The following is a 121896-nucleotide window of genomic DNA, read 5'->3' as shown; positions in this document are numbered from 1 at the left end:
CTAAGGCGCGTAAGGGTGAGCTGAACGACTGAGCAGGCTGAGAACATTTGTCACTTGATCCCTCAGTGCAAGCCATTGTTCTGTCTCCAACTACATTTCCTCAGATCACAAAGTACCAAAGTGTTGCTCTGTGCAGCTCCTTAATTTAGAAGATGTAGTGTCCACCCTAGGACAAGTGTGTTCATTGAACACCTGTGAAAAGCCCATTAAATTAAAATTAGTCTGGTTTTGTTATTAGGCTTTAGTGTTTGGTCTGGTATAAAACACAATTAATTTGTTTGCTTTTCATCAGCATAAAATCAGAATACAGTGTTAACAGCAGGAAGAAAAGAGAACTCTTTCCTCCTAACAAAACTGACCTATGAATTCACAAATTGACCTATGATCAGTAAGAAAAGCAGTGCAGTAGAAAAATATCTGTTCTGCTGTTTGCATTGCAAGGCACACTGTAGGAATTACAAAACCACCCAATTAAAAACACTGATATGTTATATTTATTAATTCCTTGTTTATCACACTCTTGTATCTATCAAAACATCTCCTGCCATATTAACTGAATTGTTACATTATGCTTTCTTTACTGTGCCATTGAAGTATGTGAGAATTTTGCAGAAATCAAAACAAAGATGTTATAAAAGTACTTTACGATGTGCAACAAACCAGAATTTAGAATAAAAAAATTAAATATTAAGGTATTTTAAACAGTTACAGGTAAGTAAAATATGACATATATGTAAAAACAACACTTACTAACTGTAAGACCCTTTGTTTCCATACCTTAAAGTGTGTGACTGTGAAAATTTTTATTTAGTAACTATAAGATCAAATGTCCTCAACTTAAACATTGTTTGTAAAACTGCAAGGAAAGCTAACTCTGTTATTAGCTTAAAGAATGATATCATTAAATATTTTATGTAGAAGGATAATTTATGTTAGATAAACTTGATACCCAATATCTTCTTGGTAGCAGAATCACAGTCTTTCCCAAGTTCAAGTTGATAGCAAATAGATGGAAATTGCCTTCTTACCAACTCTATTGCTTTCTTGATCAATGCAAAAGCACAATGAACACCACTGTGAAATGAAGTTTCATTAGAATAAAATCTTCTAAGTCCACCAAAGGAGCAGGAAAAAAATAAATTCTTCTAATGATAATTATTTGAAAGACAAAATTTTCTACAGTATGATGATCCAGCATGTATAAAATATTATCAGATGCAGATGAATAATATAATTCCTCAAAAGAGGAAGGAAAATTTCCATGGCTCTCCTGACTTGTTTCTGTATCCTTTGCCTACATGCCCTGTAAAGTACGAAGTGTGTAAAGCTTCCCCTTTTAGCCCAAGGAATCTATTATATATTGGTTATAATATCCTTTAGTATAGCTATTGAACCTCTATAACGATATTAGTCTTTGCATGTTGAGAAGATTTATATAAAAGTTTTTTTTAAAAGCGCACCTTCAATTAGGTGAATCTTCCAATTTCATTAGTGTTTTGAAAACTATCCCTTTCAATTCCTTTGTGCATCGTATGAACTGTAGCACAAGAACAGTAGCAATCAATGACAGTATCTTTTTTTTTCCATTTGGAACCAAGGAAGAAGAAAAAGGAAGCAACATTACCCTTTAAATTATTTCTTGACAACAAAAATGGTACTTTCTGCAAAGTACTTTAAACCAGCATTTGCCTAATGCCAGTTAATTGCTTCACCATGGAACCACTACTGGGGAGGGAATTCACTTTAGTGGTTTGTCAAACATGCGCCTGGGTTTCACACTTTAACTTGGTAATGGGTTATTGGGAATTTTGCAGTTTGTGTTTGGTTGGGCTCTAATCTACTTCTGGCACTGATTAAATACAGCACTAACCAAAACCTCTTGCCCTAAGTAATTACAGCTGATCCTTTGGTGCCAAAAGCATTTTCCTTTTCACTGAATGTTCTTTGGTCTAAGTGCAGCCTTCACTTACAAATTACAGATTTCCAGAAGGAAGGAAGTAATTTCTGCTGTGAGCAAGCAATGAGAGGTATGAGACTCCAAAAGGTATATCTAGGGGGAAATAATATTCAGATGTGATTGTGCTTGTTATTAGGGCAAATTTAAAAATAGACTAAATAACAGAAAAATCTTGAAAGCTGGCCTAAAGGAAAAAAAAAGGAAAAGTTGCATGTTAGAGTTTTGCAATGATAAGCATTCCACACAGAAAGCATTCTTTAGAATACAACCAAAGTGATTTACTTACTGCAGTAAACCCCTTCAGTGTTGCCAAATCATGTATGATGTTCATTGAAAATGAAGAAAATTCTGTGAAATCTGTCAGTAAAGATTGATTTTAAGAGCACTAAAATGTTAAGCATGGAGCAACAATATGGAAACACAAGCTTAAGATTTATGACTTATCAGAATAGAAGTATTACATACTGCCACACATTCTTGGTCGTGGTTCAGTGTGTTATGCTGGCTTGATAATAAAGATGTGCGTAAAATTAAGCCATGACAAGAAGGTAACAGCTGGCTTGGGTGAAAAGGAAATAGAGGAACTCATCAGTGCCAAATTTGAATATTCATTCTTTCTCTGAAAAAAAAAAATTTCCAAGACATGTAAAGCAATTGGCTTTCCTTGGTGCAGAGCTGAGCCTGCCATAGAATTTGAGCAATCTATTAAAATAATAATTTCATTGGACAGCTGCTCTTCAAATGCTGTTTCAAACTCTGGTTGAAACAGAAGCATGCAAGCTTACAGGAGGAGAAGCAAGATCGTCAGGGGAGTGGACAAATATTATTTCATTACACGTGTACCCAAACATCTTCATTATTCTTCTTTTGGAATAAAAGCAGAATATAGCCGTAATTTAGAGTTTTAACAAATATATGTGTCATTTATTTTTAATGCCTGAAAAGTGAAATTTCCCTGTCCTTTACCTATATCCCAGGTATCACATGAAAAACTGAAAAAGGAATTTGGTGGTTTCATGTTCTTATTCAATTTACTCTTCTGCAAACAGCACTGATTCCAAATAAAAAAAAAAAATCACAGATATAATCTTTTAGAGTCATCAATGCCACCATCAGTTTGTGAGAAGTACTAGAATTAAAAAGAATATGTAAACCAGAAGTACACACTGTCCTTGCTAAGAACAGAGATGCTATAAAAAACAAAGGTTTTCAAAAATGGAACAATGAAATGCCTGAAGAAGTTAAAGTGTTTCCACTAGGGAAAGAAAGGTTTGCACAAATAAGAAGCACTTTCCTTCTTTCCTTGAGGGAGGTGCTGTATCATTGCAGTCATCAGAAAGAAATCCCCAAACGAATACATTAAAACTAAGCAGCACTGATGAAAAGGAAGAATAAGAAAAGACATCATTGCTGGAAAGAAAATATTATCTGTCATCTTACTTATTTTAATCAATTTCAACATTGGATGGACAGATGAGTCATGTGAAGACTTTGCATTTCACCTCTGCAGCATTTTATCTTACCTAAGAAAAAATATAAAAAGGAGCTGAAAATAACTAAAAGTGCCAGGGACTTCACAAAACATGTGGGATAGTAAAAACCTGGAATCACATATTTTAAGATATTCTCTTGAGTTTTAAGTGTATTTCTCAGGCAAGGAGTTCCTGTGAGTGAAAGTAAAAGGGGTTGGAATTGATCTTTCCTTTCCTACCTAACCTTTTACTAATGTTTTCCAGTGGTGATAATGAGCTTTTCTGTGACACAGCCATACCTGGATTCTGTTTGTGGGTGCTTCAGAGTGCTAGAAGTGCCAGCTATGTCTTTTTCACTTTTTAGTGAAAAAGATTCAAATACCTTTGAGAAAAATCACTGCAGCAGCAACAGCTACAGGAGAACGCAAAATCTTCTAGGAAGGCCAGATGCCTTAGAATAAAATACTGACAGATTCTATAAATACTTGTGTGTAAATTGTAAATACAGTCCTAAAAATGTAACAGTTTAATAATTTGTTTATATTTAATTAATATAGCAATTACATGACTCATAGATGCTACTTAGTTCCAGCCTCAGCTGTGACTTGTTTGTTCACATCCACTGCTCCAAATGTAACATCTGTAGTGAACGCTCTAGTCACATTTCTAGGAAATAAAAACAGGAACACAACAGTTAGGAAAAAACTGGGATTTAACAGAAATGATTAGACACTGTTAAAACATTTTATGTGTATGAAGCAAAGGATAAAAAAACCCCAAAATATTCTGTGCAACTGAAAACAAAATTTATTTCTGGAGAATGCTCAGCTTAAGAAAAAGGATCAAAATGCATTGCCTTCCATGGTGTGAAATACTCATCAAAACTGAACCGTTCCTGTTTATGATGTTTTAGCATATTCATTATTATGTCATGAACGGTACAAGTTATGCATTATGTCTCTCATTTTGTTGGGATGCTTCTCTACCCGGTTTTGAGGTAGGTAGTCCTGAGAAAACGAGATATTTAGAACAAAACCTTGTTAACTAATTTAATTGCAGCCTGGCAGTTTTTTTTCTAGAAGACGAAAAAAAATCACTTAAATACTTATTTAATAACAATATAGTGAATATTAATTATTTTGTAAGGACAGAGAATGACAACAATAGATTTAATAGAGGTAGTCCCAAGGCCTATTCCCAAAGAGGTTAAAGAAAGTCTACAAGGTTTCCATTTATATATTACATTCTTTAAAATATCATTGACTTTCCCTAATGCATTTTTAGATAAGAAGACAAACCAGAAAGGCTGCAAGCACAACAGAAATTTTCAGCTGAGAAGAACAGAGAACCAAGCTGTTTGCAGAATGAACCGTGCACAAAGCGAGAGATGAGGCACAAGTATTTCCTAGGATAAAACTTCCATTTTAAATACACCACAGAACTGCCAAGGCAGAGGCATAGCTACAGTGAAATTCATTTATCTTTATCTGTACAACTGTTTAATACTAGATGGTATCTCAATACACATATCCATGGAAAATCCACTAAATGAAGAGAAAAGAAAAAAACATGAATGGCACTCCAGGGAAATTGATATTTAATCTGCATGCATGACATATCCATGAGAAGGAGCTATGTTTTCTCTCCTTTTAAACTCTTTAGATGGAAGTGGGGAATACCAAACTAGTTAGACAAATTTTTGTTCCTAGGCTACCCAAAGAATAACCACATTGATTCATTATGGGTATTCATAGCTTAAAAGGTTAGAAAGGATCAAGAGGCCATTTAGCATGATCTCCTCTATAACACATTACATTTATTTTCTAAAGCAAAGCTTGATAACAGCCAGCCAGACTGGATTTCAGAGAAGGCGAGTTCATAATTTTCCCTGGCTAACTGTTCCAAACCTCACTTGGTAAAACTGCATGTATTTTTTTCTCTTTTTTAGCTTTCATTTGCAGACCTTGCTTCTTAGTTTATTTCTGCAATGACATTAAAAAAGCAATTTGATAGGTCTAATAATACAAACAAGGTACAGAAATGACCCAAGATACACATGATGTGGAATCACCTCCCATTTTGCAGACAGAGGTCAATATGTGCAGGCCAAAGCACAGACAGAGATAACTCAAAATAGGAGATGTGCCAACTCAGGTCAACTTTCTAAGTCCTACAGGAGCAAATACATCCTCAGAGATAGTTACAAGGCCTTCTACCAATCACAGCAAGCCTAAGTTTATGGTTTAGTTGCTTTATGACAAGAATGATTACAAACAATTATCCTCTAACAAAAGGGGAGAAATTAAAAGGAAAACAATCATAAGCTTACTGAAGTCTCTCGTGTAACTACATTTCCTCCAGGCACAGAACTTTTGCTTCCTAACAAGATGTTATTTTAAGATTGTGCTTTAACAAATCTGCATGTTTTCATTCAGTGCTTTTTCCTGTTGCCATAGTGAAACAGAAGCTGGCATATGAAAGGAGATACAGCCATTCTGAAAACTCAGTGCAGTGACATAGGTGATTTCGATCACCACTGCAGAAGATGGAGATTAATTCCAACACTTATTACAAAAATATCCTAAGAAAACCCCAAAACAAAAACCAGAAACTAGCTTTAATTATCTCATTAAAGCCTATGTTTTCCAAAACGATAATTTAATTAGTGTACAGAGGGACTGAAACGAAATGCTAAGACAGAAACTACTATTTGTTTTTGATGCAGCATAAGGAAAAATGAAACTATAATATGAAATGTCAAACTTTTAATAATTCCTTAATTTCTGGCAAAACTTGATGAATGGTATCAAATGTATGGTCCAAATGAGTTCTAGTAAAAAGAAGTTTCCCAACAAAGACATGAGCAAGGAGTCTGTAACTGGACAATTGTAAATTTTCTGGCAGGCACTAAGCCACGATATTCAACATACTGGTGCATCTCGGTCCATTTGTTAAGCTCCATCACTCTGACTGATAGCTTTTTGGTATTACCCATTCTTTTGATTCAACACTTTTCTTTAACCTATGAAAGATTTTCCCAAGCTAAGTAATTTAATCTCTACAGACTGAAAGCTTAGCCAATATTCTCTTAAATGACATGACTACATTGAAATACTGCTAAGTGGCACAACAAAAGACATGAGAGAAACTAAGATTAGTGTTGCACATCTTCATTGCTAATTAAGTGGTTTCAGATTCTGAGATCGAAGGAGCTACATCAAAGGCAAAGTACAATAGTATTTTATAGCTCCAGTGATGAGTTTTCCATTGATAAAAGCTTCAAATCCACAAACAGCAGCTTTATTATCCAAAGAAAAGATATATTTAGTTTCAATTGATTTACTGTTTTAATTGGTGTAAGGCTGTAACATCACTACCTGAAATTAGTATTTTTTGTGCAATATTTAAATTGTGATTAAAACATCAACACTTTCAATGTAACATTGCTTTTCACTACAAAATGTCAATCAGCATGCCACACTTAGAACTTCTGGTTGTACTTGAGAAATGAAGGTATAATATTCATCAGTGCTTGACAAATAGACATCTCCAGAAATATATAAGGAGGTGTAGAACTTGTAATCTCTAAATCATTAATCAAATTTCTTCCAGAAGAAGAGGAAAACATGACCTAAAGGTTGTTTGATACACTGGCAGAGCTGGAGGTTTCAAGCTATTGCCTACAAAAGACGTTACCACTGCAGTATGTCTATAATAGCACAAAAACCAGTATGTGCTTTGTGAAGCTACTTTGGCACTGAAATCCCTGGAATACAAATTCTTGTGCAGAGACACATGTGACAGATTTGTTGAAGCCATAGCTCCAGCATGATCAAGACTGCTTGGGGCAGGATGTAGTTGAAAGGGGAGGAGATTGTGGAATTATGTTGCAGGATTGGAAAAGACTTGTGACTTGACAGAATGTGTTCTTAGGGAATATGTACTAAAAAACAAGTTAGCCTGCTTGGCTAACTTTTATTAGCTTATTTTCAGGTTAGAATAGCAACTTCTTCTGGAGTCATTGATATTTTCCTTGTAACAGCTAACGTAAGTTGTCTAACCAAAGTCAAAACCAAAACATGAATACATTTCCAGAAACCTTCTATCATCCTAGGTATTTCTTATGGTTTACAGTTCAGCCAAGGAGGTCTTTTAAAGGGCACAGAATGCATATGCTGCTGCAGAAAGTTTCTCTACAACAGTCACTTGATTCCACATAGGCAGAAAACAGACTTAAAATAAAGCCAAGCCCTTCACTGACCAAAGAGCTTTAGGTATTTGTTTGACTATAAATCTCTAAAAATAAAAACTATTTCTACTCAGTTTCAGGACTTGCCTTCATTTAGAGATTGAATTCCCCCCCCGCCCCCCCCCCCCCCCCCCCCCCCCCCCCCCCCCCCCCCCCCCCCCTTTTCTTTCTTTTTAATTTTTATTTAACCAAATAATAGCATTTTGACTAAAAAATAGCTTAACAAATGGATTATTTTTTCAGGGCTGAGTTATGAAAAAGGACAACAAATAGTATACTCTACCTGGGCTACAAAACCTATTTATCCTTGCCGTGATAAACACCTTCCAGAGGGAATGGATTTCCCAGTCTCTCCTGAAGACCATTTTTTACAGGATTCAATAGATTTGCACTTGGTAATGCATAGGCTAAATAAAGAGTTTCTGAAATATTAGAAAGCTATTTTTTGAAATATACACTAGGGAAGGATGATTGAAACTAATCCTATATCAATGGCTCACATTCATTTATGCAGTTCAGGACACAAAAGTAACAGTTTCTATAATGAAAACCTGTGCTGTGCACTGCTGAGCTGTAGGCTGTCTGCCTAAGGGATCATGAGCTCAGGATAGTTCTTTAAGCTCTTACAAGGTCTTTGTTTAGAATGTTTCATTTGAATTATTTAAAGACCATCTGATGATTTATGTAAAAGTACTTCCTTTGCTTCTCTTGAAACATGCTGTGGCAGGAGTTGCAACTGTTGTTGGTAATTATGCCTGTAGGAAATCTGTTAAACAGATGCTACACAGATGCCACATGGTAACCACTAATTTGGTAACATCCCCAAACAAACGACAAATTATTTTTTATTATGTTAGCTTCAAACAAGTACCCAAAAAAGAGTTCTGATAAGCATTTATGAAACTCAAGGAGCAAGTCAATATACAAACAGAAAAAAATTCTTACTAGCATACTGTAAATTACATTATAAATGTAAAATGACGATGACTGTGTCCATCCTAATTGCAGGCTGAAATGGTTTTATTTGATCTTCAGCAAGGCAAAACTTCTGGATATCCTTTGCCAAAAGGAAGAGGTATCTCTGCCAGAATCTATGGAATTTATATTACAATTGCAATAAAAGAGGGAAATTTGTGTTTGCTCTGTACTTACAAGAATGATGTAGCTGTCAAAGTTCTGACTGTCTCTCACCTCTCCAGAGGGCCTGGCAGCTTGGGCTCAGTGCCAGCCTTGTCAGCACAGCTGTGGAGCCTTGGAAGACTGCTGTGAGAGGACTGCAAATTCCTGCCCCTCATTTGTTCACGTGCCTTTGAGCTTAGGCTCTTACCCGTGCTTTCTCAGCTGAACTATGTTGCCAGTATGTCTGCATCCAGCCTTCCACCTCCCTGGTTCTGTCCCAGATCCTCATGGACTCAAGTTCCTGGTTTGATCTTGGACCTGCAGACGAGCCACCATGAGGAGGCCAAACAGACTGACCCTGGCTACTATCACTAGCACTCACAGCCACCTGCTCTTCCTATTTGAGTACTGCACGATCAGAGCCACTGCCAGTCCTCCCCAGCAGACTGAACGTTTCCTCGCTAGTTTCTGCAAAGACAAGGCAATGGAATGATTTGCAGCACAGTAACTCTGTGATCTCCTGACTGACTGAACTCCTACCCACCTTAAAAATGAAGGAATGGACACAGGAGCTGAGGGGGAGCTGTGGGGCAGTCCCTTGGAGACTGCCCTAGGCAGACCAGCTGTGCTTAGGCCAACTGGAAGGTGTTACCTCTTTAGATATGCTGGGTAATTTCTTGCTCTGACAATCCAGGAAGCCCAGGGAACTCCCCTGAGCAGTTTATGCTGTAGGCGAAGGAGGAGACCAAACTGTACATGGATTGGTAATTTTAAATAATCTCTGGAAACTGTTCTGGCGTATGCAGGAAAGGAAAAGGTACACAGAACAGCCTATGCATGTAGGTACAACAGCTCAGATATATTTTGCATATAGTTTAAGATAATAAACAGAAATTGATGATGTATATGCTGGAGTATTTGCTAGGGCCAGCTGGAGGATGATTATAACAGTTCCCTGATTCTCCTTTGATCCAGCTGAGGATGCCCTCATAATGACTGCATTGGAAGCTCTTGTCACCATTTGGAGAGCAAATGGTCCTCCTGATGAAAGCACTGAATTCCCCCCATGAGTGTTACTCTATTAAGATTCCAATAAATTTTTTTTTTTTCAAACTTACAGCCTGTGACTAGTTATGCAAAACATCCTGTCAATTTATCTAGTGAGTATGTTCAAAACTGGTGTACCACAGGGGTTTCAAGCAATATGGAAGCTACCTGCCACAGGTCCTATTTTCTAGATAACAACTTTTCGGAAACGATGTAGTCTATGTCAGTTTGGTGATGTCTAACTTGATAGAATTCCATCAGCATCTTTTATAGTGCCTCATCACCAGTTCCCTCATCCAGGTGCATTTTTAACTTGGATTTAACTTTTAACTTCGTTTTTTAAACTTCATTTAACATTTTTAACTTATTAACTTCTTCTTTGCTCACCTTTAAGAGATTGTTAAACTGAAAGCTATTGCAAAATTGCAGAAAGAGCACAAAACAATAAATACTGAAAATGGATCATTTAATTCCACACTGAAATAAAACTTTAAGTCTTATTAGTGCAATATCCATGAAATATATTATTGCAGCTAGAATATGAAAACACCATTTAACAGTTGGATATTATTCTGCCCTCATACTGGGCTACTTGCAAAGTATCTCAAGCAGAGCTAAGAGACAGTAAAATAACCTCCCTGAAATAAAGTGGAATATAAATCAGATTGAAAGATAGTAACATGGTGTTGATTCATATGGTCAGCTTCAATGTATTGATGAAATAACATAAGGAAGATAATAAATTTCTTACTAAATATTTAAGTGCACCAGATAATCCTAAAACACACATAAAGTGCAACCTACAGGTGAAATGAAAGAAATGAATACTCTATTATTTTGCCCTCTCAAGGCAAGAGGAAAAAGGCAAAATGCTCTTTAATTTACATGAACCACAGGCAGCAGCTAGTAAAATGCTGACATAAGAGACTGCATAGCAATGTCTTACTGCAGTTCAGTATTTATCCAAGAACTAGTCTCTGTCTCTCAAATGCCTTTGGGACAAAATGAAAGGTTAATCTAACTGAACAACATCCTACTTCTTAATTATTGTGTAAATTTTGGTTTTTTACTGAGATTTTTTTTCCTTCAATACAAATGCTATTTCTCTTGTAAATTATTTATATAGTGAAAACTGTTTTATTGTATTCTTACAGATTGATGCATTGAGAATCAGAATCTTTTATGTCTCTACGGTTCAGTTCTTGTAAAAGCTACCAATGATTGAATGTTATTTACCAAATATTTATCAAATTGCACCTACCTGAAATATGTTTGGAATCTTATTATACAAACAATGCACATCATAAAAAACATTTACCACAAATAGCATTTCCTTGTGTCTTTGCCGATTTATGCAAAGTAGACATTACGGTTTCTTAGTACATTTATACACTATTGCTCATGTACTCCTTACTCACCAGAACCCATATAAATATGTATTATTTCCACATCTAAAAGTGAAAGGAATACTCTTCTGCCATAGCAATTGAGGAACAGCATCAAAAGTGAGTTTCATATAATAAGATTTAGGTGAAGTCATTCCAGAATTGGGGACACTCTACTGGCAAAGCTCTTCCAATTTAAGACTAACATAATTTTGCCTTCAGTTATAACAGAGATCAACAACATTCTTGCCTGAAACAGTGATTTTCTTCTTCTTGTTAAGTCATAGCTGTTTGTTAGGTCACAGGAACTCCAATTACATGAATAAAGATTATCCTCTTCAATGTTTAGATAGCAGAGTAAAAGAATTGAGGTATGTGGGAAAGGTGGATAGGCAGTTACTCTTAATAACAGCTGTAATATCCAAAGGCCTTCAGCAGTAGCTGTGTGTTAGTTACATGTCATCTGATAATGCAACTATAATTAAAGGACTATAATTAAAACTATTTTTCCATTACAAGAGAATGGCTGACTGAAGGATGGTTGAAACCTGCTGCATGCACTGCCTTCTGTGATTATCTTCTTATGTGACTTGATTTATCTCATGAAAGGGAGCCTAAGAATTGTGTAAATTGCTGAAAAACAAAAAAGAGAGTCATCTTCCCTAGGGAGGTACAGCATGGTTTTAATGTCATTACTCTAAAGCAAAATTTGAGATAAAAGTCTCTGAAGCAAGGATTGGAACAGACTGCATGGGAAGTGGTTGAGTCAACATCCCTGGAAGTATTTAGAAGATGTGTAGATGTCACACTTAGTGACACGGTTTAGCAGGACACTTGGCAGAGTTGGGATGGTTGGACTTGATGATCTCAAAGGTCTCCTCCAACCTAAACAATTCTATGATTCTATGGATTTGCTGAAGTACAGAAGTAACAAAAGTGTAATTATGAATCCCAATCTGAAACAGAATATACATGTTTGCTGGGAAAAAATTACTTCTAACAGCATTTACATATTCACTCTCACAGAGTAACAAGAATTAACTTACATCATTTAGGCTTATGTTATTTACTGATTCAATTAGTAAACTATCCAGGCCCTTCACTGAACTATCAGGTACATGGACATAACAGTCTGCAGACCCCAAATTCTTAAATTAACAATAACATAACTAAAATCTAATTCAGGGATGTGTTTCTTTATTCAGCGTTTCCCCTCTCCAACAAAGAGAGAAGAACAACAGCATGGCAATTTTAGCCAGAGGAAAAAACCCTTCCTGGTTCTTTTGTGGAGAGAGAATACTGTTCTTCATTTCTTTATATGACATTTAAGTACTAGAGCGTCACATGCATTAAAAATGTAAATGGACTATTTTCATTTAAATATTAAATCAAGATATGATCTCTACAGTTCTTGTTTCTCTACATGAAGGTGAAACTCTACAACACTTGCATCACTTGGTATTTTCCTTCTGAAATCTCAGAAATAAGTATGGCACTTACTTTGTGATTAGGCACGAAATTGACTACCGTTTTCTTTTATGGATGCTTTCAGCCTACTCTTCTCCGGAATATGTAAGAATTTCACTATAATAAAGAACACACAGTTTGCAAAGATTGCCACTGCCATCCTGTTAAAAGAAAAAAGATATTTTTTTTTGGCTGAGGAAACTTCTGTTCCTTGTTCCCACTATCTACCTAAGTAGTCGCTCATATTCTTGCAATTTAAAGGAGTTCCAAAACAAATCCCATTTTATCAGCACGGTAATCAAACCCACTCCAAACATATCTTAATCAGTTTTATTCATTCTGTTTAATTATGTGGAAAATTTAGTGTGACCTACATTTTCAGTAAAAACATGGCTTGAACTAAGTGCAAACTCCTGTCTTAATCTCTTGCTGCTAATACATGCTCTTAGTAATGTGGAATTACCTTAATTTGAACTGGAACAACCTTGCCTTCAGTTCTCCTTTCACACAGAACCATTATAAAATAACTCTGTTTCAAGAATGCAAATAGCATTTCATGTTTCCACTCACTGATTTATAATCTGCAACTATTTAAAAAAAACCCCAAACCTACTGCACAACATCTAAAATGAACTTTGGAGAACTGATTGAGACTAAACCCAATGCAGCAAGCACACAACACATGTCCCAACTAAAACAAAACCCCCAGACCCAAGAAGCCAGTATTAATCCAGATCTGTTTTCTGATAGAATTCACCTCTGATCTACAGCAAAAATTTACAGAAATTACTAGTGTAGCAGTGGAAGTGAGGGTGAGGCAGGGGAGAGATGGAAGTAGGAGGAGTGCTGCTCTTCTCAGCAGTGTCAATCTAAATCACCTGTAAAACAACTTGAATGACAATTGGCTGCATGCTGTTTGTGACAAACTATGCTAAGATACGAGGGACTGGGAATGTTTCATTTAAACAGGAGCAGAATTTATGACAACAAAATGTCAGTATTTGGTTAAAGTGATTAAAATATATCATCAATGTATATTTGTTTTCCTGGACATTTATGGGTGTCAAGTTATTTTAAAAGCTGATTTTAAAAGAATGATAAACGTTGCGTAAATGAGCACACTGCACAGAGCACTGACCTCTTTAAATAGCATATGAGCTCCTCAGCATGTCACGGGGCTCTCTAGGGTTTCAGAGCCCATCAGTGGTAAATAAGTCTTGAGTGCAAGCTAGCTGGTCTTATGACTGGGTGGGTTCAGACAGAACAAAGCCAAAAACAATGCCCCCATTCAACTTATTTGAAGCACAGTGCACTGTTTAGTTTTCTCTGAAAGGCATGCAGAGGGTATACTTCAAAACTACTCTGAGAACTTAATCAACCTTAGGCAGCTCTTCCTTTGGCTTAGAATTGCATTGCTGCTCCAAGCCAAACAAATGCAGACACACTGCTAATGCTACAGCAGCTAGTGTGAGGAGAACGTACGCTTGCAAAACAAAACATTCAAGTCATAAATTTTTTTCTCCAAGGAATGTCTGGATCCCAGTACACCGTGTCCATATCTCTTCCAGAGGGTTTGTATCAGTGTCATGGGTAGAGACTTTTACTCTATTTATATTTCTGAAAAGTCTACTTGATGATGTAGATTTTCCAGAGTGACCTAAGGCCAAGTAATTTTATTTGTGAGATAACTGGACAGAGCTGACACTCTAGAATACTTGGCCCCTCTAAATTCATCCTGGACCTGCAGGATGAGGCAGAAGAAATCAGAAACTACTTGTTCAAAGGTAATGTGAAAGGAATGCAGTTCTTGTGCTTTGCAAAAACATCTGATGTTAAACTTCCCTCTCTGTTGGAGAGGCCATTTGGAACAAAAATGCCTTTTCTCTATCTCAATGAGAGTTCCACATAGACTGCAAATTCTGATTAAGCTTCTATCCTTCTATAAATAAACAACACCTACACTAAAGACTGCAAAAAAAAAAAAAAAAGGAAAGCAGATACTGTTTGAAGTACTCGTGTTAATTTCCTAATTCACATTTTTCTGCCCTATGTATGTGCAAATGGGGAAACATTTATTAGAACATTTTCTTTAGACTTAACCCAAATAACTTAATTACCCAATAGGTCCTTCTGGTTTTAAAATTATTGGTAAAATTGTGCCAAAGCCTTTACAAGGTCAATAAAAAAACCCCTTTGCATCAAGCCTGCAGAAAGATTCTGCTGTAGTGCAGAAAGAGAATAAATTAAGAGACAGTGACAATGCAGGGGAAATGTTTAAATGGCACTGACATCAGCACTTCACAATCTGATATAAGGTTATGGTTGGATTAATTTATCAAGGGCTAGGTTGAGAGGAGATGATTAGGATAAGGTTTCAGATTAAAAAAAACAACTCCAAAAAAAAAATTACCCTGAGGTAGTTTTAGGCTGAGATTGAAAGCATGTTAGCTACACTGCATTTAAGGAATATGTTTATTTTCTTACTCTCTGACCTATTTGATTTTCAATGTATGCACTGTTTCTTCAATGCAGTAAAAAGGAAATCAGATGGCCAGCTACCGTGGAATAACATAAATTATTAGGTAAAAAATAAGAAGTACTTAGTCAAGGAGAGAGAGCAACATAATCCATTTGAATTTGGGGTTTCATTAAAACCTGGAAAATCAACACCATGAGACACAATTTTACCTATGTCTACACCTGATGGAACTGGCAACTCTGTAATGGTAGTAATGTGCATTTATGTCAGGTAGATAACAGATCAAAGGGCACGTCAGGTCATTATATACCTATATATTGTGGCTCTTGGTTTTGGTTGGGTTTTTGTGCATTAGCAGTGCTTCTAGCATAAAAGTACTCTCTGCTCACACACACACACACACACACACAAAATGGGATAATGCAGTCTCAATCACAGCCAGCATGGGTTCATGAGGGGAAAGTCCTGCTTGACAAATTTAATTTCTTTTTATGACAAGGTAACCCACCTAGTTGATCGAAGGAAGCCAGCTGATGTAATGTTTTTGGATTTCAGTAAAGCTTTCAAAATTGTCTCTCACAGTGTTCTCCGGCTGAGGGAGGGGATTGTCCCTGCTCTGCTTTTTTTTCTCAAGGTGTGGTCTTACCTTGAGTTCCATGTGCAGTTTTGGGTGCCACAATATAAGAAAGACATTAAACTATTAGAGAGCATCCAAAGGAGGGCCACAAGGATGGTGAAGGGCCTTGTAGAGAAGCCGTATGAGAAGCAGCTGAGGTCACTTGGTGTGTTCAGCCTGGAGAAGAGAAGACTGAGGGGAGACCCCATTGCAGTCTGCAGCTTCCTCATGAGGGGAAGAGGAGGGGCAGGCACTGATCTCTTGTCTGTGGTGCCCAGTGACAGGACCCAAGGGAATGGCCTGAAGCTGTGTCAGGGGAGGTTTAGGTTGGGTATTAGAAAAAGGTTCTTCACCCAGAGGGTGGCTGGGCACTGGAACAGGCTCCCCAGGGAAGTGGTCACTGCACCAGCCTGACAGAGGTCAAGGAGCATTTGGTCAATGCGCTCAGGCACAGGGTGTGACTGTTGGGCATGGTCCTGATGAAACACAGGCCTCACTTGACATGACATAAGCACTTAGCATAGGTATGAATTAGCAAAAGATTTAAGCATGACTGCTGTGTCTGACTGTAACCATGTTTGCAAGCAGGGAGCTAGCCCTAGCAGGCTCAAGTGGTAAGAAGGGAGAGGCATGTTAGCTGTCACAAAAGGCTGGAACAATGCAAAGTCATAGGGTTTGTTTTAATAGATAGAAAATAGAAGAATGTAATCAGTAAAGTACAGTTATAGAAAAGCATAACAGCAGTTAGGTGAATGTGAGAAATATGTTAGATAGGAACTATGTACTGTGTTTGTAGGCCTAGGATAAAGAAACCACAACTTATGTGCACTCCAACCCTTAAAACTGTAGCTTTTAGATAAGCAAACAAACAAGGGCAGATGCCAGAATTGTAAAGTATAAAAGCCTGTGTAAAATGAACCACAGTGAGACATGCACAGGTGCTAACCCCTGCAGGTTCTCTGGGCACCAATAAAGGTAGATACTAGCCCCTTTTTTCCTATTTCCCTGGAGAATAAAAATTCTTAAGGAATTTTAGCAGTGTTTGGCTTTACTGGTTTTGAATGTCAAAATTTCCAAAATTCAAAATCAGAATTTGTATTTGAATTAAAACTATTATATTTAATGTGTGTGTTCAGAATTGATTAACTGCTAATAAACACTTTTATAACTGGAATACTGTGTTGTTGCAGCATCTAATAAGAAAGTTATGCAAAGTGTAACTGTTGACAATTTTCACTGGTTTAATTCTTATAATTTTATGTTGCTGGAGATCTGTAAGGTCCCAATAGCCTCAAAAGGATTTCACACAAGCACTCAAGCTTGTACTTCATGATCAAACCACAAAGTCAACACCGCTGCCAGTAATGGATTCTATTTTTAGCACATGGAGGGAGCAAAAAAAAAAAAAAAATTATCACCCAACAATAGATCATCAATAATCTGTAGTCGTGTAAGACCATAAATGTGCAAGTAAATCGGAGAAAACCCCAAATCCCTCTACTAGTATTTTCTTACTAAAGATGTCAAAGGGACTGAATGTGATGCTGTGGTTTAGAAAGCCACAAGTACAAATCCTTCTGTATTCTAGCACATTACCTCATCACTGTTAATGCAGAATCCAGTCTGAGGACTACCCTTTAGACAGTATATTTATAACTTGCTAAACCGAAGTCCAGGAAAAATGGTGGGAATATAGCAGAAAGAGGCCTACAGGACTAGAGAAACAAACAGCGAAAATGAAAACTAGTAGTAGGCACCTGAAAAGGCTGTCCTGGCCTTATACAACCCAGAGCTCGGTGTTGTACCTGCCCACAAGAGCTGCAGGACCAGGACACAGCCGGCGACGCTCCCCAAGACTTCGGAGCGTGATACTCTATCGCCTTCTGGAGTTCAGAGGAAAACACTGATTTCGCTCAGTAAGAGCACACCTAAAGCACAAAACGTCAGAAAGCCTGGGGGTGCCTTTTGCCCATTTATCTTTGCGTTCCTCCCGCCAAGCTGCTATTTAAAGTTTAAAAGGGTGTGAGTAGCCGCAGCTTAAGCACGCTGGAAGCCCTCAGCCTCGCCCCAGCAGCAGAGCGGCGCCCACCCAGGAGATCTCTGCAAAGGACCACCAGCGGGGAGGCCCCGGGATCCACCCCGAGCTGCGGGGCGCCTTCGGGAGCCAGGAACAATCCCGGCTCCAGAGCAGATCCCGCCGCCGCTTCCCGCCCGGACAGCCCCGGCACGAACCACGGCACAGCCGCCCCTGTGGATGCCCGTCAACGGCCTTCCCGCCGCAGAGGCTCTTGGGAGCTGTAGTCCTAATCCGCCGCATTCCCCGGCTAGCTGCGAGGAGGCCTGACGGCTATCGAACTACAGCTCCCAGCATGCAGAGCGCCGGGGCGGTGCGCGCCTGTGGCGCCGGGAGGCTGTGCGATGGCGGCAGGTTTGTAATAGAAGGAGAAGGCTGTGGAAGTCGGAGCCGGGCGCGGCTGAGGGAGCGGCCTGAGGAGTGGGGCCGGGGCTGATGCCTCGCTATGTGCGAGGGCCCGCGGGTCGGAGCTGTCGTGCTGCGAGTGCTTCGGGACCGGGGGAGCGCTTGGGGCGTGCTCTGTGAGGGCGGTGTCCGTGTCGGTGAGGGAAGGAGGGCGCTGGGCCCGACGCCTCGGCTGGGCTGAGGAGCGTGGCTGTGCTCGTTTCCCCACGGTCGACATCTGTGGGGATCCGTTTGTCCCTCCTCCCCTTCCCAGATCCCTGCTGGGTGCTCCGGTTGGCACGAAAGTGCTGCTGCCGTAAATTTCATGGGAAGGTTTAGACTGGCAGGCGGCCTCCAGAGGGTCTCCGAAAGGTGACGGGTAAAACAAACCGCGAACCTTGAATTTGCCTGTCAGGGGAATCTGCACCTCGCTGGGAAACTTCGCCTAGCGTCTCAAAACAGAGGGCAGCCGGAAAACATTTCTATAATGTAATTTCGCTGTTTCTCCCCGTCGCGGTTTCAAACTCTGGTTGGAAGCATAAGCCTTTTTACTGCGGGAAAATTAAGTGAGAGCTGGCATGAACTGATCTCTTGGGAATGAGGAAGCTTTAAGAAGTTATTTCCTGATTAGCAGGACTGTTGAACCGGAGCTGCTGTGGTTGTCTGTCCTTGGTCCCTTGGCCCCTTCTCTCCTCCGTAGTCCCCCTGACACACCTCATGCACAGGCAGAGAGGTACTTGCCCTGGGATTAATTTGAGGAAGCTGTGTGGTCCGGCTCCTGCTGCCACACTGCCATCAGCAGCAGTTTTGTCTCTTTTTCTTCCTAAGTGAGGCAATCACTTTGGGTCTCCTTCCTACATGAATTCTTTCATGGTTTGTGGCACTTGTAGGATTTGATGCAGTATTTAAACTTTCCTTTGGATGGATTTTAAAGAAGCTTTTTGGGAGAAGGAAGATGACAGGCAGCACAGTTGTGGAGTTTCTGTGAGGAACTAAGGAAGACATGAAAATGATAAGCATTGCATTGAAATATGTGCAGTAAAATGTTTGTATTTAGATGGACATATCTGAAACTTTGCATTAGTATGAAGGTCATGTGGTGGAGATCTCTCAGCTCATCAAATCACTTCTTTTGTTGCAAGTGTTTAAAAAAATTCTGAATCCCTCTCAGTACTACTGAAGAAAATATTATGTACAGCTTTATGATATTTGAGATGATATTAACTGCACTCAAATAAATAAGACAATTAAGAATTGGATTATGTTGATTTTCTGCACAGAAAGTGTTTGTTTCTTGTTGTCCAAATTGTTTCTGTTGGTTGTGGGTTATTTTTATAAATGTGCTAGGTTGGTTATAAGAGAGTAACTTTCTTTTGCTAGGAATCTGTTATTAGAGATTTCTTATTTCATTTATCTGCTTAATTTCTAGGTGCTAAAAGTAGATAGATAACTGTCCATACCAGCTACCTGGAGCTTTGAAAGTTATACTGTCTTAACCCTACAGGACGTAAGATTGTTGTGTTAATGCTGACCAGCAAAGAAATTGGAATACAATTTGCAAGATGCCAACTGTTGAAAATCTGAGTGGTGAGCAAAACTTCAGTGCACGTTGGATATTCGATAGCTCCCGTGCTGGAGTCATATTAGATGCTAGTTTTACTGGTTTGAACTTCAAGAAAGAAAATTTGTTACCTGGACCTGAAAACATCACAGCTTTACCTGAAGAAGTGTTGCATCTTTCAGACAGCTGTTCTGTAAGTGATGACTCCTTGTGTGAAGAGTCTGGCAGCCCTCAGACACTTCAGCAATGCACCACTGGAACACTTTTTCCAGCAGCAGCTGGAAATGTAGAAAGCTCTAAACCAGACGTAGTCCATGGTGAAGTGGATGTTCAGAAAAAATCCAATCACAGTGATCCACTCTTACAAAAGCTTGAACAGGTAATAGTTCTAGAATTCCTTGACATGAATCCATTAAGATTTATCTTGTTCTTGCATTTGATTTGTCATGCCTGCAAGTAAGCAAACTCTTTGTAACGTATAGGCCACAGCAAGCTTAAAGAGCAAATCCTAAATTACAGTTACATAAACGTTGGTGTCCTCCTCATGATGTGAATTTACTGAGAGTCTAACTATTGTTGTTTGCAGGTGGCACAAGTTCCAGTTTAAAATGAAATTGTTCTCAAAATCATTTTACCTGGAAGGGTGCACACAATTTTACAATGTTTCTTTGCTTGAGGCTGTGGAAATGGGGTGCTGGTCACTACAGTGGTGATGCTTGACCACTGGCATTCACAACACAGTGGAGTTGAATGTTCTTGTATCTATAGAAACACCTTTGTTAGTTCTCAAAGTAGGTGTGACCATTCACATACCTGGTTCCGTTTAGATGAAGAGAGATGTTACTGTTGAATCTGGTAAAGTGTCCAAGTCATCAGGACAAAAAGGCCTGGAATCGTAATGCTGTTATGTTACTTGCTGGTTTTTTTCTAATGCAAGTGTGTCAGTCAATCCACTGTAAGTGGCTGTGTGTTCACTAGTTGCTGTTCCCAATTACTGGATAAAAATTGTGTTAGCTGAAAGTGTTCAGCAGCACTTTAACAGACCTTGCTCTTAAGGACTAAGAAGTCCTTTCCCGCTCTGCCAGCAGCTACATCAGCATAAATCCCCATGTCTGTTCACTCAAGTGGAGAGAGGGAATGCGTTTGTCTCCAGACTAGAATTCCACAAATTACCAGGTGCTATGAAAGTTTTCTCCTGTATTTTACATGACAGGAGAATGCTTACCCACTTTTAAAATATTGCCAGTAGTATCAATCAGTGGCTAAATAAATATTAGCTAGTTTATTGGTATCTTAAGAGGAATTATTAAGTGTTCTTAGGAATTTATTGACAGTCTGTAACAAAATAATTCTGTGGTATGTTCTAAATAAATCTAGCCTCTAATACATTTATTTTTTTGTTTGAAAAGCTGAAGGAATTGCAACAACAGAAACAGGAGCAGTTAAAGAAACAACAGATGGAACAACTTCAAAGGCTAATGGAAGAGCAGCAGAAGCTACTTATCATGGTGTCTGGCCAGCCAGCAGCTCATGGTGAGTTGATAAAGAAAGCACATGATGTACTTTCTATAAACTGAAAAATTTAATCTCATTTTCCAGTTAAAATCTGACAGTGTCTTTTGTGTTCTTCATTTTAAGATTACTTGATTAGTCAAAGATAAATGCTGCATTGCTTCAGTGCCTGGAAGTTGAGTGCTACTGAAGAAGGAATACTGTCCTGTTTTTATAAAATGCCAACTGTAATTGTGACTTGATCAATATGTGCTATGATGGGAGCCCTTGCTTCAAAGTACATGTATTAAAGTGTAAAACAATTATTTTCCTTTCTGATTAGCTGCTTCTCACAGTACTTTTGACTGCTTTAAGCTTTCAGTGTCGCCAAATGAAGTGGTCCCTCCTTGTTTGTGCTGACACATATCACATTCAGATGATGAACTGAACTAGAATGGGCAGCTGATCTGATTTAAAAACAAAGACCTGTAACCTGTATCAGTTTTCCAGTCTTGTTTGCTGGGTGCAAGGAGAGGGGACAGCTCTTGGCTGGGAAAAGCTTTTAGAGTTGAGCCAGGGGTACTTTCTGCTCTTGGCAGTGTCGGTCCAACCTGACTGAAATGATTGTCTTTCTTTCACTTTGTCTACCTGAGAAGATTGAATTAGGGCTTATTTTAGGAGAAGAAAATCAAGATTGCCTAATCACTTGTTCTTGAGCAGTAACATAAGGATGGAGGCTGGGTGATCAATCTTGCCTGTCAGTGCCATTTCTTTTCTCCCATGGAGCAGTATTTTCGTAATAGAAATACAATGACACGACCATTTTGTTCCTTCTCATTTCAAGGTTATACTGTAATGGCTGAAAGTCAAAAGCTAAGACCTGGGCATTCGGCAGGCTTAGCAACTTCACCTCAATTGCCATCATCTGGATATCAGAATATCTTTGAAGATGGAGCTCGTGCTCTGATTGTTTCTTCCCATACACAAGACAACGATTCTTTACAAAAGCTGAACAACAGAGAATGCACCTCATCTTTGAAGAACAGTCTTTCAGAAGTGTCTGCTTGTGAAAAGCAAGGTCTGTGTGTGCCTCTGAAAAGGCCTAATTGTTTGAAAAACAAGGAAGACAAATATCTTACTACTTAGTCATTTACAGAAAGATAACTTGATGTGTGGTACTTTTTCCTCCCTTGTTACTGAGAAAAATTTTCTGCTGCTTATTTTGAAGGTTTTATGATTTTTTGTTGGTTTACTTGGTATGTTGGTTGGTTTACTGACAGCTTACAGACCTCAGAGTGTTCCAGTTGTTGTCCATTTGAGTTTGGTTAAAATCAGCATGAGCCAAAAATCAAATTCTTCTCAATTTATGCGTATATATGACGGAAACAGAAGCTTGATAAGAAAGCTCGTCAGTACAGCAGATGTCAAAATTTGTTCAGTTATTTTTTTAAGCCATAGATTAACAACAGCAAAGATGAACAATCAGAATGGATTATTTAAGGTCTGTGGAAATTTTTTAATGCATAGTTGCATGTTCCTGTACAAAGAAAGTGCAAATTCAAATAAGAATTAATTTGGGGAAATCTTATGGCTATTTTATGTACAAATTCACATCACATGGCCCTGAAACTCCCTTCTGGTTTTAATCTGACCTGAATGCTGCTTAAAGTATCTGCTGAGAACTGATTTGTTGTTGGGATGAAAAAACCCACCTCTCTTGCTTTTACAGGAAAAAACATGTGGTGTCCAGAAAAAAAGATGGAATTATTAATGGAGAGTGAACATAATCACATTGATCCTTTAGGTGTGGGAAGTGCAGATGTCTCTGAAAATTCCAGTGGAGGTGAACAGTTATGGACTAATACAGAGGAAAGGTAATTCAGACCATGATTATGCAGTTTTTATCAAATAACAGGAGTTTGGTTGAATTCTGAGTCCTGATTGAAAGAGTCTGATACTCTGAATTTGTGCGATTTCTGAATAAAGGATTTGATTTTTTTAGGTACTGTGGAGACCTGTGGTAAGAGAGGCTCTTGCTTGGAATTGCTTGTGCTGTAAAAGATGAGATGTGTGTTGGATGAAGAGGTGTGTGTGCAGCCTGGGGTAATGACAGCTCAGAAGCACCTTCCAGTATAGCTGGGTATATAAGCAGTTACGGTTGCTATTCCCGGTTTGATTTATTACAACCTCCTATCCAGTGTTGTGTGCTGAAAGTAGTAACGTGAGGCAGGAGGACAAGGCTGTGACTTTAGTTTACTACCAGGAGTTATGATTATTTGAAATGTCCGAGGCCAGGTTGGATGGGGCTCTGAGCTGCCTGGGCTAGTGAAAGGTGTCTCTGCCCATGGCAGGGGGATGCAGGTTGGAACAGGATGATCTTTAAATTTGTTTCCAACCCAAACCATTCTGTGGTTATAAGATTCTGTGAAATGTCTGTATATGGCTAAGGCTAATCATAGTGCTTGTGGCTGAAGCCTTCTCATGTATGGCAAAAGATTTGTAGATGCAGTTGATAGAATGGCAGTAGTGGTTGGCTTTGTTTCAGAGCTCTGCCTTCTCTGATGGGTCATCACAGAAACAAGAAGTGCTTGTTGCAGGCTGTGGTGAGTTGAGCCCAGCCAGCAACTGAGCACCCACCCAGTTGCCTGCTCACTGTTCCCAGAGCAGAAAGCAAGAGGGTGTCAGAGGAGGAAACTTGGGAGTTCAGGTAAAAACAGTTTAATAAGTAGAGGAAAGAGGGGAAAGGCCCCAGGTGATACACAGGCAGTCATGCTCTGTGTCCCACAAGCAGACTGGTGCCTGCTTGGTCTCTGAGCAACAGCTGCTTTTGGAAGATGAAGCCCCCAGTTTTTACTGATGAACTTGATGTTGCATGGCATGGAATAGCCCTGGGGTCAGTTTGACTCAGTTGTTCTGGCTGTGTCTCCCCTGTGGTTGGTCTTGCCCATCCCCAGCCTGCTTCCTGGGGTGGGCAGCAGCATGAAAAAGCAAAGAAAGCCTTGATGCTGTACAAGCAGGGTTTAGTAATAGCTAAAATATTATGTTACCAATGCTGTTGTAGTCGCAAAGCCAAAACAGAGCTCTGAAAAAAGCTCACTCCATGCCAGCCAGACCCAGCACTCCTGTGAAGGAGGAGGAGTATCAAAGGGGGAGTCAGGGAACGTATAATCTCAGTAGCATTCCTGAGTGGAAAGGTGATACTGTAGGAATTGGCGGCGTGACTAAACTACGAGTGGAAGTTTGGTGATTTGTCCGAAAGAAAGGGTCATTAAGAAAAGCAGTGAAAGAAAAAGCAACAAAACTTGCATATAGTGTCTTTTATGTTAACTATTGCAGGGATTAGATAAACATGTAGTGTTAAAAAGCATTTCTCAGATTACCTTAATGCCTGAAGCACCTCAGAATTTGCCATCTTTTATGCAATTACACCTTAGGACTTTGAATACCAGTGATGTTAAACATAGTTATTTTATACAGAATTGTAAGAGTTATTTTCGTAATTACTCTAGACCTATTAAAGCTGCAATACATGAGAAGAAACAGACTTTTGAAGAATTCTTGGAAGAACAGATACAACTAGAGGAACAGCGTCTGGAGCAACACCAGAAGTTACAGGTTATTTATTATTACGTTAAAAATCTTCTTTATATATTGTACTGAGATGTGGTAGGTGCTTTAGAAGTGTACAAGGAAGATGCTAGCAGGAAAAGCTAACACTGAATGCAACATTCGCATTCTTAAAAATAATAAACCCCAAGTACTCCACTTACTTAAGTCTTCAGAAATCCAGTAGAAATGTACCATCTAAATTCCTACTCGTATGTGGGATTTAACTGAAGAAATCTTCAAACTGTGTAAGGAGCTTTTTAACATTTTATGGTTTGCTTTTCTTTATTCATTTTCAGGAGACAAGTGGATCAGGTGTTCAAAAACTGGTGATCAAGAGACCCTTCCTGAAAAGAGGAGAAGGTTTAACAAGATTTACTAATGCCAAGTCTAAAATGACAAAACTTGGAGAAAGCACCTCAAAACTTCAGCAAAGGGCTTCAGATGACAGAAATGTTATTAAAGTGGACAGATCCCAAATACAGAAGAAAACTGTGCCTCCTGGCAAAGAACTGGTTTCTGAAAATCCTTTCGCACCATGTAAAAGATACGACCACCCCAATAAAGTAAAACGTTGTCCCATTCAGAAGACAGTGGTTCTCAAGAATCACAATGGAGAAAATATCTTGCCATTAGAAACAAGAATGCAATCAGGAAGAAATCATGTTGGACTGATGAGAGATTCTTACCCATCAGAAATTAACAATAAAATAGAAAATAAAGAGAACAGAGTAGAATTTGCTAAGTCTAACACTGGCAAAATCAAAACCAAATTACCTGGCACAGAAAAGTCTCAGTTGTCTCAAGAACTGGACAGTGCCTTTTCTAATCCTAAATGTCCCATAGGTCACCCTGTAAAAGATTCAGAACTGTCTTTTGAACTTTCATTTCAGAATAAACTGGAGAACTGGGAAAAAGAAAAAGAAAAAGAGAACCTAGAATTAGATGAATTTTTGTTCCTAGAACAAGCTGCAGATGAAATATCTTTCTCAAGTAATTCCTCATTTGTGCAAAGGATCTTGGAACGAGACCAGCAGACTTTAAAAGGCCGTAGGATGTCATCTACTCCTATCAAGGCAAAGCAGCAGCAAGTCAAGGCGCTGGCCATCGAACTTACAAATGAGAGAAATAAAAGGGCAGGCTGTGTGGCACGGGAAAATATAAATGGTAGCCCAGTTATGCATACAGCCTCAAATTCAGGAACAGATTTTAGAATGAAGGATCCATTGAATAAAACAGACGGTGTAATATTCTCAGCTTCTTCCCTGAAAGCAGCGCCTGCTTTAAAAAGTAATCATTGGATTGTAAATGAAGATAAGAGTGAGGGCAATGATGGTACTTCTACAGATTCTGAGAGTGAATTTGAGGCCACATTAAAGCATGACAACAAAGATGCTAAGACAGACTTTGTAAGCCACAGAGAAAGTGATCCAGAATGTTTTGATTGTGGAAGTTCTGTTACAGACATTAGCAAAGAGAGCAAAAATGGAGATGCTGACCTTGGCTTGTCAGACAAAGATTGCAGTGTACTGTCAAAGCAAAAGATTAGAAAAGCTATAGATGATCACAGAAGCATGTTGTGTATTAGTTGGAGTAAGTTTGAGTTTGATGATGAAAGAACATGGAGTGATCTTGATGAAAATTATGTTAGCAGTGATTTACCTGAAAAATATACTAAAATACCTTTGCAGATGGACTTTTCCTTTAAGAATGATACTACTGTCCCAGATAAAGCAATAAAGAGAAAAGTTGCCTCAAAGAAAGGAGATGAAACGTCCAAAGAGTCTGCAGTGGACGTTGATTCAAATGGACCTCCTGTATCAAACTTGATGATGAAACTGTTTCCTTCACTGAAGCCAAAGCAGAAGACAGGCTGCCATCCAGAGCGTGAAACCAAATCAAATGTGGAACCGGAGCTAGGAGGTGAGAGAACAGCAACTGGTAGGAAGTGGTGAAGAAGGCATATCATACAAGTCTTCCCTACTAGTGCTTAAGCTCCAACCTGAAATTACACCAAAGGGTTTAAGTACAGACTTCTTCTGCAAGAAATGGCCCTGTTCTCCCCCTACATCTCCTCTGGTTGCATGTCTGATGCCGGATCTAACAATTACATAGCTTGCAGAATGACTCTGATTGGTGAAAACTTCTTTTTAAAAATGTATTTATTTAATTGGCGTGTTTTTTTTTTTTCCTTCCCTCTGGAGGCTTCAGCTCATTGAAGTAACTTGATCTGGAGCTGCTTGATTGTTGTTTCTGAATGAAGGAAAATACCAAAAGCAAGCTGAAAATGAAGTGGTACCTTCCTTTCCACCACAGTGGATTTACACCACAGAAGAGTAATGCTATTCACTGCTAGGTTAACATTCTCCTCTTATGAAATACAAGGGAGTGGCAGACTTGTCTGTGTTTTCTGAGAGTAGTATAGTGTCTACAGAGTTCATGTGGAATATGGGAAATGGGGATTCATTTTTCTGCTTCGCCCAAGTTGATTTTGTCTGTATGGTTGCAGTCTGTGGAGGACTGCCTCTAAAACCCCCTGCTGCAGCTGTTGCACTTCTGCTGTGATTAAAATTGGAGTTGTTCAGTGAAAGCATGATGGCAAGACCTAGTATTTAAACCTTTTGTCCCTAAGGTTGTGATCTTGGTTTCAGACTCTGTTCCAATGCATGTTTTAGGATTTTGTTTAGGTTTTTGTGGTAAGCCAGTTGATGTAATCTTTTTGGATTTCAGTAAAGCCTTTGATTTCATCTCTCTTAGTGCCCTTCTGGACAGAATGTCCAGCATTCAGCTGGATAAACACATTGTGTGATGGGTGAGCAACTGGCTCACAGGTCAGGCACAGAGGGTTACAGGGAATGGGGTAACATCAGACTAGAGATCTGTCACTAGTGGGGTTTCACAGGGCTCCATCTTAGGACCTGTGCTCTTCAACATCTTCGTAAATGACTTGGACACAGGACTGGAAGGAATACTAAGTAAGTTTGCCAGCTTGAGTTGGGAGGAGCTGTTGACTCCCTTGAAATCAGGGAGGCCCTGCAGAGAGACCTGGACAAATCAGGGCTGGGCAATCGCCAACCAGATGAAGTTTAACAAGGACAGCTGCCAGATTCTGCACCTGGTATGGGGCAACCCTGGATATATGGACAGATGGGGAATGAGATGCTGGAGAGCAGAGCTGTGGAAAGGGACCTGGGGGTCCTGGTCAGTGGCAAGTTGGACATGAGTCAGCAGTGCCCTGGCAGCCAGGAGGGCCAAGCATGTCCTGGGGGCACCAGGCACAGCATCACCAGCCAGGCAAGGGAGGGGATTGTCCCGCTCTGCTCTGCACTGGGGCGGCCTCACCTCGAGTGCTGGGGGCAGTTTTGGGTGCCACAATATAAGACAGACATTAAACTATTGGAGAGTGTCCAAAGGAGGGCAATGAAGATGGTGAAGGGCCCTGAGGGGAAGCCATACAAGGAGTGGCTGAGGTCACTTGGTGTGTTCAGCCTGGAGAAGAGGAGGCTGAGGAGAGACCTCATTGCAGTTACAGCTTCCTTGTGAGGGGAAGAGGAGGGGCAGGCACTGATCTCTTGTCTGTGGTGCCCAGTGACAGGACCCGAGGGTGAAACACAGACCTCACTTAACATAAGCACCTTAGCATAAATACCAATTAACAAAAACTTAAATGTGACTGCTGCATCTAACTATAACCACTTCTGCAAGCAGGGAAACTACCCCTCGTGGGCTCAAGTGGTAAGAAGGGAGAGGCATGTTAGCTGTCACAAAAGGCTGGAACAATGCAAAGTCATAGGGTTTGTTTTAATAGATAGAAAATAGAAGAATGTAATCAGTAAAGTACAGTTATAGAAAAGCGTAGCAGCAGTTAGGTGAATGTGAGAAATATGTTAGATAGGAACTATGTACTGTGTTTGTAGGCCTAGGATAAAGAAACCACAACTTATGTGCACTCCAACCCTTAAAACTGTAGCTTTTAGATAAGCAAACAAACAAGGGCAGATGCCAGAATTGTAAAGTATAAAAGCCTGTGTAAAATGAACCACAGTGAGACATGCACAGGTGCTAACCCCTGCAGGTTCTCTGGGCACCAATAAAGGTGTGCTTTACTTTACAGTACCTGCTGTGGAGTACATGCCTTTGAATCAAGGGAATGGCCTGAAGTTGAGTCAGGGAAGGTTTAGGCTGGGTATTATAAAAAGGTTCTTCACCCAGAGGGTGGTTGGGCACTGGAACAGACTCCCCAGGAAGTGGTCGATGCACCAGCCTGGCAGAGTTCAAGAAGTGTTTGGACAATGCTCTCAAGCACATGGTGTGACTCTTGGGGATATACTCTGCAGGGCCAGGAGTTGAACTCGATCCTTTTGGGTCCCTTCCAACTCAGGATATTCTATGATTCATATGAAAGCTGCAGTTTGGAGAATTGATTGTGTAGGGTTGTCTAAAAATGGATGCTAAAAGTTTGCAGGAAGAGGGGTAGGGTTGGGGTGTTTTTTCCAGCATTTCAGAGTATGTAAGGATGAGCAAGGCAACCACTTACACAGCAACATCAGTATTTAGTCTATTCTGTTGCATACTCAGACTCTGAAACCCTGGGGATTCTTAAGTAGTGACTGAACAGCAAACTGGGATGGAAGAAAAGCCCACAAAACCCCTCCCTATTGTCAGCCTCTGCAATAGATTTCCCATCAGGGATGGGTCTAAACAGACTTTGTTGTGACCAAAACTTGAAAAAACTTTAAACTTTCCTGTTTCATATACCTTATACCATCATACCATCATACTGTATACATATACCTGGCACATATATATGGTATGTACCCATACATGTACTATATGCACTCATTATACCCTTATACCATCATTTTATTTCTCTGGTTTGATGTGAAGCCCCTCACATTCCATTTCCAGATATAGCTTTAGTTCCACCAGGATGGAAGATGCATTCAGTACTTAAAAGTATTCCGAAAGTGATAGATCTTCTCTGTATTTGAAGTACTTGAGTAAACAGTGCAGAGCTTTTTAAAACAGCACTTCTGTGTTATTTGGATAGTAGAAGTTCTTGGCAATATTACTACTGTCTAAAATAGTATTACTTGGTTTGTCTTTTTTTTTTCTTTTAACAATTTCTTATGCTGGTGTGTGATAATTGTTTACTTCAGTCTTATGGATGCCATTTAGATAATGTGCCTGTGGCTGTGCTTTGACAGGAAACACTGTTCCATCCCAGCTACTGAGAGAGAGACTCGCTGAGTTGGAAACTGAAATTGAGAGATTCCGAGCTGAAAACACAACTCTGACTAAACTCCGTGAAGAAAGAGAGCACGCCTTGGCAAGTATCAGGTAATTTTCAGTTGCAGCATTTTGCTGCATTGACTTACATGGTGTGTTGCAGACTCTCCTGAAGTCCACTTACCAACAGCACAGGTAAACAATTCATGTGCTTCAGTTACAGTGGAGATAGGTCTAGAAACAAGTTGTTGCTCTGTGTGTAAGTTAAACTGTAATTATTACACAGAAATTATAGTATTAAGAACCCTTGCCCAGTTAATATGATGTCCCTAAAGGCTGTGTCTGGGAGAACGTGTATGCTTTTGTTCTGAAGGGTAACACAATCCTAAACTGGCCTTGCAGAACTGGTCTTCATGCTAACATGATTGATGCTTTTGCTTTGGATTGTGTATTTGTGTGTACACACTGAGAATATTTTAATTTGAACTGGGGCATTTGTAAGTGGCATATAGAACAGAATAATTACCTCTGATGACTTAAATGGTGCACATCTGTTCCTACCACAGCCACTTTTGTTTTGTTTGGGAACAGCGTTGTGTCTTTGGCTAATGTTTAATTTTTGATCGCCTATTAGCAGATTCTTTTCTCTGGTGCTTTTGGGGGACGGTGTTCTAATGTTTTGAAGAATGCAGCAAGATTTTAACCAAAGTTTTTCTAAATTTGGGATAATGTTTGTGGCTAGAAGATATAAAAATATAAATTGTTGGACTTCAAACATCCACTGTGTGACAATTCTTACTTGTTAAATAAGTAATACCATTTATATGTAAGTCTTCCTGGGGGCAAGAGATGCTAAACTGCAATCTGTGACCACAAAATACTCAGTTTTCACTTTGTTTCTTAACATGAGATGTGAAGGGGATTTGGGATAAAACAACAACTTTGTTTCATAATTATAGGAAAGAAATTGCAGACTTTGAACAGAAGAAAGCCCAAGAACTGGCTGAAATAGAAGAATATAAAAAAAAGGAAATTAAAAAACTGCAAAAGGAGCGTAAAGTTTTTGAAAAATACACCACAGAGGCTAGAGCAATCCCAGATAAAAAAGAACGTGATGAAATTCAGGTATAAGAATGTATTATTATTCTTGTCCACATAGGAACATGTAAGTTCACTTAAAGGCAGTCAAGAGCTAAATTCTAATTTCGTTGAAAGATTACAAGTGATTTCAAGATGGGAACTGTTAGCAGACATGGGTTAGTGGTGAACTTGGCAGTGCTGGATTAACAGTTGGACTCCATGATCTTGAAGTTTTTTTCCAATCTGAATTATTCTAATTGAGGAAGGGAACTACAACCTTCACAAAGCTGTTTGTTGGTTTTAAGGCAAAAACTCGTAATGAACAAATCTTTTTGTCACATTTCTGTACTAAAAATGTGACTTGTGACTGATAGAATGATCTTCAACTTGGAAACAAAATTACTGAAGTTAAAATACTAAGTTGTAAGTTTTTGTTCATGGTAGTGGATCAAAGTGCAAACTAGAACTCCACAAGGGTTTTATTGTGTCTATAACTCTTGTACAGTCTATGTAGTAATCTTTTACAATTTTCAAAGTTACATTCTATTATCACTTGTAGGTCTTTAGGTTGTCAGGGATGTAAGGAACCCAATCTGTTTGTTCCTGCATTGTCAGGATGTATGGTATATGAGGTATATAAACAAGCTATATTAAACACCACACAGGGATTTCTCTATTCTTTCCCTATGAACTTACTTGAAAAAACTGAATTGGCATTTGCTAAACTGTCTAGGCAGATTTATGTGTGTTTTGTGTGATTGTGTCCTCCCTGTTTTCCCGTGCCAAGATTTTTGAAGGGCCCTCCAGGGGTAGCATTACTGATTTTGTATTTCTGTCCCAAGTGTGTTTGTAGTGGCCAATCTATGAAGTGTAAAGGATGCCAAGAAAGCAAGAAAAACAATTTTGCTGTGATTGGAGTAGAGCTTATAAAAATGGTAGTCTAAAGTAAATAATCACTCTTTCAGGGAGGAAAACTGTTCCTACCTTTCACCCCCTGCACTATTAAGCTGATCTGACTTTTTTGCCACTTGTGCCTTTTTCGCTTGTACTTGTATTTCTATTAGAAACTAAAATATATTTTAATATATTAAAAATGAAAACTCTTTATAAACATGCGTTTTTCTAAGGCTTTAAAACAGCAGATTGCAGAATTACAGGAAGATTTAAAACGAAAAGAGGCAAAATGGTCAACCACCCATCGACGCCTGAAAGATCAAATAGAGGCTTTAGTAAATGAGAATTTGGAGCTAAAAGAAGAAATCAAAATTATGGAGAAGTTTCGTCTAGAAGCCTGGAAGAAAGTAGAAGCTGCTGGAAGCAAGAAGAAAATAGAAAATTCTGGGATGACCCTAAATAGAGCAGAATCTGTAAGTTATTAAACTCGGTGCTTTAAATACATTTGTGTGAATACTTGTGAATTTTGTGTTACATACTTTGAGTGTAATAGCTACAATTTAGCTGTTTACTTTTAATGTACTGATTAGTACACTAGTGACAGACACAGAATTTTGTTAATGTCACATTCTCTCCAAATGTCAATGCTCACAATGTGCAGCATCCCTTTTGTAGAGGAGCTCATCTTGGAAATTAAAAATGGTGCAATTATGAAAGAAAAATCATTGATGGGGTCTAACCTGTGAACCTTGGCACCTCCAGGATCAACCAGGCAAACCAGGCAGTTCATGATCGTCTAAAGCAGTTATATTAAGTTTTGAAACTGTAACTATTATTCTGGATTGCTTGCACCAAATTAACATTCTAGAGTTGTTGGTAGTGAGGGAACAGATGGAGGAAGAGCTCCAAAGTGCAGCTTGGGCTACATCACACAAATCCTTCTGCTCACCAAGTCTCAAAATTGTATAGTTTGTGAAGAAAGCTTCCAGTAAATTTCATGTCATGTGGTGTATAAATTTTGTTGACTCTGTATGAACAGTTATGATTACATGTCACATGAATGGCAAATACTTCCTTTCTTTTAGTGTCTTCCAAACAGAGGCCCAAAAAGTCGAACTGCATCTCCCCTTCTTCCAGTACAGAAGTGCAGCAAGACAAATGGCAAAAGTTATTCACAGGCAAAAGGTAAAAATACTTGTCTAGACTCTGTTAAGTCTTTAAAATAAAATGAGCGTGAAGTTTTGCTTTGTGGAGCGCATCACCACCTTAAAAGGAGATAGAGTGGGAGCTGTCATGGACTTGAGCATATGGATAAATACCTCACAGGGTGGGATTGTGGAGAAAGCTGTGATGAGACCAGTTTTGGAGTGAAAATGCTTCTGGTCATACTTGATGGTCTGGAGCACAGCAGAACCTGCTTTCTGTAATCAAAACAGGTGTTCATCACTGGTGTTCTCCAAGCTGCAGATGTTGGTTAGATCATGGAATAATAGAAGGGTTTGGTTTGGAGGGGACCTCAAAGATCATCCAGTTCCAACCCCTCTGCCAGGAGCAGGGACACCTCCCACTAGATGAGGGTGCTCAGAGCCCCATCCAGCCTGGCCTTGGACAGTTCCAGCAATGGAGCATCCACAGCTTCTCTGGGCAACCTGTTCCAGTGCCTCACCCCCCTGACAGTGAAGAATTTCTTCCAAGTGTCTAGATGACTGTGTTGATAGCATCAGAGCTGCTGTGTCTGTTCAGAACCTTCTGTTACCAGGATCTGTAATCATATGGGCAATGCTGTAGCAGGTGTTCCTTGTTCACAGTTAGGAGCAAAGGCTGTCTGCATTCCTAAGGGATAATCACATATGGAAAGTAACTGCAGGATACTTTTTTGATACCTCTGACAGCTCACGCAACCATCATGTTATCTGTTAGAGGAGTGTGTTCCAGAATGAAAGGTGGTTTTATTTTGGTAATTTGATAGGAGAGACATGGAAAAAATACGCTGATCAGTTCCTGTTAAAAGCTTATATTAATCTTCCTTTGTTCATTTTAAGGTGTAACTAATAATGTTGTCTAAAATCCTAGGAGGGGAAAATCCTTTGTAAATCTACAGAGATGAAATAGGAGAGAAAGGGCATTAAATACCTGTTGCAATGATTCTTCAGTTGTAGCTTCTTGCTGACACACAAAGCACTAGCAGTGATTGATTCTTTTCTTGGCATGTGCCTATTCTTTTAATAAATACCCTGCTTTCAGTTTCTACTGCAGTTAAGAAATGTAGGTGTCCTGTACAGCCTGACCTCCTATGTAATTGTAACATTTAAACCATACTTTAATTTCTCTGTCTAATTTAACTATTACATGTATCTCAGTAGGAAAACTTCCTAGAACACCTGCATCAGGACCTGCTTACGACAGAAACAACTCTGAGACAATGATAGCACCAGAAGATTCTTCTAAGACTTTTATGGTAGTAAGGCCTGTGTCTTGATTTTGTTTTCAAAGGGGGAGGAAAAAGCCTAAAACAGAAAAGTTAACGAGTATCTGGAGGGTGACTGATGAGGCTGTTGACTCGTCTTTTTATCTTTGTCTAGTAGTTGCATTATTCTTTGGCTCAGGAGAAAAGATACAGTAATAATCTCCTGCTCTTTTGCAAGATGTTTTACCTTTTGGGAGGGCTAAAGAAAGATGGATGTTCATATGCTCCATGGAGGGCAACTGTGCAAGGATCTTTTAAATAGTTCAATTAAATCTTACATTAATTGCTGTAGGTTATACTTAGGCTTTAGAGAACGTGATTGTTTCATACTATGATGTGATGTCTTAAGGGAATTGAGCACCATGCTAAAGCACATCACTGAATTCCTCTTCAGTCCAGACTACAACTGACCACAGACAACCAATGATTGCTCAGTCTCCCTCTCTTGTACCACTTGAATTATACTTGGAATTGCTTAAACCCCTGATTGTGTTTATGCCTTGCCATACTCATCTTCCTTCTGGTGCTGCTCCTTGTTTCCTAAAGTATCTGTCAGCCTAGGGAACACAAGTGTATAAAGACAAAGCTTGATTTGAGTTTTTGCTTGTCGTCTCAGGACCCCTCTCCTGATGAAGCTCACATGTCACTATCATCTGCTCCTGCATATACAGGCAGTGAAGAGATACAGAGAGAAACTGCTTATCCTGATGGAAAGGTAAGATGAGAGCTTGGCACTCGGCAATTCTGGAAGACAGCTGTTGGGAAAGATGAGTGAGAATGTGAGTGTGAGGGCTCGATAGTGACATCTCTCATGTTTTCATTAGGTTGAGAAGGTTTTGAAAAATGGCTGTCACCTTGTATTTTTCCCAAATGGAACATGGAAAAAAGTGGGTTCTGATGGGAAGACTGTAACTATAACCTTCTTCAATGGGGATGTGAAGCAGATTATGCCTGATCAAACAGTGGTGGGTATCCTACATGTGCATTTTTCAATAAATACTTATTTATCTGCATGTGTACACTCATTTAAAATTTCTCACTAGTTACACTAAATCTGAACTGTTGTCTGCAGATTTATTACTATGCTGATGCCAAAACTACTCACACGACATACTCTGATGGCTTAGAGGTCTTGCAGTTTTCAAATGGACAAATAGGTAAACAAATCATCCAACCCAACCATCAGAATTATTCCCCATGTATCTGTATTTATGTAATAAGCATATTGTCTCAAAATACATTTCAGAAAAGCATTATCCTGATGGCAAGAAGGAAATAACCTTCCCTGATCAAACAATTAAGAATTTATTTACAGATGGCCAAGAAGAAAGTATCTTTCCTGATGGCACCATTGTTCGTGTGCAGCGGTGAGCTTTTCCTTCTCAGCTCCCCTGGCCTGGGCAGGGGATGGGAACAGCTGGGGCTCAGTGACAGGGGCACTATATGGTGACAGATCCATTTCTACAGCTCCTGAAAGTTTGTTTCATTATACTGTGAACATATATGTACTGCTTGAGCTTTGAGTTTGGTTGTTTGGTTTTTGGTTTTTTTTGGAAGAGGCATAAAAACTGTGTATTGTCTTATACCCTAACCTAAGACACTTCTCAGATTTGTACGTAATTATACAAGACATATCTAGGAAGGTGGTTGGCGTGGGAAGCAGGTGTTAGTGACAGCTGATAACTGATAGTGCTCAAAATACCACGCTAACCTCCCTTGGACTCCAGCAGTGATTTAGTGCAGATAAAGTGCAGTAGAGGCTCTGAAGTACAAAGAAGTCAGATCAGTTTTGCAGAACCAGGTTTTTGAGTATGAACCAGCTGAGATATTTAACAGATTTTCCACAAATACTGGGTTTTTTTTTAAAGTCTTCCTTTATTTAGGCTTACATATTTGATATTTGTTATGAGAATAATCTTACACCAGTGCATAATCCTTTCTTGTTTTTTTCCCCTTTAATGCAGAGATGGAAGCAAAACTATAGAGTTCAATAATGGCCAGAGAGAACTCCACACATCACAGTTCAAGAGACGGGAGTATCCAGATGGGACTGTCAAGACTGTGTACATGAATGGACAGCAGGAAACCAAGTATGTCTCTGGAAGAGTCAGAGTAAAGGACAAGGATGGTAATATTATCATGGACACGAAGGTATAGACCATGTCAAAACTGCTGAAGTGTTAGCACATCAGCAAAAATAATGTACATTTCTGTAAACAAGTGAACATGCTTAAAGCTTGTTGTGTATATATTATTTATAGTTTTCTCTAAATAAATTTATTTTTCAGAGGGTGCTACTACATCAGAGCTTTTGCTAATTCTTTTTTCCCATTTTAGTTCATTGATTCAGTATTCAGTCATGTGGGGTTAAAAGGGTGTTTTTTAAATCAGCTGTCAGTGAACACTCAAACAGCTGTAGACTAGACCTTATTTTAGACATCAGTTTACTTACTGCTTGACTTTAAAGGAATGGCAGGCTTGGGCTATTTTTTTTCCTTCATTGTCCTGTTGTCTTTGTCTCAGTTGGGAGGCAACAGCATTAGCAGACTGCACTGTCTGTTCTAGCAACTGCTCTTCTATACTCATAGGGCTAATACAGGTGAGAGTGGGGAGAGGTTCATTCTCTAAGCTACTCAGAAACACCAGGAAATTAACAAAGGTCATCTCATCCAGTTCTCCCACCTAACAGGTTTTTTAAACTGACTTGCCTATTACAATTCTGCAGTACCTACTACCAAAAGGTTGCTGCTGGGCTGGCTGCTCTCTCTCCATTCTTGTGCATGCTGAAAAATTTGTTTCCTTCTCTCACACAGTAGCAGACTCACTTTCTTCTTCTCTCCTCTGCCCCCTCGCCTTTTTCTCCTCAGTGAAGGCAAGCTCTGTCCTTACTCTATGCTCTTTTTTACTCTCAGGGTGGCAATGAGAACTGTGCTCACTCACACCCCGAAGTTACCTGGTTGGGAGGAGGACCTGGTTGGTCCTGGCCTTTTGGGGAATCTCAAAGCAGCAGCTCTGATGTAATTCAGGGCTAAGTCGCTTCTACAATGGGTGATAAACAATGGGGTTTTGGTCTTTTTTTAAAGGAAAGTATTTTGAAAATGAGTATGAACTACCTAAGGTATCTGCAACAGCACCAAGGACATGTCTGCTTAGTACCAGAATATGCACTGAAACTGACACGATCCTTCCGCTGCTTGTCCCATTTTGCCTGGGCAGTGAGGTCAGCTTTGGACCCTTGTGTTCATGGGAGCTTGAGGGAGGAGAATGGGTGCCAGGGGATGTGTACGAGCACAGACTGAAGCACAGGAGGTTCCCTCTGAACAGCAAGAGGCTTGCTTTACTGGGAGGGTGACTGAGCCCTGGAACTGGCTGCCTGGAGAGATTGTGGAGTCTTCATCACACAAGTGTGTTCCTTGATAATCTAGACAACGCTCTCCTCGGAGACATGTAAAGGATTTAGTACAAGACAGACACCCCAAGAAACCTCACAGACTACAGCAGTAAAGGAAAACAACCTCTCAGGTACATGCTGACCAAACTGTTTATTCTTGAACTCTGAAGTGAAAGAGGTGTAGCAACACCTGAACGTGAAAACAGAAACCAGCAACAATGCAAACATGTTTCACAACAAAGACAGTAATGCATCCCCAACTGCTTGCTCCCTGTCTGGTGCTGGATGGAGATGTCTGTCACCAAATAAACCTGAAACACAAACAAGAGTTATGTCACAGTAATAAAACTATCATCTTCCCTTCAAGTTTTCTAACAAGATACTAGAAAAAGTGTCCCAGCATCAGCTTTTGATCTAATTCTTTACCTCTCTGCATTAGTTCCATCTACTCCTATGAGAAGGGTATCACAGAACAATACTCAAGGCTCCAAGGCCAGAAAAGATTGAGATGTGGATATATAGTTTCACTATTTCAAGATCAGAAAGTGTTAGGAACATCATCTGTTCACATCTGCTAGAAGAGTGCTTATTAAATGGGAAGGAAAAATACAACATAACAGCCTTGTCCAAGAAATCTGAAAATCCAAGTCTCTGGTATTCCCCATGGATAACACATAGTATAAAGCTCTTCATTAAAAACGTTCCATGTTTGTCTAGACACGTGGACATCAATATGTTATCATGGATGTTTGCCTGAGAAACCACCAAGAACCAGATTAAAAGCAGAAAATAAGATTAATTTTGATTGTTTGGGCAGAGTACACTGCCACACATCTGCAACTTGCCTTCTACAGTTACTGGCAGCAGAAGCTCTTTATGTTGTACCACCTCTAGGACTCTTTGTTTCAGTACCTGTAAGTTCTTAAAACTGGGGCTTTCAGTAATGGTATATAAAGAAGTTAAAATTTAACACCTATTTTTGATATTTAACACTTCATTAACAGAATGGAAGTGTGGACACAAGGGATTTTTTTTTTTTTTGAAATAAACTCTAGTTGTCCACATTACTGGCAGTTTGTTTAAAACTTTTGAAATCATCCCTCCCCAATGGTATGAATTTGTAGTTCATGGTCACTGTACTTACATGTCACTCATCCAACTCTGCAAGTCCCATTTCTATCAGCTTCAGATGAACCAGGTTTTTGTCATCTCCATACAAAGAAATGGTGACCTCTGGTGACACAGTCTGAAAGTTGACAATTTTGACAGTTACAAATTTACTCCTCAAGCTGATACTGAAAGATTTTACTGGCTGCACTCACTGGCCAAGCAGAACTGTGAATATACAAAGAATACTTCTGTTTATAAGCAAAGAAAACTGGTTTTAAAGTAACAGGAATGCTCAGACACTTTGTGTTTGCAGGATTAAGAACAACACTGCATCATTTTCTCTTAGTATTCCTTCATGGTAAATGGTTTTTAATTTTGAACTATTTAAACTACTGAGGGTTCACAGTAAAACAAAGACTCAGAGTGCTAGTAAGAATTTTAGGCTCAGCAAGAACTAGGAGAAAAAAACCCAAAAGCACATTTCTTACAAGTACGGAAGCAGAGAGACGCTTTCCTTCAACACAGTCCATCACGGTCCACAATGCTTTCAGGCTCCATTCTGGGGAATAAGGAATTCTTTCCACATTTTTGTCATCTGAAGTAGGTTTAAATCCAGCCAGCAGAACTCGTACTGCTTGAACTGGATACTCCAGCAGATGACAAGGAATGTGACGCAATCTGAAACAGAAATGAGAAGCATTTGCCCATAGCAGTCCACCTGCCCTAAGGACATCAGGATGGCCAAATGGCTCACACAGTACATTTATGGTGTGGGAACTGGGACTGGACTCCCTGCTTGATGGGAACATGCCACCATCAGACCCAACAACTCAGGCAGGGCTAGGCCCTCTGAAGGACTTTGCACAGGAACTATCAAAAAGCAGACCAGCATCAGAGACCCTCCCCCAGTACCCTGCCTGGGGAGGAGTCAGAGAGCTGAACACAGATCTGAGCACAGGAATCCAAGTGCAAATCACAATGCAGCTCCACAAACCTTTGTGGTCCCAAGTGCTTCACGCCTCAATGTGCTCTAGACACACTACTGGGAATAGATACGTGGGGTTTACATTATCATCTCCCCATTCTTCTACCTTTCTATCCCAGAAGCAAGGGAATGGGGAAGCAGAACAGGAAATGCAACTCTGAAATAGAAGACACTGTCTCTCCCAAGACCCTAACAGACTGGGAAGCACAAAATCTATTCAAATCCCCATTTTTGCATCATCTTCAGCAACAAAGTGTGCATTCCCAACAGGCTTGAGAGCAAGCCTATATAGAAAGTACCTATTATTATAGACACACATATGTACTGCATATACAGGTACTATGTATGTACTGTAGCACTCTGTACCATTCAAATACATATAAATGTGTATGTATGAGAAATTCAGACAAGCTCAGGGAACCCTAGAAGCCTGGGATATTTGAGACACTCAGCTGACATCTCTGTTCTTAGAGCATCTCAGAACTGCACAAACAGGGATTTGAACTTCCACTTCCCACACAGGCAGAGCAGGGTGTGTCCCACTCAGATGCTCCCTTATCCATTAGTTTATTCCCCAGCTGCCTTCTGTGCAGACTGCAGTCACACAAACTGTATAGCCTAGTTTTGAGTAAGGTTCTTGGGTGCAGCAGCAGATTAACCTGAGCCCACTCACAGGTTAAGTAACTGGAGATAATGGAGAAATCTGATATTACAATAATGGGCTTCTCAGAACAACCTGAAAGAGAGAAGGAGGTGCAAAACCCCACACGCTGCAGACAGGTTTAACCAGCCACCCCACTTTCTCTCTAAGTGAAATCCAGTGGTAAATTATGATAAACAATACATATATGCAGTTAGATATAAATTAATAGTAAATATAAATAAATGTATGTATTTTTACAAGTGCATATTTTATAACCCAAGTGTATACATACATACACACAGACATTTTACATGCATTTTCTTCTTATTTATTTACCTGCTTGTTGGGACAACTAGGTAAGTACCATAGTCAACAAACTGAACCAGAATCTGAACAGGGACAAGCTGTGTAATAGAGAGGAGCTTTGCTCTATACCATAAACCATCCACATACTCTGCAAGGCAAGGCAGGTCTACAAAAGAAAGAAAAAAAAACCCATCACATAACGCCCCAGAGTCCTCAGTGCAGTGCAAACTGACCTTAAAAATCCACTTCACTTTGTGAGCAAGATTAAGTCTCCTGTTCCTTATCAAATTCATGCTACGATTTTGTTCCATGCATCCTCCAATTCTCTCTGAATTCCAATCCCATCACTAGTATACAATTTAAGTCAAGTTTCTCTACCTCACATGGCAATGGTGAGAAGTAATAGCAAATTGCTCAGTGAAAAGATAGTGATCCAGTTTAAACTTTTCTACTTGGACTAATTTGCACAATCCAGATAGTAAACAGATTGATCTCCAAGAGACTAGATACCAGTGTGGAAGACAGGAGGCAGATGCTGCCTAAAACCTCACCCAGAGTTTTACTAGTTGGTAGAATGAAGTACAAGTGAGAACTGTTTTCTTCACCAAGTTTTAGACAGCCATACTTGTGTTAGTTTAGTCTCAACAGCTGTGGACATGGAAGTGGTGCTCTTTAGGGCTCACACAACTTCCAAACCCTTATAACATGATTTTCTGTACATAACTTTTGTCTTTTGAATATTTAATAAGATTTTCACAGTTACAGCTTTAGTGACAGGTGCTTTTAGGGAAAAGTTTTATTACTGCCAAATGCAATCTGAAGTTAGTTCGTAACTCTAACAGGCATCAGGAATGAGTTCTGTCCATCATTTTCCAGAGGAGCAGAATGACACAAGAGCCTCAGTTTAATGAATAGTAAAAACATATTACAGTGTATCATGTAATTATAGTGTGATGTTACTCCTTACTCTCTTACTGACTCTAAACTTATTTAAAGAGACATAGAAATAGAAATAATAGTATTCTTCAAAAGGAAATTCAGGCTTTTGGAATATCCACATGAAAAAAACAGGGAAACACACAGTGTACCTTTTTTGAAGTTTGTTAGATGAGGAAGAGTCTTTACAATTTTATTGCACCACTTCAGGGCTTTACTAAGGCTCTCTGAGTCACGGCTGGCAGCTCTCTCTGTGGCAGACTGCTTTGTAACGTTCCCAGAAGAATCAAGACAAATATAAACCTATTTAAAGAAAGGCTCTGATGTTACTATTTTTGCAGTTAATTTAGAAACCAGGAATTCCAACTGTGATCAACCATTATTAAAAGATTACTCGATCCCATCTTTGAAAGGTTCGGCACCTCCTTGCTCCCCTTTCTCCTCTATTTCATCATTCAACATTCAAAGTCCACACAGGAATCTTTTATTCTCAACACACATGACATTCTGCCTTTTGCCTGGGAGACCACCAGAACTCCAGGAAGCTGTGTGGGCTTACACAGAATTTGTTATTGTTCTGCCACATTAAAATCCAATGACCTCTTTTCTTATTAAAAAAGCTAAGTACCAGACCGCAACATTGTAATCTTTAATTTTTCTAGAGAAATGATTAGTGTTTCACTACCCCCACCTATGAGGTTATTTCAACTAAGAGTTCATTCAGAGAGCTGCCCCGCACCACCCCCTGCACCAATAGCTCAGGACCATTCTGCAGCCTCTGATGCTCTCAGATTGCCAGCTGTGATTTCCTTTTCACCAGCCCAATGGGACTGCAGCATATGAGATGTTGACAAGATGACTTACCTCCTTAGGGGACACCAAGTGGGTAACTATGACAGGAAAGGTTTCTCCTGGAAAAGGTAGTGGTGGCAACAGGTACGAAGACAAAAGCTCTCCTTCAAATATCCCCTAGACCAAGACAGACTTCAGCTGAACATCATAATGAGTAACAAAATGGAAACTAACTTAGGTGTGACTTCTGGTGCAAAGGAGTTACCTAAGAAGGTGTATAATAATAAACACATTTTGTTTATTATTAAAAATAAACAGAAGCGTGTCCTTGATGAAAAAAACAGACATTGCAAAGTACAGAGATGTTCTCAGCAGCACAGCACTGTCCAGTGTATCTTCTTTTAGAGCCGTGTATTTTACAGTTTCAATTCTACATGCCATTACTGCATTTGGTTCATCACAAAATAAACCCTCGTGCATTAAATTATACTTTTAGAAACACAGATAGCACACAGCTCAGCTAGATCATAGGTCATGAAGAGAGCTCCTATTATCTCTTGTACTGAAAACATGACGTGTAACAAAATGTACAATTTCTCCAAAACACATTTTTACACATTTACTTGACCAACACTTTTCATTATGCCTCAAGCAAAGAGAAAAGCAGAAGCAGCATATGTAACTAGAAAATGAAACAAATTATGACCCTTTCTTCCCCCTGCAGAATCTGACAGAGGATGCAGTATAAAAAAATCATTATGTTCCTCAGACTTAACTAGGAAAAAAGAATTTTTTCCATTCAAAGTAGGTACTCCTGCATGTAAAGAAAGGATGTCTAACTAAATCATAGATATATATAAACTGAATGCCTGATTTCTGCAAAACTGTCAGGAGCACTGTGAGTCAGGAGCCACCTGACTACACCTGGACACACACACCTGGAATGAGAGTCACTGCTGTAAAGCTCAGCACACTTGGAGGTTCTGATGCATTCTCTCACATCCTACTGCCTACCAGGAATTTTTCAGGCTAATGCCTGAGCTAGGATTGTCGTATGCTAATGAAGACCAGCTCCCAAACTCATCAGTGCAGCTCAACAGAACTGCATCTCAAAGACAGTGACACACTGCAGCAATGGGTGCAGTGAGCTCTGCATAAGCCACCGTTAGCAGTTGCAAGGCTCACAAAATAGAAAAAAGTCCTTATCAGCTTAACTTACCCCAAATCACAGATTTGAAGCTGTGAAATGAAGTTACAAAACTATAGAATAAAACAATACATCATGGTTATGTAAAAACAATGTACTTCAGGTGGCTTGTGAGCATGGCTGCTTAGTCTCTACAGCTAAAGCCAGAGTTGATTATGTTTCAACATGTTCAGAGCTGCTTGTTTCCCACTTCTGCTGTTCCTGAGGTTCAGCTCGAGTTCTGGATGCCTTGCCTCTTTTCTGGTCTGCAACTGAACACTTCTGATGTCCATTTTCCTACAGATTTTTCTGAGTCACTTATTCCTGGAATGAACCTACTTAATGCTATTTTTCCTCAAGGAAAGCACTTCAGGCTTTCTGAACTGAAGCTTCTTGCTTGCAACCTTCTTACAGAGCTTTATTTTTGTTTCCCAAATTTAATTTTTATGTTAAAGGTACAAATCTCATTTCCAGATCCATATTTAGTTTGCTGAAAGCTGTGTGTCATGTGCTGAACTTTATGACAATGCAACAAGAGACTGATTTACAATTAGGTTTTCCATGGTTACTCAGTTCTAATATACACCAAGAGATTTTTTCTAACTGCATCACAAGCCCACTGGCATACAATTTGAGCCTTACACCAGCAGTGACAGCAGCAGACTCTGAACTGGAAAATTATTTTCTGAAGCAATGATGTATGTTGGAAAGAAAAGTACACTGGCAGACTTAAACAGAATTAAGAGAAAAATGCAGTAACAGTCTTAGCAATTTAAATAAACCTGATCTTCAGATTTCAAGGAACAAGTAGATTAAAACAAACACAGAGAAATTACTTATGTAGAGGGTTTTTGTGTTAAGACAATGAAGTTAGGTAGAAATGTTAATCTTCCCCTCAGGAACATCAGGTAAGTGTCCCAGACTGTTGGAATAAAGAACCTAAGTAATTCCCCTAGAAATCACTGGGTTTATGATGAAATACTTGACTTAATTTACTCCATCCTTGGATGTATTTCTGTGGGTAACTAATACCTTGAAGTGATAAAAATATTACCTTTTTCCTAGTGTTTTAGGTTTTAGAGGAACACAAAAACTAATTGGACTTCAAAGAGAAGTGCAAAAATCTCTTTTCATTACAGTGTCCATGAACAAACTCTTGGCAATTCGCTATTCCACAGAGCCTTATTAGCACATTGTAGCTCCCCGTGCTGTGCTGCAGACCTGTGTGCTCAGTCCTGCAGCTGCTTACAGCACAAAACCACACAAATATTAAAAAAGGAACAACAAATCCTCCGAGGTCACAACAAGCAACTGAATAATCTCTCCAGTGTTAGAACAGCAACAGCAAAAGGCACACACACACACGTGTCTCACCAGCTTTTGTATGTCCTGGCAATCTTCAGCAACACAATACTTCTGGTATGCCATGAAGGACGAAAGTGACATCCCCCCAAAATACAGGTTGATGGACAACTTGCCCCATGGGTTATCTGGTAATTCCTATTTATACAGGACAAAACAGGATTGTAATAGTAGTAGTGGGACTGCAGTTTTAGAAATAGTGGTCAAGAATTCAAACTCCTCATGCTGATGTGCACAACACTCAAAGATACAAGACCAGGATGCCTATTAACATCAGTTATAACACAAATGGGAATATCTCGCTTTCTGAAATGGCAGCACCAGTTGCTCATTATCCCATGTTTGCTCACTCAAACCCTTCTCCTTCTCAATTTACCATTAAACTGTCTGAAATGCCTTGTTTTCAGACAATTCAGATGACGTGTTTCCCTATAATTTTAATAAATATTCAAGCACATCCACACTTAGTTACGTCAGAATTTTATCACTTAAAATAGAACAATTTATGCTGTTGATAGGTAGGTTACTCGTCCAAATGACAACTCAATATGAGCAGGGTGTAAAAGCAGCACTAACTCTAATGGACATATTTGAGGCCTGAGAACTATAATAAAGGTAAAGTTGCAGGAGAAATAAGTTTAGTTGCGATTTTTGTTTTGTCTAAGAAATACACTTACTGCTATACTCCATCTACCATTCTTAATGACAGTTAAAAGCAAAAAGACAACAAAAAGTTTGCTTCATTCCACATCTATGAATAAATTAGGCTACCTCGACATGAATTTCAACCTCTTCATTTTTGAGGAGTTCTTGAAGGTAATCTACTGCATCCTGCTGCCAAAAATTTCCAATCTATTTGGAGAAAAGCAAGAAACCCACATATTAAGATGTTAACAAGTAATATTCTTCCTATTCTTAGGGCAGATAGAAATACTTCACTACCATTAAAGAAAAAAATCTGACTTGAAAACACACGTCATTAATTTGATTTGTCTACAATCACTTAAATATGATCTGCTATTTGGTGCACTAAAATTTATGTGACAATGCAACCCACAATTTTCAGATCCTGAAATGGCTTAGAAAGAGATGCTGCTTGCCAAATTTAATTGATACTATGTGCTCAATAATGTATGTGTACAAAATTATCTGAAGCATAAACCAAAGAATTACACAATCTAAGATAACACACAACAAAACACAAAATACCTTAAATACTTCTTTTATTCTTTGCTCTGTTTACTTTCCAACCTGTAGGCTTACAAGCCTTTCATAGAATCATAGAACGGTTTGGGTTGGAAAGGACTTTTAAAGATTGAGTTTCAACCCTCCTGCTTGTAGGCAGGGACACCTTCCACTAGTCCAGGTTGCTCCAAGCCCCCTCCAACCTGGCCCTGAACACTTTAGCAATGGGGCATCAACAACATCCCTGGGCAGCCTGTTCCCATGTCTCACCACCCTTGTAGTGAAGAGTTTCTTCCTAGTATCAAATGTAAACCTGCCCTCTTGTCAGTTTGAAGATATTCCCCCTTGTCCTATCGCTCCATGACCTTGCAAGGAGTCCCTACCCAGCTCTCTTGCAGTCCCCTTCAGGTACTGAAAGGTGCTGAAGGATCTCCATGGAGCCTTCTCTTCTGAAGGATGAACAGCCCTAACTCTCTCAGCCTGTCTTCACAGGAGAGGTGCTCCAGCTCCCTGATCTTCATTGCCCTCCTCTGGACTAGCTCCCGCAGGTGCTGTTCTTCAGGTGTTCTCCTGCTGACTTGCGATCCCTCTCCAGGCTTGGCCTGTCTACGGACCAAAGACGCTCTCCCTCTTTTGAGAGGTGGGCCCTGCGGGACGCCCGCAGACCAGGTTCCTCAAAGTGAGTGCCACTGCCCAAGCAGCCAAACCACTGGCTGTGGCAACACTCCTGTAATGACTTCTTAACTCACCAGACTGGACTGAACCTCTCAAACCCCTTCCCTCTGACAGGCAGGACTGATGAAAAGACTACTGGCAGTCCACAGATCCTTACAAACACTCTTGGAATCTGCAACACCTGCAGACACAGCCAGAGCAGCCTGAGGAGTCTCACTGGTGCTAAGAGGAGTGGATAACTCATGCAGCGGGTAACAGTGGCTGCACTGTATGAGGCCTGGCAGCCTCTCAGTGATGTCCCTGACACAAGCAGGCAGCAGCACCACCTAGGTGACACTCCTCAGCCTCGGCTCTCTCCTGATGTTGACGGCTCTGTCCTCATCAGCCTGCAGAGTGACAAAGCAGTGCTGCAAGTGCACCTCACACTCTGGGGAGAATCTCTTCTTCTTGCAGGTCCCTGCCATTGCAAACTTCCATTCTTCTGCACTATTGCCCCTTCTCTCTTCTACAAGTGCTTCTGGGACAGCTTCTGGCTGTTTGGCTGTGGGTCCACTGCAGACTGCACTTGGAATCAGCTCCTTCTCAGCCTCCCTGATGCCACACAGCCCTCTCACCTGCTGCAGGAGGTTTCCTACCTTTTGCTAGCAAGTCTGCTGCCTGTCCCTGCCCCACATATTGCAGACACCCCCCACCCCTACTGGAGCTGCTTCCTTACTCTATCAGTTTAGCTGTTTCCAGTAATAAAAGTAAGCTGGTAATTTCAGTAATTCACTTTTACTAAGTGCACCATTCAAAGTAAGCAAGGTGTGATGGTATGTGAAGATGTTATTTACACACCAATTACTTACTGACAAAAACCCCTATAACAATTCACCTGTATTAGTTTAGATTGTTTCCTACACAGCCAAGTTCAGAACATTAGAAGCACAGTTTTGCAGGACTTGAAGAGGTCAGATTGTCTGGCCATTCTACATTAAGAAACCCAGGCCTTACTTTCTATTGCTGCTATACGAATTAGCATTTCAGAGTATGCCCCTGCTACCCGTGCAGTGCCCTGTCTCACGAAGGTTTAACTCCACTGACAGCTGCCTTTGAAGCATGCTCCCCTCATAAAGCAGATCTGCTGGGTCCTGATAAGGACTTGCTGCAACAATCCTCATCAGCTCCTCTCTGAATCCTTTCAGGCGAGAGAAGATGCCAGCAACTACTCTCAACCTTTCTGACTAAGCAGTGTATTCATTTGGGTAACTCCCTACTAACACACAAGTGTGCCATTACTCACCGGCAGCATCTTGTAGAGCTGACAGGGGATGCAAAATGGAGGAATGCCAGTGTAAAATGTAGTTGGATACAGGTGACACTGAGGAATGCTCTCTATGTAACCATGATCTATGTACCGTACCTATGGGAAATGCAAAGATTTCCTGAAATAATTCCTGGTTTCTATGTTAGGTTTAGTAACAGAATGTGTTCATCTACAGCGTTACTTTTATGGAGGAAAAAACAATGGTTTGATGGTAAGTAGGTGATGTGAAAAAGTGGAAAAAAAAGGAAGGATTAAAAAAGTGGTAATGGCAGATTAGAAGTTCAGTTCATAAACTTCTTTTGCAAGAATTCCTACCTTTTGTGGAATAACCAATATCAGCTTAAAATTGAAAGAAAAAAATTTTGTGAACTAGGATAGGGTCAGATTTTGCAAATCTGCACTCAAAAATCATGAGTAGACTCAAGAGCTTAGGTAAGATTAACTGTTAATGAGAATAAGCTCTATACCCGTGCAGCTTTTTACTTAAAGAAAACTTATGACTATGAAAACTACAGGAAAAACTGTGACAACTGGAATAGGTAGACAGATTTGATCTTTAAAATAAATGTAAAAATGAGGACAGTAATCAACATTTAAGCAGAATGAACATCTGCATAGTCAGGTCAGCTGAGTTAAAAAATGTGAAATCCGTTATTTTAGAGGATTGGCTTATTTGCCTTTTTTAAAAACATACGTATGCAGATATACACACACCCTCCCTCCCCCATACAATCAAACTTACCTGGAGAGTACTACCACTGACTTCTACAATCTTGGCTCGATACCACACAGTATCTGGTCCTCTTACAACACAAGCTTCTCCCTTCTTCCAGCAGTAGGGTATTAGGAGACCAAGGCCTTTGAAGGTATTTTGTATTTCAGCCATCAATTTATTTAGTGCAGGTTCTTGGGGGAGAAGCCAAAAAAAAAAAAAAAAAAGATTAAAAATAGTCTCTAACATTCATGCAAAATATTTCAATCACTAAACCTCATCAGATTCAGATGAAGACATGTATGAACATAAAACATGTGCTACTCCAAAATCTATTTTCCAACACTGATACAATAGTATCAGTTCAATATCTAGTATATGCAAAAGAGTTACTACTGGACACAAACAGTAAACTGCATTTCCAATTCTAAAGCCATTAGTAATTCTGAATTCTAATCTCAAAAGAACTTATAGCGGAGTCTATGAGTTTTTTAACTGACACCCAGGCAGCACTAATACCAGAGCCAAACAAAGCATGAAGAAGACACCAACTCCCAAGACCACTGTTTCAGTGGCAGGACACCATGAAACAACACAGAAAAGGTGTCCAGAAGAACCTCTTCTGCTACAGATACCACCTACAGCAATAACTGCAGGAAAAATACACAGTCTTGTGTAAGTGGGGTTACTGTGCCTTGAATTTTAAAGTTTTATGAATAAAAATAGTTCCATAATCTAGTAGTTAAATGTACTTGTGGAGCAAAAAAGAAAACTAGTGTTCTCATATGTAAATACTTCTCTAAAGCACAATACACTAACAAGGAACTGAGGAGTGACACTGCATCTGTCAGAAGAAAATGAACCTCTTTCAAACAGTACAAACAGAAAACGTTGTGAGATACAGAATGTAACACAATGCAAATAAAAAGCCTGAAGCAATCTGAGCTTATACTGAAGGAAAAAAATACAGTAGTATCAGAGAACCAAGCTAACTTCCAAGAATCTTTATTACTATCTTCATCACTTTGAAGTAAATTATTTCATTTACTTTATCAGTCAACATTACAAAATAAAGCACTTGCTACTTTACCCACTACAGCCTAGAGAAGAAAGGCAAGTAATCTGTCCATCCAAGTGCTTTGGGTTTTCGGATTTCTTGGGAGGGTGGAAGGACAGGAAAGCTGATTTAAGGACAGAGAATCCTTGCCCCTCACACCAAAGGATATCATCTCCCAATAGGAATCTCTCAGAACAGGGAACATGTACCAGATAGGTTTCTAGCATACATTCTGATACCCCAGAGCACTCAGATTCATAAATGTATTTTCTTCTATGTAAACTCACCAAATGATTTTGGTATTACATAAATAGTTCCATCACCTCCAATACAACTCACTACAGCCTGGAAAATTTTTGCTTCAGGAATAATGGGAGATTTATATACTTCATCCATTCCTGAATGAGGCAGTGGCTTGTACGTTTTGAGTGATTTTTGTTTGCTCTCTGAAATAGTGGTATTTTCCTCTGGAACAGCCCTGTTTCTTGCACATGTGATTTTGGAATTGCAATCGTCCAGATGTGTGTTCTCCTGCTCAAAATGTACTTCAAGATGTTCCCTGGAGACTGAGCAAGCCCCTTCAGCTTTACCAGTTCTAGAAAATTCAATCAAATATCAATATATTAATCGACAAAGAACTTGCAAAGTACAAAACCGTAAAATAATACAACTAAGAAAACCAAACACACAAAAGTGGCAAAGGCTTCTCAAAATACTGTCAAGCATCTTGTCTACAAACTTAGAGAACCGAAGTGTGCCATGGATGCAACGAATAATGTTATACTCAAGTTCACTGAAGACGGAGTTCTGTTGCTAGAACTGTAGAACACAATCCAAATTTTTTAATTTACTTATTAGTTTGATAATAAGAACACCAGAGTCTGAGAGAACATAAAAGGAAAGTATCCAAACCTTCTGTTTCTAAGAGCCAAGCCCTGTGCAATAAGGTATTCAGAAGTATCAGTCATTTTTCCTGTTTCATCTTTGCAAAAAATTTTCACAGGCAACGCACAACCCGCATCATTTTCCTGGAAAAAATGGGAGAGCTGAACAACACATTACAAATATGCATTTCCACTAAACTACAGGCATATTTTTCATTTTATTGCTACTGTCAATCAGACATCCCTGAACAACTGATGCCCACATGAGAAGACACAAATTTATTTCATCCATATGACAATTCCCATCATTTTACCAACTGTTCTTCACACGACATCAAAAAAAGTTGCAGAATAAAAACTTGCTTTTCCCCTCAACTTTTAAAATAGAATCAAGTGCCAAACACTTGTCTTCCAGCAGGAGCTTTAAACCCATGCATAAATAACTTCACTCATCGCTGCTTTTATTTCCACACACACTGTAGAATACCACTGGCAGCTGCCAACAGATACTGAACAAATCAAACCCTTCTAATAATCCTGGTTTGTTTTTTTTTTTTAAACCATGCAAGAGGTCAATTACTAATGATATTCATACAGCACTGGATTAATTCTTTCAGTCTCTGAGGCTTGAAAACTAATAGTGTAGCTGCTGAAATCATTCTCATCAAGAACCTGAGCAGCTTGCTTATCTGTCCATAAAGGCTGTCAGCATCTGGTGATCCCAAAGATACAGCTACTATACTTAGTAACTAAATATATCAAAGATGAAGTTCTCTCCAAACTGGCGGAGTCAACTGCCTTAATGCTCCAGTGAATAACAAGAGTAAAGCAGAAAGAAGAAAAAGCACCTTTTTCCCTAGAGCAGACAGCTATCCAATCAAAGTTCTACTCAGGACTTTTTGAAAGGTAAAATATTCAGGAAAAACTCCTGAATTAATAGACAGCCTAACAGAAATTTTATAAATACCACTGGTTTTGATTACCAACCTGTACGACTATTTTCACTTGTGCTCCAGTTAGGTAATAGGATAAGCATTCACACACTGTTGCTGTCCACTGCGTGCTTCCACCTGTTGGTCTAACATAGAACAAATTATAATCTTTAGGTACAAGAGAAGTTGGCATCTCCTGAGTGTAACCACCAACTCTTCCTTCTACTAAAAATTTGTTGGTTTTTTTTTTTTTAACTGCTAAACTGCTACAGAAAAAAGAGACAATCTCTATTGCAGGCAAGAGTAAAGTGAAATCACTATTAATTTCTGGATCTCTGTGACAGGAAAAATTAAAAACTACAACCCCAGAACTTCAAAATGAGGAGGATTATGAGTTCTAGAAGTTATGACACCTGTCACAACAGTCTAGAAGAGACCTTCTGTACAGTTTCATGCGATCCGATTCATGTCAAATTCTGAGCCAAGGAAAAAAGAATTCAGAGAAATAAATCTGTTCACTATTTTATAACTCATCCTGCAAATCTTATTTATTTCTATAGCACAGTTTTTGCTTACTACTATGCAGAATAATCCTTAGAAAAAACTCCAAACCTTTATAAAATAAATCACAGCCACCACCCCATTTCTTTATTCAAAAAGCAAACCACATTCAAATATTGGATAATCAGTGCTAACAAAGGTATGTCATTACTAGTTTCTAATGCTGCTACTCAGTATAAAGGAAAGGCTACCTTATTTCTGTCAGCGAACATTCTATAGCTAGCATCCTAATATTCTTGATACTTTCCTCAAGTTTTCTTAGACAGCTGACCTCCACTGTTTTTTCAGCTCCAGAATCATAGAGTAGTACCTGTTACATGCAAGAAACAATGGAACAGAAATAAACCCCCTCTCTTACTGTTATCTACAAGAAATGATAATTCAAAGCATTCCTGAGGAGGTTAAAAAACATTTCAAACATTACCAGGATTCAACAAATGCCTTTTGCACTGAAATACTTCATCACAATACAAGCAATTACCACAGCATCACAACGGGAAAAACCACACAAATATGCTCAAAGGGGGTTAAACAACTTTACTGAATTCAGTAAACCAAAAAAAAGCTGAAATAGCTCCCCTCCACCCCTTGATTTTTATTCTGATGGGGTTAAATAGCTGTTTGAAAGCTCTTAGGCTCAGGAGGCAGATGATGCAAACTTGAAGTACACAAAGTCCCATTTCTGCTTCTTACTAAAAAGACCCCTGAGCAAAACCTGATGATGGTGGAGAAGAATCAATGGCAATCCAGTCCTGGATTACCTGTATGACCAAAAAGCTATTCTTACTTTTGAGACACATAAGTATCTAGTCCCAAAATGCTTTTTCTGGTCCCAACTATTTTCAATTTGGTAGAACAAAATGCATGTTTCAAGCATGTGTGAGGCTACCGGGGAAAATGTTATAGCCTCATGGCACAGTGCATCACCATCAGTTTAGGGTTCATGCAACTGCATGACTACATGGGTTCCTGTGGTGTTGCACTGGGTTCAACTGGCTCCATCTTTTAACAAGGATCATTAAGTTTGAATTACTGTGACCCTCAGTTTCACACACCTTCTGGAACCTAAAAAGAATTGTTAAACTATAGCTTGAGAATCTCTGCCATGTTCCAAAGGGCACTGTAAATAGAGAGGAAGTCAACCTCATGAGCCTTCCTCAACTACCAGACACATGCTAAAGGCACCTGAGCTTTGAGGAGGCAGTCAATTAATTTGCAGCAATGTACAATGCAACTTAAACTCTCAACAAAAGACTGTGTGAGAAAATATTAACACAGAAGTAAGAAACAAAGATTTGACCTTATTTTAATCAGTGAATGCTTACAAGTTTAGAAATAAAAAGTATGAACCCCGTTATGATAAGAGCTCTACCTCTGCACTTGTTTCAGAGACAATCCTGCTTATCTGACCTCTTTGCCACTGTCCCACATCAGGTACATAAACAGCACAGTGCATCTTACTCTTCCACTTCACAGACTGTGGCTGGGATTCTTTGTAGATGGAAGCCATGTCCTCCTGCAAACTACAAATCAAAAAACTGCTTTTCTAGTGATAAACTTTAATGCAGTAAATAAAGCGCTTATTCAGTCATTGTTTAACTAGCACACAGTGAAGTTTCACTGTTTCAAAAGATGCACAGTACTGCAGTTTTTCCTCATGACATGTTAGAAATACATGAAGCAGGAGTTACAACACACGTGCATCCTGATTAAAACCACAAACCTGCCACGTTAACTTAGACACTGGAATTAACGTGAGCAGTCCCGAGTGCTTTGTATGGCACTATTTGAAAGCTTCACTGTTTTCTCTTGACAACTTGAGAGTGTGGTACTCAATGTCATGACTATGTAACCAGGTAGTTACAGCCAAAGACGATGGAAAGATAAACTAAAAAATAAGCAGCTTGCACTAAACCATGACATATTCTTTTAACCATCTTCAGAGAGTAGGCACAAGTACCTAAATGTTACCTAAATATCTACCAAAGGCAGGCTGATACACTATGTCTAAAAACTGCCTTCAAACTTCCTAACAGTACTGGAAGCATCCTGAAAAAAACCCCTGCAACTACGACTAATAGTAAGTTCTACGACTTGGGGTACAGGTTTTATTTAACCAGATTTCTAATGAAGGAATAGGAAGGAGAGAAGAAAAAGCAGAAAGGCCTAATCTTTTTGGACAGTGTTGCATTCATCAGATGCCAATACTTACTACAATAAAATTAATTTGAAATATGAGTGAGATCATGTCCTTAATTTGGAATCAGAACTATTTAATAAGCCACAACGTAGTGCCAACCTCTCTTCTATGCTTTCCTCAACAAAGGCAAGTAAGTCAGCAGCCTTTGAGAAGTACACAGTGTCAAATGCAACTCCAATTAGAGTTTGCTCTAACTATACTTCACCACTTTGTAATAAGAACACCTAAACTGAAGAAAAGTTATTTGAATTTTAGTACCTTTTCTGTATACTTTCTGATGACAGCAATTGGACAAAAATTTTACTAGGAGACACAACATGACTAATTCTCCCATGTAACTCCTTGTTACAAAGTGATCTGAAATCTCCTTCATCCACAGGTTCCATGTCTATAGGAATTAAAGATTCTGAGGTTTTAGAAATTTCTTCTAAAGGATCATCCCATATTTCATTGGGCCTTACTTCAGTTCTTTCAGTGTACCTGTAAAGAGCCCAAAATAATTAGAATGCGAAGTTTAAACAGATTTTAAACAAAGTGAAAAAGCTCAATAACAAAATGACAGAATTATTCAACATGGAAGTGAGTAGTAGCTTAGACAAAAACATTTATAAACGCTACTTCGGAAACACTCATGATAGTAACGTTCTTATTCTCCTTCATAAAGTATCCCTGCACATTCTTCTCTCATCTTGCCCTTATGCAGGCATTCATGAGAAAGTGTGACATATGAGCTCTAAAGAGCTAGAATAAAGCAAGCCAAAGCCCCCCAAAGAGCCTTCTGCCTCTACTCCCCAAAAGAAACACCATTCCAACTAAAAGCCACAGTGTGCCAGGCGTAATGTTGGTAGCTGGGGTCAGAGGCTGCAGGGGTGACCTGCGACAGCAGAGCCCAGGTGCTGCCCCACAGCAGACACTGCTCTGCAACATCCCCCCCACCCCCAGGACAGGGCTGGGCTCCTCCTTCAGTGAAGCTGATGGCACCTCTCATTTAAGGAAGGGCAGAAAACTTCAGGGAGAGAGAAGAGGGAACAGAAGAAACAGCATAGGCAACACCAAGATCATAAAAACAGAAGATCTGGAGTGAGCCTCTTGCCCCCACAAAGTAAGGGACAAAGGCTTGTGGAGGGTCCACTCTAAAGCACAGGAAGAAAAGAAGTGTCCTAACCCCAACTCCCTGCACTACTCACTGCCTCCCTGAATGGACTGAGTGCAACTCAAGGGCAGGAGAGGAAAGAGAGGTGTTTGGAATAAATGTGACCCTGGGAAACAGGGAGGGTAAGTGCTATAAATGTTTGTCTTCTGTGTACCAATGCCTGAATTAGTAATTAAATGTTTATGCTAATTAGTAATAACTAAGTAAAATCAAGTCTGTTTTGCCTGCAACAGTACTTGGTAAGTGATTTCTCTGCCTTTATTTTGACCCATGAGTTTCCTTGCTCATGTTTATTTTCTCCCCAGTCCAACTAAAGAAGGAGCAGTGAGGAAGTGACCGTAAAATCCACCTTAGTCAAGTGATCAGTGTCACACACCAACTTATGTTAAAGGAATATACCCTACTGATTGAAGGCTGGAAGCAGGCATCTAAGTACAGATGGAACACAACAGAATACCTTTTGTGACAGGGAAAAAACAACCTGGCTGTTCAGGTTGCTTAACTTACAAAATCTTACTAAAAATTGTGCCTGTGACAGTATAAGAGTGTTACTAAGATTTAATTACATTTCTGAGCTAAGAGAGGAAATCCACTGACATGCTTCCTCCTGAAAAAAGCAAATTCAGGAATTTCCTTCTGGAATGAAAACTTCCCATCTAATGATCTATTTCCACCAGTATTCAAAAACTATTAATCAAAGAGTAACTACAGGTTTTCATGAATACAGCCCATGGATTATCTTGGTAAAAAGCCAGCAAATTAAGAGCAGCAGTGTTACATCCTCATCAGCCTCATCTCCACCACCACACTTCCCGAGACTGCTGTCCTCCCAATTCTCCTGTTGCTGTCATAGCTGGTTACCCAAGTGTTTTCTAGTAAGAGACCTTCCAAAGAGATGACTTACCTTAGGTGCAGGTTAAATACACAAATTCTTTTTCTTACTACCTGGGAATGGGAACCTTGTAATCACTTTGGGAAGATGTGGCACTTAGGGACACCAAAATTACGACGCAAATATTTGATCTCCAATTTTTTCACAGGTACAACTTCATTACATTAGTCAAGATTTAATTTGAGAATTCAGCTGTCAAACTGCAGAGTTACATTCTAAATTACACCAGCTGATGAATGTGATTTGAAAATTAATTTATCGCATACATGGCAAATTCCAGCCACTGGAGGTGACATACCAGCACCAGTAATTTCAATACACAAACTCTGTATTTCCAAATACTTCAAAAGTTATGCACGGTGTATTTACCCAGGTATGTAGGATGCTAGGTCTTCCTCAACTAGCTGGCAGTTAATACTAAATTCTCTCCCATTATCAGCAGAGGCACTGAAGAGCTCAACAGATAAGATGTTATTATCTAAAATTTCTGTGAATGAATAATATCAATATAATTAGTGCCAATCAGTAACAGTATGAAGGTTATGGTTTTAGAGGAACGAAAAACAGTACTGAAAGACAGAATACTGCAACATTACATTTGATGTACAAAAATGAACATCAACAGTATGTAGAGGCTTAGCTTTGCACATATCTATAAAATTAACTTAAAACACACCAATAATCACAAAATATTTTTGTACAATACCCCCAACTGCTACACAATTCCATTTGTTAGATAGGTTCCAAACCTCCATTCCACAGGGAAAAATAAGTAGCTACATATGAACAATAGATGGTATTGAGCAAAATCCTACTACTGCAAGTGTTATCTGAAATTTTTATTTTTTTAAGCAGTATTTTAGAGCAGCAGCCATCACACTCCCAGCTACCAATAAAGTCAGTAAACATCAAGGACACCTAGTACTTCTGGAAACAAGCCCATCTGAATAACCATAAAACACTTGTATCATGTAACACTGGTGTCGTCTGTAAGAGAAGACATGAACAGAGCTTTTGTAACAAGTTTTATCTGTTTTGTCTTCTCCAATTAGAGGACAGAATTTAGATACTCTCACTCCAGGCTATCTCTAGCAGGTATGAACATAACCATTTCAAATAAATACTATTTTAAATATCGAAGTGATTGTTTCTACATTTGAGTCAACTTAATAATATGTAAATAGAAATCAATACACTCTTGATAGCTTACCAATAACTGAACACAACGTAAGCTTATCTTCAGTCATTTCTTCAAATCTTTCCGTGGCTTTTCTGTTCCATTCATTTGCCCCATTAAATGGCTCAATGCAAGCCAGCCTACACCTGACTGCCTGAAAAATAATTCAAGATTATGCAACTAACATCACATACAGATCCAGATAATCTCATTATGACTGAGTCACAGGCTTGGCTTTGCACTCATGCAAGACAGCACGACCTTGGCTTCTGGTTCCACATTACCACAACCTGATTTAGTTTAAAATGATCCCTCCCTTCCCCGTAGCTGAGCATGAACCTCAAATTCAGATATCTTGATGAAATACAAAGAACTTAAAATCTCTTTGCCTCCCTGACTTTAAAGCATAGAACTGGTACAGAGATCAGTAAATATTATTGCACAGACATGATAAAGAAAGTCTACTGGTGTGTACAATTAATTTTTAAAACCCTATCAACAAATAAAGTTTCAAATGAAGTTTCAAAATCTAGCATAATTATGACTGGTAACGAAAACTATCAAACAATGACAAAAAAAAAAATCCATTTATGTGTGTTATTTATTTGACAGAAATACTTTGCCATTTTCTTTCCCAGTCAGTTTTCCTCCTTGTCAAAAAGGGGAAACTCCAACCATTCCTCAAGCCAGGAAAACACACAACTTTAAATTATAAAAACCATACAAAAATATAATTAAAACACACCCTATTATCAGATTATCATTTAAAAAGGAAAACGCAAAAATTCATTTGGCTTATTATGGAAATAAATTTAATTTAAGTGAATTAAATACACATGTATATATGAATTGTATAAATACCTTCTCTGCAGGGCAACATTAAATTTAATTTACACCTGAATGATATTAAAAAAATTAAGGAGTTTTCAATATGGAACCAAAACACATTAAGTGAGACACATCCTAATGGTGGGCAAAAAGGAAGTTCCTTAATATTTTATTTATTTTATGTATTTCAGGAAGTGAACAACCCTCTCTTTCCCCTCTCATTCACTGAGATGCTGTTAATTTTGAGTGTTTAATCCAGGCATTTACCTTTTCTGGAAAGCTCAGAAACTCCTCTTTTACTCTGCGTATGTCTTTATTAGTTAAGTTAGCAACGTTGCCATAGTCAACGTATTTTACCAGAACTTCTTGACAACTTGGCAGCCCTTCAAGGAAAACAACCCAAGTTATTGTAACAAAAAATTAGTATCTGATACAGGTTAAAGCACCAGAATTTCAGAGCAAAACCCACATTCATGCCATATGATAACCAGTATTAATTTTTTCTGCATTTTTATAACACAATTCAAAACGTGTGCTCTTTAGAAGGCAGCTCTTTCAGGTTCCTGAAATGACAGCACTGGCATTTTGGCCCCCTAGCACGTGAGCACTTAGTGAGACACCGGCACACTGAATACACACCAATTAAATGTGTAAGCACACAACCATGCTACACTGCCCAAATATAGGCAACACAGACTCAGCACAAGCAAGACCCCCCTCCCCCCAGTCCCTTTGGAATTACTATGGAGAATTATTAACCAACACCAAATACACTCACAGCTTGGCTGGAAGAGCCAAAGCTGCAGTTCAAACCGTAATAGTAAGAGAAGTACTACTTTAAATAGTTATGTAATAGAATTTCAATAACCTCTAGAAAATGGACTACATTGCATCTCTGTTTAAAAAAGGACAGGTGTATAAACCAGTCTATTAATAGCAGAAGAATATGAATTAGTACTACTGACTTTATGAAACTACCTGGTAGCATCAGACTTCCTAGTAAAAATACTGGTTGTATGTTACTGCTCATATCCAGCATGTGACTCTGACCTACCAGCACATCTGATTCTGCAACCTAGCATTAGAGCAAAATAATCAATACTTCACCTATAATCTGTGCTCTGTACCAATTCCCATCCTCCTGTTTTGCAATGCAGGCTTGGCCTTCAACAGGGCAGAAAATTTCCAAGTTTTTACCATTCTCATGTTTATATATCTCCTGAATTTTCTCTGGAAGAGCTAAAGATTCCACACTCTCTCTCTGAAGTAAAAGCAACAAACCACATAAACACAGCAGATGTTCTTTTTTAATGTCATTTTTTCCTCTCTAAAGGGATAATTGTTTCCTAGTAGTGTACTTTCCAGTCTTCCCTCCAAAATTAAAGTGGTCACGAATACATAAAGTGAATTAAAGAGCCTAACAATTATTGAATATTGCCCTGTTCAATCACCATTCTAAACAGTAAAATACTGCACACCCACAAAGGAATTAATCATGTAACATAACTGACAAAACTTTCTGTGATTTTAAGAACTCCCAGAATTTAACTGGGATGACTGCTGGAGTTAATCTCAGCTATTAATTCTAGGAATCCTACCACTGGTAACAAGTGACAGAACTTAACAGAAGTTGTAGCTTATTTAGTGTGGACTACAAACAGCTCAACATTAAAATGTTTATTCATAGTTTTACCTAAACAGACTTTATTTCTAAACTTACCAAGCAGAGATAGAAATCACTTGGACTATTAATGTGACAAACCACAACAAAGACCTCTTCTCCTTCTTGTGGAATATTCGGCGGACTGTAGCGTGAGACGGTGCAGTTTTCTAACTGATTGGGAAACTGTAATTTAAACCTAAGGTGAACAAAATACAATTTTGAATAAAGTCAGTCAACATTAACTGAAAAGGAACCCTTTTATATTCAAATGTCAAATTTCCCATAAAAAACCCACAAAATGATCTTATAAAAAGAACTTGATTCATGTTTACATGTACACCTTAAACTTTCCTTCTTGCAGCTGGTGCAGCCAATTATCTGTAGTGCTTCTCCCACCACCTACCGCCAAAATCAAACAGATACCAGGCTCATTTCTGTGTGGTATTCTGTCTGTGATAGACACCAAGGGCTTCTCCTTTAGCCCCCTGTTATTTAATATTTGTACAGAAATATAAATTTTGCTGTTTTCTAAAATAAAGCTCCCTACCTAAATGAAGCCTGACTAGTGCAAATGAGTATGGCATGGTGCTTATTGGTGAAGGTGAAAAAAGGAAATCAACAGATACTGCTGAAGATTAATACATCATACATTAATATATGGAACACAGCAAAAGCAACCTGCTTGATAAAATTCAGTTGGTAAGCATTATTCTGTTATCAGTTACGGCATACAGGAGCATGAACTAAAGGAAGACACGTACCTTGCCAAATCTAAGAAAACTAATGCATCCTTGACAGACAGTGGTATGTTACCACTTATTTCATTAAATGGAGGTTTTCTCAAATCCACAATGAGAACACCATCCTCTTCTCTAAACACCATCATTGAAACAACTTTATTATTTACCATTTCTAAAAATTTTGTCTTTGCTTCCTCTCCCCAACCTTCATCCTGTATTAGAAAGAAAGAGTTACTGAGGATGTCAGAGAACATTACAACAAAAAATACAAATGGTAATTAAATAGAAGAAAGGAAGAAAGCACAGATGCATCTGAACAGATTAAATACTGAACATGGTCAGACTTGTCTAGTCCGTAGCCAGGACAGCACTGAATACAATTTCTGTTATGGACTACTACGTGTATTTAACTGTACAAAACTAAGTCAGATCGAAGGATTACAGTTTCCACCATTTTTCACCTGAAGATCTCCTCAGACTGTTCTGAGGAGAACCAGAACATAAACCAGAATTGTCTTACCTGTTTCATTTCATGACTTTCACATGAATTGAGAGAGCAGAAATGGAAGCTTGTCTTCTTGTGTCTTTACACAAATGCACAACATAATTTGATCAATTTCCACATTCCTGCTCTCCATGGCATCCTGCTGTATGACATTTTATCTACCCTGAAAAAGCCTGTCTGGATTTATTTCTCTGGGATCAAATTAATGCATTCCTCATTTGATACTGCAAATACGTGCCTTTTAGACACAGAAAAAAATGAAAGCACAAATAAGGAAGGCATTTTATCTACACTTGTGAAAACTGTTCCAGAAATCTCCTAAAGTTATTTCAGTCAACATCACACTGATAAAAACCTCTAAAAACTGACCAACAGTTAATACTGTCAGAAATGCACAGCTGTATTGGACTTAGTTCATTCCCATGTGATATGCATCAAGAACAAAGCAAGCCCAAATGAAAAGTGAATACTGAAGAAAATAATACTGCAATATATATCCTTACTTTTGTAATGGAATAAAGGCTGACAGTACTTTATTTGTTGTTATACTGAAAGAGAATAAATAACATTTTTCAATAGGTAGCAAAAATTTTTAAGTAACAAGTACAATCCATGAAGAGATTCGCTTAATAATTTTGAAGCCCTTTATTCTTTGTTAGGATGATTTCTGAAAGTTACTACTTGCATAGTTATCAGACAGACATGAAATAAGAGGATCAGTTTTGTGATCTGTTTTTGAACTTCACAAAAGAGCATGCCTGAAGTATGAGCAGTGAGATGTAAGCCTGAAATATGCGTCTGTAATCCCACAGGCTTTTTTAGACAGACTGCTATAAGCTCTTGTTTTCTTTCCAATGAAAGCAATGCAACAGATCTTTTTACAAAAGAATTTAACTTTTAAAAAAAAATACCCCCTGTACTCTTGAGTTTCCTTCTGTTTATACTGGAATAAGATAATTTTAAATGACATATTTAAGTTCTTTAATATAAATCTTATGAAGAAAGAAGTTCCTGAAATACTTCAAGCAGTTTGTACTTACTTCATTTTTGGGAACAACATCCTTCAGTGAGCACTGTACTGCTAAAGGGGGAACGGCTGCAAGCTCAGCATCAATGTGCTGGTCAGGCTTCCTCACAAACAGACAAATGTCATGTGTTTCAATAGTCAGCAGAGTAGCAGGATCAGGCCTTTCAGTGGGATCACATCTAATGTCAGTAGGAATAAATCCAGCATGAGCTTAAAAATCAAAAAAACCCAAACCCAATGCCTAAACCCCCCCAAACCAAACTCCAGACTTTTAAGTCATTATTGCAGTAATTGGCATAATGTCACATCAATAAAACAGAATTTTAAAGTCTCACTGAAATGCATTTTTTTTAAGCATTTAGTACTCACATGCTCTCTTTTACAATGCAAGTCTCAGTTAAATATTTTAATGTATGCAGACTTGTACACTTGTGAACTTAAATATAATGCCACCTTTTCCATGGGGAATATGCACAAAAAGAAAACCACAGTCATTTTGTATCTGGTTATCTGCCTGTGGGAAGGCAAGGAAGGACTTGTTTCTCAGTAGAGAACTTGAATAACAACACACAACAAATGCAGACAAAAAATCCTCTCTCCGTAAACATACCCTGAGAAAATCAGAACTACAGAGCTTCCAAAATCAATCAGAAACACTTTCAGCAATGCAACATCACACACTTTGTATCTTATTGGACCACAAGGCTTCTTCCTCTGATTTTTACTTTCTACAGGAATTAGTTCAGTGATAGTTCCACGGCACCACATTCCACTTTCCTTACTCTTAATGAAAGTTCTAGCACCTATATGGAAGCAAATACAAAAGGACTAAATTCAGTATTTTGAAGTATTTCACACTGAAACTACTATTACAGTTCTGCATTATGTTCCCATCCTCCACACAGGGTAACAGTGCTACTGCTACAATAAAGACACAAAGACAGTAAAAACCTTGTCACCGTAGCCACCAGAAGTTCCCCCCACATTCCTTTACACAGTGTCTTTAATTAAGGCTAGCAGCTGTTTGGCTTGTATCAAGAAGTCATTTCTGGCAAATTTTTCTATACTTCTGAGTCAAGTGGCAAAAAAACCCCACTGATGTATAAAGTTTACATACTTTCCATCAGTTTTCTAAACTGATTATGGGTAAGATTATCAACATGTGGGTTAGGAAATAATTGTAACGATTTAGGAATGTATTACTATCTTTCATTTTGATTTCTAGAATGGTTTCTATTCAGTCAGTGAATATTATAATGATTGCTTTACTATGTAAAGGAGTGGGGGGAGGAGAGAAAAAAAAAAGAATATGATACTAAGGAATATATATTGCAAGCTAGTATTTTAAGCTGTGTAGACCTTTGGAAATTAACCATTTACCTAGTTCCAAAACGTCTGAAGGCAAGAGACAGGAACTCTTATTACAACAGAAGTTTTCCAATTTCTTCTGCAAAGCAAATGCTTCTTCCTTCTGTGAGTATCTCCGAATATAGAAATGGCATGGATTTATAACATGGCTTACAAACACCAATTCTGTCAAACCTGAGTAAGACATAACACAAATTCTCAAACACCCTCCAAGTGACTCCAACAAATATTATCAGATTGAGTTTATGTTGCATTAATCATGATAACATTACCTCAAATAGATTTTAATCTCACAAGTCTGTTCATACTTGTTTCAAACTATTACCATGTTTGCTTCCTGATGAAATTGCTCTTTTGAACTACCTCCCTTATGCTACCCTCCAAACGAAAAGGCTTGAATTTAAGTGGGTAATTCAGAGTTTTTATTCCCTCTAACAAAGACATAAAAAGCTTCTAGAAAGCAAATTAGAGATTAAGGCTCCTATCTTGAAGAACAGGTAAGCTAAGCACTTTCCTACAGTTATTCAGTGTTAGTGCATGAAGATCGAGGCACTAGCCAAGAGATGACCCTATGTAAGACAGGACTTGTGACTAAGCATCCAAATCCTTTGTGCTGCAGGTACTTCCCTCCATTAGGGATACAAAAAACAGGTTTCTCTTTCTGAAGCTACTCAACAAAGGTTGTTAATAGGCCGGAGGGTTTTAGAAGCCCCACAACCCAATTCTTACAAGAGTATTTTATACCACAGAGCTACTGCAAAGGGTGAACATCATCTAGATTCCGTGTCACCTGCATGACTGACCAGGGCCCACTAAACAGGCAAATTTGCAACATCCTCGAGCACTGCCATCTCTAAACTGTAACACATCACAGGCAAAAGACAAAACACAATCTGGCATCTGAAACAGTCTGAGCAGGTATGCAGCACTGTGCTTCCAAGTCCAGGAAATACCACATCCAGAACAGAGGCAAGCTTTCCCTTGGCCATTTCCAGCGTATAAAATGGCATCTGAATAAAAAGTCTGACTTGAAAGATTTTACCTATAAGAGGGACACAGCCTCTTCTGGATCACCCCTGGCCACCACCCCCAATGAGTGATGAGTCAGTTACTTTATCTTACATACCAAATCATAGAATCATTAAGGCTGGAAAGCACCTCTAAGACCCTGAGCACCCCCTGGACACCAACTCAGCAGGCTCTGCTGGACTCCTGCATGACAGTGACTTTCAGTACCACAGGGCCCAATACTGGATACGGTACTCCAGATTCAGACTTCCAACAGAGGGGAAGGATCCCTTTATGGACCTGTCAGCTACACTCTTACTAGTACGATCCAGGGAGAATCTGACAAGCTGAGGAACCTAACTGGTACTGCCAAATATCACAGGACAATGGCCTGGGAGAAGATTCGAGAAGCTGAGGTAACTGACAGGAAAGAATTCTCCAGGAGCCAATGTCAAACTCTGAGGGGGACTGCAGTAACCACGAGTCAAAGTAAGTCATCAAAGCAGATAGTGCTTTTGACCCTCTCTGAGAGTAAGCTAGAGAACAAAAAAATATCCAAAAGGAACTGAAAGAGACACCATTAAAGAATTCATATGAGCCGAACACACAGCATAATACAAGACTCAAAAATAAGATCCCACCTGACAGTGGAACACTGAAAGTATGAGGTATTAAGAAACTTGCCTTCCAAGTCATCTTCAAGTATTTCTTCTATTATGACATCAGGTGTTTCTTCCTGGTCATCAAGGATGAGAGTGTCTTGTCCATTATCTTCACTATATTTGGGAAAAATTTTATTTGGAGACAAATTAATATAATTCAGTCTGTTTCCAGAAAAGCACGAGTCAAAGCTCATGTTTTATTAAGAATGTATCACTATGTTAAAAGAACACCTCATAAGAGCTGCTAGAAATAAAATGAATCAAGTTTTTTAATACCAAGACAACATAAAACAGTAACATGACTCCTGAATCCTACAAAGAATTGTCACAGACACAGCACATATGCCTGGGCACAGTTCCATGCAAGAGCTAGCCCCCACCTAGATGATCAGAGACCACAAGTACAAACAATTTGAAAAAAATGTCCATAACGTGGTAAGATAGCTCATGTGAAAAACAAAAGGCATATCAGATGCTTTTGTACTAACAGACACTATGCACTCTTGTATGTAGGATTTTCAAATATTACAGTATGCAATAAGCCTTTTTTAGCATAATCAGTACTAACCAAAACAGCCTAATAGCAACTCCATTCCATTTTCTCAAGTATTAGTTGAAGACCACAGCAAAAAAAAAAAAAAAAAAAAAAAAAAAGTGACTAATAAAATAAAAGCAATTGTAATTTTAAAAGGGTTTTTTCTGTTAATCTTAAATTTCTTTTGGCATTTGACACAATCAGTATTTAGACTGTGAACTGGAAATACTACAATTGCAGTATCTGCTGTTCATTTTAGAGATTAATTTACACTTACATGCATTTTCATGTGCTGAAATGACTAACATCTCTACTACATGTACTACATAGTAGAGACAGCACTCAGGGACATGGTTTAGCCGTTGCCTTGGCAGTGTTAAGTTTATGACTGGACTCAGTCATCTTTTCCAGCCTAACAAGTTCCTTGATTGAATCATTAAATGCCAACTGAAGTTGAAAAGTACACAGCATAAATAAAATCTGGATAACTTAAGCGATTCAGCAAAATATACTTGGACAAAACCCAAGTAAAACCAAAACATCAGAACTGAAACACAAACTGGTCTAACTGGAATGCTGACTGAAATACCAGCATATAAAGATCTGCCTTGCTTCAATATACTCTTAGAATTCCATAAGCAACTAGAGTTTTTTTAATTTAATCTCCAATAAATACTTAACCACTAGAACAGGTAAATTACTGTACCTATTCTCTTTCATAGAAAAATACTTACTTCCCTGTCATGCCCCATTTAATCTTGCCCAAATTTTCTAATGAAGATGTAATCTCGAAAGTGTTCAGGAACAATCTCAAGAGAAGAGAACAAGTATTACAGAAGGTGACATGAATACCTAAATCACTTTGACAGTTTGAGATCTATGGTGTTTTTCAGCACAATATTCATGGAGGCGCAGAGTAAGAGATTAATTATCTACTTCAGTTTATTTCTTCCTATAAAAAACAGATTTGGCTGCTCATTTATCTTCATGTTCATACTTAAAGACTCTTGTCTCTTGCTTTCTCCCTCATGCACAGAGTACTGTAACATTCACTTACTCATTTTTCACATCCATACTCAGTTTAGTTGAATGTATTATTCTGCACAGAGAACGAGAATTTTCTTTTCTTTGTAAAGAACAAAAGTATAACTCAAGCCCAAAATATATACTTCTGTTTATTGATCACTATTAACTATTTTCTTTACCAATGAAAACCAGCAGAAACTGTTAAGCATTTTTACATTAGGCTAATGGAACTGTGAATATAACTAAAATAAATGCCTTTAGCTTTTCTATCCAGTTTTAATTAATGAAAACTGAAATGTAAACAGTATTGAACAGTTGTCTGTGCTTCTTTCCCACTGCCACTTCAGGAACGCATCCACTCTTTCTTCTACAACATTTATGTCTACAGCACATGCCTTAACTTCTGTGCACCTCCTAGTTGTGATTTTTTTCACTTTTGGTGTGGCACAAGGCATGTAACACTTCCATATCTATCCTTCATCAAGTCTCCTTTGTCCCCCGTTCAGCTGAAGTTCTTAAAAAATTTTCCAATACAAAAAAATTGACTTTTGTTATGTTTCAGCTTTAAGATGGGGGAGAGTTTCAACAGGCTTCTCTGAAACTGTCATTCATCACTGACAGTATCTTCAAATAATGACTTGGTAGGTAGGGCCTAAGTTTTCTAAAAGAGGATTTTATAGATTGCTTTATCCATATTCTAACTCAGTAACTCAATTAATATGACAGGAGAGATCCTAATTTTTGTCTAGCATTGGAAAAACCCTCCCAGGGACTGGCTGAGTCACCATCCCTGGATGCATATGGCTAAGAGAGCTACAGCTTGATCCACCTGGAGAAGGCAAGGCACCAGGGCGACCTTACAGTACCTTCCAGAAAGCCAGGCACAAGTTTTCTGGTACAGCCTCCTGCAATAATTTAAAATCATTACCCCTTGTCCTAAGAGAATGTAGATTCAGACTAGATAAAAGGAATTTTTTACAGCAAGAGTGGTGAAACAGCAAAACAGGTGGCCTGGAGAGGTGGTAAATGCCCCACCCCAGGAAAGGTTTAAGGTCAGATTGGATGGGGCTCTGAGCAACCTGATCTAGTTGAGAATGCATTTTCTTGCTGGAGGACACTTGGACTACACAACATATAAAGGTCCCTTTCAAACCAAACCATTCTATGACTGTGATTTAAAAGACATGCAGACATTACACTTAAATACACAGTAAAGGTGGACTTAGTAGAGTTCAGCTGATGGCTGGACTCAGTGATCCTAACGGTCTTTTCCAACCTGAATGATTCTATGATCCTATAAAAACTGTTCACACTTTGCATGCAAACCAACTTGCTAAGCTTCATTTCTCCATGACAGTCAGAATCTGATGACACACCCCAACTCTATTCCCAGAGTGGTTCCACATCCTGAAATATAACGGGATCCCCAATATGTTCCAAAGTAGCACCATCTTTGTTCCATCCCTTCATCATTTTTGAGTGTGGCCTTTATACACCAGGAACTGCAGCACTCTTGACCAGCCTTATGACTAAGTTGCATAGGGTCAGCTGTATTTCAGCTACAACCCCCTTTTTTACTCATTTCTGCTACAGAAATCATCAGTCACTTCCAGTGAGGATAGCACAGCAATTGGTATTTTCCACAACTTTTTTTAGACATCAGCACTCCAAAAAGCATTTAATGTTTCCTGAAGGTCAGAAATTGATTTACTAAGAAAATAATTAAGCCCTTATTCTCCCAATTTATTTCTACTTATAAGGGAAGGAGAAGTTTAGAAGTGGCAGAAGTCTGTCAAGAATTTTTTAAATGCATGTGTATTTGTCTACATAGCAGCAAATTGTATGTGCTTTCTTCCTGATGCCTCACATGAAGGCTATTGCCTATTTTTAGTGAGTTTATACTTATGTCTGAAGTAGTAGTTTTTCAGTCAACTGAAAGTGAAGAAGCTCAATTTCTGCTGTTTAACTGTTACATGAACAGTTTTTGTAATTAAGATAACCAGTGCCTCCTTTTACCTCCCTGTATATCTCCCGCTCCAGTAATTTACCTTGAAAGTATTTTTTCCTTTAAATTCTTCACTCTTGAGAGCTCAGCCTCAACTGGCAACTTCAAGTCATAAAGAATCTGAAATTAAGAAGTACAATCTTAGCTTCCATTATACAGAAGGTAGATTATACAGACACCCATTATCTATGACACGTTTTATGGTAAAAACCCAAAGAGTTCAGCCAACAGCTAATTCTCATATATGTCTTCTTCCCCTGCTAAGACCTAATGGTTGGGATTCTGTAATCTAAGCATATAAACAGAAGTCAAGATATTCCTTTTGTTTCAAGATCTAATGAGAAAGTGCCTCTAAGTAAAGAGGCAGGCCTATGTGAAGAGAGTGGTGGCTGCCAGTTCCCAAAAAATCACACTGGTAAGATGGAAGTACACAGCAGAAAAAAGGGGACGATTCAACTCTTGTGGGTCAGAAGACCCAGTTTCTTCATATGGAAAGTAACAAAAGGATGCAGGGTGGATGATTCTGCAAAGCACCTTTCTTCAAAGAATGAAGAGACCAATTCTTTATTCTTTTTCTCAACACAAGGACTACAAAGGCCCCAAATGAAGTAACTGGGTAGCACATTTTGAAAGAACAGAGCACAGTACTTTATATAAACCTCATTTTAAATGGTAAAAGGTGGAACTCACTGACACTACCTATGCCTATGTACATATAATGCACCTACAATGCACATTTGTACACACACATGCACACTGCCACAAGCTTTACACTGACATTAAAGGTGTTACACAAGCTTATGACAGAATCAGGAAATGTTTATTCAGTGTAACGAGCCTGATGTATCCTACTGAGACTAAAAGCCTTAACCTTCAACTTCCTATACTCACTAAATACCCAGTTTCTTGGATGCTTCCTCCAAGCATCTTTCCCTCTCTGTTGCCAGAGACAGATGTCACAGGATGGACCTCTGGTCTGATACAGCATGGCAGATAGCATGGGTTTCTACAAACAGCAGATATGATGGGGAGGAAGAACAAAAGTAAAGGCCTGGGCCCAGGAGGATCAAGTGAGTGTGGCTATGAATTCTGGAGTAGTTCAGTGAGAAGGCTGGAGAGCTCTGGAATGGAAAAAGTTTGAGAAACTGAACTGATCCAAACACCACCTTTTCACTGATCACTACTGCGTCACAGTTTTCCTATCCTCCATCCCTCCATCTCCTGTTTCAGATGCTGAGCTCTTCAAGGCAAGAGCCACCTTTTATGCTTCACATCAGTCACCAGACTGTAACTTGTGACCAAGACCAAATACAAGTTCTGTGTCTGTGAAGAGGCAGGGTAAGAATACAATGCCCCAAAAATGCCACTACTGAAGTCAGCAAACTGGGATCACGAACTTTCAATCCAAATTTGAACTTATTCCTTAAAAATAAATTATTTCACAGTGCAAGAATGTAACTACCTTAGCAAGATCACAAGAGTTTCTTAGAGAACGTGAAAATTTTAATTCCTTTGCTGTCCTAATGGCACCAATCAAGTGCTTTTTCTTCTCTTCGATGACTTCCTTAGCTTTTGCAATAGTAGTACTGCAGTTGTTGATGTTCTCCTTTAATTCTGCAAACAATTTCCTTTTCCTGTATTAAAAACATTACTTTTCAGAATTCAATATGCACTTGAGTACACACACTCAAACTGGAACTGTAACACACAACTGCCAGCCACACAATACAAAGTGACTACATCTCACACACAAGGACCATCTTCCCCCAACAGTGCAAAGTAGAAGCATGGGAAATGCACTCTGTAATAGGAGGAACCACAAAAGTTAAAGAGTTCACACTGAAAAGACATTTATTAATTAAATATTAGGAGCACTCTTCCATTTAAACCTCCTGATATTTCCAAACACATCCAACTGAAAAATAAACAGTTGGATTCTACAATTCATTCTACTAAAATAAGATCTTAAGACTGCCCTCTCAGAGGCTCTTCTGGAAACCTGAGCTTTAACACCTCTCTCCCTCCAATCTGAAGATATGTTTGTGAAAATCAAGAAATGCAGTGTCCTTGGGCTTCTACCAGCTTGAAAATGTGCAGAAAGTCAATTAAAAAAACCCTGCTATTCCTGCTGTTAAAATTTATCATCCACTAGTAACAGTATTAAAAAACCTCAAAATTGAGCTTTTTCAGAAAACTAACATTATGACTAGTTTTTCTTATTTTTTAAGAGCAGAGGCAGCAAAGCTAGTGTTTTCCAACCATGCACATCAGCTCCAAGATGCCACAATGAAAGGGCAAAAATGACAGGTACTATAAAACAATGCTATGAGAAAATTCTAAACAAAATTTTAATCTTCCACCTGAATTAGAAAGATGTTCTTGATAAAAGTAACTCACCCATGCCATACTACAAAACTATATTACTACCTTGACAGAAGAGTAATAAGTTCGTCAAGTGTTCTATCTGCAGCTTCTGTAACTTTGTCTTTTTTATGCTTTATTTTCAACTCCAAGCAGTCCAGCACCTATTTTGTTCAGTATGAAATAACATGCATTATTTCATTATTATTATTCTCACAATACTACTACTTCTAAAATTCACAACAGAAGCAACAAACAGTAAGATAGTGATAGATACTCTAGCAGACAGGACACTAAACCACTTACATAAGCTCATTATAACCCTTTATTTTCTCTAACTTAAAGTCAGCTGGCACTGTTTGAACCCTCCTCACCTGAAGCCTTTAGGTCTATGAGTCAAGAAACAGATCTCAGGCCCACTCTATCACTTTCCTTATTTGACATTCAAACACAGCACCATACACACATAACCCAGCATGCTGAGATTTCCATCGTTTTTTAAAACTCACTGTGAGCATAAACTGAAAATACAAAAAAATTCTTCCTCTGGCTAAGCATCTGTTTTGTCACTATAGCTACATTTAATAAAAAGACTATGGAAAAAATCTCAATAGTACAATATTGTTTTGGCAATTCTCAGTCTTAGCTGAAAAGCTGTTTTAAGACCACAATTGTACCCATGAGTTATTACGTTATAGCTGCTGAAATGAGAGGTTTTTACAAGATGCTATTAGTTTAGGAATTAGGAATTTAACACAACTTTGCTTAACAGAAAGGCTGGCCACTGCAACAGAACAAGTTAGAAAGGGAATGGAAAACAGGCCTTAATGACCCTTCATGCCATACTCAACAGAACAAAGCTTCTGAAATATTAAATACTTCTGTACTGTGTATCTTACAAGTAAAAGGCAAATAGACGGCAAAGACAGAATTGCAAGCTTTTCTACAGCACATTTAAGATGTGTTAAAGTTTAAATAATTATCAATGATAAAAAGTTCCTCAATAAAACCTATTAACAGTCCTATCCAGTATTTTAGGATTCTTCCAATGTTGTATGGTTTGCATATAAATGTATTACTTGATTTACAGTTTTCTGCATATTCTGTTGCATTTTTTACTTCTGTTGCCCACGCAACATCTTTTCTACCTTTAAATGCAGAGGCACATCAGAATTAAAAAGTTAGAGTACTTGCTACAGCAAAAACAAGTTTGCTTGTTTCAGCTAGAGCTGAATTTTACCCTGATCTAAGGCAACACATAGTACTTAAAACCTGGCTTGCATATGGTTCTGCTAAACGTATGCATTGACCTATTAAGTTATGCAAAAGCTCACATACTCCTTTGCAGACTACTTCTCAGGCTGAACCTAGACTTTAAAGCTCTATATTCACAGAAGTAACATGACCAGCTGAAGAACAGGTATCAAAACAAAGGTAGGAAAAGCACATTTAAATAGTGTGTTAACGTGTGACTACTCATAATAAAAACCTTCAGTTCTAGGAGAGGACTTAATATTTCATGATTTAACTGATTTTCACCCACCTTGCTTGCCTCATGGAAGTGGCCAAGATTACTAACAGCTATGCCCAAAGCTTCATCAATATCTTGCCCAGTGCTGTTCTCCTGAGGAAAGGTTTGCCAAAAAACATAAAAGTTGCTTGCACAACTACAAAAGAAGATGGTCTATAATCATTTGCCATTTTGACAGAGGCATTTGATGTGAGTGACTGATGAGCCATGTGAAGACTCTGAGCAGCTCCATAGTGGCCATCAGGCACAAAATACTTGGCTCACCTGAATTTCACGGAGAACATTTACACTGTAGTATTTCTGAAACAGATTCTAAATTTGGTTTTTTAAACAATTTAATTGCATACTCACACATACAAAAGCCGTATCAAAACAGTACATGAGAAAGCAAAATAAAGTTACTGATACAGAGAAAAGAAAACATGGAAGATTGAAGAATGGGAACACTGCAGCCTAGAACAAAAGTAAAATATTTAGGAATATCACTTGGGGAACCCCCGCCCCCCCAATGTAGCTAGCTCCCAGAATTACACCGATACAAGAAAACCACTTTCAAACTTTAATGGGCACTGTAACAAAACTACCTAAGAAATCACATCAGACATTTGCAAGTTCTGATTTTTTCATGGTCAGTATACAGGGCAATCTCCACAGAAGAAAACACAACTGGCATTGGATGTATAATTCCTTTCCAGGCACTTTAAGATATCCACAACTTACATCTCCTGGTCTAAAACTTCACAAACCTCATGCAGAAAGACGAGGTTAGCAAACTTAATAGAAGGTTTAAAGAGAGATCCATTTATCCAACAACCTTGTTGCCCTGAATTACTGCTTCAAGGAGGTAAGCATGAGCCTTGCAGATGCCCCAAATTTAAAAACAAAGAAGTCCCCAACTCAAATCTTGTGAAGGGGTATCTTTTAAGAAAAGCTAAATTCAAAATACATAGTTTCACAGCAGCTGAACAGAACTAACAGTCTTCAGCTACGACCTCATTGGGGGGGTCTAAGCTGCACTCATTTTGTCAAGTTATTTTATGAACACTGTAGCTGCACATCAGTTCTGTGATGAGACAGAACAACAGCACAACTATTAAGGCTGCAGGGTTTAGTGTTTTACAAAGTGTACTATTAACTATGCATATACAAACCCAAGTGAGAATTTAAGCAAATTTCATGTTAACACACCATGTCAGCTGATGGAGCTAGAGCTGATCCATCACTCAGCCCATTGTTGGAAGAAAACGGGTGCTGAACATTTTTTCCTTTGGTATTGTGATCGAAGGGCCTGCAAACAAAAAAATTTTAAAGACAAGACCAATGCATTTTAAATAAAGTATCCAACTTCCTACAAATACTTTACACACAAATATTTCAAAATCTATCATTAAGTACATACACACCTATTTTTGTAGCAGTTGAATTCACACATACAGCAGAAACCCCATTTAAAAAAAAAAAAATCTTTTACTATAATCCCCTTAAAAGTAGCTATTTTTCATTTGACAGTTTTGGCAAGGCTGAACAAAACCTTAGTAGCCGGTAGTGATTCTTATCCTCAGTGAGAGTAAATGTGCAACTGTGAATATTCCAGGATTCATTTGTTGCTGTTAAAATCTTTAGAATACATGACAAATGATACCAAAACCATTTAGTTAAGAAGGCTCTTAAATTCTATTGTACGATCACCCACAGCTGCTCTTCTGCAACAGCTGACAAGACTCTCACAAAACCACTCTGCAAAAACCAGACTTATTCCAGGAAAGAAGCCTTGTGTTGTTCTTCCTTGGCTCAGTTTGTTGCATCTGACCAACCAGGAGAGGATCTGGAGAACACTGCTGCAGAGACTGACAGGCACACATGAAATACTGAGTTTCTATTTCACTTTGGGCAAGGTTAGCAGTGCACATTACATGCACCAAACTTGTAAGATAAATTTCCTACATCTTCCTTTCTGAACAGGTTCCTTATAAAACAGATCTGAAAGAATTATCTGTGACTATCCTTATTTGCATGGACATTAATCTCCACAGCAGTAACACTGCAGGGGGAAAGACACCCAGTCGAACACTTCCTGCAGGTTCACACTGCCTAGGCAAATAAACAAGTGAACATAATTTAGATTTGACAGTACCACAATACTCCTGGCATCTAATCTTTAGATAGTTGTGACTGGTTATCGAAACAGAAGGTGCAGTGGGATCAGCAGGTGGTGGTGGGAAGGAGGCACAGTCCTCCTTACTACAGCCTGGCATTTCAGCAGATCTCTCTCCCTCTGAGCCCTTATCAGCCATCTACTACAGTGCTTAAAACTTTCAGTTTCATACATTTTCAAGCCAAACCAATTTGTTTTTTGCTGCCTCTCAATGAAACAGTATTTGTACTCAATGTGTTCCCACAGTACCAGACACGCATACCAACAACATGTTAGTAAAGGTTAAAGAACACACTAAAAAAACAACAGCCCAAGGAAAATGTCTGGAATCACTTACTTAGTCAAGTCTTCCCCCAGGCTGGCATTTAAAGACATGAAAAGATTTAATAAAGGTTTACCTTGCTTGTCTTTCTGAGCTGCTGCCACACAGCCCAAGCTTAAAGTCTGTCCTGGTCTAAATTCAGAAGTGAAAAGGAAAGCAAGTTCAAACACAGGGTTACAACCAAGTCCCAGGAAAAGGTGTTCTATAAACCTGTTTTCACCTTCAGCACCCACCCCTGCCCATCATTTCAACGAGACCAAGCTTCAAGGTAAGTGCTGTCAAATTGTACAAGAGGAGGTCCAAGGAAAGAGCTTCCAAGTAGAGTATCTATAGCCATCAGTGCACCTTGGTGATAAATAAAACACATTCCAAGTAAAAGGAATCCTGATTTCCTGTTTGCACTTAGTATTTTCCACATTATTATGCAAAACTTGTAACATACTGGATTGCTGAACTGGATTCTACAGTGTACCTTTTCAACACAGCTTAACTGCAGGGCTTAAATGCCAAAGATCTGACTCATTTGTGTTTTGTGACAAAGGCTGAATCTGAATTTTGTAACAGAGAAAAAGGCATTTCATGCTTGTCCAAAATACTAGTTTCTGTGAAACAATGGCATTAATGTGTCACATGCCAGAAAGCACAGAAAAGTCACATGGAAGGCATTTTTTTTAAATGCAGAAACAAAAAAACTCGTAACTTATGCACTACTGGGCAAAGTGAAGTTGGTTTTTTTGGTATCTTTTAGTCTTCATGTGGGAGCTGACAGAAAATGTACGTATTTATGAGATGCTTTCTTGCACACTGTGTGCACACAAGAGGGTGGAACAGATCTGGCAACATGGGGCACTAATGAGAATCGTGAAAATACACCTTCCTAACCGAGGCTTTGGAGACCTGACATGCACTACACAGCAACACTGTGTAATGAGAAATGCTAGCAAGCACTTGCTGGGGATGTACGTGGTCATAAAGCGTAGGCCTGGAGCTCAGAGGGGACCTGAGCCTGCTTTAATCACTCTCACTGAAAATGCACAACATCCTGTAATATTGCTACTTCAACCACCACAGTGACTATTGAACTGAAAGCTTTAGATCAACTTACTTCTGGAGAAGAGAAACAAAACAAATCAGTGTCTTCATCTTTCCCATCACCATGCAACACTGTAAAAGCAAGCAAAGAAAAAAACCACTCCTGTAGGGCCATCCTAATCCATGAGACAATAGGAATACACGATCACCAGTGTAGTCTTCTAAACAGTATTCATTGAATCAACAGGAATTAGAACCCTGACTTTTTTTAATGAGAGAATTTAAGAGCTAGGAACAGAAGTCCAGATAAACAGATAGAAGACTTAGCTGAGAATTACAAAGACTGACTTGTGTGTGCTGATTAGGGCATTATCTGTTATCATTAGCTATACTATGCTGCTGCTATATTCAGTACAGGATAAACATACAAAAGGCAAAAAGGCAAAATCCCCCACACATTCAAAAAGCATAGTTAAGTACAGGAGAAAATTGCTTCATAAACACCCATAAATACTGTGCATCCCATACAATTTTTCAACTCCTAGAAAAAGTTACTCATGCAGAAAAACACAGAAAAATAAGGTTTCTTTTAGAACAAACTTGTCAATCACTTTGTCAAGAAAAACAGCAGGAAAGGAATCAAAAGGTACTGATTGTTCTTGCTAACTACTGGGTAAGTAGTAAATAAACAATGTATTAATCAAATCTAGGAGTCCATCTACTGTCCTTAACAGACAATATAAAATAAAAATTAACAGTGGCTAGTGCACACAATAAAACTGCTGGTAAAAAGATCCCAAAGCCTTACCTTCTGCACTAAGAGCTTTTGACATACAACACAAATCACCATTTCTCTGATGTGGTTCTGTAAAACGCTCTTCTAGTACCTTAGGAGATTGCCTTCAGAAGTAAAAGCAAAGTTTTAGAATCATAAGGAATATTAGTAGGAAACTGATTCTTATTTCCAGCTCTCTTAGAATGAAGCTCATCCACTTTTACCAAATGACATTATGAAGAAGCTGCAATTAACAAAACACACCACAAAAAATTTGTTACCTTCTCTTAACTGGAAAAGTAGTTTAGCTCTGTGACACTGAATTCATCATACATAAAAATGATACTACAACTGTTAGGTATGCCGTATTTCAGCTAACTAAATCGTTATGTAATTAGTTTTAATCACATTCATGTTATTTAAAATATATTGTATAAATTGACAATGCCAGCTCGTAAAAAATACATACAGACCAATATGATACAGTATCTGACAGCATACCAAATTGCATTTAAAATTTCTCTTTCCAAGATCCTACTCTAAATACTGAAACTTTTCACAAACTGCGTGTTTTACTCACATATGTAACACATAAAAACAGAGTCACTTGCAACCCTGCAGAATACAAACATTACTTTCTACATTTTCTCACTTCTATTTCCTGGCAATTGCACTACCAGAGCTTAAAAATATTAACATCAAAATTCACACACCTGACGTGTTTCATTCTACTTCTGAGAAGCTCTTTATTACTACCAGCCAACAAGGAGAACTCTTCCTTCCCACTCATGGTGCCTGACCTTAAAAAAAAAAAAAGACAAATTCTTTACAACACAGTCCAGTTCATCCCTTGAGCCAATACTACAGGTTCACACCACTTTGCGAACAGCAAAATGAAAGCGGCAGACACAAATATCATATAAAGGATGCACCTATTTCTTCCCTGAAAAGCAAATCTCCTAAATGCAAGAGACCAGCAGCGTGCTCTGCACTGCTCAGCTGCTCCCCCCCGACCCACCTGCCACTACTGCTCCTCAAGCCTCCTTCCTGATCACGTATCCCCAGTACGGTGGTATCTCCATACTGTAGGATCACGCCCTGTCTGCAATCCCCCACATATCCCGACCCCGACTCCATTCCTTGAGGACTGCTACCGACCTCACCACCTTCCGTGGGCTGCGTTTTGGTTTTTTTTGGCCACTGTCCGAGAGGTGCCCTTTCCCCGCTGCGCTGCGGGCGGGCGCAGGGACGCGCGGCTCCCGCGGGCCCGAGGCGCGCCTGCCGCTCGCGCACCGCGCCCGCTCCTCGCGCCGCCTCACGGAGCCCCTCGCGCGCCAAAATGGCCGCCGGCTCGGGGCGCCTGCGGAGGCGGCCGCAGGCAATGGCGGCCAGGAGCGAGGGGCGGGGCGGCCGCGCCCGGCCGGGTTCCTCCGCCGTGGGCCGTGGGAGGAGGGGCCGTGCGGTGGCGGGAGTGTGTTTTTTGGGTCCTGTAGTGCAACACCAGCCAGCTGTCAAGCCCCACGCAGACCCTCACTCGCTACCCCACCAGTGGGATCGGGGAGAAAATCGGGAGAGTAAAAGGTAGAAAAACCATGGATTGAGGTGAAGACGGTTTAATAGAGAAAGCAAAAGCCACGCATGTAAGCAAAGTAAAGCAAGGGATTAATTCACTGCTTCCCTTGTGCAGGCAGGTGTTCAGCCATCCCCAGGAGAGCAGGGACCCATCACATGCAATGGTGACTTGGGAAGACAAACGCCATCACTGCAAACATCCCCCCTTCCTCCTTCTCCCCCCAGTTTCTACACTGAGCATGATGTCACATGGTCTGGAACATCCCTTGGGTCAGTTGGGGTCACCTGTCCTGGCTGTGTCTCCTCCCAACCTCCCATGCATCCCCAGCCCCCTCCCCAGCCCGGCAGTACAGAAGCAGAAAAGGCCTTGGCTCTGTGCAAGCCTTGCTCAGCAACAACAAAAACATCTCTGTATTATCAGCACTCTGCTCAGCACAAATCCAAAACACAGCCCAGTACCAGCCACTGTCAAGGAAATTAGCTCTGCCCAAGCCAAAACCAGAATACTGGACTAGAAGCCATTAAGTCCGTGCTTTGGGGTTACTTTATTCTGCATGCATTCTCGCTACTCTCTGAAGAAGTAAGAGATGTTTTTGCAGTGTTTTGCCACTCGTGTTTTGGCTGTCACAAATGTAGCATGATACTCTCCAGCTTGTGTTTAAGCATCTCTAGTGAAATACGGTTACGTTTTAAAATTAAAAATACATTGATTTTTCCCTACTGATGTCCAGGTGTTAAAAAGATAAGATACTTGTTGGTAGAATTGCCCTGTTAAGGTTTTGGGCTTGATATGCTCAGACCCAGGGGGAGGCTACCAAAGCTTATCAAGAAGGATGTACCACTGATAGGGGGCACAGGGAATGCTGAAACACAAACCTTACTCAAGGTTTTCTTAATAACAGGGTGTACTGCAGTTGGTGTGGCCAAGGCAAACAGAAAAGAGCCAAAAGAGGAGAGACTACAGTCCTGTCTGCTGAAAGGGCAGGAGAAGAATTTCAGGGGTAATGAGGAAGAAAGCATGCAGAAAGGAGCAGTGAAATTCAAAAATTATGCAATTCTATGGAGTAGGGCCTCATCTACTTTTTGGTAAAACACCCAAATCAAACAAGTTTGCTTTGGTTTTGTTTACCTCCACTTGAATGAGCCTGATGAGTGTGTGAGGGGTGGAATTTCCAGAAATTATCCTCAAACTGACCTGCCTTGTAAATAATTTCCCTCAGAAGGGAACAAATTAATAATCTCTCTCTCTCTCTGTGTCCCATAAGAGCTAAATGCCCTTCTCCTGCTCTATGAATACCCATCATCTTTCCTCTCCTATTCTCCAACTACTTTTTGCAATGAAGCTACAATCTCAGGTGTTTCCTCAACATGTATTTAGCTGTGGAAATTGCTTCCTCTGCTTCAAATGTGAGGACAGGGTCGTGCACCCAAAATTTTGTCTTAACCTTCCTTATTCTGTGTTAGCTCCCACTTAAAATTTAACTCATAAACAGCTTCTTAAGAACATAATGAATAACAGCTGAGGAGTAAAATGTAGGATTGGTGATGGCAGACCTGCTGTGGATGTAGCACAGAAAGGGAAATGATAGGAAGGTTTGTCTTGAATAGAGGTCTGAATGCAATTTTAAACCAGGAAAACATGATTGTCTAAAAAGCAGTCTAGAAACCTAAATTGTCTAAACCAGCAGAATATGATTGTCCAACTAGCTATGAGAGGGCTAATTAGGCCTAATTAGCTCTTTGGTAGGAAGACAGCTCATCATTGCTTATATTTAAGTTTTAGTTCCATTTAATAAATAAGTGACCAACAGCAACAAATGCTCGAGTTATAATTTTCTGCTTATGAATTGCGCCAAAATTTAAAAAAACAGCTTCACATTCTGCTCTCTAAGCCTTTAAAAAGAATTAAAAAGATATAAATAAAAGTCATGTTATATATCATGGACGTATTATGGGATTTTATAGCTCTGTCAGCCTATATCTGAGAGAATAAACAAACATACACATCATCCCTTCAGTTTTGCACTCACACCACTCTGAAAATCTGAAGACAAAACCGGCACCTCGGTTAATCATTCCTAAAAAAGCAGAAGGAAGGAACGCCTTGTGTCCGTGCCATTAGCTGCTCAGAGAGCATCACCGATGTTCCCTAGTCATACGCGGCGGTGTGTCAGCAGGAGGGCCGGTGTGTCCCGCGTGTGTCCCCACGAGGTGGCAGCATGGGCTAACCCTGGCCGCGCTCGCCCGCCCGCCCGCCGGCGGCAGCGGCACCTCGGCCGCGGCACCCGCTCTCGGCGTGGTGAGAAGCACGCTGCGATTGAAGGATGCTGCTGGACAGACTGGCGGCTTGGGTGTGAACTCTGCAGTTGTATTCTAAAGTCATAGTCAAATGCAGCTTGAAAAGATGTATTAGGTCGAAACGACGCCGTGTAGCGCTACAGGCTGGGGGAAGGCTGGAAAGCTGCCCAGCAGAAAAGGACCTGGGGGTGCTGGTCAAGAGCAGCTGAACATGATCCAGCTGTGCCCAGGTGGCCAAGAAGGCCAATGGCATCCTGGCCTGGATCAGCAGTGGTGTGGCCAGCAGGACCAGGGCAGTGACCGTCCCCCTGTACTCGGCACTGCTGAGGCCACAGCTCCAATCCTGTGTTCAGTTCTGGGCCCCTCACTGCCAGAAAGACATTGAGGGGCTGGAGCGTGTCCAGAGAAGGGCACCGGAGCTGGGGAAGGGTCTGGAGCACAAGTCCTGTGAGGAGCAGCTGAGGGAGCTGGGGGTGTTTAGCCTGGAGAAAAGGAGGCTCAGGGGGGACCTTGTCACTCTCTACAGCTGCCTGAAAGGAGGCTGTAGCCAGGTGGGGGCTCTTCTCCCAGGTAACAAGTGACAGAACAAAAGAACACAGCCTCAAGTTGCACTGGGGAGGTTGAGGTTGGACATAAGGAAGAATTCCTGCATCAAAAGGGTGGTCAAACATTAGAACACACTGCTCAGGGAGGTGGTGGAGTCACCATCCGTAGATGTGGAGACCGAATGTGACACATAGTGCTATGGTCTAGTTGACAAGGTGGTGATTAGTCTGAGGCTGGAGTCAATGTTGGAAGTCCTTTCCAACCTAAATGATTCTATGATTCTATTCTATGATTCTATGTTTTCTTGATAATCTTTCCAGCCATCTGTTATTTCTTCAAATGCGTAATTGCATCTTCCTTTCTCATTGTCTGTGTCATGCCTTTTCTCAGCAAAAATTTCTGCTTTCAAAATTTAATTAGTAAATGCACTAAAACTGTCCTGTTTTAATTTTTTTTAAAAAACTGTGGTTTAGATGATAGGTTCTGCAAGTGTGTATCTTGGTTATTTGGTATTTGTACTTAATCTTAACTCCTTGCCCACAGTTACTGGCTCACAGTACTTATAATTATCTTTCTGAAGTACCACAGATTTAAGTAATTTATACTGTGAAAGAGATTTGACTTTCCATGATCATCAGTTTTTTCGTTGCCAGGATGTACTTTCTTGATTTCTATATCTACTCAATGTGCAAAATTTCTGCTCTAATAGTACAGCTGGTATTTTCTTCAGTGAAGTTTATATCATGATAAATAGTTAATTTTTACAGCTCTAGTGTCTGGCAGCAGTCACTCAAGTAAAAGAGTTATTGCTTACTTATCTTCATTTACTACATTGCTTTTATCGCTGTGCCTAAAATTACTTTTTATGACCAGTTAGTGTTGATCTAAACCTGTTCTGCTGCTGAAAGGAATGGTCTTGCATTTTTCTTGTCCCAGATGTGTGTTCACCCTGTCCTTGTGGTACCACTAGTGTTTCTGGCACCACACTGGATGGATCAGTGAGCTGGATGTATAGGTTGCTGTTGAGTAACCATTTCGTTCCCTCATAATTCTTACCAAGAGCCTTGGAGCCTTGCACTTAACAATGCAGTCAGTGGCTGTTCTTACATGGGCTTAGTAGTACCTCTACCCAATAACCACTTAGTAGTGGTGCTTATATTCAGTAGCTATTATTTATCTAATTTTCTATGAATGAAATTAATTGCAGAGTATGCCAGATATATTTTTCTCATCCACCCTGTTGGTTAAAACCAACAAACTATCTGTACGTGTAATGGTGGACAGTTTGGTCCTAGGCACTTCTGTGGCATTGGTGCTGAAATGACACTGCCTCTTTTCTCTAGAGAATCTTTCTGTCTGTCTGAAACATAGTGTAGGAAATCTGCTTGCTCTGTCTTCAGATATATTAGTAGTAAAAATATGACAAAATTCATAGGGATAAGAGTGTTTAATTTAAAGGGTTATTGTGATTTTTACCACACTTCTAGTGCATGAATCAAGCTTTCATCGTTTAAAATTCCTCTTACAAACTTTTTACTGTAAGCATAACACAGTACTATTTGTTTAAATTCCGTGCTTTTTTAGCATGTAGGGAAGTAGCAGCCAGACACGGAATTGTGAATTAACCTCGTCCATTGTATTCAGCTGCTGGGTCTGGTAGCCTGACAGAAGTGAGACTGTTGATGCTCCATCTCTCCAGGTCCAGCCAGTAGTGAGATTTGAGTGTGCATTCCCAATTTTGATTTACTGTTGAAAAGACTACAATGCACCTTGACCACACAGTATAAGGAGAGGTATCTGTAAATAAAGACTTGTTAAACAAGCAGAAAATCTTTTTTTAACCTCAGTTTTCCGTCTCTGAAATTCAGTATGTCTGTAGCAATGCACAGATTTGGGTCCCATGCAGAGATGAATATCAAATAGAGGGATTGCTGTATCCCATGGGATCTGACTGAAGCCTCTGTGTGGGCACTGAAGTTGGTTTGGGGGTCTTGCAATTGCATTTGTTTGTATGGAGAGGTATAAGAGATGTTGAAATCTTTCTGCAGATCACCACTGTTAGGCTCATTGAAGATTAAATTCTGTCTCTAGGCAAACCAAGCTTTCTCTTTTGTTCTTAAAATCTTTAAGAGATTTGATTTCACAACAAAAATTCTGCCTGGTCATATGGTAAAGTGTACTCCTGACAAATTATGTTCTCTTGTTAAGAAACAAATTCATTAGAAGATTTTTTGGAATCACCTATGCAAAATGAAAGTGTAAAGATCAGCAGTATTTTTTCAGTGCCTGTGCACAAAGTTTCAGCAGTTCAAGGTGTAAATATGCAACAGTATTCCCTTCACAGCAGATTGTTGCAATGTTTACCTCATGCACCTGTATAAATGTCTCAGCATCCCCCCTGAGCTGCTCATGTTTGGTGTCCCTTACTCGATCTCCCCATAAGACAAAACCATTCGTTTCTTTGTCTTTTATAACCAACACATAGACAATTGTTGGTCTTAAGAAGGCATTTAGAGAATTTACTAGCTAGATTTCTTCATAATGCATTGAAAATGGGTAGTGATGAGGGAAGAGTATGGATTATTTCTATGGTTAATAAGGCTCTATGATGGTTATGAGCTTGAATATTGAAACTGCTGAAATGACAGTTTAGTACAATATTCCTCCACTAACTCCTTGCTGGACCTTGAGCTAGTTAGTTAGTGATTATCATGATGATTATCATGATGATTATCATTTCCCCTTGTTTATTTTGGTTTCTTTGTGATGTTTCTCCAAAAAGTATAAACAAAGGAGTTGGATGGCTGTTAGGATTGGTTCTGAATTCTGTTGCTTTGCTGATAAAAGTGATGTTGTTTAGAAAGAACAGGATTACTACCCTGTGGCACATCCATTCCAATCCCTGTCATTGTAATTACTATCAAATTAATTCTGGCTATTCTAGGAAAGATAAAATATTTTACTAGAAGGTACCCTGTGTCTTAAGGTTTTTGTGTTATTCATGCATAAAAAAAGAAGGAATTAAATCAATGACAAATGGAGAATCTGAGTTTAAAATGACTGCTAAGCAAGTGGGGCACATTCACAGGGTTGTGAGGGTTTTGCTTTTCAGTCTACACAAGGCATAGTATTAAAAATCCAAGAAACAATATGTTTGTGGGCCCAGAGAAATATATGGCTATATGCCTCTTGTACCGACTGTTCCCAGAAATTATCTTTGTATTGTTCATTTTTTGGGGTGCACATCTACTGTTTGAAAGAGTGTAAAGCATTGCTGCTATGTATACAGCACATGAGAATTAATAAGCCCAGAGCTTTTGTGGAATTAAAAAAAAAAAAGAAAAAGACCTGTATTTTAAATTTCACTTCCTTTAAAAACACAAGAAAATATCATGAACAGAAAGTATTTTTTGTTTATTTTGGCTGGTATAGCTGTCTGCTTCATCTTTCATTTTTTTCTGGAATAATAACTGAAATGTGTGGTTAATAACTTCTATTGGTGTAAAAGCTATCTTTTAGTACATTCATATGATGCTGAGCATAAAATTGAAGTTGATAATTATACATGAGGAAAAATTACTCCAAATTACAGGAGTATTCACTTTTATCCTTTGTATTTAAAGGTAAAAATTGCTGTGAATTATTAGAAATACACAGAGATTGCTGTAGAAGAAGGCTTACATGGGCTATAACTCTTAGGATGGATGTTGCTGAAGAATGGAGTATAGGATAAAGTATTTTGTAAGAACTTGAGCAGGCATGGTTGTTCATTCCTTCTAAGTAATGTAAGAACTAGAAGGCACCTGATGAAACCATAAACTGACAGGCTTACATTAAGCAAAAACCACTTTTTAAAACAATCCATAATTAAACATTAAAAATTATTTCCTGCAGAATTATAAATCTAATAAGATATGATCAGTCAATTTTATAGCCTGTGAATCAGACCAGTAGAACTGTTAAAAGGTATGGTGCACATATGATCTTGTAATTCTGTTAGTCTCTCAGTGCTCACAGCAAAAGAGTTTACTGAGGGAGGCACCATTCCATACTGGTCTATTTTTATATGTTTGCTCTAAACACCCACTTATGACCACAGAAGAAATAAGGCCACTTTTCCCTAATTGTCTCTTTGTATGGACCAGTATGTATTTGCTTGTGTTTCCATGCTAATACATTCTGATCCCAAGAATCTAACAGAGATCTAATAAAAAAAATTAATATTACAGAATGATACTGTGATTTAGGAGAACTAAATTCAGGCATAGCACAAGAGTATTAAGTATACATACAGTAAAATGTTAACACGTATACTTACTTCAGATGTTTGATTTGTTTTTTATACATGGTCTAAATGCACTTTTAACAAGTGCATTTGTGCATTTGTATTAGCAGTAATAAATAGTTACCTCATCTCTTTGTCATCATCACTAAAATGTATTTAGTGATATTTAGTGTATTCCATGGTTGGGTAAACATTCCAATTAACATATTGGCTAATACATTGACTTTAGCAAAAATGACACTATTTGAGTTGAGAATGGGAAGAAGGTTTCTTCACATGAAGATACAATCCTTCCAATATAGGCTGACTGCCTGCTGTTGGAATGCATTGGGGAGTCATTAAGAGCAGTTAAAGCACAGGATTACATTTCTTATGGTAGTTGTTCTAGCACCTTATTTCATGTAGACAAGACCTTTTTTGTAAATACTTATAAGGTGCCTGAGGTTCATAGCATTTTAGAGAATATACTGAGAAAATTTATGACATATTCTTAATCAAGGGCTAAAAAAACTTGAGCATTTTCCAGTGTCTGCCTTCTGTGAAGGAAACACTTTGCTGGATTTTCTCTCTATGTTATTTTCTCCATTTTTTCAGTCAAACTTGTCAGGCTGAAACAATGCATGGAAGCTCTTCGCTGTAACTCACCCATGTTCCAGGAATCACTGGAGTTCTAAATGGAAAATGTGAAACCTGTTCTTCTAAACTGAACAACATACACAGCCAGATTAGAGTGGTAGAGCAGTGGCTGGAACAATGAGAAAAAGAAATCCAAAATTTTCAAGCAGACTTCAGTTAAAATAATGGAAAATACTAGAGTATAATCAGAAATGCTAGAAATTCTTAAGAGTATATTTCCATGTATTTACAAAGCAGTGCTCAGTTGCATTCCAGGCAAAGTTGCTCAGTTGCTCTGGTCAGTTGTTTTCAGTCTTTCCAAGCAGGTCATAGGTCTAAGAGTCCTGGACACATGTTCAGAAGTTCAAATCAAGTTGTTCTCCTGGAGTTGCTAATGACTCTGGGAAAGAGCCTCCACCTTGGTTTGAAAGTGTAGTTTTGTGTGTGGGTTTGTTGGGTTTTTTTTCCGGGTGCTTTTAAAAACATCCATCTCAGACATGGTTCTCCATGGAGTTTGCAGTTGAGGAATGCCATTAGGTAAGACAGGTTGTTTCAGCGGCTTCTGGATGTGGGCTTGAGGGAGATTACTTGAGAATGTAGAGAAGAGATGTGGTTTTCGTGAAAATGTAGGTGGCAGGACGGGACTTAGGGAAAGAAAGCTTGACAAAAAGTGTATTCATCCCTGCACAAAATAGTATGCTGCAAATATTACATGGTTTTACTTACCTTTTTGTATTCTGCTGATGTAGCCATAGAAGCTCTTCCTAGGACTGATAAGATCCCCGAAGTTTTAAGAGTTCTTGAGGCTAGTGAGAGCAGTGTGTTTTTCGGGCTTCCTGTAGTATTATTTAAAGGTACAGTTTCAAAAAGAGTTCCAAAGCGTACACAGAACACTGTTAAGCTAATGTTGCCCTCCATTACAATAGTTATTTTGGTACGGCTGCGAAGAAATGAAGTTAGAAAAACATCAGTATGACTTCACAGAGGTAACTTAGAGAGACCAGCTGAGACTGGGACATCTGCCTTACAACCTTTCTCTGATATGAATTCTGCCCAAATGATTCTGCTGTCTAATAATGTGTCTGGAAGAGACACACTCTTCTCTCCAACATGTACAGGTTCTTTTGCATTCTGTCTATGCACATTATGTCCTGGGTTTGGGATTTATTAATGCTTTCAAGCATAACTGAGAAAAGACCAAAGTACAGCTGGTTACTGCAAATGAAATTTTGAAGGAGTGTGCAGAAGGTGCTGAACATACCTGAAATCACAGTCCTTAGGAAAAAAAGCAAAGCTTTCATTTTATGCCTATCCGCAACTGACTTTCCAAAGTCAAATTAATTCAACCCAAATGGTAAAATAATCTGACCACAGGGAGCACACTTATAGGGTGTCTTTCTTTTAGCAGAGTTGACAAAAGAGCATTTTTCATGCTGCGGTATTAAAGAGACCATCTTTATGCTCCACAAGTCATGTGTTTTTATCCACTCTGATGGCAGATTTCAGAACTCTCCTTCTGGTACGAGAATTTACAGAACATTATTTTTTGATATATTCACATAATAGCTTTATAAGAAAGAGATGGGACTGTGATGCTGTTACTGATTTTTATCCTTTGAGTCTAAAATCCTATACTGTAAATTTATTTGCAAATTGCTGTGAATTGGATTACTATAATTGCAGTTCTAGAATCATTCAATTAAATTAATAACATTATCTGAAATTACATGTTAACTTTTTGCCAGGTTTTTCGAAGATAGTAAAAATTAATTCAGTCAGCTTGGCTTTTAGTTATTTTCTTTGTTTCTTTGGGTCATTGTGTTTTCTGTTAGTAATTATTACTCTAATTAGTCGATAAAGATTTATGGCAAAGAATTAATTAAAAGCCATGCTCAAGAAAAGCTTGTTTGTGTTTTTCTAATAAGATATAGCATTTGCTTTCTCATGATCCAAGTGGCAGGTTATGTAAACATTTCTATTTCTGATCCTTCTGTGGCTTTTGTCTCTTGTCTATTAAGAATTTTCTGGGGGAAAACATGATCATCAAGTCGGCAATCTGCCTAGGATTTCAGAATGGCATGAAAATAAATAATTACACATGATGAAAATATTTAGGATATTACATTGTGATCATTTCATGTCACTGGCAGACCCATTTCAGGAAGAAAAACAGCATTACATAAAGTCTAGTGGTACAGTAAACAAGGGGATTTAAAGACTGATGGATATCACTGTCTTTTCTCTCCCTAAAGTATCAACTGTAATACTTAAAAAATTAAGTCTTTTCTTTTCTTTTCTTTTCTTTTCTTTTCTTTTCTTTTCTTTTCTTTTCTTTTCTTTTCTTTTCTTTTCTTTTCTCTTTCCTTTTCTCTTCTCTTCTCTTCTCTTCTCTTCTCTTCTCTTCTCTTCTCTTCTCTTCTCTTCTCTTCTCTTCTCTTCTCTTCTCTTCTCTTCTCTTCTCTTCTCTTCTCTTCTCTTCTCTTCTCTTCTCTCTTTTCTCCTCTTCTCTTCTTTCGTCTTTCTTCTTTCTTCTTTCTTCTTTCTTTTTTCTTCTTTCTTCTTTCTTCTTTCTTCTTTCTTCTTTTCTCCATAACAGACGAATCTGCCGGTGGCTGATAAATAACTTGGCTTTGGCAATCTGTAATAGCTCTTATTGGAACAGAGGACCTAATTACATAGAAGGATTTCCCTTCAAGATAACTTGAATTTGTAAACATCTTACTTTGGTCACCTACCTAATCATCAGGAGGAACAGAGCTACTCAGTTCCATACTCCAGGCCTGAATACTACAGTCTCGTTGTAATATTCATAATTCTCTTCAGAATCCAAATATATCTGTTATTCCCCTTTATTTATGTCTTTTATCCTTGCTCTGACTATAATTCTAAAGCTCATCTGAGCTTCTGCTCAGAAGGAAAGTTTTACTTATGTGCCGCATCAAAGGAGAACGTGAAAATGATCATTAAAAGACAAGGTGACCTAATTTAATGTAATTAATCTACTGTATTAAAAATAGCTTGGATATGTCTGGTTTTCAGAAGTATTGCACTTCCAGAGGACTAGTAGAAGACAGTGCATTAGCATGCTCATGAAATGATTCCTATGCCCATATGCCTATGGAAGCAGAAGCTTTTGGCAACTCCTATGGAGCTATATATTTATCTACACTTTAAAATATTTATCTTGACCTCCGATCTTATAAACTGGGTCTACTTAATAAAAAAAGCAACTTGAAAACCTTTTTAACCTATGTTCAAGAAATGTTGTTACATCATTGGTTTTTATCAGCCTTTGTCCTTGGAAACCCTTGGAGTCAGGAGAGCAACTTCCATCCATCTTCTTGTGTGAACCTGCTTTAGTACCAGTGGAGTTGCCTTGGCTTCTCCCATTTGGGAAACTGCATACCACCGATTGAGTGATACAGGATCTCTGCTTCACATTGCTCTTAGCCTGAATTAGTGGGAGTTTGGGCCAGTGAAAGTATCCTGACTGAACACATTTTCTCTTTGAAAGAAACAGAGGAACTGTAAGTTCTGTCAGTAAGGAGTCATGGAAAAAACCCAGGTTATTCATAATGAGAAATCACTTGCTCTAATTTCTGACAAACACGAGATGACATACAGATTTTATTTAGAGGGGTGGTTCTTGTGGGCTTTTTTTTCAACAATAGCATAGAAGATATCAGATATTGTACACTATGTTCATGCAAGATGATACAGTTAGATTCACTTCAGAGAAAGGCAGGAATTCTTTGGGGCTGAGTGCTTCATGATGCAATAGGTTTTTGGGAAAGAGAAATGTTTTGCTGTATAGAAGGAACATGTCCTCTCCTGCCTGTGCCATATCTCCTCTGTCACCCACCTGTTTTCTGAGTGACAGATGTTTTTCAGATGTTTTTCTGTCCCAAGACCATTCATACCACTTTCTTCCATCAGACATTGCACTGTGGATGTCCTCAAGTAAGATGTAAACTGGACCTATAAATATTCTGTGAAAGATTTTGCAATCATGTAGTTTAGAAGTCACAGAGTAAATGGGAATACATAATAGTATGTTGTTGTGAACAAGGCAAGTGTCATCTGAAAGATCCTTAAAGTACTTTTTCTGTCTGGCAGGCCTCGCTGCTCTATTATGTCAGTTTTTGGGGAAGCACATGAAGAAAAAGATGGCCTGGTTGGATAGAGTCCCAGGGAAAGCAGCCAGACTTGTCAGGGGACAGGAAAGCACAGCCAATGAAAAGAAAATTAAAGGAATGAGAATAACAGTGAAAATTTTTACTTTAGCTGAAGCAAAGACTAATGATGTTAAATGGTATAGAGAAGTTCAAATGTTAAGGAGAGATAAACACTTCGTGGGATAATTAATACTTGAAACTACTGCACACCTTAAGACTATATTAAAAAACATCTCTCAGGAACAGTATTTGACCCTAGTTTAGAGCAAGGTGTTGGACCATGACCTTATAATATTTCTTCCCTGCCTACTGCCAGTGATTTTTTGATAACTACCTGCAACATTGACCTGGAAAAGGCAAAACCTCAGAGTACCACTTTATAAGAGTAGCTGTGCTGATCTTGGCTGGGATAGAGTTAAATTTCTTCATAGTAGCTGTTATGTGGCTGTGTTTTGGATTTATGCTGGAAACAGTGTTGATAACACAGGGATGTTTTTGTTATTGTTGAGCAGGGCTTACAAAGAGCCAAGGCCTTTTCTGTTCCTCACCCCACCCTACCAGCAAGTGGGCTGGGGCTGTGCAAGGAGTTGAGACAGGGCACAGGCCAGACAATTGACTCCAACTGACCAAAAGGATGTCAAAGTATTACAGTCCATATAGTGTCATGCTCAGCAATAAAGTTAGGGGAGAAGCCACTCCCTAACCAATGGCCAGGGGGCAGACTTTTCTCAAGGACTGGCAGGGCATTGGTCAGTTGGTGGTGAGCAACTCTTTTCATTTGCCTCAGTTATCTTTCTTGGGATTCACTTTATTCTTCGTTATTTTTTCCTCACAATTACAATTACTATTATTATTAAATTTTAACTATTAAACTGTCTTTATCTCAACTCACACATTTTCTCGCTTTTACCCTTCTGTTTACCGCTATTCCACCTGCAGGCCAGAATGAGTGAGCATCTGGATCAATCCACAGCAGCATCCTTACAGGATCAGACCAAAGATTGAACAAGCCACTAAATCAGCATGACCAAATACCTCTCTGGAGTGCCTGTATGCTGCTGCATGCTCCATGGGGAGCAAACAGGAGGAGTTACAGCACTGCATCTAGCTGCAGGGTTAAATCTCATGGTGATCACAGCAACAGGGCGGGATAGCTGCATTGGAAGATCAAGCTAGGAAGACAAGAAGGAGTGTAAGAATATAATGCACAAACCAGACCAAGTCCACAAAGGGCCATGTAGATGATTAAGCACTTGAAGCATCTTCCTTATGAGGAGAGGCTTAGAGAGTTAAAACCCTTTATCCTGGAGAAGACTCAGGGGTCCTAATCAGTGTTTATACCTCATGGGAGGGAATAAAAAACCAGAGTCTTCTCAGTGGTATCCAGTGAGAGGACAAGAGGAAGTGGCACAAGTGGAAAAGTGGGGAATTCTGTTTAAACATAAGAAAAAGCTTTCTAGCTGTAAAGGTGGTCAAACATTGGAAAAGGTCGCCCAGAGACTGTAGAGTCACCTTTCTTGAAGATATTCAAAACTGACATGAGAACAACCTGTTCATCCTGCTTTGAGCAGATATGTTGGCATAGATGATCTCCAAAGGTCCCTCCCAATGTTAGTGAATCTGGGACTCTATCAAGCAGTGGTAAATAGCGAGTGCAGAGAGAAACATTAGAGGTACACATTGCTCCTTTTAGCTTCTGGAATCAGTAGAGCAAATATTAGTCATGTTTAATAGTCATTGATAGATCTTCTCTGCATAGATTTGTTTAATTAAATGTATTTATGCATATAATGTCGCTGGCATGTTGTGATAACGAATGCCACAATTTGATTATGCAAAACATAATTCATGCAGTCAGAGCTATAAAATCAGGCCAGTGAATTCCCCAAAGCACAAAGTTCTTAGCCATTGATATTGGTAGGAATGTTGCATGGGAGTCAGAGGGAGAGTGTGACATTCTGTACTAACTAAACACATCCCTATAATGTTCAGTGCCTTTTGTTTACAGTTGCAGATCACTGAGAAAGTCTGGTCTGCTGCTGTGTTTTCTTTCCTTTGATCCCTCTGCTCCTTCTTTCCCTTCACTGTCTTTGAAAGGCTTCTCTCTCATTTCTGTAACTCGCAGCTGCTAATGGAGCTATTTTCACTCTGGTGCCCACCCTGTCTGAAGCATGAACATGGCTGCTTCTTGATGAGAGAGTTTTGACTCCAGATGACTTTCATGTACTTTAAAGAAGATAGTCCAGCAAAGAAGGAGCTAGGATTGTGGGAAAATAGTGTTGGATGAACTTGCCTCTCTGCAACTATAATGGAAGTTAACATCTAAAATAAGTTAATAGCTGGATTTCTAGAGATCTTTATATACACTTATCTATGGCTACCTAAATTTATTGTGCCATCTCACACATTTGAAAGCCTTTCTGTAAAGCCATGTGAATTACAAGAATACAGTGCAAAGTCTAGTATTAGAATATATTTATACTTTGACAACACTATCTAATTCATATATTGAGTTACAGTCTTAGAAAACTACTCTTAGAGCTTTCCTCAAGCAATACAAAATGAATAACTAATGAATTTTCAATAATGTAAAAAACAAATGCTGCTTTTAAAAATGCTTGAAATGCCATTTAAATTACTAAAGCTGTTTTTTTACTGCTACGGTTACTATGATCACTACCAAAAATAACAAAGCTTTGTAACTGGTCCTGATCCAGTTGAAGTAAAGATCGTTTTTGTGTGAAAGAACCTGGTTAAGGATTAACTGGAGTTATATTGGATGAAATTCATATCGTTTTTTTAAAACTAGCTATCATTATGGACTTTAATTTTTTGCATTTCTCTTCGCTAGTGTGGAAAATTATTGTTTTGTTTTAACTTAATGTACTAGGAAGTACTCCAGCTCTTTTTGTGCAGTTTTAAAAATTACTTGAATTTTAGGAAAAAATTAGAAAAATAAGAAACAAAAGTGTGAAATAGAGCAGGACAGAGAAATGATGTTAGAGAGGCTGGATTATTAGTAAGCTCCGTGCATTATGTGAGGGGAGCATGGCTGGCTGTGGAAGGTAAATCTACTCATTTGGCCTTTAGCTGGGGCATGGCTTTGTAGCCACAGCTCTTGTGGGCATGTGTAGTTCAAGCAATTTTGCTCTGTATCAAATTGTAGGTTTCCCTGCCTGTCCCCACACGACTGTAGTAGCTGGCTGTCTATGGTGCCACAAGTTGGGCTGCAGGTGTGCTACCCAATCTGATTCACTCCCATCCTTGTTACACCCAGATCTGCTTGTTCTGCTCACACTGTGGCCAATGGAGAGAAAGGCAGAAGGGCCTGTGTGTGAGAATTCGTGTGTGAGGGCCTGTGATGGAGCATTTGTTTCAAAGACTGCACTTCAACATTAATATAGTCCATTCAATGAAACTAAAATGTCCATAGAGGCAGCTTTGGAGAAAGAAGTTTAACTAGGATAAACCACAAAATAAGAGAGTGGGATTAGGAATATTTCCTGTGAAAATCTTTCCCTGTGTTGCCCTGACAAGGGGGTGAGGCACACACACAACAGCCAAAACCAGACACAGAGGTGATAACCCAGCATCCTGCAGAGCCACAGAGCATTAACAGCATTGCCTTCACATGCATTTCTCTTCCCCTGGCCCTTCATGAGTCTGCTGATCTGTAAATTACAAGATGACAAGCGTGCAGGGAGCACAGCTTTCCCACATGTGGCAGAGTCCAAGCAGATGGATATTTTCAGCATAAGATATGCAGGAGGGCTGGAGTCTGCTGTGTCTATATGGAGAGGGCCAAAAAGCATCTCTCAGCATCTCCACCACGACAACCTTCCCAGCTGAGCATGAAGGCTGGCCTGCTGTGCTGGAAGGGTGAAGGAGAATGCACAGGTCCAACAACACTCTAGCACTGGCTGTCTGAGCTGGTAGGGCTTGCATAGAAGCTGCTGGGAATGCTCTTATAGTTCAGACCAGTGCCCTGCATACCCCAAGAATATTACTGTGCACAAGGCCTTGGAGAAAACCTTTGTGAAGAAACAGGGAGGTAGAATAGGTTAAGAGGGACAAACACTGATAATTAACCCACTTTTTTCTTTAATAGCTTTATTTAAAAAAACTGTGAAAAAAGGCATTTCACTGCATTTTGTGGAGAAACAAAAGTCAGAATCTTTTGAAGTGATTGCCCCTTTGACAGTCTTTCCTCTCAATTTAAACTCTGCTGTGTTGCTGTATACTGTGGCAGAGGGCTTCCAGCACTCAGCTCATTGCAGGAGAGGGAACTAATGCAGAAGAGGATGGATTTTCACAAATGCATTTTCCAAATTATAAATACACATAAAAAATATAGCAGCTAGCAAAATCAAATAACATCTAATATAATGTTTAGCATGGATTTTTCAGTAGAAAAAAAATAGGAAGAAGAAAATTACCTTTGCTTTGAAAATATCAAGCATGCAAATGTGAACTGGATAAGGAGAATATCACTGTTATTGCCCAAAAGTTTTGGATTACTTTATCTTGTTCTTCTAAGAGATTTCCTATATTTTTATCTCTGATATATTTTTTCATCTTATGTAACTCTTGTGAAACTGTTTTTTTCATGTTGAAGAATGAATACAAGGATGAGAGAGAAGGTTCTGGAAGAAAAGTAAATAAATAGAAGATTCAGTATAAATCCTTGTAATATCAGGCAGGCCAAATTATGTAGTAACTATAGAATCATAAAGAAATTAATTCCAAATGGAGTATAATACTTCTTACTGCATGAAGGTGAAAAAGTTCTTGAAATACTGAGTCTGCCAGAGGCTACCAGCCAGTCAGGAACTAACAACTGCCCTTTTGAAAAGTGAGCAATGCAGAAAGACACAAAATGTTGTCAGATCAAGCCTCTAGCACAGACAATCCATTGGGAGCAGATTCTTGTCCTATTGATGTAAAATTTTCTGTCTGTAAGCCAGCAGGGGATCTGCCTCCAGCAGCTTAGCTATAGCTGTCCCCAGCAGACTTGGGAAGAGCACTGGATTTGTGTGCACAGTTAGGTATCTTACAGCAGCCTTCTCAGTGGGCTACTGTCTGTGGTCTCACTACTCCTACAGTTTTAATATGCAACATCTTGAAAGTGTTCCCCATATACTTGAGAATTTAAAACAAAATGATCAAAATGATAAATTTGGTAGTAAGCTGGTTGAGTGTTAGCATCAGCAATGAAGACAGTCTAACAAGTGAGTTTTACTGAATACTTATACAATTATATGTAGTCAAGAGTTTATTGTTAGCTGTGTGATGGTCAGACACTGAACTGGATCTGCAGTTTTGCCAGTTGGTATGAGTGATGGTTCCTCCCAGGGTGCTGGAACAGATATCTTACAAATTATTAGAGGAATGAAATGTGTGGGAAATAGAAAGTGCATGAGCAAAGGCAAACCTTCATGCAGAGATGTTCTCTTTGTAATTTAAAATGTTTTAAAAGCTGTGCTCCTTTTTACTGACAAGAGATGAAGAAGGGATTTCTGAAGAGAATGCTAGAACTGTATGAGGATGTTTACTAGCCAGTGATCCAAACACTTCAAAATAATACCATTAACATGTAATGGCTATGTTAGAAAACATATATTAAAGCATTTTAATAAATATTGTACTTATCAGGCCTTTGTATTTTTATTCCCATGTCCATCACTGTTAATTGCAGATATGAGTAGCTTAATATTTATAAACAAGAGAATTTGAAGGTCAAAGATGATGATATTTTACAAGATAAAGAGCAGGTAACGCTTGTATCTTGATACTATGCTAATATAAGGCATCGTCTATCAGAACTACAGTTTGTTCCAAGCAGAACTAAATTGAACAGGTCAGACTCATTGTACAAGAAGAATGCATATTATTTAAGGAAGCTATAAGAAGTTACTGCTCACAGGTTTTACTTTCCTGGTAGTGAGATCTCAGTGTGCCTGAACCCTGATATCCATGCATCCTACTGAGCTGTGTCCAGCTGTTGGATAGGTGAAGTTTTGTATTGGACCAAGATTAACTTTGTTAAAGTTTATTCCTCTTCTACTTCGCTCCATTTGTCTCATCTGAAAAAGGACATTTTCTCATTACTTGTTCTCTGTACATAATGTGACTGCTTATATTCTACTGCTAGTGATTAACATCAACAGAGAAAACACATTTGAGTAGTTGCACGTGGAAAACACACTTGCAATGTGTGATTTTCTTGAAGTGGTGAGAAGCCACTGGCTTTGGGAGAGCAGTCAGCTGGAAGTCAAACTGTCCCAAATATGTTCTAGGTCAACACATTTAGTCCTAATGCTATAGTTTTGAAATTCCTTGTAATAATTTTTACATCTTGTAACTTTTGCTATCAGTTATGGTAGGCATGATTTAGGCATGATGAATTAAATAAAACAGTTACTTAAAAAAACCCAACTCTTACTAGTCCTCACTGTCTTTTGTGCTAGTTGCTAATGGCTATGAGTGTTAATAACCTTTAGAACTGCATCTAGGTTTGCTTTAATTACTGCAAATTTAAAAGAAAATGCATCACATTTATAAGAAAGGTTTTAAATTCCTTGTTAACAGTTTTCACCTATTTTTAGGCCAAAGTCTCCAGTTTCCATATTAGATATTAGATTTCCATATTAGATATTATTAGATATCGAATCTCATAATGTCTTTGCTAGCTTAAAGATTAATCTATTTTCAGAAATATCCCTTGCTGTTTAGATATCTAGAGACTGATCAGGCTCTGTTTGCCTTCCATTAGAGAAACTGCTTTCAATTCTTTGATAGCAAAGCTGTATCTGGATGTGCTACTGTCATTTGAACAGCTTTCTGAACTCTGACATGAGTACCAGAAAAAAAGCTATGTACTGACTTATTAGCCCTTCACCACTTCAAATGTTTAGTGGCTGTTAATGCACTGTGAGGTTGCCTTTTTGCTCTCAGCTAAAATTAAGTTGCTCTCAACTAAAATGAAATCACTCTCAGCTCATACTCAGTTGGTTACTCTGTCACATCCATGCCATTTTCTCTGCTTTCTGAAGCTTTCATCTGCCAAATTAAACAAATTCGTTTTTCCACTCAAGTTTACAGACACAAGTTTGTCCAAGTTATGTATTTATTTAGTTAGTTATACCTTTTAAAAGGTACTTAAAAATATCATTGTAAGTGTATGAAGATTTTTATGAGAGTATGTGGGGGAAACAAGCAGAGATCTAAAATTCAAGAGCTCTCTTTTTATTCCTAGGTCTTGTACTATAGGTTCTGAATCTAAAAGTGTGATGTGCCAAAGATAAATAGAGATAAGGAGCCAGAGATTTTGTTTCACTAAGAGGTTTTGCATGCGTACCAAAAAGTGTAATGACAGATGGTCGTAGCAGTATAGTTCCTCTAACTGTCCATATACTCACAGCTGCCTGATATTTTCAACCAAGTATTCTGAGCAAAAAGACTAAAGTTTCTGAATTGATTGTGATGAAGGGAGCTGAATCAATATTTTGGGGGTTGATTCTTTTTTTTCGGTTTGCTCTTTTCATTTTCTGCTTACCAGTTTGTAACTGTCCTTCTGCAAGTCTAGTTCAGATTTTCGGGGTCATTTATGGAGGCACCAAAAACCAGGGAAAGTGTCAGTTTTGGTTTACATCTGAGAACAGCCCCAGGTATTGTACTGTCTGAAATATTAGAGAATGGCTGAGTTGATTTCTTCCTCAAGTACAATCGACTTCACAACTGTTACAAAGTCTAAGATATCTTACTTAGAGAAATGTTCCCCACAGAATTTCAGAAATCGTTATTGGCTCCATCCCTGTGCTGTATTCCTCTTTTAAACGTTTTTTAAAATTTACAGTTCTATTAATGTAAATGGAGTCAAACTGGTAAAATACTGATATGAAGGAATGGAAGACCAGATCCTCTTTGAGTGCACTGATGTATTATGACTGGAGCACTGTGTTCTGACATTTAGAGAAGATAATGTAACTGTGAAAATGTCATGTTCATTATCAAGATCTGAATGTCATCATCCTTTGACCTCAGAGTTCTGTAAAGATTGTTAACTATAAAAAAAAGCTGTTGTGTTTTCCTTCCCCATTTGTTTTCTGAGTAGAGTTTCTGCTGCTTTGGGAACAGCACTGACATTTGTTTGAGAACTTGGTGGCAGGCACAAAATCACATCCTGAAAACAAACAGAAATGTTGAAACATGCTGACAGCTAGATACTTTCAACTGTGCTACTTTTGCGATCTCTGTAGACAGATGTTTTGTAGAAAATGGATGTTACAGAAGAGATGTGAACAATATGGGTAATACCGACTTCTTGATGCTCATGAATTTCTTGACTTCTCATAGATTTGCCTCTGAATCTGGGCAGGAGTGAATGTGAGAAAGATGATGGGTTCTTTACATGGTAGCTTGTCTGGCGACTGACTTGCACAGCCTCTAGAAAAAACCTGCTGTATTGCAAATGCTAATGCAGTCTGTGACCTTTGCATAATAAGAACATTGATAACAGATTTTCCAATGGTGCACTCATTAATAAAGTGTAGGAAATGGGACTGGTGTGATGGGTATGAGGCAGATAGAATTAGTCAGGATCTTTAATCATCTCTTCTTGACGACTGAACTGTTTTACACATGTTAGTCTTGGAGGCATGGGCTAGAATTATATATCAGATCTCTACAACGTCACTAATATCCAATAAGGCTAATACGCTTTTCAGGATGATGCTAGGCACCTTTCCACCTCGTCTGATGTCTGAGAGGCCAAAGGCAGTGAAGTCTAACACAGATGAAGACTAATGCAAGTAGGATATATGTAGTAAGATATCCAGTTTCCAGTGAGGATGAAAGATTATGCGTTGCAGAATATTTTCTAGAGTTGTCCAGTTTTAGAAGTCACTGACAACAACGTCCACTTAGAGCAGGACATGAATTAATTAATTTTCATTGAACTGTTCTGCCAATGATCTCTAATGATCTGCTAATTTGTATTGAATCTTCCTAACAAGAAGCAGAATATTGACCCTCTGTTCACCTGGCAAGGAAGTCACTGCTGCTGGGAACAGTGCTTTGCAGGAAAAAGGTAAAACATGCTCCTATGTTTGTAGTAGACAGCATGTATTCAGGCAGGACTTAGAAGCTTTAGTGGTGTATTAGTACTGTATGTACTCTGCACAACAAAATCCTTCTGTGGCTGAGTTAACCTGGAGGAGAGCATTAGGCCATACAAGGATTCAGCAGGATCCAAAAAATAAGGCAGTAAATGAAGGAAACACAATCTATGACCATCATATGTAATTTATCCTTCATTTAGATGGCAGTAAGGCCATTGCTAGAGGCATTGCAAATCCAACTGGTATCATAGAAATAGCCCAAGAAGGTAAATATTAACCTGTAAAGCACTGAAGAGCGCTTATTGCAACTGTATAAATGTGGGACAAGGCTGAATGCAGGCCCACTGCTTTTGTTAAAAGTCATTTGACGCTCTTTTTGAAATGTGGATCTGAGATTCTTGGTAGAGTCCTCTGGTCTCATAGTCACTTCATTCTTTACTTCACTACAGACTTACTTTGGTGCCTCTTTAGTGGTACAAGGCTATACATTCACTCAAATGTTTCCTGGAAGAGGTTAGTTTTAGACCAAAAAATTAAGGTCAGGAGTGGACTGAGTAAATTGCTGAGGCTGGGGATGTTGATAGTGATCTCTTTGTTGACAATGTGGAAAGGTGTAGTTATTATTTTTGGAATTAGTTTAGATACCATCAGTTTGTTGCCAAATGTGTGTGGCATATACAGTATTTTAACAAAATAAATGTTACCATGGACACGTATAAAAAATATGTATTACCTGTCAACCCTCTAAAGACTGAAATGCAATCTGTAATGAGGAAAAATGTCCAAAGTAAAGAACAAAGAACTGCACAAGGGATTTCAGATGGTGTGGATTCTGCTCTGAATTTCTCCATGTAACACCTTTTACTTCAGCTTCGTGTTTCAATTACCTATAAGAGAGACAGAATTAAAATTACTGTAAATGTGCATTTTTTGGAAATAAAGCTGTAAAAAAGTAAAAAGAGCAAAGTGATGAACAAGAGGCCTGTTTTCAACAAACCATGTTGCTTATGTGCTCACACGGTCCCACTCCCTGAGTGTCCATAGTGCCTCACTCTCCGAGCATACTTGACAACAGCTTTGTCAAGTGCTGGTGACCAAGCTCTGGAATAGATTGCCCAGAGGTTGTGGAGATATTAAAGAACTGTTTGGACACAATCCTATGCCATGTGCTCTAGGAAGACCCTTCTTGAGCAGGAAGGTTGGACTAGATGACCCTACCAGTGGTCCCTTCCAACATGACATATTTGGTGATTCTTTGATTCTATGATCATGAGCTGTTTACTTTGAGCACCAGATCCAAAACACCCAGATTTGCCCTTCAGCCCATGTACACAACCTTCATTCATTATGTATGTATGGCATATTCCCCTGCTCTGAGACCACAGTGGGATATCTGAGCCATATTGGAGCCCAGAGTGGTCCCAGGATGTTTGGCTAGCCTTTCCCAGTACTGTACATATTTAGATAAAGTAGTTTGGTCTTTCAGCTTCTACTGTATATACTTGCAACCAGTGTGTGTACTTAGGTCTTTTGCCCCTTTCTCATCAAACAGCAAAAGTTGTCCCACGCAGCTGCTGTGTTGCAAAGAGACACCAGCACCATCCTTGCTCCATGGTCATGTACAAACATGCACACAGCACGCCAGGAAGAGGAGCCAGAGGAGCTGTTTTCCTCTGGATACAAAGTGTTTTCACTATTCCCCGTTGCTGCAGCCCTGCCTCTTCTGCTCCCTGAGCTACATTTCCAGACGCTGCTGAAGGAAAGGACAGTGCACGGCCCCATGTCACCCAACCAGGCCAATGGGAAGTCCTAGCCTTTGGCCTGGCAGCATATGTTGTGGGGTGTAAGGGCAGCGTGCCCTTGATGGCCATGAGTTATTAATGGGGATGGACAGCATGGGAGTCAGAACTCCCAGAGTCAGTCCAGCTCCTCTCATCATCAGTAACAATATGGAACCCTAAATGCCCTATCCTGGGTCCATTTACATTCACACTTGGCTTTCTCTGTTACAGTGAGAGAAAAAGCCCAGTGTGGGCATTCTTCACGTCAAGACCTTAAAGGTAAGGGAACTCACATTACTCCTGCCATTGTGTTCTTGAAGAGAAGGAGCTAATGAGGTTTTTGGGGGCACCTAGTCAGATCAAAGGAAAAAATTACCAATTCCCTCTCAAACAAAGACTGTACCGCCAAAGTCATCTTCCCATTAGTGCAGTTCTGAGAGGTCTTTGGGACTTGAATCTTACAAGTAGTGCTTGGGCAGTGTGACCGCTGGGAGAAGACCCAGGATCCTCAGGGAAGATTAGGAGATGCTGTTTCATGTTGAAATTTTGAGTATATAGGGTGCTAGCCTTCTTTCTGTCTCAGCTGAGTTGCCACAGTAGACATTCTGTTCAGACTTCATCAAGCAGCTTTTTGGTCATATCTGTTCTTTATGAAGTCTATCAAAGGATTCTGAAGGGTCTGAGATGCAGGGTGGTGACCTTCCCTCCATGAGGCAGCCTTTTCAGGGGGACTGACAGAGGTGTCTAAAAGCTGGAATAGATCATGAAATCAAGAAAAAAAGCTGGCCATTTAAATTTTTTATATGCTTACTGCTGGCCTCCACACCTTCTTTCTGTTATTAAACTTATTTAAATCCTCCCTAGCATGAGTGTCTGGGGATAAACCACTTCCCTGCTCCAGTGCAAATTTCAGTCAGCAATATGTCTCACAAATATCTTCTAGTAAGAATGTAGCATTCCCTGATTCTTCAACATGTATCATATGAAAACTTTCCTGAGGTGTCCGGGGAAATAAAAGCTGGAAGTCTCTCTTCACCCTATCAGCAGACTCCCTTCTCCCTGAGGAGAGTCAATTGCTGTTATATCGCCTGAAAGCGCTGGTCTCTGCAGCAGCTCTGTGGTGATCTAGTGATGCTTTCTGTCCTTCATCAAGATATGGTGCTAGGAGGATCTTGTCTAGTCAGGGTTCTGGCAGCCTGTACAATAAACCTATATGAGTCAGATTTTTGTGTTTGTATTTAGTAGCAAAGGGGAAATGTATTTAGTTTCCATTAGACAGACACAAGATAAAATCATACAGTTCATTATGAAACATTCTGATAGTATTTAGGAGAAATCACATGGTTAGGAATGACACCACCTGATTGTTTGTGAAATCATAGAATATACCATGTTCCAGGGGACTGAGTGGATATAATGATCAGATTGCAGCTCTGGTACATAGTATGCTGGAAAACACTTGCTCTTACTTCATTATTTTCTAAAGCAATTCAAGTTCTTCCTCTACTTGCATCTACAGGCCTCTGGCTTATTTTCAAGAAGTGTCATTCCCATTTAACCAAAAGGTAATTTTGCTTGACTTAAGATTGCCATTTCAGGGTTGGTGTTTATAATTCTCACAGATGTTTTCACCACACACAGAGGTTGGAAATCAGAGTGACAAAACCTCTGGGAAGTGACATGAACTACACTAACCGTAGAAAAATATCTCTTAGGAATTAGACAGTTATAATTTCCCTCCTTTCTGTAATTTTATATTTGCCTGTACTGAACTTGATCTTTCATTTTCTCCCTTGATCACGTAGCGATAAGACCCTTCTGCATTTCTGCAGTCAGCTGGCATCTGTATTACCTTGCACACCTTGGTATTGCTAACAAACATTGACAACCCTTATGCATATTATTTATCTCTTTAAAGATATGGTGAACAGTGGGGCCCCAAGCAGGGCTTCACAGCTACTTCCCAGTCATGAAAAGTAAGTAAATGTTCTTACCCTTTGTTTTCTAGTCATGTAGCCATGTGAGGATCTTTTCTTTTGTCCATTTTAGCTTGTTTCCATAAAAGTGTCTCATAGTAAACCCTGCCGAGTGTGTTTTGGAAATGAAAGTAGATTATATTAAATGCATCTTCTTAGTCCATATGCTTATTAAAATATAATCAGAGAATTCTGGCAGATTTCTGATGCTTGATCTCTGTAAAGATTGTGTTATCTTCCCGACTTTGTACCTGCTAATTCTATTCCTGGGAAGAGTTGCTACCAATTTCCTCAGTGAAATGTTGAGGTTATTTGCTTAGAGTTCCTCAAATCTCTTTTGAAAACCTTTGTAAAAACCATTGCCACTTTTCTGCACATGAAGCGGCTTTAAAGGATTTATTGGTTTGGCTTTTTTATCCTTGAGAGTACCTTTAGCAATTGCAAGTTCCTATTGTTTTGTCCCATCTGGTTGTTACCACTCCTTCTTCACTTGGTAACTGCTGCTACTGACACCTTGGGTTGAGACAGATCTTCCACTGGCTTACCATAAAAAGTTTTCTGATGGGTGCCAGCATACCCTCTCCCCACACCCACCCTTTCCCCAACATGTGCTACTACAAAATACACGTAGTTTTTCGGCCATGGTTTCATTTTTTTCTGAGTCTTTCTGTTGTAGCTTTATCATCTATTGTCTCTGCAGTGTCTCTGATATATTTTTTGCTCTTATTATTGTGTTTGAAAATTTATGATGTTCTTATTTCTTGCCGTGTTTCAGTTCCAGTTGTTTGACTTCTCCTCTCTATGTACCTGAACTCTGACAAAATATTGCAGCTATCATCACAAGAATTGCTGCTTGTGTAAATGTCTGCTTTTCATCCTTTTCTTGCTTACAACAGGGCAAGCTAAGAACAACACTAAAATCTGTAGAGTTGTTCAATGATCTCTTTAAAGGAAAAGAAGATTTACAAAGCTTGAATTTGCCAAAGCATTTCTGTGACCTCTAGATACAAGAATCTCACATCTGTTGGCCTAGCAGCCCCAGGATGTGGTCCTACCTCAGTCTCTGAGAAAGAAGTAGTGATACATAACATTTCAGCCTCATGTCCTTTTTGATCCCCTTTTTGATTCAGAACATAACCAATGTCTGACACATGTTCAAAGATACAATACAAGACTTGGCATCTCTAAGACTTTGTACCTAAATGGTTACTTGCACCTCCCCACCACCCCTGAAGCCAAATGAGGGGACCATGCACCCTTTAGCAGAGAAACTAGGATCCAAGTAGTTGTACCAACTAGAGTCCAATTAGTTCTGTTGTTCTAGACAAGCAATTTTATGAAAAAGCTGCTCTTCAGTTTTTGACTGTCTTGTTTTTTGCTAAGGTTGTCCATATGACTTCCAAAATATGGGGTCCAAAATTAACAGGAGCATTTGAAATTTTAGGCTTGTTATCTTTGCTTTCAGTTAGAGGAATACTGAAAAGAACAATATTACTGAAAACAACACAAACATATCCCAATACATCATGTGATATACATAGAGAAATGTCTTCAGGCAAATCTGGCATTTCCGGCTTTCCCTTTCTAAGGCTCATTCATGAGCAGGATATTGAGCTGGTTAATCAACTTTGAAAGGCTGAGGCACCCATTCTTTGCTTATGAGCTTTTACTGGAAGCCCAGCAGTTGAACAGAGTATGTTAAACATCAAATATCAAAATGGAAAGATTTGAGGAATCTTTTTGATCCCTGTCTCACCTTTCAGACCTCTGGCACTATTCCATCTATTCTGGATTACAGATGAAATCATTTAATGAGGAAAATATGAGAATATGTGTGGATAAACGGTTCAGAAATTAAGTTTCTGAAACTTTTCAGGCTCTATCACTGGCAAAATTTACAGTTAGTGAGGCAAAGCAAGCAAAATTTTACCTCTTTTGCGAAGAGTAAAAGAGGTCAGTTTTGAGTAGACTGGTTTCACAGATTGTCTCAGATGAATGACAGTGAGTTCTGATGTCTGAACTACAGGAAAAATAACTAGAAATAAAAAAGACTTTCCTCTCCTCCAATTTTAAAAATTAATTTGGGAAAATTTGCTGCATTTGCACCATAGAAAGAAAGTCATTTGAGTAAGAGGTAAGAAGAGAATACCTGACATATGGCTTTATTAAAATGTAATATCATAATATCGATTTGTAGGAATAATAATTGCCATATATTGTACTAATGCAGCATCTGCTTATAGGACATATTGTCTTTTATTAAGTTCTTCAGAATTACATGCCTGTAAAAGATGCAGAAGGTGATGTATTTAATCTTGGCCCCAAGGAGGTGCATCTTTGCTGCTCTGCATGAGTGTTTTGGAGATACAGTATCTCATCTGCATATCCAGGAGTTTGGCTTTGTTCCCACTTTCCCTTCTAACTCTTCTTCAACAAAACACAATGGAGACCTTTCTTATTCCTTTTATTTAGCTGACAAGTACATGAATATCTCCTTCCCTGAAGGAAACTCATTGTGGCCTTGGGTTATGTAGCTTACTGGAGTCATCTCTTTATGCAGACAAAGTCCCATGGCTTTTTCTCTCTAACCAGAAGAGCCATTCAATCAGCCGTACTCAGAACAGCTGGGATGCTGTTCATGATGGGTGAGATGCTCCCACTATGGAAAAGAAACCATTATTAGTGTAGCTCCACACTGGAACCTTGTTTAGAAATACTGCAGAGGCAAGTGCAGAGCCCAGTGTCTGAATAACTTTGGCAACAAAGGAAGGGCTACAGCTTTCCTTCATCTGAGAGTCAGATATATAATACAGAATAGTCAAAACTTCTCTGAAGTAAGCAACTACTGAGATATGTATGTCAAGGGTCACCCTAAATGCTCATGTGACATGAAGAAATGCTTTGTGGGAATGAGAACTGTTAGGTTACGGAATCACTTCTGAAAGGAAGCAGGAGGAACACTGAGATTTGCAACACTGACAACTGGCAGGCTATAAAATATGCCTTAAGTAAGAACATGTATATGCAATCATGTAGTTATAAGGAGGCAGATTGTGTTGTCCACTTGGTGTTCTTTTTCTCTGACTTCATAGAATCATTTAGTCCAACCATTTACCTAGCTCTGCCAAATCCAGATATTCTTGCCTGATATTCATGACCTCAAGATTTGTTCAGAAACTGAAAACAGGTCACATCAACACAGAGGATGAGGATAAATTGATAGCAATATGAAGACAAGATTTTTTTTAAAAGTGGGTCTCATTTGACTGTTAGCAGATGGCAATGCACTCCCCTTCTCAGCAAATTCTTTTAGCAGGCTCTCTGAGCAAATGCATGTGGGGGTGGCAGTTATGATGCATTTCTAAAATAGAAAAATAACTTATAACTCAAGCTTTATATATTTTAAGCTATTACGAGCAGCTGTGAAAACACTTGTTTATTTTGACTATTTGCCTTAGCTTCAAAATTTGTAATTGGAATGAGAAATCACAGGGTGTTCCCCTTCTATTTCCTTTTCTAAGGATTTGTGTTCAGGGCTTCTTTACCCCTGTGGATTCCAGAGCTATAAGTAATGCAATAAAAGCTTGATCTAAATCTCACTGAAATTGGCAAGTGGCTTTCCATGGGCTTTATGGGGCTTTCTGGTGGACTTTCTCTAGCTTTGGACCAAGCCAGATGCTTTACTGCTTTCATATCCACATGAAAAGCTTTGCCTATTTTGAAGGTCTTGTTAAGAAGCTGGGGCAAGACTTGCCTCAGTTTCAGGCTCTGACGTGCCTGCTAAAGTTGCACATCTGCAACTTTGCAGTTACAACTCTGTCTACCAGGGTTTAAGCTGAAGTAGAAATGACAGCATGAGGGGCCTAATGTCTGATCTGAAATAGATTTCAGGAAGATACTGAACTCTTGGACTGTGCTACTCTGAGTATGCATCAAAGCACAGGGTGCAGAGGACTTGTGGTCCCACCCATCCAACTGGGAAGCTTTAGCAATGATAGGATAGAGCCTTCTGACTTGGTTCTTGGATTTGGAGACATAAGTTTCCTCCACAATCCCAGTGTGAACACTTCTGCATCTTTCTATTTTAGTATTTTCCTCATATAGTCTACCATCTGCTTCACCCACTTCATTTAACAACTGAATGAAAAAGTTGTTTTAAAATCCAGATTGGGACTGTAGAGTGATTCATGACCAGGTATAACAGGAATAGTTCAAACAAAACGTGTTTGAGAGTTTGTTTAAATTTTGAGAGTACCTTTCCTGAAGGTACAGGAACGTGTAAATTCAGATCACCAGATGAAATTCATTCTATAAATATGAAGGAACCATAGATTGAAATGTAGTGATGAGCAGTTCCATGTAACTGACTTCATTACCTACAAATGAAAAAAGAAAGGTGTTCTTCTGTGGACCTACATAATCCTGTATCTGAACAGAGCTGCTTTGAGAATTACAGGTGTCTCACTAATTTACTTTGTAAGATATTTACTTATGTTAAATGACAACAGCTCCTCAGAGAAATACATTGATTGAAAAAATGTCATGTTGCCAGTGGTAAAAACATCTAAGAATTTCTAGGCTCTTAGGATTTAATTTTTGATGTTGCCACTTGGTGTTTCAGAATGAAGAGTTTTCATTGTTCTCCCATATCAATCCTGTAAAATTGTTACAAAATGAACTCAGCAAATAATTAATCTCCTCCACCTGAACATTTTTTTATAGACAAATGGATAAAAATTCTGTATTTGTAATACTTTAAATTAGCTTTATTGGGGTTCATGAAGTGGATCATTCTAATATTTTGCTCATTTTATGTCTGTTTGGTTTGGGTTTTTTTTCCAAATAAAATTACGGTTAATCTTCTCATGAAATAATTAAACTGAAAAATTGCTTAATACCTTCTTGTACCAGAATTACTGTCAGCACTGTCAGGAAAAGTCTCTCTTCTTATCTAAGCATCTTCAGCAGCAGAATGCAATTTAACTTTTCAAATGTAATCCATGAAAATAGTTTCTCTTGAAGTGCAAGCATACTTCACACATTTTTTTTTCATGATCTTGAAATAGATAGTTTAATATTTTGAGATCAAGATTAAAAAAGCAGAACACATGAAGCTCGTGGGTTACTGTTGATAACACAGTTATGGATAATTCTGGCCAGTGTAGGCTTGCCATCATGTTACCTTTTCCAAAATCTGAATAAACACGTGCATATGACTAAGTTGTCTCATACTGTTATTCACCAACAACACTGAATACTATGAACTCCATTTTCCAGAAGTATATTAAACTAGTGATTTTCAGTGCTTGTAAAACAATCCCCCTTTATATTTTCTTTACAATTTTCAGTCATTTTTTATTTTTTGTAATTTTTGGTTTTAAGTGTTTTGTTTACTCTGAACTGCTTCATGTGTGGCAGTGAAATGGCACATGAATGCCCACTTACTTTTCCACAGGCATAAGAGTCCACAAGTATCTCAGAGTAGGTTCACCAGTTTTAAGGAAATATGTGGGGTTTGATACGAAAAATTAATTTTCAGGCATTGAGTTGACAAACATACTGATTTTATTGTTTGTGGAGCTTAGGTACTCTTTTCATACAGTGTGATAGGGATATTATTTGTAATTGTCAATATTGTCTCAGAACTCTGTCTTCTATAAACACAGTAAAAAGTGTTTTTCTTTGCCCAAATAATCTTTCAGTGGATTTTAATATCATGTCTGAATGGGCTTATTCATCTTTAGCTGTGTCCTGCACCATATTTTGATGCATTTTACCTGTATTTTCAAGAATGACATAGCAGACAGCAATATAGTTTCTATTATGTGGACTTTGTCAGGAGCTTTCCATATTGAGCAATAGAATAGGGCATTTGGTAATTTATTAAATAGTAAAATTGGTCTAGTCCTTGTTGTGCATCACTTTATAGTGAATTAGAAGCTTTGGAAAGAATTAGTTTACTAAAAAAATGAACTCGTCCTTCTTCTCAAAATACTGTAATATTACATTACTTCAGTCAAACATTACTTCCTAAGCATGCTGCTCAAGTAATAAAAATTCTTCTTTCTTCCATTTTGAAAATAATTTTTTTCTGATGCCTTTCAAAATGGCATTTAACAATAAGCATTTGACTTTTTTTTTTTTTAATAATGGTTTGTTCTTTCATTCAATCACTATGTGCTTGAGTATTTATCATCTTTGAAAATTTCTGCCAGCAGTTGGTTTTCCTTTTTCACTTCTAGGATTCACCCTTATGAAGCCAAACAACTTAAGGATCATGGTGTATGTATATCTTATGCCATTCTAGCAGATTCTTCATTCCTTCTCTTCAAAAATTTGCTGTTAGGAAAGCTTTGTATGGATGTGTCATGAAATAAATCCTTTTATAATCAGATGTGCTGTAAGCATTATAACTGGTGCCCATCCAAATCTCTCTCAGGGCCAGTGGTGCTTGTTTTTAACTACTTCTGGCTTCAATGGCATCTGCAGGGGAGATGCTCCTTGGCCTTTTGAACCTCTGAAGTGAGGTGTCCAAAGGAGAAGGACAGAAGCTGCCCTGTGCTCTCCAGTTTGTTTCAGTTCCATCTGTCTCATTTTCTTTATAGCCTATTTGGTTCTTGTTTTCCATTTAATTTCTGGTGATGTTCATTCCATCTTTTGAACAGTTCTCACCTCCATGCCCCCTTAGACATCATCCTAGGTCTACAGTCCTTTTGCCCAACCATCTGCACTTCTCTCAAAATAAACTCTTCAGGTCATTTGAGTAAAACATTGACAACAACCATTTTTTTTTATTTGTTCATCTTTAGAAAACTAAAGCCTTTCAGTAAGTATAAAGAAAGAAATCAGAATGCAAATAAATGTAGGTTGAGCAAAGTTCCTGGAATTTAATATATGGTACTGAGCTTGCAAATAATTACCCTATAAGCTTTTAAGTTGTTATACTGGTGTAATGCTAGCTAGTTTCTCCTACTTTAAATAGTGAATGATGTAAATCTAGCTAACTAGCATGAGGAATTCCTCAGAGATGATGTCAGCAAGGGACTTTCAGTAATTTCAGAGGGGAAATATTTGTAAGCTGAAAAAACGTTTTTTATTGTGTTTATTATTAGGATTAAGATAAATAGACCTTTTATTCCAAAACCTTTTTAAAAATGTAGTTGCACAGTATCAAGACAAAATTGAAGGGAACTTCTGTGAGGTAACAGAAACTCCAAAAGTATCCAGAGACATATTTTATTGTAATACCTAAAGCAGAGCTCCCTTGGACTGTTTTTGATGGTGGCAGCAGAACATTTTTCATTCTTACACCTTGCAGTATACAGATGGCCTGTGTCAATGCAATCACCTTTTTCACTCAGCAGAGAAGAGAACAGATGATAGAATTTAAATTAGAAATGTGAAAGTGCCAAGTAAGAAAGTGTGAGAGAGAGATCTGTTCATTTCTCTCGCCTCCAAGTCTGCAGCAGCCTCCGTGTACAAAACGTGGAGGTCTGTGGTCTGCAGGACCATGAGGGGTGGCTGTTGGAGTGGCTGGAAGCCATGAAAAGGCAAGCTGGAAGGCACTGGGGCACTGGCTTCAAACAGACCTTTATATGTCACATAGGAAAAAGAGGACAGTCTTCAAAAGTGCAGTAATAGAAAGGGGGGGGTGGAGGGGGGGGGAAAGGGCAACAATATAAAGCAGAAGTAATTGAAAAGTATCTTCTGCAGTAATGTAGGAATTCAACACTAAGAAAGACCTAACTAGAGAAAAAGAGATGTGTTATTAAGAACTGGATGTAATTAGCAGCCACCATGGGACCAGTGTGAGCAGCAACTGTATTACAACTGTGAAACTGACAATTTTGTTCACATGATGAACAAGGCAAGATATTTCCATTGGATATAATTTCACTCTCTGCTTTAGCTGTGAATGCTCAAGGAGGAGTTAATTGCAGAGGAGTAGACTCAGGGAAGGGTTGTTTGCACAATGGAGGAAATAGAGGGGATCTTCTTTGAGAGAAATAAAAAGATCTTAGTTTCTTCTAGTGAACTGAATTTAGAAAGTGGACATTATTGCTTTTCATAATTTAACTGGAGGTGGCAGAAAGGAGAGGAGGACATGAAAGAGAAATGTAATACTGGAGAAGAAATATGATTATTTAAACAGTACAAACAATTTTGGCACAAAACCTAGTCTTGTCTTGAAAATTCCCAGTCACACAGATAAAATTATTTTGCTGGAAATAGGGCCCTTTGGGCAGTAATTCAGTTTTGCAGTAATGGCAGAGTAGATGCCATGGAACAGCAGGAAAGGATGGGCACCGGGAATCTTCCTGGGTGGCTCTGGGGTTCTGTGAGTGCATCAGGGAGAGGCTGGGAAGGGCTGGACAGTTCTTGTGGCGCCGTGGGAGGTAGGGTGAAGAAAAGTTTTGGGGGAAGCTTTCGGTCAGATAATAGGCCAGTATCTTTCTAGGAATTTAAGTCGGTCAGCTGGGAGGGTTGGTCATAGTTTGGTGTGGAACTTTGGATATGGATAAGGTGATAGCAGACACCAATTTCTGTGTGCTGGGAAAGGCTCTCTTTGTAGGTGGGGAGTTTTTCATTGTTTTCCTCCTGTGCTCTTCAGGAGAAAGGAAAGCCTAAGCCCACCTACTCACCAAAGTTTAACAGACCCTCCCCTACCTCCTCATTTGCCAGCCTACACCTTATCCTGCTGAAAGAATATTTTTACTTGGGAAATGAGGAGAATATTTTTTGCCATCATGAAAAGGAGGCTCCGGAACAAGAACAGTGGAACCAAAATAAAAAGCAAATTTTGAGGTGAAACTAATTCACTTCATAAAGGTCTTTTTGGAACATTACTGCAGAGCAAGGCAAGACCCAGTGACCCTGGACATCCTTTTCAGTGATGTATTTCTATGGAAAAAATACTCTTAAGTTATGTCTTCTATTGCCTTAAAGAAATGTTTTATGCTCAAAGAAGCAAGACAATGAAAGCACTACTAATTTCCATACACATCAGTGGTTTCCACAGAAAAGTCACAAGGCTTGGACAGCCAAAGGGGTGCCCTGGAAATTAAAGCACTTCTATGAGAATATCTGACCCGCTCGGTGCCCCTCTCTTCTGTCTTGCTTTACTACAGATCTGACTTATATCATACTGGACCCTCTCTCTATAAGTTTAAGCAGGAATAGAGGGGCAAAACTGAATGAAGTGATGCTTCCTTGAGCTAGGTTTTCTGTTCACACTGTAGCCTTCACCAAATCACTTCAAAAATCACTAGATTTTATTCCCTTTAAGATGAGGAAATATTGAAAAAAAAATCGTTAAATTCAAATCTCTGTAATTTTCCAAAACAATGAAGTGCTGCAAATGCAGGATTATTTTGTAAAACAAAGGTAAATATTAACAGCATGAAACTGAACAACAACTATCAGTCAAACCTGTCATCTTTATCTGCATCATTACAAAAAATCTTTTTTGTCAGAAAGAAGGCTTTGGCTGAGTGGTCATGCCTAAAGCTTTTGACATCAATTCTGATGAATAGCTACTCTGAATTTTCAAGACAAAATTCTTTCTGTCAGACATAATTCTTCTAGAAACAACAAATATGCTTTGAATATATATTGTGGAGGGAGGTCAGCTGTGATGTGAACTAGAAAAGTCTGCTAATGCTGGACTTGACTTCTCTCTGTCATGCCAAAATTAGTGGGTTATCGTCTGCAGCCTTCAGGAAAGGCTGTGAGAGGCTTTCAGGTTATTTTCACAAGGAGGTCTTATCCCATTTCCCAGCAAGATTTCCCACGCCATTTAAAGTACCTGCCCAAATGTAGATTAAACATCTTTTAAGAAAGAAGAGGAAAAGCTGTGATGGATGTTGAAGCATTCAGTGCTTCCTAAGCCAGAAAGCTTTCCACAAGGCAATTGGTGTTGGCAGGGAGTGCAGCCTCCACCCCAAAGCTATTCCTTGGACAGTTAAACAAGCTGTTGGACTGGTTTTGAGGCAAAATATAAGGTTTCACTCAGAAAGAGAAAATCAAGATCAATCCATCAAAACCATTAACAATCAGTAGTAGCTTTTGCAGAAGGAAGATGGGCTGGATGGTTACAGTCATTACCCCAACCCAGAAAACTTACACTGCTGAGGTCAACAGAATTGTTTAATTTTTTTTTTTTTTTAATTTTTTTTTTTTAGTATGAAGAGGGAGGACAAAGGTCATGCAGAAATCCCTGCTCTTCCTTCTTGTTTATAAATGCAATCAATAGAGCTGCTTTAAATTAAGGAACCAGTCCTTCCTTTCTGCTGTCAAGGATTAATGTCAGTGTTAATGAGGGCAGCTTCTCTTTGGAAGAGAAATTTTTCCCAAATCAACAGCAGAGATGTGAATCAAATCAATGATACTTTGAACTCCAGTGATATTCTTCACCTTTCTTTTTTTGAACACTGGAAAAAACAATTTGATTACTTGCAACACATCAAGGCACACATATTCAGATGCAAATAGAAATGTTTTACGGCCAGTATGGGACTGGTTTTCAGAAAAGTGAAGCATCCATGGCAGTGACTCAGGTCAATGTGAAACAGTAATGCTCAGCACCTCTAAAGAAACCAGGGCCAAGTTATTTTAAACTGAGTGTCTCTTTGCATGAATGAAGCTCATGAAAAGTAGTGTTTAGTCTGAAAATGTGTATGCCATATATGCACTGAACCTAATAAAGTACTTGAAATGGCAGTAACAATTTAGTTCATCATTGTAGTGATTCTTTCTCCCTGTCTTCTTTATTTTCTCTGTTTCTCATGGGTGCAATTTTTACTCAAGAGAAAAATTTAAACACAGAGGCAGTGCCAGGAAGGTATTTTTGCTTTCAAGCCATCTTTGTACATATTAGCAGGGGACACACTGAGTAGCTTTTTAAGCATACAGGACAGCATAGCCTGTGTATACACTCTCATGACCATTTCCAGCCGTGCACAGGATTTTTCTGCTAAACAGTCTAGATTAAATTTATATTGCTAAGGGGAAAATTACAGCATGCAACACAAGGGGCATCCAGCATCAAGGAATGATACATGAAGATTAGCCTTTAAAAGAAAAAGCCAATCACTATTACTGTACCAAATACTACTGTACCCCGCAGCCGTAGGGAGGAGAGAAGATCCAGCAGGCAGGAATTGTGCAGCAAGATTGATGATTATTTATTTAATTATTTTACAAACTCTTTTATAGACTTTTTTCTTCATAGTCTGATTGGACAAAGATCCCCCTGGGTGGATTGGCTAGAAATCCTAAACATCTATTGTCAAAATATTTTTCTACTGTACCATAAACAAAGCTCTGCAAGGCCGCAGGTGTTCATAGTTTATAGAACTTCCACTAATCTCCTCATGAGAGAGAAAAGTATCCCACGGGCTTAGAAAGAAGCAAGAAAATTCTTGCTAGCAGCAATATTGTATCCACAAATTACGTTCTGTTTTCTTACATTGCAAGGAGCACAGCAAGAGGATGGAGGTAGATGCTCCCTGTCCTGCAAACCTTGTGTTCAGGTTAAGTGGGAAAAAGTAAGCAAAACTGGCAGAACAGCTTGTGCTGCTATATGACAAGGCCCACTGTTGTATGTGGATAGAACAAAAAGACAGTTGTTTCTTTGCATAGCTGCAGAAGTGCTGAAATACAGCCATGAAAATAACCTTACCTTTCTGGACAGCAAAGACTATTGCAAAGATCTGCCCATTATGTGGCACCAGATCTTCTCGTAAACCTTGCTCTCAATCTCCTCTTCACTGTGGTCTGTACTACACCAGCCACAGCAGCAGGTCAGGAATGTATGCTGATTTTTCACACTCTGGCAACTGAACTGCACCTCGGGTTCAGTCTTTCCTGGTGCAAAGTCTTGGTGCAGATCCAGCTTGCCGTACTGCAGAAAGAATCACCCAGTGCTGCCATGAACCATGCTTACCTGAAAGAATTATACCAGCACAGCTGCACCAGTGGCAAATGTGCCTCCAGACAAGAGGTGGGTTATGGACATGAATGACCTTGATTCAAGGAGCTGCCAGCTTTCAAAACATGGTTTTTGTGCTGGCTGGGACATCTGCAGCATGTGCTTCCTGCACGTTGCACATTAATACCCCATCAGACAGCATTAGCTTCTTTCGTCTTGACGAATGTAGGTATCTGTGGTTATGATTAAGCAATCACATGGCAGAGCCTGTGTTAAGTGTGTTCTCTCCTTCTCCCTGCTCATTCTTCAACCCCCACTGAACCGTGCCCCCATGTCAGCAGTCAGCCTTCCAGGATGCTCAGCTTCCTGGGGTCACGGCTGCTCTCATGTAATTCTGCGTAGGCATCTTTATCTGGCACAGTGAGCTGTGAAGCTCATTTTGCATTAACTTGCACCACACTCCCTCAATCAGCAGCGTGTGAGACAAAGAAACATATGGGCCTTTATTGTTGTCATTACTGTAATGATGATTACCAAGGGAAAAAGGGGAGATAGTTAAGAGCAAAATCTAAACGACAAGATTCTTATATTAACATGCCATTCTAATCAAGTAATCTGGTTTAAGTAATTGCATTATGATTACTCAGAAGGTATTAATTTTAAGACACAGAAATTTAAATGTATGCAAGGCCAAAGCCCTGTAGTATCTGTGTTATTGCTGCAATGCATAGTCATTGTATGGACTAGATATGGGAAGAGCTTTTTGGGAACATTTGCTTTGCAGTGAAAGCAGGTATCTTTGCCACGTATAAATAACTTAAATTAATCCCTTCTTCTAAATTAAGACTTCTCCTTTATTCTTTTGCAATTTTAAGCACAGGTACATTTAAATGTCTATGGTAAATTTCTCTAATTTCTTATGTGTTAAAAGGAAGATAGGAACAACTTTTGTATAAATGTGCAGCAGTTAATGGTATTTTGCCTATTGTATTTATATCTATGTAAATCATAAAGATTAGCTATGGAATTTTCCTATTATGCTTAAAATATACCTAACATTGCACTGTAGATGAACAAATCTATTTGGTGTTGCTCTGCTGTTTTTGAGATACCTATTTACTAGCAGTTTGTCGTGCATTTCTAATGAGAGTCGTAGTAAATGTAAACTGTTTTGTTCTGTTACTATCTCATCTAATTAGTTTAAGCATATGGCAGAGAACAGAACCTGCAGTTAGTACTAGACTCAAAATGCAGTTCTGGCTTTGCTGCTGCATAATTAATTTCTTCTGTTGCTGCAAAAATGTGTGTATGGTTCATCTGCCTCTATTAGTTTATGTTAGATTGATTACTTGAAAAGCTATTTCCCTTTAATTTTGCTCTGCTTCATATGAAACCTTGTCCTCAAGGATGCCCTGCCAGCTTGATCTGCTGAGAGCTTCAGGGCAGCCCTCATTCCCAGTGAAATACCTCGAAGAAGTGATTGGTATGATATAAGGTCAGATTTAGGGTTCTTGCTAAACATCCATCCGTGAGCCTTTTCCTTCACTTTTATGCAGAGGCTCTTCCCTAGCTTTGTCTTTCTGACTGTCATCCTCTGCAGTGACTGCCTCCAAGAATATCTGTATCTGCCTCTTCAGTCTCCAGTGCTGTGCTCTTCTTTTCCACTTCTCTCAGACTCTGCTATTTTCCCCTGTAGCTGTGCTTTTACTTCTGTAAAGCCTTTTGGACGCAATTTACATATAAAATGTTAGACAAAAGAGACCATATTGCATGAAGCTTGCGCTTGCTCTGCATCCACAGCTGTTAGTAATAGAAAAACTGAAACATTATCAAGTTGATTGTGATACTGCTTGAATAAAGAGCTGTGATTTCATCTAAAGTCTCAATTTTTTTTTTTTATTAGAAAGCTCTAACATGTCTTTCTATGCAATTTCATTAAAAAGGCACATACTTCAGTTTTGTTTGGCAGGAAACAATGGGCACTAACAGCCCAGTGACCAGCATTTGGCAAGTATGCTGTCCAGAACACGTATTTGCTGGGTCAACAAGTTATAAGGAGTTAGGAAACTGCTGATTTGATGGTGCAAAGACTGTGAATATCTTCTCATGTAGAAAGCATGCGGTCCCTTTCTCATAAACCCTACAGGTAGAGTATGTGTCATTCTTTAACGCTGCTATGGGGAAAATTGCAAAATGGAAAAAATACTAATAAGCTTTTCCAGACGGCAGTATTAAAACATTATTGCTTCTGCTACCATGTCTGTTATTTATTATATCTCCTGTTACCCAAGCATGGCTTAACTCTATCATAAGTTCTCCTCAGTTCAGTTTTGTTGGAAATGCCTAGGACAGAAATATGGAGACAGTTTTCTGCTGAATGTAGCTTAATTTTCTTTTCTTTTTTTTTTTTTTTTTTTTAATTTATTTTGAGACAATTTATCTGGTGCTGAGATTTGCAACCTCTTTTTTCTTAGTTTGATTCTAATTCCTGTATTAGCTATTCCATCAGTTTTTGCATCAATTAGGGAAGGACACAAAATATCAGTACATGGAGATACTATTAATGTCATGGTTTAGCTAAACTGTTAGGCTCAAGTCTTTTGTTGGTGTTACAAGAGGTGATGCTGTGAGCCAGCAGTGCATAAATGCTCTGCAGGACAGTTTCTCAATGCTCAGGGATAAGTAAGGAACTGTAAGGGAAAAGTCACTTGCCCTGGGAAATCACACTGAAAACCATTGCTGAAGAAGAACTGATGGCCAGGGGGTGCCCAGTGAGGGGTTCAAGAGGAAGTAGAGGTCCCCAGGCAGTTGTAGGCTGGATCCGACCTGCAGGAGGCATCACCCCTGTCTCCAGAAGCCTGCAACCTCCTATTGGCTTTCCCAGTACCCCCTCAGTCACATCTTCTCTGGTACCTAGTCATGTATATTTACTACCTGACGTGCCCAGCTGCATGGTAGGGCCTCCATGTTAAGGACTGTGAACACATTACACCTGTCAGCAGTGGCCTAACCAGGCTAATTTTTTCCTCCCGTGACAAGATGCTGACCCAGACCAGTGTTATCCAGAGAAGGGGCATCAGTTTGCTGGAAACTATATGAATGAAATGAATTGTTGGGAGAAGTCAATGAAGTCCTAGAGAGACATTTTGGATTCACACCAAATAATTAAGCTTGAATTGCGATGGGTTTTTTTTTCTAGAGCCTTTTTACCACTGGAAGAGGGATTTACTTGACAGATACTGGCATGGGAACAGCTAAACAAGCACTACATCTATGGTAACTGGCTACTGTTTCAGAAGTCAAGGTTAAAGTCAGAGGTGCCATTTTTGCCAAAAAAGAGATTTATAAGGTGAGCAGCCTAAAAGACTAGATACAATTTTCCATTGTGGACTCTTCCTCAAGAAACAAGTCTTGGAAAGGTTCTGAGGAGTCAAAGACTGGTGCCATGTAGCTCCCCAGCATGGATGAAATTGTTGCTCATATTGGAAAGAATGAACCAAAGCATGCTATCTGAAATGAATAGCATCAGTAAGGAAAGATTTCTGGACATCAAAAAGACATTTTCCTGTAGGTGTTTAAGTCCTGTAATCTGTGAGATCAATGCTTGTTCCACTTATTTTAGAAGATCTCTGTTACAAACAAGTAGAAACAATATCTTGAGCAGGGTTTGTAAATTTTTCTCCTCTCTGGTATTAGTGAGTTTACGACATTAAAAAAAAAAATGTCTGGAATCCTTTTCCCCAGATTTATGGGGATTTGGTTTTCCTGAGGATGTGCTGATGTTATTTGTATTTGACATAAATAATTTTGAATTGAGTCATTACTGAGTCTGAGAGATGGCTCCTCTGCATGTTGCTGGCTTGCTTGCTCTTTAACTTAATGGATTGCTGGGTCAGATTTTGAGAGAGTTTCTAGGAGAACAGCTTCTAGGAAATCCAGTCCTTGATTTGTCCCAGGGCAGATGAATGTCTGTAATTTCCAACAACCCTCTTCTCTTAGTGGTTTGATGTCTGTGTGCTCCTAGGCCAGTCAATTGCCTCCCTTTGTCTCCTGCTTGCAGCAGTGCTATAATCCCCTGAGATAGCAATCAGATGGTGTAGTAACGGCATGTCTGGTACAGAGGAGTTAGATACTGATATCTAGAAATCTATTAATTAAAGAGTTAAGAGTGAAAAGAATGGAAGCTTTAATTTGATGAGGAGGATGGAAATTAATCTGTGAACTGTGTGTGGCATTTGTGTCTGTATGCATAAAGGAAGCTGGAAGAAACTGATGACCCACCACTGGGCTGTCTGAATTAGTCCTACTTTAGATAAAATGGTAAAAAGCTTTAAAGAGACAGTGTTAGGAATGAAGATGAAGATGACCCCCTTCATCCTACTTCTCAGAAGAAATACCTGGATTAGAGAAGGAGCTAAGTGAGACTGGCTGTGTCTGTGAAGCCCAGACAATTTTCTTACACACCCCTTAAAGATGCCAGGTACAAGCTGCTTTGGATTGGGACCTGGTAATGTTGGATAGACTCTGTCATTTTCTTGGTTTCTTTGCATAGAAAAACCAGCTTATTTAAATAGCTTTTCCTTCCTACCTTATGCTATCTGTCTGAGTAAAATGCTGCAGGACTTTCTCTTAACCTGAACGTGGATTGTCATAAAGCCAAACATTTAGAGAAACCAAAAAAGCAACCTTGAGAGTCTGTTTAGCTTGTCTTTCCTCACTCAGCCAGGATTAATTTATGTCTATATAATTAATGATTCTTAATTATTCAACCTTTTCTTAGAAGTGTTGATTGTAGACTCCACAGTCTTCTCAGCTGTCCTCTTCCAGTGCCTTATGTGCCCCTAAGTATGGAGCTTATTCCAGCCTGCTCACTTTTAGATTCTCAGCAATCACTATTTCTTCATTTATAGTGCCCAAACCTCGACATGGTGTTTGAATCAAAGTGTCGCCAAAACTTGTGATATATCACAAGTTGCATTTCACAGAATCATTTAGGATGTGGAATTTTGGAAATACCTCCAGGATCATTGAGTTTAACCTTTGACTGATCACCACCTTGACAAGTAGACCATGGCACTAAGTGCCACGAGCAGTCATTTCTTGGACACAGCCAGTGATAGTGAGTTCACCACCTCCCTGGGCAGTCAATGCCCACTGTTTGAAAAAACTACATGTTTATATGTTTTCTTTGCATTTCAGATTGAAAAGAACATTTCATCCTTCTGTAGGTTAGTGATTTGCAAATACTCAGTAAAACACTGGAGTTATATTTAGCAGATTCTGAGAAATATTCAGCACATGATGCCTCCAACTGGCTAACCCCAAGGGATATTTTCAAAGCTGGGAAGTTTTGATAGTGGCATTGGGGCAGGCAGGTTGAAAAATCTTTCCTGAGTTGAAGATTAAGAAATCCTTTTGAAGGAAAGGATTTGAATGCAAATAACTCTCTTAGTTTGGCCTGGGTTCTAAAAGCTGGCTCTTCCTCCATGAAAGCAAACTAAGAACATAATAGAAATAAGATCTCTGTTCATTTGATTGCAAAGCCTATGAAAAACACTAAAGAGAATATGGAAGAAGCACGCTGAGCTGTCTATCAAAACTGCTCTGTGTGTATTTTCATGTGATGCTTCTGTAAGTGTGATTTCTCCTAAACTTCTCCTGTTACAATAGTTTCCTTCCTTCTCTGTGAGAATCAGAACTCATGTGGTCCCTAAGCAGATTAACTACTGTGCAATAATGTATATACCAAGAGCCTCATTTCTGTTCCTGATAGCATTGCAGAGCAGTGGGAGCTGGGATGGGATTTGCAGAGAAGAAATGAAGGATGTGTACTTTAGGAACGTCTCTGAGTGGTGGTACATGGCCTTTTGTGGGAAATTAACTGATTTTTACTCTTCAAAAATGTTGTAGGTGGGGAGAAACTTCTATATGGGGATAGACTAGAGACAGTTTCTGCACCATTTTGCCATGTATAACTTCATTTAATATCAAAGAAGCAGCATTCCCTGCAAAGTAGGATTTGTTTTGGCCCAATA

The 121896-nt window shown here is 39.0% G+C and overlaps 2 protein-coding genes and 1 long non-coding RNA gene across 7 annotated transcripts; 1 reads left to right on the top strand and 2 right to left on the bottom strand.

Annotated features, from left to right (window-relative positions):
* Positions 1-508: 508 nt before the first annotated feature.
* LOC116439605 lies at positions 509-18076 on the bottom strand. The gene is made up of 3 exons (XR_004238204.1): positions 17930-18076; positions 12730-12857; positions 509-4095 (listed from the first exon to the last, which is right to left on the bottom strand). It is a non-coding gene; the product is annotated as an uncharacterized LOC116439605 (long non-coding RNA).
* Positions 18077-18157: 81 nt separating this feature from the next.
* On the top strand, positions 18158-36877 carry CENPJ (centromere protein J). 4 transcript variants are annotated; one of them, XM_032099351.1, is made up of 17 exons: positions 18158-18219; positions 19679-20189; positions 21220-21343; positions 22146-22379; positions 23031-23175; positions 24811-24916; positions 25207-26830; positions 30115-30247; positions 31096-31261; positions 32344-32583; positions 33196-33295; positions 34474-34568; positions 35194-35292; positions 35402-35542; positions 35650-35734; positions 35824-35944; positions 36542-36877. In XM_032099351.1, exons 2-17 carry the CDS (start codon positions 19812-19814, stop codon positions 36732-36734), a joined length of 3984 nt encoding a protein of 1327 aa, XP_031955242.1. In that variant the 5' UTR covers positions 18158-18219; positions 19679-19811; the 3' UTR covers positions 36735-36877. The 4 variants fall into 4 exon arrangements, with proteins under 4 accessions (XP_031955242.1, XP_031955241.1, XP_031955240.1 ...); XM_032099350.1 differs by having other exon boundaries at positions 34474-34571; XM_032099349.1 differs by having other exon boundaries at positions 34471-34568.
* A 1218-nt stretch (positions 36878-38095) lies between these two features.
* On the bottom strand, positions 38096-78849 carry RNF17 (ring finger protein 17). 2 transcript variants are annotated; one of them, XM_032099346.1, is made up of 37 exons: positions 78724-78849; positions 78279-78365; positions 77599-77690; positions 76864-76922; positions 75835-75890; positions 74470-74569; positions 73294-73374; positions 71817-71914; positions 70852-71023; positions 69433-69509; positions 67093-67167; positions 65846-65937; positions 64166-64327; positions 63396-63588; positions 62799-62964; positions 61275-61465; positions 60571-60709; positions 59958-60111; positions 59118-59233; positions 58056-58176; positions 57215-57332; positions 55059-55280; positions 53973-54123; positions 52792-52910; positions 52095-52185; positions 51136-51251; positions 50511-50818; positions 49197-49360; positions 48431-48550; positions 46060-46140; positions 45301-45426; positions 42813-42917; positions 42101-42251; positions 41043-41178; positions 39567-39756; positions 39113-39214; positions 38096-38279 (listed from the first exon to the last, which is right to left on the bottom strand). In XM_032099346.1, the coding sequence occupies exons 2-36, from the start codon at positions 78353-78355 to the stop codon at positions 39116-39118; spliced, it is 4518 nt and encodes a 1505-aa protein (XP_031955237.1). In that variant the 5' UTR covers positions 78356-78365; positions 78724-78849; the 3' UTR covers positions 38096-38279; positions 39113-39115. The 2 variants fall into 2 exon arrangements, with proteins under 2 accessions (XP_031955237.1, XP_031955238.1); XM_032099347.1 differs by lacking the exon at positions 67093-67167.
* Positions 78850-121896: the final 43047 nt, after the last annotated feature.

The sequence above is a fragment of the Corvus moneduloides genome, chromosome 2 (genome assembly GCF_009650955.1).
Source record: "Corvus moneduloides isolate bCorMon1 chromosome 2, bCorMon1.pri, whole genome shotgun sequence".
In the NCBI taxonomy this organism is placed as follows: Eukaryota; Metazoa; Chordata; class Aves; order Passeriformes; family Corvidae; genus Corvus; species Corvus moneduloides.
The sequence above is the reverse complement of the archived record's forward strand: the minus strand, read 5'-3'. Positions and strand labels throughout refer to the sequence as shown.

Bases quoted from the DNA above. Each gene is read 5' to 3' on its own strand.
- RNF17 (XM_032099346.1), bottom strand. From the start codon at position 78,355: ATGAGTGGGAAGGAAGAGTTCTCCTTGTTGGCTGGTAGTAATAAAGAG. The intron at 76,923-77,598 runs GTAAGGCTTTGG...TTGCTTTTACAG, and splicing joins AAAAGCTCTTAGTGCAGAAG to TGTTGCATGGTGATGGGAAA. The intron at 75,891-76,863 runs GTAAGTTGATCT...TTCTGAATTTAG, and splicing joins TTTGTTTCTCTTCTCCAGAA to ACCAGGACAGACTTTAAGCT.
- CENPJ (XM_032099348.1), top strand. From the start codon at position 19,812: ATGCCAACTGTTGAAAATCTGAGTGGTGAGCAAAACTTCAGTGCACGT. The intron at 22,380-23,030 runs GTCTGTGTGTGC...TTGCTTTTACAG, and splicing joins GTCTGCTTGTGAAAAGCAAG to GAAAAAACATGTGGTGTCCA. The intron at 35,543-35,649 runs GTGGGTATCCTA...TGTTGTCTGCAG, and splicing joins TTATGCCTGATCAAACAGTG to ATTTATTACTATGCTGATGC.